The sequence below is a fragment of the Cnephaeus nilssonii genome (assembly GCF_951640355.1).
Source record: "Cnephaeus nilssonii genome assembly, chromosome: 7".
Lineage (NCBI taxonomy): Eukaryota > Metazoa > Chordata > Mammalia > Chiroptera > Vespertilionidae > Cnephaeus > Cnephaeus nilssonii.
In genome coordinates, this window is record NC_137078.1 from 93991507 (window position 1) to 94113977 (window position 122471).

At 54.7% G+C, this 122471-nt stretch overlaps 5 protein-coding genes across 11 annotated transcripts; 3 read left to right on the plus strand and 2 right to left on the minus strand.

The window, feature by feature from the left end:
• Window positions 1-4408: 4408 nt before the first annotated feature.
• SDHB (succinate dehydrogenase complex iron sulfur subunit B) lies at window positions 4409-24427 on the plus strand. The gene is made up of 8 exons (XM_079777291.1): window positions 4409-4573; window positions 12853-12980; window positions 15509-15594; window positions 18596-18732; window positions 19275-19391; window positions 22213-22314; window positions 23609-23731; window positions 24258-24427. Exons 1-8 carry the CDS (start codon window positions 4502-4504, stop codon window positions 24333-24335), a joined length of 843 nt encoding a protein of 280 aa, XP_079633417.1. The 5' UTR covers window positions 4409-4501; the 3' UTR covers window positions 24336-24427.
• Window positions 24428-33481: 9054 nt separating this feature from the next.
• On the plus strand, window positions 33482-50993 carry ATP13A2 (ATPase cation transporting 13A2). 4 transcript variants are annotated; one of them, XM_079776231.1, is made up of 29 exons: window positions 33482-33683; window positions 38233-38327; window positions 38439-38621; window positions 38930-38988; window positions 39154-39280; window positions 39564-39643; window positions 40702-40779; window positions 40978-41047; window positions 41827-41961; window positions 42055-42121; window positions 42213-42344; window positions 43177-43332; window positions 44255-44365; window positions 44452-44498; window positions 44575-44763; window positions 45809-46015; window positions 46472-46567; window positions 46646-46805; window positions 46910-47030; window positions 47143-47267; window positions 47861-48021; window positions 48141-48257; window positions 48408-48487; window positions 48772-48924; window positions 49006-49102; window positions 49772-49995; window positions 50079-50230; window positions 50351-50520; window positions 50597-50993. In XM_079776231.1, exons 1-29 carry the CDS (start codon window positions 33674-33676, stop codon window positions 50729-50731), a joined length of 3537 nt encoding a protein of 1178 aa, XP_079632357.1. In that variant the 5' UTR covers window positions 33482-33673; the 3' UTR covers window positions 50732-50993. The 4 variants fall into 4 exon arrangements, with proteins under 4 accessions (XP_079632357.1, XP_079632359.1, XP_079632358.1 ...); XM_079776233.1 differs by having other exon boundaries at window positions 50425-50520; XM_079776232.1 differs by having other exon boundaries at window positions 39567-39643.
• A 2889-nt stretch (window positions 50994-53882) lies between these two features.
• MFAP2 (microfibril associated protein 2) lies at window positions 53883-59925 on the plus strand. The gene is made up of 9 exons (XM_079778058.1): window positions 53883-53987; window positions 56217-56293; window positions 57316-57402; window positions 57601-57627; window positions 57700-57786; window positions 57899-57943; window positions 58620-58707; window positions 58922-58995; window positions 59187-59925. The coding sequence occupies exons 2-9, from the start codon at window positions 56257-56259 to the stop codon at window positions 59288-59290; spliced, it is 549 nt and encodes a 182-aa protein (XP_079634184.1). The 5' UTR covers window positions 53883-53987; window positions 56217-56256; the 3' UTR covers window positions 59291-59925.
• An 877-nt stretch (window positions 59926-60802) lies between these two features.
• On the minus strand, window positions 60803-99501 carry CROCC (ciliary rootlet coiled-coil, rootletin). 4 transcript variants are annotated; one of them, XM_079777740.1, is made up of 37 exons: window positions 94682-95044; window positions 93989-94130; window positions 92648-92802; window positions 87909-88094; window positions 87725-87808; window positions 87590-87651; window positions 87340-87505; window positions 86674-86780; window positions 84237-84473; window positions 83752-83848; window positions 83010-83093; window positions 82377-82610; window positions 81582-81781; window positions 80308-80490; window positions 79312-79456; window positions 78523-78669; window positions 77905-78135; window positions 76723-76916; window positions 76331-76458; window positions 75155-75324; window positions 73522-73701; window positions 72716-72850; window positions 72247-72390; window positions 71589-71827; window positions 70774-70933; window positions 70393-70560; window positions 68756-69140; window positions 67486-67655; window positions 67255-67375; window positions 66772-66935; window positions 65696-65911; window positions 64842-65066; window positions 64244-64393; window positions 63695-63895; window positions 63153-63284; window positions 62142-62330; window positions 60803-61417 (listed from the first exon to the last, which is right to left on the minus strand). In XM_079777740.1, the coding sequence occupies exons 1-37, from the start codon at window positions 94739-94741 to the stop codon at window positions 61331-61333; spliced, it is 6078 nt and encodes a 2025-aa protein (XP_079633866.1). In that variant the 5' UTR covers window positions 94742-95044; the 3' UTR covers window positions 60803-61330. The 4 variants fall into 4 exon arrangements, with proteins under 4 accessions (XP_079633866.1, XP_079633868.1, XP_079633867.1 ...); XM_079777742.1 differs by lacking the exon at window positions 94682-95044 and adding an exon at window positions 99441-99501 and having other exon boundaries at window positions 87340-87651; XM_079777741.1 differs by lacking the exon at window positions 94682-95044 and adding an exon at window positions 99044-99298 and having other exon boundaries at window positions 87340-87651.
• A 4220-nt stretch (window positions 99502-103721) lies between these two features.
• On the minus strand, window positions 103722-117873 carry NECAP2 (NECAP endocytosis associated 2). Its single transcript, XM_079777240.1, has 8 exons — window positions 117743-117873; window positions 115085-115185; window positions 112269-112373; window positions 112107-112188; window positions 111022-111130; window positions 108509-108686; window positions 105675-105759; window positions 103722-104934 (listed from the first exon to the last, which is right to left on the minus strand). Exons 1-8 carry the CDS (start codon window positions 117832-117834, stop codon window positions 104886-104888), a joined length of 801 nt encoding a protein of 266 aa, XP_079633366.1. The 5' UTR covers window positions 117835-117873; the 3' UTR covers window positions 103722-104885.
• Window positions 117874-122471: the final 4598 nt, after the last annotated feature.

The following is a 122471-nucleotide window of genomic DNA, read 5'->3' on the forward strand; positions in this document are numbered from 1 at the left end:
TCCCCGCTCCCTTGACTGGCTCGGTCCTCTGGGTTTTCTTTGAGAACAGTCTCCACTCAAAATTTTGACATTTTATTCATCATGGATTTGTGCATTTTTACTTTTTTAAAGATTGGATTAAAATATTATTTATCTTAATGATTAGAGGTTTTAATATATTTTTATTGATTTCAGAGAGGAAGGGAAAGAGAGAGAGAGAAGATCATTGATTGGCTGTCTCCTGCACACCCCACACTGGAATCAAGCCCGCAATCTGGTCACATGTCCTGACTGGGAATCGAACCAGGACCTCCTGGTTCATAGGTCAATGCTCAACCACTGAGCCACGCCAGCTGGGCATGACCGAGTTTTTTGACCCTCTTAACTTTTGTGCACTCACCTTGCCTTAGTCCTGACCCAGATATTAAAGTTGCCTGAATTTTTACTGGGCTCCCTGCCCCACTAACCACCTGCCACCCTCCCCCAGTCTCTCCTTTCACCTTCTACAAGGAACAGGGACAGCACATCCTGTTTTTATTTATTTCTTCCTTCAACCAACCAACATCTAAGCATAGCTACTGTGTGTTAAGTCCAAGCCATCTGTGGAAACAAACACGAATCTGTTCATTCATTGAGCATTTATTGGTCACCTGCTGTGTGCCAGGCTCTGGGGACACAACAAAGGACAAGACAGACATAGTTCTTGACCTCTGTAGTGGGAGGTTCAGACCAAAAAATATATATATAATAATAATAGTGTAATATGCTAATTAGACTGGACGTCCTTCCGGACGAAGCCGGGGCTGTGAGGGAAGCCCGGGTCCCGGGTGCCAGAGGGAAGCCGGTGCCGGCAGCCGGGGGAAGGAAGGCCTACTCTTACATGAATTTCATGCATCGGGCCTCTAGTATATTCATAAGGAACTAAAATTAAACTTGCAGATAGCAATAAGTTCTGTGAACAAAATAAAGTGAATGGGCCATGTCCTCAAAACGCCACAGCCTGGGAAGACAGACATGTAAATGGGTCATTGTTAAACCAGGTGTGTGTGCGTTGGTGGCAGATACAGAAGCTGTATCGATGAGAGTGGCAAAGGGGTGCTTTCTTAAGGGAAGAGAAAGTTGGAGCTGAATCCTGAATGGTGAAGAACTGGCCACGTGGAAAAGGAGGAAAGGGCACTCCAGATCCAAAGCCTAGGAATGAGCCAAGGTGTGGAGGTGAGAAACAAGGAGGGAAACAGAACGGGTTTGTCACGAGGAAACATGAGACTGGAAGGGCGAGGGTGGGCCAGCCCTGGAAATCTTGGAGGCTAAGCTGGGAGTTGGTGGTTGATCGGATGTGGCAGCGGGAGAGTCACGGACCACACTGGGTTTCTGGCTTGGAGACGGGATAGATGTGGAGCCAATAAGAGGAGAGCTATGCACTCCCGGCGATATGTACAGTTGGGGGCAGGTGGCGTTTCAGAGGCCACTGGGACATCCAGATGGAGATGCTCAGGAGACAGCTGGCCAACGGGAAAGGGTCAACTGGAGAGATGGAGCAGGGCAGCAGCGCATTGGTCGAAGGCAAATGAAATCCTGAATTTTGGATGAAAAGACCCCTGAATCCCATCAGAGGGATTAACTGGAGTGAGATGGGTTTTTCTCAGAGGCAAATAAATCACCCAGGCAATCAAATCATCTGATATTATCCCCCCTAAATCCAACCCTCCTTAGCCCTCTGGCTGCAAGGAATCCAGCCAGGTTGCCCTAAATCACAAGACACTGGGTATGTAGTTGATTGTATAAACAGCAATGCTTTTTGGTTTTAATTTTTAATTCTGGACTTGATTCCCAGCCCTCTCAGGGAAGAAAGAGCTCCTGAAGCAAGATTCCCACCCAAGATTGCTCAGCTTTCCCACCCAGCCAGTGTGGCACAGTGGTTGAGCATCAACCCATGCACCGCGAGGTCTGCTTCCTGGTCAGGGCACATGCTTTGGATTTCAGGCTCCCAGAGGCAGCCCATAGATCATCATTGATGTTTCTATCTCTCCCCTCTCCCTCTCCCTTCCTCTCTCTCTAAAAATCAATAAAAACATTTTTTAAAAAGACTGCTCAGCTTTCATTCTCATTTCTCATAAGGAAGTCTGTAACATGGGAGGTTATTCCAACCTAAAAGAGTTGTTAAGAGAACTGAGGAGGACTTTATATGGTCACATTTGCAAATGATGAGGTTCAGCATAAACTCAAAGCATCTAGCAGACCGGCGAAAAGCAATACTTCACTTGCTAGATAAGCAGTAACAAACAAACAAAACCTTGGGCCTGGTCACGGGGACACCTTGGGGAGATGTGTCAGGAGCGGGCCATGAAAATCTCTAAGTCCTTCTGCAGCTGTGCCTTTCTGAAATCCCAAAGTTCAGGGCGGAGGTACAGCCGCCCAGGAATTTATTCCTCCATAACGTTGAGCTCCCCAAATCCCCGTGAAGCCCAGGAATGATATGACTGGAGGGGGTGTGGGCCCATTGGCACCGAGAGCCTCTTCATAAATCAAGATCTCCGTTCTGCTGGCCTCCGGCTGCTTTTTCCAAGGTGACCCAAGCAACGTGAAAGGGCGGCCACTTATCTAGGAGTGGCAGGCACCTGGCTCTGAGATGAAAGAACCTTGAAAATGCCAAGAGGACCAATTCTCCAGAAATGTGTCCCTTGGAGAAAGAAAACACTCTTCCTTCACCTCAGAAGGTAATTCAGCCAGAAATGAGAAGGAGAGTGACAGTGTTCCCGTGATTTTGGGTGATTTCAGCCAACCTGAATGACCCAAGAGGCCCCTTGGGGCAGACTCAGGGGAGCCCTGTTCCAGAGCTGGGGCAGCCCCAGTGAAAAGTCAAGGTGACCTCAGCCCTATCACCAGTCACACCCCCACGGCAGCCCCCCAAGGCAGCCATGTGAATCACAGAATCTTAAATCAGCTGGCCCCACCGCCTGATGATACAGGCAAGGAAAGTATAGGCCAGAGATGGGGAGGAACTTGTCCAAGGTCGCCAGCCTTGGGGAGAAGGTTCAAGGTCAGACCCAGGGCACCAGGCTATTTCTCATGGCCTCCTACACATCTTCATGAAGCCACATGGCAATGTAGCTGGGTTCCAGCCCAAGACCTCAGAAACTGAGCCCCACCCAACCTATTTGTCTGACCATCTAAATTTCTCCAGTAGCATCTAAATGAGTTATGAGTGTGAAAAACCAAAGAATATAATATATGACATATAACATATGTCAAAAACAAGTGAGCAGAGAAGGAAAAACATCATTCTTGAAAAACACAGGTACCTGCAAAGCTAATTACTTACATCCATGCCTGAGGAGACTGAAGAGACCAACTGACTTGGAGGACTGAGGCCACACCCTGCCCAAGGTAATCAAGCCCAAGGAGTGAGCCAGCCTCCACGCTGACACATAGAAGCGTCTGAAAAAAAGCAGCTGAGATGACTAAAATGGAGACAAAACACAACTCTCACAAGATTGTTGTGGGATTAAGTAAATTGATGGATCGTAATGTTTACATACAGTAATTGTTGGAGAAATGGTGTCTGATGCTAAGTGGCTAACTAAGCCACCAAGGGCTGGGTTCCCTCTCACGCTGCTTTACAGAAGGAGTGTATTGTAATTGCCCAGTTACTTGCCTATTAGTAAATCCAGTGAGAGCAGTAACTGTAGCATCCCAGCACCTGGCACATAGCAATATTCCATACATTATTAATGTGGTGTGGTTTTTTTTCGTTGATTTGAGAGAGAGAAGAAGGGAAAAGGACAGAGAGATAGAAACATCAATGAGAGAAACATCTACATCAACCCGCACGCCCCCTACTGGGGATGGAGCCCACATCCCAGGCACGTGCCCTGACCAGGAATCGAACCAGTGGCCTTTTGGTGCAATGGTAGACACTCAACCACTGAGCACACCGGTCGGGCCTCCATACATATTTTTTAATGAATGGATAACACCTTTGTCTGCCATCTTTGAAATCCCCTGGGTTCATTCAGCAACCCTCCCAATTTCTCTGGGCACGGGACTCGGGACTCAGTGCTGAAACCTGGACAGTCTCGGGCAAACCGCCCTGTGTCTGACAATGTCTGACTAAACCCACTAAGCGATAGAGATGAATGATAGAACTGAGAAATTTTCAAAAAGAAAGGGCTTAAAATCCGACAGAATTCGATCGGATGGCTCCGCCCACTCATGGCCTTAGCTCCGCCCCTTCTAAAGCCAGCCCTCTCTGACTCCGCCCCCTTCTGGGAAGGTCACCTTAAAAAACGCGGGAGGCCAACTGGGCATGCGCCGGGCACTCCGCTACTGCGCACGCTCGCCTCGGCCTTCTCGGCTTTCCCTCCCCCCTCCACCCGGGAGACCGGAAGCCGCCTCCCTCTCTGCGGCTGGGACGAGGCTAGCGGATCCAGGGTGGACCTTGGCTCGGCGCCGCGGTGCTCGGCGGGACGCGGGCGGAGAGCGACCTCGGGGTAAGGGGTGGGGCTCGCCGTTAGAAGCCAAGATGGCGGCGGTGGCCAGAGTGTCCTTGAGGCGCCGGTTCCCGGCCGCGGCCCTCGGCGGAGCCTGCCTGCAGGTGAGCTCCCGGGTCGCAGCGAGAGGGCGGGCACGAAGGGCTCGGAGACGGCCTGGGGCCGCGGGGGAGGGCGAGGGAGCCCCGCGCGGGCTGCGGGGAGGGGAGGGCCGCTCCCGCCTGCGCAGTGCTCCGATTTATCCCTGTCCAACTGCTGCACCTGTCGCAGCCTGTGAGTTGTTGAGGACGAATCCGATTTTTAGAAATAAGTTCACAGACGGGACTAGAACCGCCCAGGGTTCACATGGCAAGTGCGTGACCGGTGGAGGCAGAACGCGATTCCAAACATCTGGGCTCCAGGCCCTTTTCTGTCACCGAACTGTCGCCTCTGCGGGAGTGTGAGGAGGGGTGGGAACCGGGGCGCGAGGCGGAGGCTCCGGAAGGAGGGTCTGGACGGGGATCGGTAAGGACAGGGCAAGTGGATTACTGGGGACAGAGCAGGGGAAAGGAGACTGGAGGGCAGGCCAGGCCCCTGGAGGGTCCGAACCCTTTCCTGCTGGGGGCGGGAAGGACTCGGTTCCTTACAGCAGGTCCCCCCAGCGTCCGTCTGTAAAGGGCACGGAGCAGCCCCGACCTCGCAAAGGCTGGGCCTGGCGCACATCGGACAGCTCCGAGGTGTTTTATTCCGTGTGCAGTGACGGGCTTCCCCGGCCTCTCGTTGTCAGGAAGCTACATCCTTCTGATCTGCATTCTGAAGGCACTAATTTACAAATCCTTTCCAAGTCTGTCACCTCCTCCGGGCTCCTCAGCCAGCCCGTTAAGGTGGGCCAGCAGCGACTCTTACCTCCTTTTGAGAGATTGGAAAACTGAGGCTTCAGAAAGAAAGTGTGTTACTTGCTCAGAATGACATGGCCAAGACTTGGTAGGTCCAGGATCTAAATCCCGGTGTTTGTTTGTTTGTTTTTAACATGATAATGTGAGGACCTCCTGGCACAGATCTGGGCACATGGTCGGTGTACAGGGAGTACCCGTTCCTTTCCTCTGCCCTTCTTGCACTTAGATGAGAATATCTCTCATTTCAAGCACCTGCTCCGGCCGCAGAGCCCCGTGCACACGGCCCGTTGCTAATGCTGGCGCTTTCCAATGTGCTGTGTGAACTTGGACCCGTTCCTTTTATAGTCTGAGAAGGGGAGATAGGAAAGAGGACTGCGGACCAGAGCCTCAAGCTGGTGTCTTCTGAGCGTTAAATTGATGACTGGTAATGACCTTGTTTACTAGTCCCTTTCATAGCCGTTGAGCAAGCAGTTACTCGGTGAGAGCCCCACCAATGGGAGTGAGTTCCACAGCTCAGCCCGCTTCCAAGAACACAATGTAGAGAGGGCTATTTCACAGGTCAGTGTTGTCATTCCCCGTGAGGCCATTGTAGGGCCTCCTGAGGGCAGGAAAACAGAAGAGTCGCCACGCCCACCCCCACCCCCACCCCACAAAAGCCACTTCGAAAGAATTCAGTCATGAACGCGGTGTTACCGGTGGGTGATATGCAGGTTCCTAGGACTCTAGGACGCAGTAGGATTTCTCGTCTGAATTCCTTTCATGCACTCGTCTGCCCCGCTAAACCACAGTTATGCCTGTAAGTAATCAGTTGTTCTCTGTGTTGCCTTATTTCTTCATCCAGACTATGAACTCCTTTAGGGCAAGTACCACCTACTTTCCGTTGTGGATCTCATTGCTCCTGGCACTGGCAGAGCTTCCGATACCTGCCTGCCAATCAGAATAATACAAAAACTGATAATGTTGCCATTTGAAAAGTGGAGATTATTTTCTGGACTATACTAGAGCTTGACCCCTCCAGTTAATCTTATGAGGTCGATTTTAATAATCCCTACCCTTTCACAAAAGAGGAAATGAAATCAGAGAGGTTAACTAACATGCCAGTGAACACACAGCTTCTGGCCCTGGCCGGGTAGCTCAGTTGGTTGGAGTGTCATCCCAGTGCGCCAAGGTTACAGGTACGATCTCCAGGCGGGACACATTGGGGGTTCAACTGGTGAATGCATGGGTAGGTGGAACAGCAAGTTGATGTTTCCTCTCTCTCTTGCGCGCTCGCGCTCTCTCTCTCTCTCTCTCTCTCAAATCAATAAATAAAATTAAAAAAAAAACACATACGGCTTGGATTTGAACCTTGCCACACATTTCTGAAACTTTGCACATGTCTCCCTTCACCTCAGAAGCAAGGCTGCACCTTCTATTTTACTCAGGTTTACACAGATCTGCCCTCCTCCTCTCCATTTGCCCACCTTTCTCCTATCTCCAAATCTGAATCTGCTCTAACTAGTTCCAAGCCTGCTCCTTGAGGAATCTCTCCTACAGGACGAACAAGCAGCCTTCAGCATGAATCAGAATTCACTCTTCTCAGTTTGGTTCAGTCCAGTTATCTTCCTTCTTTATTATTAAACTATAAACTATGAAATTAATTTTTTCCAAGGTACACTCAGCCTTGAGTACTCATTAGTTTTGTAGATTGAAGGAGAAATGCTTTTTTAAAAAATGCCTTTTTATTGATTTCAGAGAGGAAGAGAGAGAGACATCAATAATGAGAGACAGTCACTGATCGGCTGCCTCCTGGGAATTGAGTCTGCAACCCGGGCACGTGCCCTGACTGGCAATTGAACCATGACCTCCTGGTTCATAAGTTGACGCTCAACCACTGAGTCATGAAGTAGAAATGCTTTTGAAAAACCCTCCTCTGTCATGGGTTTGTAGTAAATTGCTTGATAGGCAACAAAAGGGCAAAACCTCCCTGCTTTTGCCCATGTGTTCGCCTTTCCTTCCTGTTACTGTGGGAGAATTGGCAGTACTCCCTTCACTCGTCCTCTCCATCCCACCACTTGTTCAAAGATAGCTCTCCACATGGGCTCGCACACTGAAGGATCTCAAGTTCAATTCCCGGTCAGAGGCATGTACCTCAGTTACAGGCTCAATCCCCGGCCCCCAGCCCCCATCGGGGCAGGTGTGCGAGGCAGCCAATCAGTGATTCTCTCACATCATTGATGTTTCTCTCTCTCTCTCTCTCTCTCTCTCTCCCTCCCTCCCTCCCTCCCTCCCTCCCTCCCTCTCCCTCTTTTTTTCCCTCCCTCACCCCCCCACTTCATCTCTGAAGTCAATAAAAATATATTTTTTTAAAAAACGAATTGTAGAATTGCCCTTGCCTGTGTGGTTCAATTGGTTGGAATGTTGTCCCATACACCAAAAGGTGGCGGGTTTGATCCTCAGTCAGGGTGTGAAAAGGAAGCAAACGATGTTAAAAAAAAAAAAGAAAGAAAGAAAGAAATCAATAAAAGAGAAAGAAATTGTAGCCAGATCTCCTTCCCCCTTCTTTTTTCTCTCCATAACGCTTATCACCATTCAACATTCTAGAGATTTTATGCGTGTGTCTCCTCCATTCATTGTGTAAGCTCCAGGAGAGTGGAAATGTCTGTTTTGTCCTTGATCCCCAGGCCTAGAACAGGCTTGATCTACATGGTCTAGTCGAGACCTTTGTAGAGTGAATATAAAGCGGACATTTGAGTATTGGACAGAGGTGTTAAGTTAAGATGCACTGCAGGTAACCATGGTCATCTTTGACAGGCCTGAGAGTGAACCCAAACTGGATCAAGCCAGATGCCTATTGCCCACTGATAATACTATTACATCAGGCTTTAGAACCATAGCTGACAACCCCAAATTCCCAGGTTAAAACTTTTTTAATTTATATTTTTTAAAAGGCATTTTGTCCCTCTCCTCCTACCACCTACTTTAGCACAGTGACCACCCACTGGAAACAGTTTGACAGTTTCTTAAAAAAAATAAACATGCAACTACCATATAGCCCAGCAATTACTCCTGGACATTTGTTCCAGAGAAATTGAGACTTATGCTCACACAGAAACCTATTCACAAATGTTCATTACAGCTTTATTCATGATAGACAAAAACTGGACACAGTTGAGATGTCCTTCAGTGGATGGATGGCTAAACAAACGGTGGTTCGTCATACCATAGACCAGTGGTTCTCAACCTGTGGGTCACGACCCCTTTGGGGCTCGAACAACCCTTTCACAGGGGTCGCCTGAGACCATCGGAAAACACAGATATTTACATTACGATTCATTAACAGTAGCAACATTACAGTTATGAAGTAGCAACGAAAATAATTTTATGGTTGGGGGTCACCACAACATGAGGAACTGTATTAAAGGGTCACGGCATTAGGAAGGTTGAGAATCACTGCCATAGACCATACTCAGTAATAAAATGAAAGAACTATTGAGGCACACACAGCTAGGCCGAATCTCCAGAGGATTAATGCTGAATGAAAAAAAAGCCAATCCCAGAAGGTTGCATACTAGATGATTGCATTTCTATGGCATTCTTGAAATGACAAATTATAGAAATGGGAACAGACTCCGATTGCTAGGGTTAAGGAATAAGGGAGAGAGGCATGAGGGCCGTGGGTGTGGCTGTAAAAGAGCAACACTAGAGATCTTTGTGGTGACGGAAATGTTCTGTGTCTTGACTGTATGGATGTCAATATTCTAGTTGTGATACTGTGCTATAGTTTTGTACCACGTTACTGTCGGGGGAAATTGAGTAAAGGGTATGTGGGATCTCAGTGTTTCTTATAAATTCCTATGATTCTACAATTATTTCAAAATGAAAAGCATTAACTTTTTGGAAAAGCAACAGACTGATATACCCAACAACATGCATGAATCAGAAGCATTACGTTAAGTGAAAGAAGCTAGACACAGATGTACTCTCTGATTGCATTTATATGAAATTCTATAAATTTCACATAAATCTGTAGTGATAAAAAGCAGATCAGTTGCAAGGGGAAAGGAGAAGCACTGGTTGTAAAAACCTGGAGGACTTTCTGGATGGAAATGTCCTATCACAATTGTGGTAGTGGTTGTTCCACTTTACCCAAACTCAAATGAGTCATGTGCCCACATAATGTTTAGGTCAATGACACCCTGCATGTACAACAGTGGTCCCATGGGATTATAATGGAACTGAATTTCTGGTAAGAAATGAAGGTTATGTGGTGGTGGTGGGGGGGGGGGGGGTATCTAACAGGAGCAGTGTCTGGAGCCTGGCAGTAGACTCCCTCTCGCTCACAGCACCTCAGTTCTGAGCGCACAGATTGCACCCCAGTCCCTCAGCCACTGACCTGTTTCCTCCCAGAGGGGCCCGTCCCCCAGCGCTGCATGGTCAGAGGGCGCCGCAGCCCCCAGGCCCGGCTGATGGGCTTCGGAGGACCCGGCTGTAGGTCGTTGTTGAGGACCTAAGGTCCTGTCCACGGACGCAGGCCCACGGGAGCCACCTGAACCATATGAAGTGCCACGGCCACTCCAGTAAGAGTTTTCCCTTCCCTGTGGGGCCAGCCTGTCCCTGGAGGCTGGAAACATTGTCAGGTTGTAATGGTGTAACGCACAGATGGTTGTATTTCTTCCATCAGTTCAATACCAGAGAGAGCCTTTTATGCCAGATAGGGCCAGTGGAACCCAAAACAAATTTCCAAAGTCAAAACAGTGAGTTCTGGGTCCTACACTCTCTCCATGTTAACACCCTCTTTTTCCTGAACCACCACACAGTTCCTGGATCTGACCACTGCTCCAGCAGGCAAGAGCCAAACCACGTGGCCCTGGCAGTCCTATGTTCCTTACCCTTCCCTCCTGGCTTCTCATTCCTGCTGACCCTCAGGCCACCGTCCACTCCCTCCTGACAGTCACTGTTATGGTGATCGGCGTCCCACCCAGCCCGTTTCTCCTCGATATTTCCACCCAGCCCACTTCCCTGTTCATGGGGCAGCGCTGACAGCTCTGTGTTCTCTCTCTGACCCTGTTGGAAGGAAGCCGGGGAGGACTTGGGGAACAGTGAGATAAAGTCTGCAGTGTGTCCAGCAATGCCCTAGGCTTCCCACTCACGCACTGACTCCCTGAGCATCTTCCAGTCCTGCAGGCTCCAGTCATGGTCAATGCCCTGTACAAGTGTATGTTGTTGTTTTTTTAATGTATTTTTTATTGATTTCAGAGAGGAAGGGAAAGAGAAATAGAAACATCAATGATGAGAGAGAATCATTGACTGGCTGCCTCCTGCACATCCCCTACTGGGGATCGAGCCTGCAACCCAGGCATGTACCCTTGGCTGGAATGGAACCTGGGACCTTCAGTCCGCAGGCCAGCGCTCTATCCACTAAGCCAAACCAGCTAGGGCTTTAAAATTTTTTACACTGTATTTTTACTGTACCTTTTCATGTTTAGTTATGCTTAGACACACAGATACCATTGCTACGTTGCCTACAGAATTCAGTACAGGAACCTGCTGTGCAGGCTTGTAGCCCAGGATCAGCAGGCTGCACCTTAGAGCCCAGGTGTGGAGTGGGCTGCACCGTCCAGGTTTGTGTGAGTGCCTCTGTGATGTTCGCACAAAGATGCATTTTTGCCTAACAATGCATTTCTCAGAATGTACCCCATCATTAAGTGGCGCCTGACTGTATGTAATGAATTATACCTCATTAAATCTCACCAAAACAAAAGCTGCTGGAGCAATCTTCAGGAATCTTTTCTTTTCACTTCCTCTTCACTACCACAAGGTGGCAGTAGCCAAATGTTCCTGTCCATTTACAAAATGGAGTCCCTCATGGAAAATGTTCATTTGTAAAAACGACTTTCCTTTTATTAATGATCTAGCCAGGTTGGTAATAAGGTAAAATACAGTTTTCATCTTCACTTTCATTTTCTTCATACACTTTCTTTCCTACTGAAAGCTGACCTTTTTCTTTTCAGCTTCACTTAATTTGGGGCACTTTTTGCCAGCAAGTAATAAACAGCATTACTTTCTTGTAATTACTCAGTTAACCTTCAGAGTTTTTACTTTCTTTAACAATTTATAAGATAATTAGCTAGCTTGGAATATAGTCTGAATTTTCTATATAAAAATTGAGGGCTCACCTTATGCTAGTAATTGCTACTTGGACTGACAGGATCCCCCTCCCCGTCACCATAGTAGAAGCTTAGAGGACTTGGTGTGGTCTCTGCCTAAAGGGAAAAGGGCTGCAAGGATTGTGGGATTGGAGGGCTTAGCTGTTGACTTAGGGGTGTTTTTTTTTATTTTTACTGGCTTGATATAGGTTGCACTACTCAGCCTTTTAAGGTACACTTAAAATAAAACACATTTTTACATTAGTATAACACTCAGTTTTTGCTCTTTTCTTCAATCTTTCCTAACCATGGGTTGAGCTACAATATGCAAAGGCCTGGACCAGGGATGCTGGGAGGTGTAAAACAACCTGTCCCATGCTGTGACAGTTCATTTTATGTGTCTACTTGACTGGGCCCTGGGGTGCCCCGATAGTTGGTCAAAATTATCCTGGTGTTTCTGTGAGGGTGTTTTGGGATGAGTTTAACATTTACATCGAAAAACAGTGATGCAGATTGCCTGCCCTAATGTGGGTGACCTTATCCAATCAGTTGAAAGGCTGATTAGAACAAATTCCCTCTTATTCCTTCAGATAAGAGGGAATTCCTCCTGCCTGGCTGCTGTCAAACTGACATCGGGGTTTTTCCTGGGTTTGGACTCAGACTGAAACATCAAGTCTTCCTGGGCCTTAAGCCTGCGGCCTTGGACTAGAACTGTGTCTCCCAGCGCACTGACTACGGATCTTGGGACTTGTCACCTCCATAATTACATGAACCAATTCCTTATTATTTATATCTGTATAAGTGCATATGTATGTATGTATATGTGCGCATATGTATCACACATATGTGCACACTGCTGGTTCTGTTTCTCCGGAGAACACTAATACACATGCCCTCAGGGAGTTTAGGACATAAAGAGAAGACAGCACCCAGAAGAGACCAGGGAATATTCACAAATGAATAGGATAGCACAGTGTTTGGGAACATGGGTTGTGGAGTCAGACAGACAGACAGACAGACCTGGATTCCAGTTCTGGCCCCACTCAGCTCTGTAAATGTGGGCCCATAACTTGATCTCTGAGTCTCTTTTTCCTGATCTTTAAAATGCAGATTCAGTGGAATCATTCATATAAAGCATTTAATACAGTACCTGGCGATAATAAATAGTGGCTTTAAAAATGCGTATGAATTGGCATGTCTGGCATATGAGAAATGCTTAGTATTTGTTGAATATTGGATGACTGCCTTCCCCAAGAAGACTGTCAGTAATGTGCGGGTTTGTATCCAGTATTGCAGTTTATAGTGCAGCTAAGTGGAAGGATTTACCTTGCATTTTAAAGAATTTTTTTTTTTCGTTCTTGTGAACTTTTTAAATTTCAGGCCTGCCGAGGGGCCCAGACAGCTGCTGCCACTGCTCCCCGAATCAAGAAATTTGCCATCTACCGATGGGATCCAGACAAGACTGGAGATAAACCTCGTATGCAAACTTATGAAATTGATTTGAATAAGTGAGTATCTCGGTGAAAGCTGGGTATTTGATAAGTGAAGGTGAGCTCTTCATCTGATTCAGGGACGTGCTTTTCACACCCTTGGAAGGTTTAAAACTAAAGTCATCCAGTGGCTCTGGAAGTTATCATCTCTTTAAAACAAGAATGAGAGGAAATATAAATAATAACTTTTTTAAAAGGAGAAGAAGAAAAGGAACAAAAAATAAATACAACAAGAATGATGTGGGTGCCTGAATAACTTTGTAAGATTCTTTTTTCTTCCCCCAAATCAAAGCATGACCAATTTCGAGGAATCAAGGTAGAGTCGGCTTTATGCATAATGCTTCATCTAACACATTATCAATTTTAGAATCCTGAATGTTTTCGTGTTGATTTTATGTATCTGGACCTGTGTTATATAATAATGATAAATAAACACCATAAACCTGGCTGGAATGGTGGGATTGAGTTAAACTGTGGGACACCCAACTGATGTTGCAGAATTGCTTAGTATGGGGAAAACACCCACATGGTTGGTGATGAGAAATGAAGTATTGAAGCGAGTAATAGTAGAGAAAAATATAAAAGAGTTTTCCCTTTATAAGATGATAAGCTCAGATCTTTAAAAACAATTTCCCAGGACCTCAGTAGACAGAGTCAAAGAACATGCACAGACTGAGTGCACTAGAATTAGTCCAGCAGAGTGAACCCTCCATGGGCAGGAAGTTTCATCTGTTTTGTTCTCTGGTGTATCTCCAGCACCTAGAACGGAACCTGGCACACAGAAGACTTGCAATGAATAATTGGTGAGTGAAGAAAAATTAATGTATTTATGACAAATACTCAACCATTGTAGTTAGTATTCAAAGATCTCAAACACTGAGAATAGCAGAGGTTTTTAAAGGTAACATTTCCCGCCCTAGCCGGCTTGGCTCAGTGGATAGAGTGTCGGCCTGCGGACTGAAGGGTCCCGGGTTCGATTCCGGCCAAGGGCATATGCCTGGGTTGCGGGCTCGGTCCCCAGTGGGGGGCGTGCAGGAGGCAGCTGATTGATGATTCTCTCTCATCATTGATGTTTCTATCTCTCTCTCCTTCTCCCTTCCTCTCTGAAATCAATAAAGAAATATATTTTTAAAAAAGTAAATAAAGGTAACATTTCCCAGTGTTGGCAAAAGTCCAGTGAAAAGGGTGTTTGCATGTTGCTGATAGAAATACGGGTAATGCAAATGTGTTAACTAACCTTATTGTGCTAATCATTTCACAATATATACATATATCAAATTGTCACGTCATACACCCTAAATTTACACAGTGTTATGTTTTATTTCATCTCCACAAAGCTGGAGAAAAAGAAATACAGGTGAAGCTAAAGGATATTTGGGGAGGGGGCATATTTTTTCAAATCCCATGCATAGGGAAATGCTGAAAGGAATCAGGTGGCAACCAGGAAATAAGACTTGTTGAGCATTTCTGTGTACTCCACATAAAAATTGCATGTTTTTACTTAATCTTCGTTACAGTCTTGTGATACAATATTGATTCCGTTTTACAGATAAACTGAGGCTCAGACAGGAAGCCATTTGCATAGAAGCACAGATTCTGCGTGAGGATAATTGTTAAACTAAGTGTATGTGGCAGGCAGTGCTCTCTTTGTTTCTTTTCTCGCGTATTCATTCACAGCAGCAGTCCTGTGAGATGGAGGTGTTGCTCTCTGGGCTTTATAGACAGGAAGCTGATTGATTTGCCTGTAACCTAGTGAGTGTCCAAGGCAGGATTCAGACCAGGCTCTCAAATGCCAGGCCTGCACTCTGGATCCCAAGGCCAGGGTCACTGCCCTTTTTTTTTTTTTTTTTTTTAATCTTTTTATTGATTTCAGAGAGTAAGGGAGAGAGAAATAGAAACATTGGTGATGAGAGGGTATCATTGATTAGCTGCCTCCTGGAGCCCACAACCTGGGCATGTGCCCTGACTGCGAATCGAACCGTGACCTCCTGGTTCATAGATCGATGCTCAACCACTGAGCCACGCCAGCCCTTATGCCTTTCACTGCACCCATGCGCATGGAGCACTCAGTGCTTGAGATTAGGGGACTGGGTGATTGATCTTTTATTCTCTACCATGTTTTTGTTATGGTTGTGCATTATTATTGCTACTAACGAACCACTTAAAGCTACTTATTGTTTGGATTCTGAAATTTTTAAATTTGAAATAAATTATTTGGGAAAGCTTTGCAGGGAACTTTAGAAGAAAAAAGAAAAACTGCCAGTATGTCGAAGTTGTTTTCTTACCTAAATATTTTTCTACTTTAGCTTTCTATTTCCTAGAAATGTATATTCAATGTGATCACCAAAATAGAACTCTGCAGTACTCTGAATGTGTAAGAATGTGCACAAATAAAATGGGGAAATTCTGTAAGTGCCCCGCGAAGGCCAAGCGGGTAATAAAAGCAGCTGAGTAGGCAGATGTGTCATCTTATTATGATAAAAGTGTAGGGAGAGAGAGCTTCGCTTAAGTATGGGTTCTTTTGTTCTTGTTTTGGTTTTGGTCAGATGTGGCCCTATGGTGTTGGATGCTTTAATCAAGATTAAGAATGAAATGGATTCTACCTTGACCTTCCGAAGATCTTGCAGAGAAGGTAAGCACTTCCTTCCCTGTTGGGCCCCGCATACTTATGTTCTGGTTCCCAAAAGGGCTGGCCAGAGCTGACAGAAATACCTAAAGAACAGCTGCAGGGCTCTGCCGGCTGACCTGCTGTGCATTGCACTTCCTTTTCTTGGGTAAAGGGGTCGGAAATTTTAGCTGGCACAAGTTCTGGTTTCTGCGTTTGCTTCCCTTCAAGAGCTTTCTGTCGCGTGGGTGCTGCATCTGGCGGTGCCTGAGAGCTGCTGCTGCCTTCGAGGACTAGCTCAGTACGCTAGCCGGCTGCCTCGGCTCTGCTGGGCTCATGTATTAGAGGGCAGTAGAGAGAGAGTAACTGGTGCTTATGCGCACGTAACATTTGTCCAACAGGGAGGCATGTGCGTCCCTCCTGCTCCCAGCATTACATGTGCACAGAGCGGGTGCTCACTAGGAATGTTCTGGATGGGAACAGCGTGTCCCATAGTGTGCTGCTGGTGCCACCTGAGCTGATTTCCGGCAGTGTGCAGGCTAGCCTTTTTTACCTTAATAGCTATGCATTTATTTACATATTAGAAAAACATAATTATTGCTGACAGCGTAGCAGTGATACAGGAATGGTTTTTTAATATGAATTTAAGTAAAAATGATTTGATTTAAAGAAAACCCCTATATAATCGTTCAGGTGGTACTCAGATGTGGCAAAAATCACACAGGGGTGCCATGGAGCCCGGCTGGCCTGATGGCCGTGGAGTGCAGCGTGTGTGCCAGGCTCCGTTCTGTGCGTTCTATGTGAGATAGATAAGTGCTGTTATATTTACATTCGATGTGCGGATGAAGAAACTGAGCCCAGGGAGGGGAGGGACTTCCAAAAGGACACACAGCTAGTGAGCTGGGAAGCCAGGAGTCAGCCTGAGTGGTCCGATTCCAGAACTGCATTTCAGGCAATACAGTCTGGCCGGGCTTGGAAAACCCAGGAAAAAGCCGAAAAGCGTAGCTTGGGCCAAGACCGAGGGCTGGGATTGAACTCTCTTCCTAAAATAACCTTCCAGAAAGGAAAAGTCACTATAAATATTGACCCATCACTTTTTATGTTTGTTCTGCTGTGCATTTCAAGACCTATTTCTAAGACATCTGTTTTTATTTAGCTAATCTTACAGGATTGGGTTTAATGTAGCAAATGCTGACAGATATTTTGATAGTTGGGCTGAGTCCTGCTGTTCAGGGAACATTCTGCTGTAATTAAACACCAAGTTTCCCCACATAAATCCTGGCAACACAGGAAATAGAGATGCTTTTCAGTAACCTTCTCTTCCCCCCTCCCCCCAGACTCAGCCAAGAACATCGGGTGTGGCCCATCTGGACTGAAATACCCGAGGCAGAATGAAATTAATTGCTGCTCCTTTTTACTCCCTTATTACTTGTTAAGAGAATTTCCAGGGGAACCTTTTTAAGAGAAGATTAATTGGATTTATTTTTTAAATTATGTACCATTTCTTTTAAAACACAGTGCTATGAGTTTAAATAGAAACACAGTTGAGTGCCAGGTATACATCAATATATCGATAATATTCAATCTCTTGAGGAGTATTTGCCTAAAACTTTAGAAGTAGAAGAGATCTATGTGTTCTCTTATGTTCCTACTAAGCTTGACAGGAGAAGGAGAGGAGAGAGTCTTATAAAAGTGGTAACCCTCATAGCAGCACAATTCACCATAGCTAAGATTTGGAAACAGCCTAAGTGCCCATCAGCAGATGAGTGGATTAAAAAACTGGTACATCTACACAATGGAATACCACGCTGTAGTAAAAAAGGAGGAGTTCTTACCATTTGCAACAGCATGGATGGAACTGGAGAGCATTATGCTAAGTGAAATAAGCCAGTCAGAGAAAGATAAATATCATATGATCTCACTCATTTATGGAATATAATGAACAACATAAACTGATGAACAAAAACAGATCCAGAGACAGAGAAGCATCAATCACACCGTCAAACCTCAGAGGGAAGGTGAGGGGGGGGGGGATGGGGAGAGATCAACCAAAGGACTTGTATGCATGCATATAAGCATAACCAATGGACACAGACAACAGGGGGGTGAGGGCACGAGTGGAAGGGATTGGGAGGTAATGGGGGGATAAGGACACATATGTAATAACTTAATCAATAAAAAAATTTAAAAAGTGGTAACCCAGTGCAAGTTTCATGAGTAATCCCATTTCTCTGGCCTGAAGCTCAAAATCCAGCTCCAGCGAAGCAGTTCCAGGGGTTTAACTTGCATAGCCAATTTTAAACTCGGATATACCTCGGAAATTTCCCTGCACAGGAAGTGAGTCCAGGCTAAGGAAATTCTCATTTCAGGGTCCCTTGGTCAGCACCTCATTTCTGCTTGCTTTGCTTTGGTTTGCTTTGACATTAGTTTATTCTTCTCCTTGGGAAGTTAGTGCTCGGGCAGCTTTTGTGGGTTTCATATCCTCCGGCTGCTTGTCTTGTGGAGACAGAGTAAGAGCTGCCTCTGGGTAATCTGTGGCCAGGCCTGGGCCTTATGATGACCAAGACAGTGTTGATTTGTTTGGGGGTATTGTAAGCTGTTAAGAGTTTGTGCTCAAATAACACTGGCTTCCGAGATCAGAGATGGGGCATATGGCCAGAGACGGTGGCTTTTAAAAATACAGGCTGATTTTCTCTCAAAATACATGAAGCATGAAGCTAGGACTGGTGCTGGGAACTCCGTGGTGCCAGCTGGATCCCAGGCTCCTTCTGTCCTGGTGCCGTCCACCCTCAAGGTTGCCTCATGGTCACAAAATGTTTTTGGAATTGGAACTACAGCCCGTAGATCTGCATTCTCGATAAGAAGGAGGGGAGAAAAGGCCGCAGGCACCTCTGCCAGCGCTGTGCTGCCTGCCAGTACTGCTCCCGCTGGTAGAGTTAACTGGCGGCAGTCCAGAGGAAAGAACTTGAAGCTGGGTGACTGAACCGGAAGCTGGGTGAGGACGTGTTGGCTGTATTTTGTCTCTCAGGTATCTGTGGCTCCTGTGCAATGAACATCAATGGAGGCAACACTCTAGCTTGCACCCGGAGGATTGACACCAACCTCAACAAAGTCTCAAAAATCTACCCTCTTCCACATATGTATGTGATAAAGGATCTGGTGCCTGTGAGTTTCTGCATCCCTCCCGCCATCCCCCCACCCCATATTGTTTGCAATAGGGTGCGGGGAGAGGTATGTTCAGGTTATGCTATTAGTTCTTTCGGGCAGTTTTTTCCTATCTGAGTTTAAGCAATTTGACTGTTGGAAGATAAACAGGCCTGGAAGATCTTCTAGCAGCTCATTCGGTGAAGATTTTTGGGGAATAACAGGGCACAAAATTGCAACAGTCCCAGAAACGAAGAATTTGGCCATAACTTCAAAGAATTCAGCAACAGTTTATACACATTTTGCTTTCGTTTCTACCGCCCTGTACTTGACCACCTTCGCTGAGGGTATTTTCAGGGTGGGTAGGATGAGGTTCCGGGGTGAAGAGGAGATTTGCTAACAGCACTAACATTGTGACCATTCCTCCCTTCTGAATCTCTGCACGGACCTTGCCACGGGAAGGTCTGCCTTCAGTCTATCAGAGGGCAGGAAAGTGGGCCGAGAAGTGGGTGAAGAGAAAGCTAGGGGATGTCGAACCTGACCCTTCTCCCTCTTCCCCTCAGGATTTGAGCAACTTCTATGCTCAGTACAAATCCATTGAGCCTTATTTGAAGAAGAAGGATGAATCCCAGGAAGGCAAACAGCAGTATCTGCAGTCCATAGAAGATCGAGATAAACTGGTAATTTCCCCCGATTATTATCTTGATTTGCGGAATTTCATTGCAAAGATGTTTTCCAGGAAGTGTGTCTTGAGGGGGTGGGGGTGGTCGGGGCGGGTAAGTGCACGAGGTAATGCAGACCTTTTAGTGTGTTCTGGAAGGAACTTCAAAAGCATCTGCCCAAGCGTTGGACACCTCTCCTCTCAGGGCCGGTGGGAACCCACGAAGGGCAGAGCAGACCCGGAGCTGGAGGGCCTGCCCTGCCTAGGAGCAGATTGTTACCATGATGCTTGTCTTCTGCAGAAACCCATGTGGGAACTGCCCCTTCTGTAGAAGTGACAGCTAAGTCAGAGTTGCACTTTAACACTGTCTTATAGGTGGGACTGAAATAGGTAAGGGTGAAAATGGGTAAACTGCGCCTGGAACCCCTGTGTTCTCTCCTACCATCGCACGTCTGGCGATTGCCTTCGCACTCTCTTGGAGTTGCTGTTCTGTGTGAGGCTAGGGAGTCTGGAAGTGAAGGAGTGATTGCCAAGTTTTCACTCTCCTTCTCCTGTACTACTTTCCCCCCTCTCAGAAGTGTCTGCTTTGCACGCTCACCCCCTGCACACTTTGTGTCCTGTGGAGAGGAAGAGGTGGGGAGGGGACCAACTGGAGGTGGGTCCCAACCACGGGCCTGCGTGGGGCCAAGGACATGTGCTTCCGACGGTCACCACTTCGTGTGCCCCTCCAGTGCAGCGCTGATCCTAAGAGTCGTTTACATTCCTGTCCCTCAGACTGAGCCCTCGTAGGGACGGTGTCTTACTCCTTCTGGATCCAAGACCCTGGCGCGTGTTATTTTACCAAGACATTAGTTGTGTGAATGAATAAATGAATTCTATCTTTTCGGTCTTGGGGAATATTTAGCCCCTCTCCTCTTCCCCATAAAACGTTTAAAAAGGAGAGTCCTACTAAGACTGCCCAGCTCTGACATGGAGACGACGAGGGCAGCACGGTGATGTGAGTCCGAACAGCCCCCACTTCTGACTCCCAAGGAGTCGGACACATCCCGGGTCCAGGTTGGAACTGGCCACTCTGGCCCAACCAGTCTCTGTCATGCTCGGGTAGCTTGCAGCTAGTAAATATCTCCTTGATGTGGGGTTATTAGGGAATGAAGCACGTTTGCTGGATAATCAAAATTTACTCATTTAAATACCAAACATTTATTTACTTAGCATTTTTCACTGCCTTAAATTAATATGCTAAACATAACTTTTTTCGTGATTTTACGTAGCTGGGGTCAAAACGTAAATATGCTTTTGTGCCCGCGTTTTTCCTTTATGTTATTTGAGCATCTTCCCACATTCTTAGAAGTTCTTCATAAGCATGAAGCTTGAGCTTACACTTGACTTTCTACTGCTTCAGCTGTGCACATTGTGTATTCTTTAACCACTCCCACTGTTGTTGAACAATGAGAGTACTTCTTAACATTGTTACTACAAAGAAGGTGTGATAAACATCTTCATCCTTCAAGTTCTACCAAGAAATTTTAATTTCTTGTTAGATTTTTCTAAAGTAGACTAAAGAATATGACTATAATTAAGGTTCTTAGTCCTGTTACCTTATGCTTTCTAGACCAGTGGGGCCAGTTTATACTCTTACCTGCTGCCCGAGCAGAACATAGATTTTGTTGAAGACTCATAAGGTTTCAATCAGGACCAACAGCTCTTTGTCATCTGTCATCAGCTGTCACTTCAGATGGCGGCGTGCCCTTCTGTTTGGCTGCCTTTACTCAGTTTCTGTCCCCAGAATCTGCAAGTCCAGTGTGTACAGCTGGTTGGGCAGATGAGTCGGTGTGACAGGTGTTAAGGAGCAGGGCTTCCAGAGTCAGGCTGCCTGGTCCCATCCCAGCTCTGCTACTTGCAGCTCTGTGACCCTGGGCAAGTGACCTGACCTCTCTGAGCCTCAGTTCCTTACCTGTAAAATGGGAATCTCATAGGATTATTGTGATCATCAAAGAAGGTAAAGTCGGTAGAGCATGAGGTACTCAGTGCAAGTTGGCTATTATTTAGGATGATGTTGGTTCCCATTGAAAACCTGATGTCTCCTGTGCTGAGCGGGCAGAGGCTGGTATAGACTGCTAGAGGCCTCCGCCCCAGGCCCTCTCTGTTTCTCCTAGACTGTATTCTAGGTAATGCATTTTGTTTGTTTGTTTGTTTGTTTGTTTAGGATTAGTGTCTTTTTTTATTTTTGTTTGTTAATCCTCACCTGAGGATATTTTTCCCATTGGAAAAAAAAAATATTTTTTTTTTTGAGAGAGTAGAAAGGAGGTGGGGGGAGAAAGAGGGAGAAACATCAAGGTGAGAGAGACACATAAATTGGTTGCCTCTCACACGTGCCCCAGCCAGGGCCAGGGATTGAACCTGCAGCCCAGGTATGTGCCCTTGACCAGGAATCGAACCTGTGACCCTTTGATCTGTGGTCCAGTGCCCTATCCACTGAGCAAACGGCCAGGGCTGTGTTGTTTTGTTTTTTGTTGTTTGTTTGTTGTTTTCATGGGGTGTTTTTGTTTTTTCATGTTTCTCCTTTAGATAAGAGAAGGATTCCTGATTAAAGGATAAGTACAGTGTACTTGGACTTAAACTCTGGGCTGTAACCCAGCAAATGATTACATTTCAGTTCCAAGCTCTTTTGTTTGGCTCTGGTAAAGCTCTGCAAACTACTCCTAGGGTTTTCCCAAGAAAACGCACATGCGAGCGGATGCTTTGTTCATGCTCTAACCCCAAAGACCACATTTAGTCAACTAAGGACACGGGCTCTTCAGTCCCGGGCTCCTGACTCCGCTTCCTCCTCTCCCGCACAGGATGGGCTGTACGAGTGCATCCTCTGTGCCTGCTGCAGCACCAGCTGCCCCAGCTACTGGTGGAATGGAGACAAATACTTGGGACCTGCCGTTCTGATGCAGGTAAGGTGCTCCGTAATTGCTTTAAGAAAAGCTGCAAAAAGCATCCAGAAATCCAAGTGCACAATATGTTGTTGGCAACCAGACATTCTGAGGGGCGATGGCTTCCTTTTTTGCATCCATTCCAAACAAGGTCCTAGATTGCTTTGTCTTCACTTAGCTTTCAGTAAACCTAGGGCTTCATCTGCAAAATGCCTTTGTTCTGGTGTGGCGAGGGGCCCGCCCTGGGTGGTGGCATGCTGGTGGGCACACCATGCCTGGCCGATATTTAAAACGTGTTTCCTGTGCAGCTGGCTCTTGCCTGCCCACTTGCCTGCTTTCCCCAGACTACATCTGTCATGGCCCCCACCTCCCTCTCCCAGGGATTTTAACCCGCGAGCAGGGGAGAGCGGAGTGCCGTTGAGGGGGACTGCCAGCTCCCAGGTTGGAGATGGTCTCCAGGCTAACGGGAGCCTGGAGGACTGGCTGTAGGGGTTGCTCAGGAGAGAAAGTAGTATTGCCTTTCACGATATGACTAGTTCACTGCAAAGAAAGTCACTGTCTTTGTTCCTAGAAATCTTATGCGTTAGATTTATGGTCCGTGCTTTCCACAGACTTAGAGCAGCTCACAAAACAACTTATCATTTCTCATTTTCCCACAAAAAGAGAAGTTATGTGATTGTGTGACCATGTGGCAGTGTTGATTCCCAGCCATGCTAGAGATTGACAGCGAGGTGCATTCATAGTTGGCCCTTGAGCCGGTGACCTGAGTTGCTGGGATCATAGAAGTCCTCCAGTAACACTGCAGAGCAGGTCCAGTGAATGGGAGGTTAGTCAGTCTTCAGCTGGCTGGTCTCAGGCTTCTGGAAGGCATACTCTAATTAAAAGAATCAGTAAGTGAAGCAAAGATGATCTCAAACAGGGCTGTGAAGTCATCAGTTTACTCAAAGACAGCGAGTAGGTGCTATGAAGACAGATAAAGAGTCATTTGACTCCGTCCCTGCCTTCACTAATTCATAATCTGGGTAGGAAGCTAATGAGCAATGTAATAATTAGAAGACGATGCCTGATCGCATACACTTAAGCCCCAGGGTTCCAGGTGCACTGTGGTTCACAGGTTTGTGGGGATCACTAATCAAGAGGAGTTCAGAAAGAGTTGGGAGCCTTTCACTGAAAGATGGCGAGAATTAAAGAGTGTGCAGACAGGGCGGCAAAGCTGAGAGAGTCCCTGTCCTGCGCTCCTGGCGCTGTGAGGTGAGCCGGAGGCTGCTCTGGCCCGGTAGGTTGACAGCTCAGCTAATCAGCCCCCGGTTCCCAGGCCTATCGCTGGATGATCGACTCCAGAGACGAGTTCACGGAGGAGCGCCTGGCCAAGCTGCAGGACCCCTTCTCTCTCTACCGCTGCCACACCATCATGAACTGCACAAGGACCTGTCCCAAGGTAGGCAGGCTGGCGGCCCTCAGAGCTGCAATGACAGATGGCCTCTGCCAGAGGCGCTGGCAGAGTGCACACTGGGTCATTGGAGCAGGGACCAGAGCCTCTTCCACAGCTCTGGGAGCTGTGTGTGCTGGTTTCTGAAGAGGAGTTACAGGTCGTGGGAACGTGTAAAACCTTTAGAGGTCTGGCTCATTGTGCCGCCCGCTGTAGTCATAGAAGAGAGGTTCTTTCTGAGATATCTCTGAGCATTCAGAACGTGGTTCTGCCCGGGCTGCTTTGCCTGCTACAGTGAGGCACACCAGGAATAAAACAAGACGGAGCCCTTGCCAGAGAGAGAACTGGCTAACCTTCGTAACATCTGAGAGGAGAGACCAAGGAGAGTTAGCCCAGCCTCTGGGTTTTAGAGGGCCTGGTTTGCTTTCACTTTGCTTGGACACTGCACCAGCGGGGGAGGGGTTCCGCCCAAGTCATCACTTCTTCCATTCAGTTTCGCCACCATTTGGTATTGATTCTCTTCTCTTTTTTCAAGGGGCTGAATCCAGGGAAAGCTATTGCTGAAATCAAGAAAATGATGGCAACCTACAAGGAAAAGAAAGCTTCCGCTTAACTGTTCTCATGCTAACCGTGACCTGTAACCAGCTCAGCTGGACATAATTTATATCTAATTTGAGTTTCCATGATTACAGAATGTCAAATAAAGTTTTAAGAAAAGAATAAATGTTATTCTACTTTATTAACGAAAAAGCAAGCCTATTCCTTTTACTCACGGCAGAGGAATGTGAAGGTGCCAGAAAGAGGAGCCTCTGAGGGTGAAAGGGGGGGTACAGTGGGTCCAAGCATGAAGCTGATGTCATGCAGGACCTGGGGCTCCTCCCAGCTTTGCCATTCACCAGCTAGACAGCCTTGGGCAAGTTCCTTCTCTTTGCTACTCCATGTACCCATCTGTAAAATGGGAGTCATTACTGTGTCTACCTCACCCTCCTGGCACTTACTGAGTGCTCAGTAAATGTTAGCATGATTATACAGCGTCCCAATTTCTACTTTCAGTATTAGAATTATTTAAAACCAAATCTTGGTAAGTTTTTTTTTTTTTTAATATGTTTTTATTGATTTGAGAGGAAGAGAGAAGGATAGCTGAGAAACATCTATCGACTGCCTCCCCACCACCACCACCACTGGGGATGGAGCCCGCAACCCGGGCATGTGCCCTGACTGGGAATTGAACCGGTGACCTCCTGGTTTATGGGCTGATGCTCAACCACTGAGCAACACTGGCTGGGCTTGGTAAGTCTTTTTTATCTTATTGAGGCAAGGTTTGAGATTCCTCTGGCATGGAGCAGTGACCCAGATCAGCTGTGTTAGTCCCACAAATGCCCTCAGGGGACCTCTCAGCACAAACACGCATTCCCACAGTTGCTGCCGGGGTTCTGACACTGCAAGAGGAGTAACACATTGAAAACTGCACAAGTAGGTCAAGTGAAAAGTGGGAGCCCCCACCCCCCACCAAAACTGCCCAAGTCCCGCATCCCCTGTTGACAGTTAATCTATTAATTTCCTTCCAGAAATTAATATATTAATTTATTAATTCCAGATCTTTATGTCATTACACGTGTGGCATATATAAACTTCTTGTCAAAAATAGTACAATATAATCTGTTAGCAGCTTTCTATTTTTCATTTTTTTTATTGTAAAACAAAATTAACCATCTTAACCATTTTAAGTGTATGGTTCCGTGGTGTGAAATACGTTTACATTATTGTGCAACCATCACCACCGCCCATCTCCAGAACTCTTCATCTTGCAAAACTGAAATTGTCCCTATTAAACAACAACTCCCCATTCCCATCCCCCAGCTCCTGGCAGCCACCTTCTACTTTCTGTTTCTGTGCCTGACTTACCTCACATAACTGCAATCATACAGTAATTGCTTTTTTGTGACACATTTTCAGTTAGCATAAAGTTCTCAAGGTTCATTCATGTTGTAGCTTGTGTCAGAATTCCCTCTTCACAAAAGGTTGAGAGTAACCTCGCAGGGTGATCTGATCATTCATTCCTAACAGGGCTGACGGGGCATGTAACTTTGCCTGAAGCGATCCCTGACCATTGTTCCTGTGCACCCTGTGAATACACCTTTGAAATGCCCCCTTCCCACCCCTTCTTCAAAAGGGTGGCCACCCTCTGAAGAGCACATAGTCTGAACTCTTCTGCAGTCGATGCCCATCTTGCTCTTTCTCACCTTTGAGTAATCTCACATTGCTCCTTAATCAAATGCAGAGAAGAAACTGCAAACTTATTTCCGAAACATTTATCTGTCTGCTATCTTCCTTCCAGGTGTTTCTTCTGTTTGACTCAAAAAAAATTTTTTTAATTCTCTACAAGTTTGGACATGCTTACATGGACACTTCCCTTTTTAAGGCTGAATAATATTCCATTGTGTGTATGTGTCACATTTTGTGTATCCAGTGATGGATGTGTGTGTGTATAGAATGTATTTTCTACCTTAGCCCTTTTAACCATCAGTGAAGTGCTCTGTGGTATAGATGCACCATACTTATTTAATCATCTTCCCTGCTGTTTCATATCCGATAGACCCTGTTTTCACTCTTAGGAAAATCCCGAGGCTACTTTTTACATTGCAGCAATGAGGAAACCAAGGCTGCTTGTGTGGTGATGCAGGCAGGAAGAATGTCTGACTCGCTGAGAATGAACCTAATGAGCACTCTGGCTTTTAGCTTTGCAGACCAGGCGCCTTCAGCGTGGTATGCCTAACAAGCTTTGTGGTTGCATTTCTGGCTTTTTCAAGGGAAGATTCAAAAGCACTGCTCTCCAATATCCCCAGAGTGAAATGCTGGGGCAAAGATGGACAAGATTTGCTCCCTGCCGCCTAGGAGCCAAGGTCACTAAGAAAAAAGGAACAAGCATTGAATTGGAATTTTAGAGAACAGGGTCTTTGCCCTTAAGTGTAGCATCTCAGAATCCTTGACCACCTCAGTAAGAACGCACAGTACACAGTCCTCTGGTGTTTAAGCTCAGAATTCAGAAGAGAACTGAAAAACACTCAGGCAGACCCCCAGGCCACGTGCGTGGAGGGCAGGAGGACAAAAGCTGCACCTTACTGATTTCTGTCAGCCTCGGGAGGTCATGCTCCTTGGACTTATGGAAAATGTGACTTTGCTTCTAATCTCTAGGTCTCTGGGGAAAGATGGGTTTTTCTCATGAATAACTTAATGGCTTATACAGAGGAGTTCTGTACCCCAGCGACTGGTAAGAGGCAGGGTGTCATAGGGAGCTGCCACTTCAAATCAGCTTCATCGGGCGTCAAGTTTGCCAGTGTAGTTCACTCTCGCTCTGCTTAAACTCCAGCTAGATTGGGCTGTGTTATCCACGGAGAGTTTAATTTACTGCTTAGTTAACCGTTCACTGGGTAGCAGACAGCAGGCAGATGTTCTAGTTCAGCAGTCACAAGACTTTCCTAATAGAACTGCGGGCCTGGCCAGAGACAGTGTTGCATGCTTGATGCTATTTCCATGTCCTGACTGTGTGCAGACAATCGACCTCCACTCAAAATAATATTGTGGCCCTGACCAGTTTGGCTCAGTGGATAGAGCATCGGCCTGCGGACTCAAGGGTCCCAGGTTTGATTCCGGTCAAGGGCATGTACCTTGGTTGCGGGCACATTCCCAGTGGGGGGTGTGCAGGAGGCAGCTGATTGATGTTTCTCTCTCATCGATGTTTCTAACTCTCTATCCCTCTCCCTTCCTCTCTGTAAAAAATCAATAAAATGTATTAAAAATAAAAATAAAAAATAATACTGTGGGGTGCTCGAGTTTCTCTCAGACCAAAGCCAGACATGTCTTCTTCACCAGCTTTTGGGGGTTATTGCATTTCTGTGCCTCTTTTCCCATAAAATGGGAATGAATAGCATTCACCTCTCAGAACTGTGGTTATCATCCAAATAAGAATAAACGTGGCCTTGGCCAGGTTGCTCAGTTGGTTAGAGCATCCTCCTGATACACCAAGGTTGTGCGTTCAACCCCCAGTCAGCGCACATTCAAGAGTCAACCAAGACTGTATAAATAAGTGGAACAAAAAAGCAGTGTTTCTCTCTCTCCCTTCCTCTCTCTGAAATTAATTTTTTAATTGCTTTAAGAATAAATGTAAATTCTCACAAAACAAAAGTAAATATGTGAGGTGTTGCACGTGTTAACTCGATTGGGGGAGTCCTTTCACCGTGTGTGTGTCTATCAAAACATGTCATTCACTTTAAACAGCTTACAGTTTTGTCAGTTATACCTCAATAAAGCTGGAAATATGTTTAAATAAATAAATACTTAACATATATTCACTTTCCCAAAAAAATGTGAAAAGCATCTAACTTGCAGTAGAGCAAATGCCCCATAAACTCCGTTGAGGGATTTGCCTCTAATACCTACCGGGTGAAAGGCCACCTGCTGGAGGCTGCAGGGACTACAAGATGATCCATTCCCAGCCCTCTGGACTCGACAGTCTGGTGTATTTCTGGAGTGACTGGCCAGAGTTAGCGATGTCCTGTCCAAAGGATGGTTTTTCTGTGCAAGGCCAATGCTGCTCGTTTTCCAGCTCTCACGTCGCCGGACTGCTCAGTGCAAGGAGGAAGTGCCGCCAACTGTCCCGCGATCCTCTTTGGCCCCTTCCCCCCTTTGCCCAGGAAGCTCCTAGCCGAACTGCTGAAACTCCACTTTGTCTAGACAGCCAGCATCTTGTCATGGGGTTTGTCACTAGATAAGAAAATCCCTTTTGTTGCAAAAATGTAGTGAAATCTCGAAAAATAGAGAAGTGAGGCAATGCTCTAGAATAAACCAGTCCAAATTAGCGACTTTCCAAGCCTTTTGCCAGGCATGCTATGTCCTTCCTGTGAAACCCCGAGAGAGCCGCAGCCCCGGGAAGAAACCTCCTCCATCTCCAGCATCCTGACCCCAGGTGACAGGAGCCCAGCCCGCAGATGGCCCAGTGACCACAGTGAGAGCCACTTCCCCAGAGGTAAACCTGGATCGAAAGCAGGGCCTCCCACATCCTCTGTGGCTTGGAAGGACGCTTCCTCTGGCCTCTTGCCCCGTCAGAGTGATGGGCAAAGGGGCAGGTCCTTCCCAGATGGCTCAGAGGATGGAGCCTCTTCAATGCCAATAAGAAGAGTGAGGGGACCAGTCTTGCAATGCAGTCCCCAAGCCCCCTCTCTTATGAAGCTTCTAGCCCAGTGCCAGGATCTAAAGAAAGTCACTGGCTCTATCAAGCACCTGCCACCTCATTTCGTTCTCTCAACAGCTTTCATTTTACCAATGAGGAGAGAGGCTCAGAGAGGGAAAGTGACTTTTTCAAGCTCACACAGCTAGGAAGCAACTGATGCACATCCAGACCCAGGTCTCTCTGGTGCCAGAGCCCAGCCCCTGGCAAGGCCATCTGAGCAAGCCTGTTTCTAAACCCAGCCATCCTGTCTGCCATGGAGGTCTGGGTTCCCCTGGTTAAGTAAGTGGGCTGCCAGGGATTGGGCTAAGCCCTGGGGTAGAAAGTGGGGACCCTGAGAAGGTAAGTCATCTGCCCCCACTGGAAATGTCACCTGCAAATGAAACAGGTCTTCTCACCTGTACTGAGTGAGGTCAGTTTAGACCATTCCCCTGGTGGTCAACCTGCTCCACCAGCAGCCTGCGCCAGCTCAGTAAATGGCTCTACTCAGGCCAGCACCCTGGGGGGGCATCTTTGATTGCACACATTCCTGTACCTCCACACCCTGTCCATCAGCAAGTGCTGCCAGAATTTACTCCTTTACCAAATGTATTTACTGACCCAGCTGGCGTGGGCTGTCACAGTTCGATTCCCAGTCAGGGCACATGCCCGGGTTGCGGACTTGAGGGGCGTGCAGGAGGCAGCCGATCAATGATTCTCTCTCATTATTGAAGTTTCTATCTCTCTCTCCCTCTCCCTTCCTCTCTGAAATCAATAAAAATATTTTTAAATAATAATTATCTATATATATAAAAGGCTAATATGCAGTGTCCCCATGGGAGTTCGACCAGGAGACCGAGCATTTGATCACTCACTATGATGTGCACTGACCACCAGGGGGCAGCACAGAACAAAGAAAGGCCCCACCCGGCAGCCAGCAGCCGGGGAAAGGAGGCCCCGGCTGGTAGCCAGAAGGCCCCGATCAGCCCTGATTGCTGGCCAGGCCTAGGTTCCCTACCCATGCACGAATTTCATGCACCTGGCCACTAGTCTATATATATAAAAGGCTAACATGCTAAGTGTCCGTCCGACTGGTTACTATGATGCACACTGACCACCAGGGGGCAGACACTCAGAAGTTGCTGTGATGCGCACTGGCCATTTACAAAGAAATGGCACCACGGACCTGGCACCAACAAACCAACACTCGGCTTCCCCCAAATGGGACACAGGCCCTGCCACCACCCCAGAGCGACAGCCCACCAAATCACAGCCAACACTGCCGAGACCCCATGGTGCAAAATGCAGTCCACAGCCCAGCCCAACCCGGAAAGGGTCTCTGTGGGCACCGGGTAATGACATCACATAGCAACGCCTGGCTTCCTCTTCCTAGCAACTAGCCTCCTTGGAGTTTCTTCAGCCCAGGAACACAACTTGCTTTATAGCCAGGTGGAAACATTTTACACTTTAACCAAATGTCTGTGAAGCGTTTTCCTGTGCCTCATCTCATTTGATCCTCATAGAAGTCCTGGAGTAGGTAGATAGGAGACTCGCTAGAATCCTATTTTCTTTTCATTAGCTGGAAAATGGAGATTTAGAAAGCTTAGAAACTTGACCTGACTGAAAAGAAGTAAGAAATGGTGGACCTTGAAAATGACTTCAGGTTTTGTCACTGCGCAGAATATAGTCAAACACTGCTGCAGTTAAATATTTTACCCTTTGTTCTCCCTGCGTGATCTACAATAATAATCTGCTTCATGTTGATATTTACTGCTGTGTTGCTGGCAATTAACTGAAAGAGAAGTTGGGGTGCTTCACTGGGCTGGAAAAAGTTTAACTAAATCAGAAAGCAGGTCTAATTAAGCAAGTTTATTCTATATCTATAAAAGGCTAAGTTGACTCACGCATGTGCAATACATATAAAGCTCTCATTGGTACCAATCGCACACGTGTGTGTTTCAATCTTTCATTGTCGATCATGAATTTGGTTTACACTTCTATTATAGAGAAAGGGCAAATAGCGATATTAAAATATTTCTTCTAATTAATTTCCTTTCAATGTCCACTAATTTGTGCACTGGGCCACTAGTCCTACCTAATAATAGACAAGTATGCAAATTGACCGCACCTTCGCTACGCCCAAGCCACGCCCACCAACCAATCAGGACGAGTATGCAAATTACCCCAACCAAGATGGTGGCTAATTTGCATATCAAGACAGCGTCGAAAGAATCCAAGAGCAGCAGAAGGGAGCAAAGCTTCAGAGAAGCAAGCAAGCCGGGGGGAGGAGAAGGGAGGAGTGGAGGCAGGGCCGGAGGAGAAGGGAGAAAAGTAGGCGGGCTGGCCGGAGAAGGCGGGGCGGGGGACAAGGGAGGAGCGGAGGCGGGGCCGGGGGAGAAGGGAAAAGCAGGCGGGCTGGCGGAAAAGGCGGGGCGGGAGACAAGGGAGGAGAGCAGGCAGGGCGGGGTAGAGTGCAGCAGGAAACCCTATTGCAGGATTTTTCCTGCAACGGGAACGCTAGTAGTAAAATAAAAAAAATAAAAGCCGAATGTATTTACTGAGTCCTCGGTATGTATCAGGTACAGTCAAGGACTTCCCTGCTGCTCTTTCTGCAGTCTGTCCCCCACCATTACTCTCCATCACAGCTCTGTCTCCTTCCAGCTCTTTCTGCAACAGGTCATTGTGGGAGATTTCCCAGGCTTACCTGTGGCTGCTCCCATGTGTTTTATTCATCCTCACATTCCAGCTCTGAGAACAGTGCCCAGCACTCCAGAAATTCATACTGGATGAATGACGATAGCTAGGCCCACTCCTATCCTTGGCCCTAACCTGATCCTTCCCTCCTTTGCCCCAGAGCCTGGGGTCTCTGACCCACCCTTCACCTTTGGAGGTCTTTAGTCCAGAGGCCTCTGACCCTGGGATTAGAACACCATGTCTGTGCCTGTCACTATGGGGCAACGAGATGAATAAGTATGACATCTCTGGTTCCTTTCAGGGGCCTTCATGCATCCCACCTGTGCAGGTGTGTCTGTGGGTCATGTCATGAGGCTTCTGGGGTCTGGATTATGCCTTGGATATTTCTTTGGCATTTTAGAGGCCTCCTGTGCATCCTCACAGAGTGTCCCTGTGTCCACACATATCTCTGTGAGGCATTTCTGACCATGTTGCTCTAGGCAGGTGTATCTTGCTTCTTTGCCACATACGAAGCGGTGCTAGGCACTGTCCTGCGTGCTTTACATGCTTTTTCTCATGTGATCCTCATAACTCTATGAAGTAGGCATTGCTAATGTCATCGACACCCTATATAGGTTAAGAAATGAGCCCCCCCCAAAAAAAAAAAAGAAGAAGAAATGAAGCCCAGAGAGGTTAACTGACTTGTCCAAGGTCACAAAGCCTAGAAGAGATCGAGGCCACCTTGAACCAGCATGCATAGTCCTTAACTACTGATGCAGCTGGGGCTGACTCCAAGTGTGCAGTGTATGGTGAGTGGGTGGGGGGTAATATATCTGTACTAGGGGCCCAGTGCATGAATTTGTGCACCTTGAAAGGAATGGTGGGCCACGAGGCTGCAGTAGGCATAGGGGCGGGTCTCAGCCCCCCCATCCTTTGCACCCCCACCTGACCTCCCCACGACTCCCCCCATCCCGTCTGCCGGCAGCCCCACTCCTGCTGCTGCTGTTCTCATCCACTGACAGCATGGAGCAATTGGGGTCAGCACCAGCAGTGGTGCGAATAGGGGCTGCTGCCCTGATTGCCCCTCAGGAGCAGGGGGAGGTGGAGAAGCCTTCAGGGGCAATCAGGGCCAGCAGCCGCCACTTGCACCCACTAATGGGGCCGAGTAATTGGGACTGGCTCTGGGCACTGACAGCAGGTGCAAGCAGTGGCTCTGGCGCTGGCTGCGGGTGCGAGTGGGGCCAGCACTGGCAGTGGGTGCAAGCGGGGCCAGCTCTGGCAACAGGTGTAAGCGCCAGGCAGGACCATAGTGTGTGGGAGCAAAGAATTTTCAGTAACCACCAGAAGCTTGACCCGATGACAGCAACCAGTGCCCCATCTTGGTCTGGCGCCCCTGCTCACCTGCTCCACCATCACGCTGCGGCCAATGCCCGCCATGTTCTGCACACACCCCCTGGTGGTCAGTGCACATCATAGCGACCGGTTGTTCCACTGTTCGGTCTATTTGCATATTAGCCTTTTATTATATAGGATTTCTTAGTGTCACACCACTGTGGATGTCAGTGTCATCTGTGTGAATCTGTGTTGTGTGTGTGTGTCTTAGGAGTCTATGTGTGTGTCTAAGGGTTATTGTGTCTTTATCTCTTAAATGTCACATCTCTTCTGTTTGTGAATTGGTGTGAGGGTTGTCGTGTACTTGTGTTTGTGTGTCTGTATGTTCATGTGTCTCAGGGTTTTCCTATCTGATTCCCTGCGCGTCCCCTCTCTGTGAGCATGTGTCTGCGGGCTGAGGCGTCTCTATCTCTGCGCCTGCGTTGGAGGCGGCTCAGACTACAAGTCCCAGCAGCCCCTGCGGCGCGACGGACGACGTTCGACCGCAGTGGGTGGGGCGGGGCTTGGCGGCGCTCAGAACCGGACTGCGGCACCTTCCCAGGCGCCGACAGCTGCTAGCGCCCGGGCCGCCCGCCGCACTCCCGCCCTCCGCCTCGCGCCCCCGCCGCGGGGCATCGCGACGCCCAGGCCCAGGCCACGGGCCACAGCGCCGGGGCCGGCGATGAGCGCGAGGAACCAGCATGAGCGCAGGTGAGTGCGCGGCACAGGCCACCCAGGAACCGGGCGCTGTCCCCGGGCTGCCCGTCGTCACAGTTGTCAGGGGGCGACATCCCACCATGGCGTCGCTAACCAAGGGTGCGATCTCGGGGGCGTCCCCCCGCCCATCCCCTCCCCCGTCGCGGATAGTCAGCCCTGGGGCCCTTCCCAGGGAGGCCAGGAGCCTGGGGATGGCGCCGCGCAGAGTCGTCCCCTCCCGCCTTCCTGCAGCCCCGGGAGAGGAAGCTCCCGGTGGCGGTGGGGGCCGTGGCGGGGCGCAGGGAAGTGCCCCCGCTCCCACTGGCCTCGCTCCCGCGAGTGCGGCGGCTCTCCAGGTGCGGGGAGAGGCATGGAGGCCGCAGCATCCGGGGCCTCTGAGCAGTTTTCCTCATGGCTGCAATAATGGGGTGTCCTGAGGCACAAAAGGCCACTCCCATCCCCTGCCTCGGCCCCCAGAGGAAGCTTATCAACATCCAGGTCCAGGGACCACACCTTCCACGTTACCATCGCAGGCTTCCCAGGCCCATCGTTCCTAGAGTCTAATTTAAATCCCACCTGTTGAGAATGGGGGCCAATCGACCTTGTTATATCCAGGAGGTTCTTTCCTCCATGTGAATCACTCAGACCCCAGACGTCAGCAAAGGGCCCAGCAGGGCTTGAGCATCCTCTCTGCAGCTGCAGGCCCCTCCTCCAGGTCTCTCCTTCCCCAGCTGCCCCCGCAGTGCCACCCCCAAAGTCTAGAATGCACCAAGGGTGAGGGAGGGGAGAGGCTGAGGAAAGATGGCCCCTGGACTCCCGGTCCAGGGATTGGGGTGCTACTGGCAGGTTGTCCCTCACCCCCCCTAGTCTGGCAGAGGAGAGGAGTCGCTGGCCACAGGGGAACCACACAGAGGAGGATGCAGCACTGGCCCTGGGCTGCTGCGAGATCCCCAGCAGGAAGCCGGGCTTCCGGAGGAAACCAGTTGCCCAGTTAGCTTTGACTCCAGCCCCTCGGTTCTGCCCCTAGCATTGCCCCCGGGCTGTGGAGGCAGGCCACGCGCAGCTGTGTGGCTTTGGACATGTTAATCAACCTGTTTGTGCCTCATTTTAAATGGGGATCCTAATCCATGCTTTTCACGACGGGGTGGCTGTGACGAATGTGCTTATTTAGACCCATTCGATTCCAGCGTCTCCCCTTCCAAGCTGTATGACCCTGAACAAGGAACTTCGAAGCTTTGTTCCTCAGTTTCTTCAGCTGTAAAATGGGGATAATTGTCTCTCCCTCAGAGGGTTATGCACGAAGGTCAATTGCTTTTATTCAGAAGAGCAATACAATCCTCATGAAAGTATTCTTGTCCCACACACCCTGCATGTGCCTGCTCTGAGCTGGTGGGACGGAGAGATCAGACCCTTCCCTGCCCTTCCTGTGACATCCCGGGGGAGACTGACATGTTGAGTAGATAAATAGGCACCTCAGAGTGTGTGTGTCCTATTGGAGAGAGTGCCCTGGGCTTGACCTTGGCAGGAGACTAGATCTCCACAGATGTAACTTCCTCCTTCAAGCTTCTCTGCCTTTCTTCTTCCCTCGGTTGACTGGAAGAGCATCCACGGGAGAAGACAATGACGGGTGTGTGATACATCCGGGGGGAGTGAGCACGTGAGGGTGGCACAAGACGGTCACTGGCAGGACCTTCAAGGGGGGCTCACTGGCCGCCGATCAGTTATTCTCATCATTGATGTTTCTCTCTCTCCCTTTCCCTTCCTCTCTGAAATCAATAAAGATATATTTAAAAAAACACACACACACAAGAAGGGGCTCACACCTCTGCACCTCACAGCGGACTGACCTGAGGCAGGAGGTGGCCGTAGTGACACCTAGCACCGTCACGTCCATGCCCGTGCAGTGAGATGTGCAGGCATTTATTCCGTCCTCCACTAAGTGCCTCCTGAGCCCCAGCCGCGTGCAGGCACTCGGAGCAGGATGGCCGATGACACCCGGGCAAGCCTGACGGTGGTGGATCCGGGTGAAGTGGGCAGAGGCCCTTCCAGCTGTGAGACGAGCCCGTGAGCTGTCCCTCCGGGGTCTTAAGGCACCGGGAGCAGCTGTTGGGTGCGTGTGGGAACGGTGGCACAGCTGGGAGTGCTCAGGCCGGTGACAGGAGAGGGGAGGAAAGCCTGGGAAATGGGTCAGAGCAGAGCCACACCTCCCTGGAGGGGAGCCAGCAGCCACTGACCTGGCATGTGCAAGCCCAGGCTTCCGGAACCCCAGGCACCCCGGGTGGCTCCCACTTCCTCCTGTGCCAGCTGCTTCGGGGTTAGGATCCTAGACTTGGGGAGTGGAAGCCCCGAGAGGCTGAGGCACTTGCCTTGCAAAAAAACACACACCGCTTGCTCATAAGAGAGCCAGGAGCACGATTACTGTAGAGAGGGTGATGGTGATGGAGAGGCCCTGCTTAAGAGCGTGGACCCTAGATCCGAACCCCACCACTCCCTGGCTGTGTAGCCTTTGGGCCACATACTACACCTCTCTGGGCCTCAGTTTCCTACTTTGTAAAATAGGGAAAAAATGAGTACCTGCTTCGTGGGAATAAGTGAGTTACAGATGTAAAGCCCTTGGAGCAGGGCCTGGGCTGTGTCAGCCCCTTACAACATGAGGGGCTCTTCCCCTTACAGCACAGAATCCCCCAGAGAACAGCTGTAAGGCATGAGAAGCTACCCACCCTGCCCCCCTCGGAGAGCTGGCCTCCAGGGCTGCGGGGGGACTAGCACAAAAGACAGAAAGGACTCCAGGAGCCACTGGGACTGCGGCCTTTTGCAGTGGGGCAGGCAAAGGGCTGTGGCTTGCTGGTGGCAAGCACCTGAGAACCCAGCGTTGCCAGACAGACGGTGTCATTGTCCTGAAGGTCCGAGCCTCAGCCCCCCACGCCAGGAGCCAGCCTGAGTTTCCCCCGGGCTACACCGGAGAGCAGAGGGGCCACAGCTGTTTGTCTGAGGGCCGGGGAAGGAGGGAAATGAAGCCTCAATGAGCCTCACTCACAAGCTGGACATGGCCAGGCCTAGAGATTGAAGGAACCACCCCAGGGGACCCAGCAGGGGTCTCTGTGAGCCCCAGGGAAGAAGAGTCCCTGGCCTCCGGCCCCTCTAGCCTTGAGTAGACTCCTGGCCAGAGCCCCTGATGGTGGAGGGCTACAGGCATGTGTGTGTGTGTGTGTGTGTGTGTGATCTTCCTGGAGCTGGTGGCTTCCATCTGTCTTCTGAGTCACTTGAGTGGACAGAGGAGTGATTGGCGGAAGGTGGGGCTTGGACTATTTGGTTTCTGAGTCATCGCTGTGAGAGCGGCTTCAGGAGGTGCAGGGCATATGCCTGTTCTCTGAAAGTGCCCACATAGACACATAGACCCCAAAAGCACAGGATCTGGACCCTTGAGTTCCTGGCTCCACCATTTACGGCGGGGGTGGGGGGGGGGTCTGAGCCTCAGCATCCTCATTTGCATAATGGGGAAAAGGCGTCCCCTCATTGTGTTGCTGGGTTAAATGAGTTAATTTGAGTAGAGGCTTAGAGCAGCTCTTGTCACCTGGGAAGTGCTTAATGGATGTTGGCTGCTCTTATTAGGGTTATTACCGTAGTAGTAATTATTATCCCCATCACAAGGCAAGGAGATGTGGGGGGCTGGGATAGGAGACAGACGGCCTGGTCTGATGGGACACATGGCCCCCACCCTCAGGGTGTTCCCAGGCGGTAAAGCAGAGGGATTAAAACCACCCTGGGGTCTGCCTACCTGGGCTTGTGTGATCTCGGGCAAGTTACCCAGCCTCTCTGAGCCCCATTTTCTTCTGTAAAAGGGGACAGTCATTGCGCTTACACGGCAGGGTTATTGCGTTAACTGTAAAAGGAGCCAGGAGAGAGCTGGCACACGGTGCCGGGGAAGGGGGACTGTTAGGGTGGCGGAGGCTGGGGAAGCTGTGGAAGCCCAGGTTTGGGGACAGCAGCTGAGAGGCTGTGACATTGTGACAGTGGCAGGTGCCTGGGACACCGGTCCTGGGGGCTTGCTCAGCTCACCCCTCCTCTCCGGCCCATCCTCAGTGGCTGGGTCCCTCCTCCCCACTCCCATTCCACTTTTGGGGTGAGGCTGCCCTCAAAGGCGGGCTGACATTTTATCAGTCCAAACGGGACTTCTCGGCATCTCCTCGCTGCCAGGCCTGTGCTGGGCTTGAATAAGGATAAGCAACCGATCCTGCCTTCAGGGTGGGGACCAGATGGGAAAGTGGGACACAGCGCTCCCCGGAGGCTGACAGCAGCGTGTATGAGCACTGTGGAAGCTCAGGGTGCTCCCCAGGCCGCATCCCCCAATGCTGGGCCCAACCCCAGTCAGAAGTCACCGGACACACAGCAAACAAGACTCTGTGCCTGAGAACCAACAGACCGGCCGGATAACAGGCCCAGGAAGACTTGAGCTGTTGTCCCTATCACACCAGCTTATAAAGCGACGCTGCTTGTTACGTTTAAAGAAATAAGAGGAAGAGGAGCCCCTCCCCCCAAGTGACCTTTGTCTTTCTGCCCACAGACAGCAGCCTTCTGGTAGGCAGCACGGCCGCCAGTTATGGGACCCTGACGATAGAGCCATCTCTCGATCCCCTCAGCTCCTCAGCTTCATCCGTGGTATGTGGGCCAGAGGGGGCAGGTGGGACTAGCACCGGGCCGCCCAGACCCCTGGCTTCCTCCTCCAACCCTCACCCCGCCCCCACTGGCCTCCTCTCCCTGCGCCCACAGAGGCTCAGCGGCTACTGCGGGAGTCCATGGAGGGTTATAGGCTATCACGTCGTGGTCTGGATGATGGCAGGGATCCCTTTGCTGCTCTTCCGGTGGAAGCCGGCATGGGGGGTGTGGCTGCGATGCCAGCCGTGCAACCTGGCCCGCGCCGAAACACTCGTCATCGAAATAAGAGACAAAGAGGTGAGAGGCCAAGCAGGGCAGCCGAGAGCTGGAGGAAGGTGGCGTTGCGTCAGGTTGGTGGGTGGAGGACGCTCAGGTTCATCCCAGCCTGGCCACTAATTTTCCGTGGGACCCGGCGCAGACTGTTCCCTCTGGACCTCAGCTTTCCCATCTGAGCAGTGGGCGGAAGGGGCAGGTTGGGTGGTTCCTGAGGAGGTCATCTGTATTCTTGATCCCTGCCTCCTCCAGCAGGGGCTGCCTGGCTGTGGGGGGGAACCTAGGGAGGAGGGGGTCTCTTCCAGGACTGAGTCCACTCCTCTGTGTTCCAGGATAGTTCGTGGCAGCTCTACACTGTCCAGGTGCAGACTGAGCCCATCAGCGAGGGCAGGTAAGGCAGCCCATCACCCCTTCCCAGAAGCCCCTGTTCCCTGGCCCCCCACCCACAAAGGCTCTGGCACCCTCCCATCCCATGGACAGAGGGTGGTTCTGGGGGGGATGGGGAGGTGGTGGGTTAGCTCCCAGAGCTCTACAGTACCCCCCACACCCTCCCCAGCCTGGAGCTGCCCCCACAGACCCAGGCGGAGGATGGGCGGAGCCAGGCTGCTGTGGGGGCGGTACCGGAGGAAGCATGGAAGGACACCGCCCGGCTCCACGGGAGTGAAGAGGCAGTGAGCGGACAGGTGGGTTCCGGACGAGTCCTTGCCCCGCTCCCTGCTCTACTTTCAGACTCTGTATTGTGTGTGTGTGTGTGTGTGTGTGTGTGTGTGTGTCTGTGTCTGTGCGCGTGCGCGCGGGTACACTCCATGTTCTCCAGGCACCTTTGGTTTTGTTGTCCCAAACGTCCGGGATGCTGACTGACCAGCTTACACTCCTCTCTTGTCGCTCTGCTGTGACACTGGTCCCTGCCCCCACCCACGAGCGCTGCTCCGGGGTGCCTGAAGCCCAGCCTCCTCTCTCCCCCAGCAGCGGCTGCTGCGCTACTACCTCTTCCGGGGCCAGCGCTACGTCTGGATAGAGACCCAGCAGGCCTTCTGCCAAGTCAGGTAGGGCGTGGCTCCCACCGCCTCCCACAGGGTGCTGCATTGGGCCAAGGAAGAGGCCTGGCCTGGGCTCCTCCCCGCTCTGTGCCTTGGCCTCCTGAAATCATGGGCACGTCCCTGGGCCTGGGGGGTCTCTGTAAACAGGGCATGAAGAGAATCCCGCCTCCCGGGCTATTTCGAGGGTGAAGCTCATAAGTGTTGTATAAAGCTCGGCCCAGCCTCTGAACTCACACCATCTGTTTGGGGTCTGGTCCCTACTAAGCGCTTTATAAATGTGAGCTTACAACACATCAGAGTCGAGCCCCAAGAAGCAGACCCTGAGTCCGGGATTCAAGTGCAGAGTTTGCCTGGACGGTGATCCGAGGAAACACTGGGAAGTGAGGTGGCACGGCAGGCTGCCAGGGGAGTGGTTATCGTGGCACCTGGAGCCCAGTCCACTCGGGGATCTCTGAGCCCATGTAGAGCACACACCCGGGGTGTCCTCACCCACAGTGAGGAGGCTGGGGTACCTGCCCATCACCTCCCTACCACTGTTGGTTGCGGGCAGAGCGAGCCCCTGTGGCTGGGAGAGCCCTTAGGTGTCTGCACTAAGCTTCGGCATCGCGCAGAGGTAAACGCCAAGGGCATGTGGGGGTGGCACCACCAGCCTCTGCTGCATACGAAGAGCAGCAAAGACCGCCAATAGGTTTGTCGCTTAGTAAGGGCCAGGCACTGTCCCAGCACTTGGCAGGCTTACCTCATGTAACCCGCCCGCAGCCCTCTGAGGTTGGTGCTGTCACCGTTCCCATGTTGCAGATGAGGAAACTGAGGCACAGAGAGGTTAAGTGACTTTCCTAAGGCATCGTTGCTCTTGTCACTATTGAACATTGTCATCTCTCATTGTTCTCTTTCCTGGCTGAGAGGGTTTGGGGCCAGTCAGAGGAACCAAAGGAGAGGGTTAAGCCCAGGGTTAGTGAGGACCTGCTTTCCCTGGGAGCTTAGTGTGGCAGAAGTGGGCCAAAGGGGCCGGGGGTGCAGAGCGCGGCCCCGTCACCTACACAATGCCCCTCCCCACCTCCCAGCCTGCTGGACCACGGCCGCACCTGTGACGACATCCACCACGCCCGCTCCGGCCTCGGCCTCCAGGACCAAACCGCGAGGTGTGTGCTGCCCTGGACCAGAGTGCCAGTGCCCTGAGAGCTGGGGCGCCTCGCCCCACCCTGCCTGTTGCCTTCTTCCAGTCACCTGCCTTCTCTGTCTCCCCAGCTGTAAAATGGGGAGCTCTCACCCCAACCCCAAGAGGGTCCAGCTGCCACAGCCCCTTTCGTCTGACGGCTTTGCCCCTTCTCCTCTTACAGGAAGGCCATCTACGGCCCCAACGTGATCAGTGTACCGGTCAAGTCCTATCTCCAGCTGCTGGTGGACGAGGTAGGCTGTCGCTGGGCTGTGTCCCACCCCTAGCCTGGACTGGCTGTGTCACCTTGGCCAGGGGCTTGCCTTCTCTGGGCCAGACCAGCCTAGCTGTCCCCTTCTCCACCGTAGAGTCAGCTCAGACCCAACCCCAGCCAGCTCAGGGTGAGGAGCGGGAGGTTCTGGCCCAGACTGGGGACTAGAAGCCAAGGTGAACCCACACAGCAGGAGCCTGTCCGTGCACCACCCTCATTCTCCCACAGCCCCGTGAGCAGGGACTAGGAGTGGGGACACTCTGCTCACATAAGGAACACGAGCTTCAGCGCGGGGATGTGGCAGGGCCAAGGGCACACAGGGACAAGGGAAGCCAGTGACCCTGATGCTTCGGAGTACTGTTACCCTCCCAGCCCTCTGAGCCAGGGACAGACGCCTGTGAAGGGCAGAGGTTCATGGAGTCTGGTCTGATGTGAACCCTAGTCAGCCACTTGGGAACTCTGTGGGCAAGTGATTTAGGCCTCCTGTGCCTCGGTTTCCTCAGCTGTAGAGTGGAGCTGATGGCAGCATCTGCCTGGCAGAATTGTCATCACACGTGTGACCCTTAGACGAAGTGCTTCTCGGGCCCGGCATGCGAATGCCCACGTCCTGTGCAGAGCGAAGAAGAAGCTGGGGCTGGAGGGACGCCTGATGGGACTGACCAGGGCTTGGCTGTGGTCCTGTGACCGCCGCAGGGCACTCTGCTCCCGGTGGCTGGGCTGCCCTGGGAACCGAGGGCCTGACACTGCCTCCTGCCCCCCCAGGCACTGAACCCCTACTATGGGTTCCAGGCCTTCAGCATCGGGCTGTGGCTGGCCGACCACTACTACTGGTACGCCCTGTGCATCTTCCTCATCTCCTCCGTCTCCATCTGCCTCTCGCTGTACAAAACCAGAAAGGTGGGCGATTGAGGTGGGTGGGGCGGGGCGGGGCAGGTGGGTCCCCAAGGGGGGCTCCACCCATCCACTCCCTGCTTGTCCCCCTGATTACAGCAAAGCCAGACCCTGAGGGACATGGTCAAACTGTCCGTGCGAGTGTGCGTGTGCCGGCCTGGGGGAGGTGAGAGCTGGGGAAGGGAGGGAGGTGGGGGAGGTGGCTGGGCCTCCCCTTCCCCGCTCCGGGTCATGCTGAGGCCTCCGCTTGCCTGCAGAGGAGGAATGGGTTGACTCCAGCCAGCTGGTGCCCGGAGACTGCCTGGTGCTGCCGGAGGAGGGTGGGCTGATGCCCTGTGACGCTGCGCTGGTGGCCGGCGAGTGCGTGGCCAACGAGAGCTCGCTGACAGGTCAGCCACCCCCTGGCCCGCCGGCTCCTGCATTTCCCTCCCTCACCCGCCCCTCAGCCTTGCAGCAGGACTTCTGGTTTGATTTTCTTTTCCTCTTGCTCTCAGCCAACAACCTGGCTTCAGCATTGCTCATTCCGCACCCCTCGGGCCCTCAGTAAGAGATCGCTACTCTGCCAGGCGGCGGGCTCGGGGCCCTGCAGTGGTTAAGCCCCCTTGTGTCAATACCTTCATTGGTTTGAATGATAAAATAGTACAGCTTGGCTCTGACCGGTTTGGCTCAGTGGATAGAGCGTTGGCCTGCGGACTGAAGGGTCCCAGGTTTGATTCTGGTCAAGGGCATGTACCTTGGTTGTGGGCACATCCCCAGTGGGGGGCGTGCAGGAGGCAGCTGATCGATGTTTCTCTCCCACCGATGTTTCTAACTCTCTATCCCTCTCCCTTCCTCTCTGTAAAAAATCAATAAAATATATTTAAAAAATATATATATAGTACAGCTTGTTGTAAAAGAATTCCAACGGAAGGAGGCGATCTCCCCCAGCCTCTGCCCCTGCTACACGCACACTCCTGACTCCCCCCAGAGAGGGTTCCTGGTAACTGACTGTCTGCACACACCCATCCCGGACTGTCTTCATGTCGTTGCCCTCTCTGCCCTCAGTGTCCCTCTCTGTAAAATGGGGGCAGTGGCTTTTCACACGTGGTTATGAGAGTTACTTGAGGCCTGGGGCTGATGAAACAATTCCCCACATAACTCTGGGTCTTGTGGGCGGGGGCGGCGGGGGGGGGGGGGGGGGCGCACAGAGGCCGTCATGGGCCTCACACCACATCCCTGCAGGGGAGAGCGTTCCAGTGCTGAAGACGGCCCTGCCCGAGGGGCCAGTGCCCTACGGCCCGGAGACCCACCGGCGACACACCCTCTTCTGCGGGACCCTCGTCCTGCAGGCCCGGGCCTTCGTAGGACCCCACGTCCTGGCCGTGGTGACCCGAACAGGTAGGAGTCAGGGAAGCAGGGAGGGTGCTGGGCCCAGCACCTGAAGAGAGGCCTGTCCGTGCGCCACCCTCTTCAATCAGGGGACAGGGGGCAGGGAGGGACCCATCTCTGCCGCTGCCCTGCTTGGGGCTGGCTGGAGTGGGAGGGATGTGGCGAGCAGGAAAGAGCCCGCCTCCTAGGAAGGGAGCAGTGCCATGCAGGAGCCCCCACCCATGGTTTCCGTTACCTGCAGGCAGCCACGGCCTGAAAATATTAAGTGGAAAGTTCCAGAAATGAACAATTGTTTGGTTTTAAATTGCACGCTGTTGAGTAGCATGATAAAATCTCACGCAATCCCACTCTGTCCCACCGGGGACATAAGCTTCCCTTTGCCCAGCGTATTCATGCCTTGTACTCTGCCCACCAGTAGTCACTTCGCCGACTCGGTTGTCAGATCAGGTGTCGAGGTGTCACAGTGCTTGTGTTCAGGAAACCCTTATTTTCTTAGTAATGACCCCAAAGTACAAGAGTAGTGATGCTGGCAATTCAGATATGACAGAAGCGTGAAGCGCGTGAAAAGGTGAGTACCTACAGGAGGAAACAGTATAATAGGGCGCGTTACCATCCACGGTTTCAGGCACCCACTGGGGGTCTTGGAACACATCCCTTTCAGATAAGGGGGGACTACAACAACTTCAGCAGGTTCTTGCCACCTGAAAACGAGACCCAATGTCACCGGGTCAGACTTACTAATTGAGTTTTTATAAACTACAAGGGCTGGACAAGGCCTGTGGGCTGTCTTGTGTGACCTCAAACTGGGTAACTTTTAACCCTGGAGCATTATGTCTTACAACACCAGCGCTGCAGGTGGGATGGGTAGGGATTGAGGAAACCCATCTTGACCTTCAGCATCCCCTGCCTCAGTTTCCTCATCTTCTCACAGGGTTCTGCACGGCTAAAGGGGGGCTGGTGAGCTCCATCTTACATCCCCGGCCCATCAACTTCAAGTTCTACAAACACAGCATGAAGTTTGTGGCTGCCCTGTCTGTCCTGGGTGAGTGTACCCTGTGCCCCATTCTGCCGTGGTCCCCAAGGCCCCAGCCTAAATCCCGCTGAGTCCCTCCCTTGCTGTCTCCCCAGCTCTCCTCGGCACCATCTACAGCATCTTCATCCTCCACCGAAACCGGGTAAGCCTGGGGGCTGGCTGGGTGGGGCTTCCAGGAGGAGTCCAGGGCCCTTGGCATTCATGGTGCTCCCTGCCAGGTGCCTGTGAACGAGATTGTGATCCGGGCTCTGGACCTGGTGACGGTGGTGGTGCCGCCCGCCCTGCCAGCCGCCATGACTGTGTGCACGCTCTATGCCCAGAGCCGGCTGCGGAGCCAGGGCATCTTCTGCATCCACCCACTGCGCATCAACTTGGGGGGCAAGCTCCGGCTGGTGTGCTTCGACAAGGTGGGGGCCGGCGTGGGGCGGGGCACAGATAGGCATCACGGCCAGGCCTCCCCACCTGCATTCTTCACTCAGCGGCGTTGGCCGAGGGCCTGCTGGAGGCCAGGCTCTGTCCTGGGGTGGAAACACAAATGTCTGAAATCATTAATTCATTTGTTTGAGAGCCACCGAGGGCCTACTGTGCGCTCAGGACTACTGGGGACCCATCAGTGACCCGCAGAGATGGACATGGGTATGGGTGTGGGTGTGTGTGTGCGCGCGCGCATGCGTGTGCGTGTGTGCCTGCTCCCCTCACAGCAAGTGAGCCAGGGAGCACAGAGAGCCACCGGTGTGATGGGTTTTAGGAAGGAAGTGAATGGGGTACATGATGGGTGGCACATGGGGTCACTCTCTTAGGGCAGTCAAAGAGCAGGTCCCTGGGTGACCTCAGTGAGGGGTGAACCACACAGGTGTGGCAGGACAGGGGTGGGGTGTAGGGGCAGTTGGGAAGGAACCAGTGTGGCTCCTTGGAGGAATAGGCCATGTGCTTAGGGCCCAAGGACCAGTGGGGAGATGCTGTTCTGGGGGCAGAGGGGCCATGGAGAGTTTTGAGTGGAAAGGGTGGTGCATGATCAGATTCTCAGAGTCCCCAGGCTAGACAGGTAACTGCTGGAAGTGTAGGAAATGCAGGCATTCATTCATTCATTCATTCATTCATTCAACAATTACATTGACCAGACCTTCTCCCTAGTACTGCAGTGAGCAATTGATGGGGTAGCGAAGAGGCCGTGGGTGGGAGCCCAAAGCCAGGACACCTGACCCAACCTTAGGATTAAGGAAGACTTCCTGGAGGAAATGATGCCGATGAAACAGCAGGGGCTGGGGAGGGCCGATCGGCATAAGGATCCAAACGTGCAAAGGCCCAAAGACGAGAGAGGACCTCTTCTGGCTCCAGCTCTGGCTCCTGGGCTCCCATGGGACCCACCTGGCCTGGGGTGTGGGCGCCCAACCCATCAGGGCACAGCTCATCCCAGGCCTCACCACCGGGCTGCCCCCTTGCCCCCTGCAGACAGGCACCCTCACTGAGGATGGCTTGGATGTGATGGGTGTGGTGCCCCTGCAAGGGCAGGCCTTCCTGCCACTGGTCCCAGAGCCCCGCCGCCTGCCCATGGGGCCCCTGCTCCGAGCACTGGCCACCTGCCACGGCCTCAGCCGGCTCCAGGACACCCCAGTGGGCGACCCTCTGGACCTCAAGATGGTGGAATCTACTGGCTGGGTGAGGAGGCCAAACAGGGTGGCTGGGCCCTAGGTAAGCCCACCTGGTCTTCATTCTAGGACTTCCAGGGTGGTCTGTTGTGCCACCATCAGTAGTAACTGGCCAAGGCCACGTGCTCAGCACCTACTATGTGCCAGCACGCTGTTGTGCATCTCGGTCACGTACTCCTCCCTGTGGCCCTAGGAAGGAAGCCTAAAGCCTGCTTCCCCGGGAGGAAGCTGAGGCTGAGGGAGATTTGCAATAGCTTGTCTAAGGCCACCCAGCAGCTTTTAAGTGGCAAAGCTGGAGTTTGAACTTGGGTCCACCTGACCCCAAAGCCCACATTCTTCGGTTCTGTCCAGTCTCACGTTAAGGAAGTCTTTCATTAGTCTGACTGAATCTCCTGCTGCCTCTCTCCATGGGCCAAGGACCGGCTGCCCAGGCCCTCTGATGCCAACCTCTCTGCCTGCATCCCAGGTCCTAGAGGAGGGGCCGCCTGCAGACGCGGCGTTTGGGTCCCAGGTGTTAGCAGTGATGAGACCTCCAGTTCAGGAGCCCCAACTGCAGGGCATGGTGAGCTGAGGGTGGCCAGTGGGGTGGGAGGGGAGGGCTCCACAGGCCAGCCCCTCAGCTGCCCCTCCAACCCTGCAGGAGGAGCCCCCGGTGCCCGTCAGCATCCTCGGCCGCTTTCCCTTCTCGTCATCCCTGCAGCGCATGAACGTGGTGGTGGTGTGGCCAGGGGCCGCTCAGCCGGAGGCCTACGTCAAGGGCTCCCCTGAGCTGGTGGCAGGCCTCTGCGACCCCAAGACAGGTGAAGGGGCCACTGGTCGGCCTCGGCACAGAATGGGGTGGGCGCCCAGCCTCTGTCCCTGCATCCCCCTTCTTGTCCCAGTGACTTCGGCTTCTGCCTGGCAGTGCCCGACAACTTCGCCCAGATGCTACAGAGCTACACGGCCACTGGCTACCGCGTCGTGGCCCTCGCCGGCAAGCCGCTGCCCATCCCACCCAGCCTGGAGGCAGCTCAGCAACTGACCAGGTGGACCCTGAAACCAAGCCTCAGGCATGGGCAAAAGGAGGCCTGGTGCAAGCAGAGCCCAGAGCTGGGGGAGGGCCTCGTTCACTGCGTGACCTCTGACCCCACCCTGCAGGGACACCGTGGAGCAGGAGCTGAGTCTCTTGGGGCTGTTGGTCCTGAGGAATCTGCTGAAGCCACAGACCACATCAGTCATCCAGGCTCTGCGGAGGACCTGCATCCGCACGGTCATGGTGACAGGTACCGCGGGGCCTGGTTAGGAGGATGCCCCCTCCTGGGCAGACAGAAGATACCTAGTGGCACTTCCTGGGGCACATGTCAGGGATCTTTATACAGTATCCCTCCCACCTGGTCATTGTCACCCCATCTGACATGAGGAAGGTGAGGCTCAGAGGGAGTAGTGACTTCCAGAGGGCCCAGGGGTGGTGTGGGACAGCCTGGCTCCACCCCCACAGCTCACCTGCTGGGTGGCCTCTCCAAGGTCTAGTTCCCACCTCTGAGGAATGGGGGGAATTACAAAGGTTGTGACAGTTTCATGGAGCAAAAAAAGCAAGATTCTAGCCAGGTGGCATGGAGGAGCCCAGTAGGTCTGATTCCTCCTGTCCCCCCTCACCTCCCACACACGCTCTTTCCAGCAAGTCCCCCAGCGCTAGGTAGTATGTGTGGAACTCGCACCCAGGCCCCAGTTTCTAAGACCTTTGATGCCTCATTTTATAGACGAGAAAACCGAGGTTCATGAACATTGATAACCTGTCCAGCCTCAGTGTTCCCATCCGTGAGTGAGGGTGGCCCCTGGCAAGCAGCTGGACCCTGACCTTGCCCATGCCCTTCAGGGGACAACCTGCAGACAGCAGTCACTGTGGCCCAGAGCTGCGGCATGGTGGGCCCCCAGGAGCGTCTGGTCATCGTCCACGCCACTGCGCCTGAGCGGGGCCAGCCTGCCTCCCTCGAGCTCCTGCCCGTGGAGTCCCCTGTGGCTGTGAACGGGGCTAAGGTGAGGTTGGCCCAGAGTTCCTGCCACATGCCCAGCTGGTGATCTCACTCCGTGTCACCTGATCTGCCCCAGCAATCGGGGTGGGCAGGGGAGCTGAGCTGAGCTTCCTGGGCCCCTAGGATCCTGAGCAGGTCGCAAGCTACACCGCGGAGCCAGACCCCCGATCCAGCCACCTGGCCCTCAGCGGGTCCACCTTTGCTGTGCTTAAGAAGCACTTCCCCAGGCTGCTGCCCAAGGTAGGGCTACCCTCCCCCTTATCCCCCGCCCCACAGCCTCCCTGGCCACCCCCACCGCCCGCTGCTCTGCTCCTTCCTCTTGACTCCCCCACCCCCATCCTGTGGCTGCCTTACCCACGCCCCCCCCAACACACACACTTGTGCTTCCAGGTCCTGGTTCAGGGCACCATCTTTGCCCGTATGGCTCCTGAGCAGAAGACAGAGCTGGTGTGTGAGCTGCAGAAGCTTCAGTGAGTGCACATGGGGGAGGGGGAGGGGGTGGGAAGGGGGCACATGCTGTTCCAGGAGTCCCTGCCTCCCACCTCAGGGGTCAGAGAGAACCCATGCAGGCTCCTGGGGCTATCATGCCAAAGTAGTCATTGCACCCATTTCCTGAACACCTACTATGCACCAGGCACCATGCAGGCAGTAGGGACCCAGCCATCCCCGTGTTCTCCCAGCTAGCCCGGGAGGCACCTCACAGGCTCAGCCAGCTCGTGAATTCAGGCCAAGCCTGCCCACCCCTCTGTGTCAGGTACTGTGTGGGCATGTGCGGGGACGGCGCCAATGACTGTGGGGCCCTGAAGGCAGCAGACGTGGGCATCTCACTCTCCCAGGCCGAAGCCTCGGTGGTCTCGCCCTTCACCTCGAGCATGGCCAGCATTGAGTGTGTGCCCATGGTCATCAGGTGAGGCGAGCAGGGGCCCGTGGGCGAGGGCTGGCCCATCAGCCAGCCCAGGCGCCCTAATGCCCATACCCTGCTCCCCAGGGAAGGCCGCTGTTCCCTCGACACGTCCTTCAGCGTCTTCAAGTACATGGCCCTGTACAGCCTGACCCAGTTCATCTCCGTGCTGATCCTCTACACGGTGGGCATCTGCAGAGCGCCCTCCCACAGCCGTGCCTGGGAGCAGGCCCCGTGCCAGGCCCCGGGAGAGGGACACTCGGGAATGGTTGGGAGCCCAGCCGGTTCTGGAATAGAGGGTGTGGCTCCGCCACTTTCTGGCATGTGGCTCCTGAGCCTGTGGCCGGGCTGGTATGCGAGGGTGAGAGCACAGCCGGCGGGCCCTCGGAAACTGGGGAGTGGTGCTGCCCTCCTGGAGCTCCCCGTCCGCAAGGGACACTGAGGCAGAGCCCAGGCCGGGGAAGGAAGTGGAGGCAGGCGTGGGACAGAGCCAAGGCCCCGGCCCTTTCTCATGTTTCCCCATCGGGCAGCTCGGCCCCGCTCTGAGCACAGCCCACGCCCCCGTGGAAGCCATGCTGCAGCAGGTCCTTAGTGTCTGGGGTCCGTCCCGTGTCCACCTGAAGCCCGGGGCTTTCTGTGGGCAGGAGCTGTGCCCTCCCCTAACCCAGTGCTGCACGAGGCAGAGCCTAAGTCCCCCGAGGCCAGGGCTTCCCTGTGAGTAGGGGAACCTGCCCATCAGTTCAGGCCTCGCAACGTCAGCAGAGATGGGAGAGGGGCTCCCTAAGGGCGGGGCTGGGGCCTCCCCTGTGGGACTAGCGGCTGCCTTTCCTTCTGCCCTTCCTCCCCGCCACAGATCAACACCAACCTGGGTGACGTGCAGTTCTTGGCCATCGACCTGGTCATCACCACCACGGTGGCCGTGCTCATGAGCCGCACGGGGCCGGCGCTGGTGCTGGGGCGGGCGCGGCCGCCGGGGGCCCTGCTCAGCGTGCCCGTGCTGAGCAGCCTGCTGCTGCAGGTGGCCCTGGTGGCCGGCGTGCAGCTGGGGGGCTACTTCCTGGCCGTGGCCCAGCCCTGGTAAGGAGGGAGCCCGTCCCCAAATCCCACCCTCCGTGTCCTCTGCACGCTCATCCCCTGACCCCTGGTCCCCATACCCTCAGGTTTGTGCCTCTGAACAAGACCGTGCCCGCGCCAGACAACCTGCCCAACTACGAGAACACAGTGGTCTTCTCTGTGTCCAGCTTCCAGTACCTCATCCTGGCTGCAGCCGTGTCCAAGGGGGCGCCCTTTCGCCGGCCGCTGTACACCAACGGTGCGGGCGGGGCGGGGTGGGCACAGGGAGGGGAGGAGCTGTGGGGGCTGGTGCCTATGGGGGGGTCCCCCGGGTTTGTGTGTGTGGGTTCCCTGGCCTGACAGACTCCCCTAACCCCAGTGCCCTTCCTGGTGGCCCTGGCGCTCTTGGGCTCCATCCTGGTGGGCCTCCTCCTGGTCCCCGGCCTCCTGCAGGGGCCACTGGCACTGAGGGACATCGCCGACACCTGCTTCAAGCTGCTGCTGCTGGGCCTGGTCGCCTTCAACTTCGTGGGAGCCTTCATGCTGGAGGTGGGGTCCCAGGGACTCGGGGGGGGGGGGACCCCACACGCCACCCCTGCACTGTCCCTGTCCTCTCTCTCTGCAGAGTGCGCTGGACCAGTGCCTCCCAGGCTGCCTACGGTGGCTGCGGCCCAAACGGGCCTCCAAGAAGCGGTTCAAGCAGCTGGAGCGGGAGCTGGCGGAGCAGCCCTGGCCGCCGCCCACCCGGCCTGGGAGGTAGTGCGCCCCGTCCGGCCCACTGGACTCTGATCCCCTGCCTCTGAGCCACCGACGGCCCCATCTACAGGCACCACGACCACTACTGCAGCCCCGAGGTGGGCGGTTGTCACACTCCTGCCCCAAGTCTGCCCAGCCAGCCTCCCTGCCCCCACCTGGAGAAATGCTAACTGTGTCCTCCTCTGCAAACACCCCCCGTAGAGACAGCAGCCTCCAGCCCCATCAGCCGCTGTCAGTGTAGCAAATAAAGTCATTATTTTATTGGCTTGGCAGTGCTGTTTCCTACCTGGTACCTGAGCCAGGTGCTCAGCTGGCAGCCCCTGCCACGTGTCTGCTCCTGGTGCCCCTGATTTTTCAGACCACAGTAGACACCTCTCTGGGCCTCCGTTTCTGTAGCAATATTTCTGGGTGCAGCTGTGCCTGGTGCTGGTAGGCCTAGAGCATTGTCAGGTCCCCATGTTGCAGACACAGAAACAGGCTTAGAGGTCACACAAGTCAGGTGGGGCCAGATGGCTGTGACTCCAGGACCCACTCTTAACCTGCCCGCCTTCCTGCGGGGCAGAAAGACAAAGGACTTTCCTCGGGCAAGTGCCAGTGCCTAGGCGGCATTTAACAGGGCAGCTCCCTCCCGCCCCCTTTCCTGGGATGGGTTTGTGGTCCAGTTCCTCCCCCAGGTGAAAATCCAGGTTCTGAGCCCACAGCTCCCCGCCAAAACCCCGTGTCCTGTCCTCCAGGGAAGGGGAGGTGCTTCTGACTGCACCCCACCGGCCGGACGGTGGCCAGGCCCTACTCTGGGGATGGAACTCGGTGGTCGGCCCATCTGGGCTGGGCAGGGGAGAACAGGAAGCAAAGGCTGATCCCTGCCCTCCCAAAGCCCTGCCAACCCCATTACTGGACGCCCTGGCATCATCCCCAGCCCTGCCCCAGCAGGAGCTCCGTAAATGTTGAGTCAAACAGGAGAAGGGATGGTGGGTGTGAAAAGGTAACGGAATATCAGGCACATCCACAGCGGCAGTGGGCACTGAGTCATCAGCCGGCAACTGTCCAGTGGCGTTTGCTGTTCAAGGGGAGGTCAGAGGACACACTGAGAGGCCTGGGTGTGAATGCCCCCTCCACCCTCAGCCAGTTCATGCATTTAGTGGGCAGTCATGTGCCAGGCACAGTGGTGAACACAACCCAGCCTTTGCCGGTGTGCAGCGTGTAACTGGTGTGAGATGATTAGGAAAGGAGCAAATCTGCCCGGCCAGCATGGCTCAGTGGTTGAGCATTAACCTGTGAACAGGAGGTCACGGTTCGGTTCGGTCAAGGGCATATGCCTGGTTGTGGGCTCCGTCCCCAGTGGGGAGGGCGTGCAGGAGGCAGCCAATCAATGATTCTGATCATTGATGTTTCTATCTCTCCCTCTCCCTCTCTGAATCAATAAAAATATATTTATATAAATAAATAAATAAAATAAGGGTGACGAACACAGGCACTGTGCTACTGTGACTGGGTCTGAACTGAGACAGCTGCTAAGTGACGAACAGGCGGACAGCACGGACACCATGGAGAAAGGAGGATTCATGTCCAGCTGGACGGAGGGAGATAGTTTGAGATTTCATCACGCTACTCAGAATGGCGTGCAATGTAAAACTTATGATTGTTTCTTTCTGGAATTTTCTATTTAATATTTTCAGACCATGATGTTCCATGGCTAACTGAAACTGCAGAAAGCAAAAGCACAGACTTAGTCCTAGTAAGATTCAGAGTCTAAGGAATAGGCAGTTGTGGGGAGCATGGGGTGAGAGCCTGAATCAAGGGGTACCCCAATCTCCTCCTCCGGGCTGCAGCCCCCTGCCTCAGGCCTAGGCTCCCATGACTAGGCAGGACCAAGGACTGCCCCAGAGGCAGAGGACCTGCACCCCCCCTTCAGCCAGTCTCTCCCAGGAGAGTCAAGTGACATTCATTCATTCATTCATTCCACAGATGTTCCCTGAAGAGCTGCTGAGCCTGGCTCTGTGCCTAATGAGCAAACTCCCAGGCTGAGCACACACTTGTCCCTGTCTTCATGTGTTGGACGGGCTCATCGAATGGTCCCACAGACACGGGGCAACAGGACAGCTGTGAGCAGTAAAGCAGAAGGTTCTGGAGCATGACAAGGAGAAAGGGCAGGCTCCTCTGAGGAAGGGAGGGTTCCGTCTATAACCAGGAGGAGGAGGACCTCACAGTGTTCAGGAGGAAGAAGAGCAAAGGCCCTGTGGCAGCAGAGAAAGGAGTTTAGTGAGAGACGCCCGAAAGGTCATGTGGCTGGAGGGGGACCAAGCAGGGAAGGAGGAGGCAGAGCCAGACCAGGATAAAGGGTAGGGCCCTTGCGAGCCACAGGGAAGGTACCATGGAAACGGAGGGACGGCTTTCCATAGAAGGGGCCAGGGTCTGAGGCGGGCAGGGGAAGGCAGGGCCCACTTGGAGGTTGGTACAGGGGCCAGGCAAGAGATGGTGGTGGCTTGCACTGCCATGGGGGCAGAGGACAGACTCAAAAGGTATTTTGGAGGCAGAGTTAGTGTCTGCAGCTGTGTTGGATGCAGGGGCTGACGTCAGTAGAAACCAGAGTAATAGAAGGATGGTGGGGCCACTCCGGGAGGGAGAACACCTTCCAGGGCCAGGTCTGGGGGAGGGCCAGGGGGTCCTGAATTTGGACTGGGGTCCTTGTTGAATCTGATATGCCTTGGGGGACATTGGCGGGCCAGACCTAGCAGGCTGGAGCCCGTGGGCTGAAAGAAATGCTGGTTATGGAAGCCACTCAGCCCAGAGATGATTAAGACGACCCAGAGGGCACAGCCAGAGAGGCAGGGGCAAAAGCAGGCCAGGGCGGGTGTCCTCTAAGCTGGGAGAAGCCGAGGGGAGCGCAAGGCTTTCTTCCGGCTGAGTGGCTCTGGGGGGATCCCCTTTATGAGCCTTGGTTTCCTCCTCTGTAAAATGGGGTACCACAGACTGCGGGCCAGATGTGATGGGAGAGAAGGAGAAAGCGTCCTGCACAATTAGGTGTCGAACAGACCTGAGGACCGCTCTGCGGGCGCCTCCCCCTCCCCAGGTCCGCCCCGCGAAGCCGGTGGAGGACCCGAGGGCGCGGCGACCTGGGCAGCGGCTCTCGCGTTAGGACCCAGCGGATCCGGGGCTGGAAGGCGGACGCCGGCCGTCGGGGGCCCGGAGGGGGGCTCGCAGCGGGCAAAGGGGCGGTTCTGGCGGCGGACTCGGAGCGGGCGGCGGAGTGGCCGGGCCAGGTAGGCGCGGGCCGGGCTGCGGGGCTCGGCCGGGAGCGCTCGGGGGTCCCGCGCCGCGGGCCGTGGGGGGCGGTGCTCGGCTCTGCGTGTCCCCGATCTGGGGGCAGCGGCTGGCGTCCCGGAGCCCCGGCCATCTGAGCAGATGCTGAGAGGCCACTTGGAAAGTTCTGGGAGCGCTTTGAAGGAGGACGCGAGTTGGGAAGGGAGGGGAGCCCGAGTTTGGGGGGAGCCAGAAGTGGGGGCGTCAGGGACGGGGGCTGCTTTTGTTCTCCCTGGGAGGTTGGAATGTGGCGGGTGAGGTGGGGGTGCGCGCAGGAACCCCGGGAGCGGGGAGACAAAGGGAGATGGGAGGCCGGCCGAGCGGGCCGCCGCTGATTGTTCCCAGCTGTGCGGCCGCAACATCTGGTTTCCTCCCGCCGGACCCCAGCCCGGCCTCGCGGGCAGGGCCTCCCCTGGTGAGCTGGGGCGAGGCTCTGGGTAGGCCCGCTTACCCCCCTCCTCAAGGGTCGCGAAGGGGAGGGGGTGCGCCGCTGTGGAATGGGGTGGGCAGCCTCCTAGCAGGTCCTGGTCTCCCCCACACCCCCAAAGCCCAGAGTCTGGAAGTGCTTGGAGATGTCCCTTGGGAGGATGCCTTACTCCCACAGGACTCTCCCCTCTACAGCCACACCCCTTGCCCTGGGGGCCCCTTTCCCCAAGGAGCCTGGGCCTGGGTGCCAGACTTCTGGGGAGGAAAAGGCTCCCTGCAGGGGGCTGAGAGCCCAGGGAGGGGCTTTGGGGACAGACAGAGGCGGCCCCCCCACACACACACACCTCTTAGGGCCCCTTAGGCCCCAACTCAGGGCCTCCTCCCGCGTGGTGACAGCTGCCGCCAGCCTGGGGGGAGAGGGGGAGGGTGTAGCCCTGTTGGGAGTTGCAAGGAAGGAAGGGGTACATGTTGTTCAGCCCCCGTACCAGGAGGAGGCCAGGGCTTTCAGAATGGGCGTGTGGGGAGCCAGATCCCTGCCTCCGCGGCAACTTGAGCCATGAGTCTCATCTCTTTCCCTCCACCACCCCCCTCGTCAGTTTCCTCACCCACCTCATCCCACTGCAGTGAGGGTTAAGGAAGGGAGAGGTGATGAACGCATGCGATGGGCAGGGAGTCCCAGAAGTCTCAGGACTGGGAAGAGGGAGGGCACCATGCCCGTTTCTGCCCCTTTTCTTCCCCTCTCCCTGGTAACACCCCCAGGGCAAAGGTGGCGAGGTTAGGTTTCTGGTTAGCTGTCTGGACGAACTCCCTTTGTTGTGGCGGGAGGAGGGGGGGCACTCCTGGATAAATGAGCTGCGGGCTCCCTCCCAGCCCTCACGGCTGAAGCTGACAGACTGAGGCTGCCCTCCACTGAGCGGGGACCGGACGCGGGGACCTGTAGACTCAGCCAAGTCCACGCTGGGGCCAAGGACTGGAGGCTGCACTCAACCAGGAATTCTTAACTTCAAGAGCCTGGGGGAAGCCATGACTTACTGCTCTGTCCCTACAAAATCACACACACAGCACTTGTCATACAGTGTCGGGGTACAGCACCCCTAGCCTGGGTGACATCATGATCCCCTCCAGCGCTGCCTTCTAGGAGCCAGAGAAGCCCTCCTCGGGCTCCACCCTAAGTGCTTCCTGCTGCTGCAGACAAACAGACCACAGTCTCATGAGTCTGATGCACAGCCAGGTCTTGGGAGGCCTGGCAGGAGAGGAATCTTCTAGGGGTGGGAGCCCTGCCCAGGCCTGGCTGCCGTAGGGGTCCCTGGGGCCCGTGCAGGCACGTGGTGAGCTGTGATGTTGGCCGGACAGGGCTGGGATCCCCAGCAGGGGGCCCGGGGTCAGGATGCACACGATCAGTGCCTTAGACACCTGGGGCGGTGCTGAACCAGAGCGTGGGCGTGGGAGTGGCAAGGAGCGCAGGATCAGGGCTGGTGGGGGATTGGGGATGTCCCCTTGCTGGGCAGGGCAGGGAAAGTTCTGTCCATTTGCCAAGATCAGCCCTGGAGCCGAGTTGGAGGTCTTGTCCCTTGGGACTCGAACATTCGATATCCCTCCAAACTAGTTCCTCCTCTAGACTCGGCCCTCCATATGCCTGGCTTCTATTCGGGGTGCCGCCTTCTCCAGACTGCATGCGGGGGAGAGGGGGTGGCGGGGAGCGGAGGTGGGTTCGGCAGCCCCGGGTTAGTGCCCTGGGGTACAGTTTGCCCCTCCTCTTCCAGCTGTCCTCTGACACCAGCCCCGCCGCCTCACAGAGGAGCCATGAGAGCTGCCTACCTCTTCCTGCTGTTCCTGCCTGGTGAGTGGCTCCTGGAGATGGGGCTCCCCTTCTGTGGGTGAGCGTGGGGCTTGCAGGAGGGGGATGGCAGTGAGCCTTTGCTGTGCCCTGTCGCCAGAACTCAGCTCCCTGGGTCCCAGGGCCTCCTGGGCCTCAGACTGGACTGGCCAGCCCCTCCCAAAGTCTGAGGCATTTCCTGGGCCCTTACCCCAACCGTCCAAGTGGCAGGCAAGGGGGATTCTGAAAGTGGGCACACACCCTGGCACCCCGAGTCCATGCCTTTCCTCTTACGTACTGACCCTCCCAGAAGCTGATGTGTAGGAGTTGGGGGTACCCAAGGCAGGGAGTCTAGACCCGTTTGGGGCTCAACCCCCTATACAATCTCGACCTTAGAGGGGTCCCTATTGGTCAAGTGAGAGGTTATCAAGGGGGATGAAAAGGCCCAACCTCGTCCATCACGCATTCATTTAACAGGTATTTGTTGAGCTCCTTCTATGTGCCAGGCACTGGGCTAGGCCCTGAGGATGCAGCGATGAACCAGGCAGACAAGTGCCTGCCCACATGGTGCTGCCAGTCTAGGGAAGGGAGGGCTATATTACCAAGTAGATAAATGTCAGATTGTACTGAGTGCTCTGATAGAAATAAGCAAGAGGATGAGATAGAGAGGATGGGTGGGCCAGCGAGAGCCTCTTAGCAGAGCTGAAATTTTATTTAAGACCTAAAGGAGAAGGTGACCAGGATCACAGGCCTGGGAGAGTCAGGTGCAAAGGCCCTGGGGCAGGCAGGAGAGTGCTGAGTGCCGGGAGCAGCCATGAGGCCAGCATGGGGGAGATGAGCAGGATGAGGTCAATGAGGTGACTCAGGACCAGGGAGTGTAAGGGCCATAGTGGTTGAGGAAGGAGTTTGGATCCTGTAGATCTAAGAGTCTGGTTGTAGGATGTTAGGATCTCTTTTACATGCCTGTCTGACCTCCCCAGAAGTGTCTCAGGGCCCCTTGCTGTCCCCATGGGGCACCCCCTCATGCTTTCCCCTCCTCACGGCAGGCCTGCTGGCTCAGGGGCAATATGACCTGGACCCACTGCCGCCATTCCCAGACCACGTCCAGTACACCCATTACGGTGACCAGATCGGTAAGGCCTTGCCCTCCCCCCCAGGGGCCCCCAGCCCTGCCATGTCATCAAGCTCAGCCAGGGACCTGGTGGGGTTAAGTGATGGGAATCTGGGTTGGGGGTGGAGGGGGTGGTCCCTGGCTCAGTGGTGACCTCCTTTGCCCCTGGGGCTGGGAGATAGCCTGACCCCCACCAATTCCCACTCATTTCTGCTTTCAGACAACCCAGACTACTATGACTACCAAGGTAAAGGGGAGGGGCTGGTAGGCGGTGGGTACCTGGGTGGGGAGCAGGCCCCCTCATCGTGTCCTGTTGCAGAGGCCACTCCCCGGCCCTCTGAGGAGCAGTTCCAGTTCCAGTCTCAGCAGCAAGTCCAGCAGGAAGTCATCCCGGCCCCCACCTTCGGTAGGCGGAGTGGGGGTCTGTGTGTGTGTGTGGGGGGGGGGAGAGCGGTGACCTCACTCGGCCGGAATAGACCTCTCTCAATGATCTCTGCCTGCCCCTCTCCCAACACCAGAGCCCGGAAACGGGGAGACGGAGCCCACAGAGCCAGGGCCTCTGGGTAAGAGCTCTCTTGTTCCCTGGACTCGGGGTGAAGTGGGGTGGGGCGCTGGTAGAACAGAGACGGCCAGGCTTTGTGCTCTTGCCCGGGTAGGTGGGGGGTAGGAGGCCTGCTTTAGGGGGCCCCCCTAGGCAGCTCTGGGAAATCCCCAGCTCCCTGGGCCTGGCTGGAGGCTGAGTGGGCAGCAGCCTTGGAGGGGACCTCGCTCCCAGGCGCTGGGGCGGGGCGGGGAGCGGTTCCCTGCCTGCTGGCGGGCGGTAGTGCTCTGGCAGCCAGGTGACGAGGGGCAGGAAGCCAAGGCTGGCTCAGCAGGCCCCGTGCTGCCCAGCCAAGGGCCCGAGAGCAGACTGAGGGAGCCCGTCTGACCCGCATGAGCTCAGTGTGGCTCCTGTGAGGTGGGTGTGGATTTGTGTTTGAATTTATGTGTGAAAATGTGCTTCTTAAGTGTGGGTGCGAATTTGTATATGTATAAATACACTATACAACACTGGGCGGCCTCAGGTCCAACACCACTGTGTGTGCGCATGTGTTGGGTGTGTGTGTGTGGGGGGGCAGAGGGTGCAGGGCATACCTAGACTCTGAGATGAGAGCCAGTCTCTGGTGGGCAAAATTGAGGGCTCCCCCCAGTCCTGGGCCCTCAGCTGCAGCCCCCAATCTGATCCCACCTGTCACCCAGACTGCCGTGAGGAGCAGTACCCGTGCACCCGCCTCTACTCCATACACAAGCCCTGCAAACAGTGTCTCAACGAGGTCTGCTTCTACAGGTGAGCACAGGCCGGGCGTGGGGGAGGGGGCAAAGGGGCGGCTCCAGCCAGCCCAGGGGAAATTTGGGGAAAGATAATCAATCCTGGAGTTGATTGAGGATTGAGCCCTGGCCTGGGGGCCGGGACTCCCGGGTTCCTATACCAGGCCCTGCCCAGACTCTCCCAAGGGGGCTGGGCCTGGGTGGGCTGACACCTGCCTGGCCTCCTCCCCCAGCCTCCGCCGAATGTACGTCATCAACAGGGAGATCTGTGTCCGCACAGTCTGCGCCCACGAGGAGCTGCTCCGAGGTAGGCAGCCGCCGCCCCAGACCTCTCCCCGCTCCCGCTCACTTGTTATCCACCCACCTGTCCACCACCTGAGGTTTATTAAACACGTGCTTTGTGCGGGGCCACTTCCAGGGGATCCTGAAATCAGAGTGGGGAGCAGTTCCCATCACCCAGCCCCACCCTGACCCCAATTCCTTTCTGCCCCCCAACAGCTGACCTATGTCGGGACAAGTTCTCCAAATGTGGCGTGATGGCCAGCAGTGGCCTGTGCCAATCCGTGGCGGCCTCCTGTGCTAGGAGCTGCGGGGGCTGCTAGGGTGCAGTTGGCACCCCAAGCCCTCGCCCCTCCTCAGATCCGGGGCCCTTGGACCCCGCCTGACCTGGTGCTTTCCTTCCCGCCTGACATTCCTTTTATTCTGTAAAAAGTTAGTGGACTGCGGCCCAGGGGGTTGTCTCAGGCCCCTCCCCAGGCTGCGACCACCCCAGAGGCACAACGGGGGCTCCCCACTGCCCAGTCTTTACCCCCAGGTGGGGGGCATCCCAGGCCTCAGTGGGACTGGGCCTCTGAAGTGCCTTCTCAGCCCCTGAGGTAGGCTGTGCCCCTCCCCCCAGCTGGTCTGCTTGGATTTCCTACAGCCCCTGGGCATAGACCACCTGTTTTATATAAAATTAAAAACAAGTTTTTACAAAAGATTCAGTCATTTTTCAGAGAACACAAGGTGGGTGGTGGCCAGGTGCCTCCCTGGTCTTGTTATAAAAAACGCTAAGAGGCCCTCGCCGGTTTGGCTCAGTGAATAGAGCGTCGGCCTGCAGACTGAAGGGTCCCGAGTTCGATTCCGGTCCAGGGCACAAGCCATGGTTGTGGGCTCGATCCCCAGTAGGGGGCATGCGGGAGGCAGCCAATCAATGATTCTTTCTCATCACTGATGTATCTATCTCTCTCTCCCTCTCCTTTCCTCTCTGAAATCAATAAAAGTATATTAAAAACAAAACAAAACAAAAAAACGCTAAGAGGCTACCTGGCCTCTTGAGAAGGGACCGTCCAGGCGACCTCAGCTTTGCCTCTGCTGTCCCAGTCCTGCCTCCCACCCACCGACGTCAGCTCTGACCTGCCAGAAAGATGGCATGGCAGCTGCCCCCAGGGTGACAGCGTAGAGAGAAGGTTCAGGACACAGCTTTCTTGTTGTCAGGGCCCGAGTCCCCGCATCAGAGGGTGCAAGCCCAGGCCGGAGGCGCCAGGACGGAAGCATCAGGGTGTAGATAGGGTGTAAGGCAGGAGGAAGGTAGGTGGGCGCTGAGATCAAGGGCTGTGGGAGGAGCGGTTCAGGGTAGAAACGGCAAGCCAGTGTGCCCCCCTTGGACAGCCTGTGGGGCAGGTTCCCACTCACAGGTGAGCGAGCTGAGCTCTGACAGGTTAAGCGCCTTTGCCCAAGCTCACTCAGCTGAGCCAGGACCCCACATCCACCCCCAGGCCTGCATTTGTTCACCACGCGGCCTGCAAGGCCCATCCGTATCCAGAGGGTGGGCCTCACCCGGGAGGGGCCGAGGAAGGGACGAGAAAGCTGGGCCTGGAGTCAGGCCGCACAGGTTGGGCCACTGCTCCAAGCCTCAACATCCCCCCGTTAAACGGGGCGGGCGACACTGCACCCAGGAGGCCTCCCACCCCGACCTGCTGAGGGTAGGAAGCGCCACAGGCCTTTCTGAAGCTTCCCCTCTCCCTGAGCCCCTCCCTGAGCCCCATCCCTCTTACCCAAGGCCCTACCTGTGTCCCCTCCCATCTACCAGGTGGTCGAGGCACACTGATAGTAAAAAAACACTCGGTACAAAACCATTTTAGAAAATAGGGTCTTGTAAAAAACACCAACAGTTCTGAACAGTTAACATTATAAAAGGTACAAAAATACAGGGGCTCTGAACTCTAAGGAATTTCCTGACAAACACTCTGAACTAAGGCAGAGAGACCCCTGGGAAGCCAGGGCAGGGCCTGGGTCTCTGGCCCCTGCCCTAGGCCTGGGCACCCCTCCTCCTTCCCATGAGCCCACGCTCCAGGGGCCTGCTTCAGGGCCGGCCACCCTGACCCTGGCTTCGGCTCAGCCACTCAGCGAGGACCTCGTAGAGACTGGAGTGGCTCACCGGGGAGGGGCTGGACTGAGGGGGCCCCATAGACGTGGCTCTGATGATGCGGAGAAGCCACTGCTGGGTGGGGCCTGCACTGGAGCCCCCCACCTCCCAGAACTGCCACCCGGCTCATCCTCACCCCATCTGAGCTCTGGTGGCCCAGACAGGCCCAGGCTCTTGAGTGGATTGGGCTGGAGAGGAGGCCCTCTTCTGCCCCAGGTACCGGGCAGGAAAGGGCTCATTTCTCTGGGGGCCCAGAGGCGGGGGAGAAGGACGCTGAGCTCCTCCGAAGCTCCTGCTGCAAATGCCCCTTCAGTGTGGACACCTGGAGAAGAGAGAGAAGGTAGAGCCTGACCGGCCGGCCCAGGTCCTCAGCCTGACGGCAGAGAAAGGGGGTGATTGCAGCTGGGACCCCGGGAAAACGCTCTCATTTGGAGCCAGGGTGTTTCCTTCCCTTCTCATTCGATTCCCCGGTATCGTCAGGGGTCCTCTGACTGCTCAGCATCTGTGTGGGGCCACCCCATCCCCTCATCACTCAGATGGGCCTGACTCGGGGTGGAGCGGAGACCCAGGCCTGGCTTAGCGAACCAGCCTGGCCCTGTAGACACGTGCCCAGGTGGCATGGTCAGTAAGGGGCTGGGATTGAAGCTGGTCAACGAGAAACAGCCCTGGGACCTTTGCTGTTGCTCCACTCCCCGCCCCCAGACCCCACCCCCGGGATAAGGGTGGTTGGAATAACCTGAGCGGGAGCTCCCGAGGCCACCTGCGCTCAGGGAGAGGGCCGGCCTGGAGCCAGAGCCGTGGCAGGGGACTCAGTTCCAACGACAGCACTTAAGCTCGTGTCCAGCCACGGCGGACACCCACCGGACCACTTCCGTTTTGGATGCCACAGGTGGCGTATACCCCAGAGGTCACACCCAGCTCTCCCCCCCTCCACCTTCTCTTCCTTCTCCAGCATCACAAGCCATGCTGGTCCCGCTTCCCAAGCAGGGAGTCCTGCTGGCTCTGCAGCCCCCACGGAGGGCCGGGGCCCAGCCAGGCCTGAGTACCTGCTCCTCCAGCCCACGCACCCGCTGCCGGTGGGCCCGCTCCCGCGCCTCCAGGGTGCGTTCCGTCTGCACCTGGGCACTGTGCAGGCGCTCGACCTCCTGCTGCAGCTCCAGCTGTTGCTGCTCCTCTGCCTCCAGTGCCTCCAGCCCGACTGGGCTCTGGTCCTGCTCCAGCACCACCACCTGGGCCTGCAGGAGAGGCCGCCAGTCAAGGGTCTGACCCGGTGTGTGTGTGTGTGTGTGTGTGTGTGTGTGTGTGTGTGTGTGTGTGGTGTGTGTGGTGTGTGTGGGGTGTGTGTGGGGTGTGTGTGTGGTGTGTGTGTGGGGTGTGTGTGTGGGGGGGGTGTGGTGTGTGTGTGTGTGTGGTGTGTGTGTATGTGGTGTATGCACAAGGGGGTATCAGGCACCCCCCCAGGGCAGGAGCCTGAAGCCCTTGGGGCAAAGCCAGTGCAGGCGGGGGAATAGAGATCCTTGTTTGTTCCTGACCCCCCGCCCTCCTGGTCTGCGATTAGGGTACCTAGTGACTCCCACTCAGATACATACACATAAACACACACAGACATATTCAAACACAGGCCCATATACATACAGGCACAAAAGAAAGCATGTTCACCTGGGCGCATACATATGTGCAAAAGCCTAATACTCCTACATACATGAAGACATCTGTACAGACACACACAGACATAACATATTGTTAATACTCAGACTTGCCACATCTGTGCAACATTTAAGCACCAGAATATACCCATGAACACTCATGCCTCTACATGTCCACAACACACATCAACACACAGACTCAGGTGCTAACCGGCCGTCAGCATCTCTTTTCTCTCCGCTTTGGGGGGAACCCTCCCTCTGGGACCTCACTCTGAGCCCTAGAGTCCGGGTTCAGGGGTGTGGGCTCTGAACTGGCTGAGCTATCAGCAACTCCTGACTCTCAGGCTGGGGTGGGGCGGGGTCAGGGGTTAGGGAGATGGGGTTCCAGGACTGGGTGGGCAGGGGCGGGACCTCCAGCAGCTGGATCTGCCTCTGGGCCTCGGCCAGCTCCAGCTCGGCCCCCGTGAGCGTGCGGTCCAGGCGGCCCTTCTCGGCACTAAGCCGCACTGTGTCCTCGTGGCTGCGCAGCTTCTCCCGCTCTACCTAGGTGGGGAGAGCAGGAGGGGAGCAGGGTGCCGGAGAGGAGGGAGGCCTGGGAAGTGGGGGGCTCCGGGAGAGTGTTAGGTTAGAGCAGTGGTTCTCAACCTTCCTAATGCCGCGACCCTTTAATACAGTTCCTCATGTTGTGGTGACCCCCAACCATAAAACTATTTTCGTTGCTACTTCATAACTGTAATTTTGCTACTGTTATGAATCGTAATGTAAATATCTGTGTTTTCCGATGGTCTTAGGCGACCCTGCTAGCGGTTCTCAACCTGTGGGTCGCGACATGAGAAAGGTTGAGAACCACTGGGTTAGAGGCAGAAGGACCAGGGACCCTAGTGACATGCAGCTGGACCAACCATGGCTTTGCCCTAAAGGCAGTGAAGGGAGGGTCCTGGGGAGCAGCCCACCTTGTCCAGTGTCTTCTTGAGGGCCAGCCGGTCCTTCTCCAGCCGCAGGGCTGACCGCTCCACCTCCCGCTTCTCAGCCTCCAGCTGAGCCAGAGCGCGCTGCAGGCCGCCCAGGTGCTCCTGCAGCCGCCGCCGCTCGTCCTGCAGCTTCTGGACCGTGTGCAGGGCCGCAGCCTCAGCCTCCTGCCGCTGCCGCAGCACCTGCAGCAGGAGCAGCGGGCCCCTCACTCCTCTGGGCCTCAGTGTGTGCGTCTGAAGCTCGGGGAGGGCAATGCCAGCCTGCCGTGCCCACTAACTCGGCCGGGCAGCTGGGAGGCCCGCACCAGCAAACTGTCTCCTGAGGCCAGACAGCTCTCCTCCCTGGGCCTCAGTTTCCCATCTCTATCATGGGGGCACCATGCTTCATCCCTGGGCTTGTGGGTTGTGGGGGTTCCTCCTCCCAGGAGACTGGGCCTGGGTTTGGGATGAGGGTAAGGTAGGTGGGGAGGTCCCCACCTCATCCTGAGGCCTCAGCATCCTGGCGACAGGAGGGGTCCCCCTGGCCCTTACCTCCCGCAGCTGCTGCAGCTGGCCCTCAGCCTCCGCCCGCTGCAGCTCCAGGTCCGCCATCTCGCCCCGCATCGTCTGCACCTGCTCGGCCAGGGCGCTGCTCTGCTTCCGGGCCTCGGAGAGCGCCTGCCGAGCAGCCTCCAGCCGTTCCTGGGGGACAGGGGCCGATGATGCCAGGCTGGGCACACCCTCTACGCTGTATCTCAGGCCAGTTTCACAGCCCATAACAGAGGTGTCATCTCACTGGAGGGTGAGCCAGATAGCAGGACTGGCCCACAGCCCATACTGAGCTATAGAAGACCAGGCCCCCTCAGAACCCCTCTCTCTCCCCACTAACCCTGCACCGAGGTCCCTCAAAGCGGGTACTAGTAGGCTGTTCTCTTATTGCGGGCCCCACCCCCCCGCCCCCCAGCAGAGCCTCCTCTTACTGACTGATGCTCTTATTAAGCCCACCCCTCCCTCTCATTGATTGGCTCCTTAAGGTTCCCAACTGACTGCCTCATTGGCTGGCTCTCTACCAGACCCCTCCAAGCCTGTCTATTGGCTAACTAACTCTCTTACCGGGCCGCCCCGGCCAGACCCTGGAATCCGTCTGTACCTGGAGCACTTGGCGGTCATGTCCACAGGCCGTCAGGGCCTTCTGCAGTTGCAGGTTCTTGTCCTGGGTGCTGGTGAGGCTGGCGCTGTTCTGGGCCAGGACCTCCGTCAGGCCCTTCACCTTGTCACGCAGGGCCCCCTCGCTCTCCTCCACCTTGGCCAGGGCCCCATTCAGCCGCTCCACGGTCAGCTGCAGAGTCCCTGCCTTCACCTCACTGTCTGCCACCTGGCAGGAGCGACAGGGTGGTGAAATGGCTGTTCTCACTGTGGCCTCCACAAGATAGGTCCAACCCAAGCCAAACCCTTCCCCTCTCTCTAGGCCTTCATCACTGATGCTCATTGTTCCCATGCACTCCTACTGGCTCAGCCTCCTCCCACCTAGGCCCACCCACAGCACCATCAGCCTGATTGTCTCAGACCCCATGGTCTCCTCCCTGTTCTCACTCCCCTCTCCTCCCTGCCACTGAGGAGGAAGAGGATCTACCACAACCCTGGAATTTCTGTGTTCTTGACTTTGGTGGGTGATGGTACAGGGCGAGCAGAATTACTGAACAGTCCGGTTAGAGATGAGCTTCCTGGCAGCCAGGGCAAAATAGGAAATGAGTGAAATCTACTTCTCCAACTTCTCCAGCATGCTTCCTCTGAGCGCAGGTTCTGTCATCAACCAGCCCTAAATTCTAACGTTGGCTCTGCCTCTTACTAGCTACATGCTCTTGGGCGATGACATCACCTCCTGAGCCTCCATTCGTCCATCCATGAAATAGGGATGATAAATCTCACAGTCGCTGGGAGGATTACATAGTCCCTGTGAAGCACTTGGCACTGGGCCTGCAAGTGGGGGGGCGGGGGACCCACCTGTCTCTGCAGGGAGTCCACCCGCTCCTGGAGGACCTGGGCCTGGGCCTCCCGGTCGCTCAGGCCCAGGCGGCTGCGCTGCAGTTCCCCCTCGAGCGAGCGCCGCTGCAGCTCAAGCTTGATGGTGCGGCTCTCAGAGGCGTCCAGCACCTCCTTCAGGCGCCGCTTGTCACTCTCCAGCTTCACCTCATTGGCCTTCATCTTGCTGATCTTCTCCTGTGGGTGGGGGAGGGCTCAGGCCCCAGCTGTCCAGCCCACCCCACCCCTGCCACATCCCTCAGGACCCTCTGGAGAAAGTGGGGAGCAGCCCAGAAGCTGCATGTGTGACCTGAGTTGGGCAGGAGCCCTGGGCCCCCGCAGGTTTTAGGGTATGATGCTCCCCCCCCCCCCCCCAAATGAGTTCAGACTGTGAAGGAGACTTGGGGAGCGGGGACAGGTCAGGAAGACAGACCGAGGTCCTTCCATCCTGGAGACAGGGCAGGTCAAGGGGGTGTTCTTACAACCACCCCCCCAGGCCTGGCCCCTCTCCCGCCCTGCTCAGAGCCCCAACCCTGCCAGGTCTGCACCCGGCAGCCCCACGCTGGCTCCTGCCCAGCTTTGTTCCTGGCCTCCTCCCGCGGCCCCTGTGGCTGGGCCCACGGCCAGCGCTGGAGCCGCAGACACAACAACCCAGCTCAAGCTGGGCCTAGAGCCAGAGGCAGAGGGTGGGCTGCGAGGCAGTAACGGAGGGCCGGGGAGGAAAGGGGGAGGGAGAAAAAGAGGGGATCCGGATCCATGGCCGTGCGAAGGTCTCAGTTCTTGGGCAGCTTGGACTGTCACCACCAGGGCCTGTGCACCCTGCCCCCCGCCACCACCCCCCCGTCCCCCCCACACAGATGCCCACCAAACACATAAAACCCCCAGAACTCCACTCGTGTGGCTCTACAAAGACGAAGGGAACAGAGGTCCCGAGTACTTCACTTCAACGGGTGCTGAGACCAGGCAGAAACAGAGATGCATGCACACAGTAGGACTTACAAACAGCTATGCAGACAGCAGACCCTCCCCTCATCCCCCTGGCCCTCAGCCCTGCCTACCTGGCTGGCCCGGAGCTCACTCTCGGTGGCCTGCAGGCTCCTCTCCAGGGCGGCCACCTGGTCGAGGGCAGCCCGGCGCTCCCGCTCGCTGCGTCGCACACTGTCCTCCTGCAGCGCCAGCTCCGCCTGGGCCGCGCTCAGCCGCCCATCCACGCTGCGCCGAGCTGTGGCCCCCACCCCAGCGGTGAGGCCTGGCCGGGCACAGCCCAGATGCCTGAACCAGGCCCCAAAATACCCGGCCTGCCCTCCACCCACCATAGGGCCTGCCTCTCCGAGTCCTTGAAGGTCTGTAAGTCTGGACATGGGGTGGGCCTGATCAAGGAGGGTCCCCCAGAAATGACAGCCCCCACTGTCCTATAGGGTACGATGCTCCTGGTCACAGTGGCCAGGCCAGGGATGCAGGAGCCGCTCAGGGCAATCCCACAGCCTTCCACCTCCGCTAAGAGCACACGAGAGCAAAGCCAGGGCCTGGGTCAGACCCACCTTCCTCACTCTGGGCCACAGCCTTCTGCAGCTGCCTTGCCCTCGAGGTTGCGCTGTCCCTCTCGGCCTCCATCTCCACCAGCTGGCGACTCAGGGCACTGGTCTGGGCCCGAAACTCATCCTGCAGTCCCACGGTCAGGGGAAGGGGAAGACCCCTGCTCTGACAACCTGCAGCCCCTCACAGGGCCTCAGCCGCCCGATTCCCTACCCAGGCCCCCACACCAGCCTCACCCGTTCTCTCTGGGTGCTCCGAAGCTCCTGCAGGAAATCCCGGAGGGCCCCCCGCACGGCCTCTGGGTCCAGGTCTGGAGACGTCGGGCAGTTAGCAGGTCCTGGGGACGGTGGCTCAGATCCAGAGCTACGTTCCAAGGGAATGGGGCTGCTGGGCCCTTCCCCACTTCCTGGAGGAGGAGACCTGCTCAGGGATGCAGGAGCCATGGCCTCTCCTGCCGGGATGGTGCCTGCAGGCTCTCGACACATCTCCCCCAACCCTGCTACACCCAGCAGCCCACATGAGCCCGCAGCACAAACCGGGTCCCCTCGTCCTCCTGTGTCACCCTTCACCAGCCCTCAGTTAAGCCCAACTTCCATGCCATCACGTAGGGGCCCTGCTGCTCACCCCCAGTATGAGCCCCTCACCCTTTACAAGCTGGCCACTCCCCATCACCCTCAGCTCCATGTTCCAGAATATTCCCTCTTCCAGCACTAGGGCCTTCGTACATGCTGTTCCCTTCTCTCCCACGACTGTGTTGGGGTGAATTCATCCCACCCTCGTGGGGCTCCAGTGCCTGCTCCCACCCAGACCACGACGCCCTGATGGCTGTGTCCCCAGGGCCCAGCCCAAGTGTGGACACTCCATCACCTCGACATCTATCTCCCTGTACTGAGTGCGGGCACTGGGCCGATGCTTTCCCTACGTCCCCTCCTTTCATCCTCACAGTAATCCCCTGAGAGGTAAGGACCAAGTCCCCCCTTCACAGGCTGGGCGGGCTCAAAGCTGTTAACTGATTTGCTTGGTCTCAAAGCTGTTAACAGATTTGCTTGGTCTCAAAGCTGTTAACTGATTTGCTTGGTCTCAAAGCTGTTAACTGATTTGCTTGGTCTCAAAGCTGGGAAGAGGATGGGCAGCAGAACCGGGAGGGGCAGAATGAACAGAGACAGGACGGCACCTAGAGGTCAACATCGGAACTGCAGGATGGGCTTCAGCCTGTTAGCATCCTCCGGCCTCTGCCATGTGACACCCAAATTGCCCCACAACTCTGCCAGCACCCAAAGGACCCACATTTACCCACTGTGGGTGGAAGGGGGGTGGAGCAGATGGGTGGTTCTCCGCCAGGAGCCCGGGACTAGCCGAGGGGCGGGTTTTAAGACTGGTAATCAGAGGATTGGGCCCAGCCTAGGGCAGGGTCTTTGGCAGAACAGACCTAATCGTGGGGGGCGGGGACTCCTCGAGGCCCGCCTCCCGCTCTCCCCTCCCACCCGGCTCCGGCGCTCAGCTCACCTCGGGTGGGTGGGCTGCGGGCTGGGGAGCCGAGCGCCTGCCGCGTGGCCGGACTGGGGGCGGGACTGGGCGCGCGGCCCAGACCCAGACCCCGGCGCAGGGCAGATCGCAGGCCACCCAGCTGGGCCTCCGCCGCGCGACGCTGGGCCTCCACGCGGGCCAGCTCGGCCTCCAGGCCTTGCCCCCGGCCCTCGGCCGCGCTCAGCCGCAGCCCCAGCTCTGCAGCCTCGGCCCGAGCCGCCTCCAGCTTCAGCTCCAGGTTGCGTGTGTGGTCCAGCTGCTGCTTCTCCGCGCTGCGCGCCTCCTCCAGGTTGCCCACCAGGCCTCGCTCGCGGGCTCGGAACTCGCCTTCTTGCTCCTGCAGCTTCCGCTGGGCTCCCTGGAGCTGGGGCAGGGGCGAAGCCGGAGGTGAGAGGGTGAGAGCCAGCAAGGCCGTCTCCCAACCCTAGGCCCTGAGGCCCCAGGCCTAGCCTAGAGCGCGCCCCTTTTATGCCGCCCCTGTCCCCCGGCCCAAAAGTGGGGAGCACAACACCTATTCCTTTAGTGGTCTCCATCCAAGCACGTGAGGTCCATCCACGGTGTGGGAGGGAACTATTAGAATTTATCTCTTCCTTCTGTGTACATACCCACTAGTTTATTACTAGTAAACTAACAGCTAACACTTGCATAGATAGGACTTATCCATGGCAGGCACTAAGCACTTTCCAGAAACTATCAGCTCTGCCAGTATGAATCATCTCTATTCTACAAATGAGGAAACCGAGGCTCGGAGCAGTTGGGGAACTTGGCCGAGGCCAACAGCTAGTAAGCTGAGAGCTAGGACTCAAGGCCAGGCACCCTGGCTCCAAGGGCTGTTCTCTCTCTGCACCACGAGACCACACTGCCTTTCAGTGCACATCGTCTACCAACAGGCCACACATGGGGGCATGTACTGAAAACGGTCCACTGATGGAGTTCGCCATCCCTCTCTCTGCCTGTTTCTCTCTCTCCTCTCTCTCTCTCTCTCTCTCTCTCTCTCTCTCTCTCTCTCTCTCTCTCTCTCAGCTCTTTGGTACAGAGAATGAGTCAACTCCTCCCTGTCATCAGTTTCACTGCTCTGAGCACCACCTGGATGCCAGGATCTCTGTGTATACCGCCCCTGCTGTGCGAGCCCCTGTCCCCTGAGTGCTCTGAAGCACAGAGAGGTTAAGTGACTTAGTCAAGGTCACCCAGTAGATTCAATGCAGTGAAACAGCCAGGAAAGACAGAGACTGGATTCAGACAGACCCACATGTGTGTGACTTGGGTAGATCCCTTATCTCTCTGAGCCTCCGTGTTCGGTTCTCTCTGTAAAGTGGGGCTAACTGTACCTATCTCGTGAGGCTGCTGGGAGAATCAAACCAGGTTATATCTACAGAATTCCCCCCCCACACACACCCCACTCCTGCTACACAGTTCTTGCAGTTGTTGTTACTATTACATCTGGGGAAGATTCTCAAGGAATCGGGTCAGGGCAAGGCCGGGTAGTGGTCTCAGAATGACTCCAGCGCTAGAGTCCCCGCCTGCTTCCCCCAGAGGGAGGGAGGAGAGAGGCACCGAGCAGCCTGGCTGCCTCTAGGACCCTCTCCCTCCAGGCAGCCTGCCACCCCCTTAGTTACCTCCTGTCGCAAGGCCTCCAGGCTGGCCTCGCCCTTCAGCAGCTTCTGTCGGAGGGCCAGGGCTTCCCTTCGGCCCTCCTTCTCTGCCCGCTCGCCGAGTGCCAGGCGGCCCTGCAGCTCCACCAGCTCCCTGCCCAGCCTGGCGTTCTCACTGTCCAGCATCTTCATCTGTGAGAGAGTGGACGCAGGTCGGAGCGAGGCCCAGTCTCAGCACCACAGCCCCACCTGGCCCTGGGTGATGGTGAGAGCTCGAAGCTCCCAATATTCTAGTTTAAGCCCCTGGTTTTACATATGGAGGGCCCTCGGCTCCAGAAAGGGGGCGCTCCTGGCCCAGGCGCATACAGCAAGTGCCCAGGGAGGGTGCCGCGCTGCGGAGGGTACCTGCCGCCGGAGCTCTTGCAGCTCCCGCCGGGCCTCCAGCCGAGAGCGCTCCACCTCCTGCAGCCCGGCCCGCAGGTCCCCAGCCTCCTTGCTCATGGCCACCCGAGCCTCTTCGAGGAGCGCCAGTTTCTGCTCCTTGTCCTCATTGGCAAGCTTCAGGCTGAAAGGGCAGGGGTCAGAGGCAGCCTAGGTCAGTGATGGCGAACCTCTGACACGCGTGTCAGTGCCATTTCTGATGACACTCGGCCGCTGAGGCGGCCGCATGCCGAGGATGAAACATTTATGTTATTTAAACTATAAATATCGCGAAATAATGTTTTTTTCCTCAAAGTGACACACTACCCGAGTTATGCTCGGTTTTTTGGCGAAGTTTGACACACCAAGCTCAAAAGGTTGCCCATCACTGGCCTAGGTTCTAGGAAGAGTATCGTGTGGCTCTACACAAAAGTCCCTTCCCGTTATTCCTGGGACGGGTCCGACTGGCTCTCGGCCTGTCCATGTGGCCCTGTCCGGAGCTGACCCCTCCAGGGCTGGGCCCAGGCCCTCAGCTGGGAGGGACGGACCAGTGACCGGGGTAGGGGGCGCACACCAAGTCTCCAGGGAGAAGCCACCAGGTGGGGTCAGACTCTGGACCCACCCTGCCTGCTGCCACCTTTCCCCTTCCATCAGTGCCTGGCTTGGCTCAAGGGCAAAAACTCCCCACCTGTGCCGTTTCCCCTGAACCGTGGGGGTGAAGTTAGCTTCCAGGGACACAACTCAGTGTGAAGGTCAGGGCTCAGTGAAGGACTCCGGGCTGGTCCCTCCCGTCTCCCCACCTGATCCGCTCGCTCTCAGCCTTCTTCACGGCAGCCCGCAGCTCCTCGTTGGACCGCCGCAGGGCCTCGCGCTCCTTGGCACCCTCACTCAGGCTGCGCCGCAGCTCGGCCGCCTCCTGCCGCTGCGCCTCGCGGCCGTCCTGGCTCTCCCGTACCTTGCGCTGGGCCTCCAGCAGCTCCCGCCGCAGCCCGTCACGGGCGTCCTCCAGCAGGCGCAGCTGGGTCCGAAGCTCCTCTGCCTGTGAGGACCCTGGTGGTCACTGGACCGGGGCCGGGCCCCACTCAAGCTGGGCCTTGGTGGAAACCGGCCCATCCCCAGGCCCCTGGCCATGGGGCACCTGCCCCATCGCTCTGCACAGACTCAGCCCACAGGCGAGAGTTATGATTCGGGCGAAGCAAGCTGGAGTCAGTGTTTGGGTCTGAAATAATCGGGGTCATCCTATGGACGAGGCCAAAAGGGCAGGGACCACCTGAGTGCCCCAGTCCCACACATACACAACAAGGACTTAATACTCGCTTGCTGCCTCCTTTCTCAGTTGGCTGTTCATTTGCCCTTGAATGCAGGAAAGAGCCTTACATTTTCCTGGACCCCCACCGAACCAGGCCCCCAGCAGCATTTAGGGGGTGCTGCCTGGAAGGGTGTGGGCGGAGGGCTCACCTCGCGCACGCAGGATTCCCGCTGCCTGCCCAGGTCCCGGGCCTGCTCCTGCAGCCTCTTCGCCTCCTGAGCGTGGGCCGCGGCGGCCTCTTCAAGCTGGGCCCGCAGGTCCCGCAGCTCGGAGGTCAGGGTGTTCATGGTGCTCTGGGACAGATGGGCTCCTCAGAGGGTGCTGTGCCCCTTCCCCAGCACCCCACTTTCAGCTCCAAGCATGGCCCCTCCCGCTGGCTTGCCAGACCCTCTGTGACCCCTTGATGCCTAGAGAGTGCTGTCTACATAACTCGTCTCTCTCAGACTAGGGGTTTCCCAGGGCAGAGCCGTGCTGCCTCCCTCGGATGGGGACTCCCCGGGAAGGGCTGACGCTTCCCACACAGTCTGGAGGCTTCCCCAGGGCAGAGCCGTGCCTCCCCCTCGGACAGGGGCTCCTCCAGGCAGGGCTGTCTCCTGGCTCAGACGGAGGCCCGCCTACCCGGTCCTGCTCCTGCCGGCTCTGAGCATCTCGCTTCTGTCGCTCCATCTCCAGGGAGATGGCCGTCAGGCTGTGCTGTGTGCCCATCAATTTCTCCGACAGCGCCGTCTTCTCAGACTCCTTTAGCGACAGGGCCTGGCAGAGGCGGAGAGCGAAGGGCCTGGGGGGTTAGTTGGTCTTGGGGGCATGCTCGGGCCGTTCCCCGACCCTGCCCTGGGAAATGTGCCCACTGCGGACTTGGGGGCATGACTGGGCCACCACAGGTGGACCCAGGACAGAGGTACAGGCTCACCCCTCCCAAAGCCCCAGAAAAGGATACAAGAGTAACAGTAACTGGACATGGACACAACTCTACCTCACTAACATGCTACCACAACCCTGAAGCAGGGCCCTCCATTATCCCACTTTACAGATGGGGAAACAGAGGCTCAAAGAGGTACAGTGACTCGCCCAGGGTGACAGAGCTGGTGGAGAGAAGAGAAAGATGCAGTCTGCCCTGTCCTCATGACATTACGGAAAGCCAGGAGTTGGTTCCTTTTGAGGCGGATCAGCTGATGCATGTGGGCATCGTGGAGACTGCTCAGAAAGCAGCCGTGGGGACGCCCTGCCCAGCCTGGGGTGGCAGGGGAGATGGGAGAACCAGTGCTCACGGTGTCACGACCGTGACTGCCACTCAGTAGGCTCCGACGGTGTAGCAGGCCTGGCTGTGGGCTCCTAGCTCCTAGCTGCTGGGTGGCCAAACGGGAACCAGCCCCCGAGCCCGGGCCCCTCGGGCAGCAGCGGGGGCCGCACCAGGGCTCACGAACCTGCTGCTTCTCACTCTCCGCCAGGAGGAGGCCCTCGTCACGCTCCTGCTGCAGGGCGGCGATCTCCTCGCTCAGCTCCTCCTTCTCGGCCTCCAGCCGGGCCAGCAGCTCCTCCCGCTCCCGCTGCAGCTGACTCTGCAGTTGGGCCCGTTCGGCCTCCAGCTCCCGCCATGCTGCCTCCTGGGGGCCAGGCCCAAGCACATGTGACCCATGAGGCTGCAAGGCCACCTGTACCCCAGACCCTGAGAGACAGGGGATCAGGAAACTACAAGGTGGGATGGATGGTAAGGGCTGTGGCTGGGACGTGCCAGGGTTGCATGAGCCCCGAGGAGCAGCAGCCCTGGTCTGGGGGTCGGAGAATGTTTCCCGGAGGAGAGATGAGTAGCAGTCAGCCAGGAAAAGGTGGGGGGAAAGAACCTCAGGCCCAGAGTACACCCCCAGAGATGGCCTGGAGGGAGGAGAAAGCACGGCATACAGGGACATCATAATGTGTAAGGGTCACTGGAGTTTGGACGACGAGGGGAACGTGGTGAGCAATGGGGCCAGAGCCAAGGGCAGCAACCAGGGAGGGTGGGCCTGACTCTGAGGACAGCCGGGGCAACAGAGAACCTGAAGCCAGAGTGAGGAGGAGCAATCTAAATTTTGGACTAGGCTTGTTCAGGAACTGAGAAAAAAGAACCTGGATTGCAGGTAGGGGTTGAGGGGAGTTGGGTTGGCTGTGAGGAATAAAAGGGGTTTAGGGTTCCGGGTGGCAGAGTAGCAGGAAAGAGTACAGATTTGGTGACTTGAAGAGGCCAAGTCAGGCGGGGCAGGGAGAGTAAAGACTGCACAGGAGTTTGCTCCTTGGGGACTGGGTGGGTGGAACCCACAGGAAAAGAACACCCCACCTAGGGTGAGGGCAGTGCCTGGCACCTTTGTGAAACTTCCAATGCTTCACTGCCACCTGCTGGACGAGTGTGATACTACAAGGCCAAGACTACACAGTGAATGGCGCCCCCTGGAGTCCTGCAGGACAGCCTGAACCTCTGACCCAGGCAGCCCTGTCCACCCGAGTCCTCTCCTCCCACCGTAAAAATAGCAACCAGCATTTATGCAGCATTTACAAAGTGCCAGTCACTATATTAAGCCCTTTATATGGATTATCTCACCTCATCCTCACAATACCCTATATTATCCTTATCCCCATTGTTACAGATGGGAAATGAAGGCACAGAGACCATAGGTTACATAACCAATATGTGGCCTAGATCAGATCCAAACCCAGGCAATATGACTCCAGAGCCAGTGTTCTTGGACAGCTCTGTTCTGTCTTGTAGTGACCCGGCCCCTCACCTTCCGCACTATGTGTTCAGGTCCTAGAGTGGTCCTGCATATGCAAACAGCACTTCTTACAAATGAAAGTGCCTTCCCGAATCAGGACCACCAGGGCTAGACCAAATTCGGGACCTGGGAACCTGTATGTTTGGTAAGGAGTCCCCAGTGTTTCCTCCCAGCTGCTCGCAGGGCCTCCGGAACAGAAATAAAGTTCTATTTCACAAAGGTGGAAACCGAGGCAGAGGGAGAGGAATGACTCGCCTGAGATCACAGAGGAGATAGATCAGAGCCCCGCCCACCCTGACCCGGCTACCCGAACCTTCTCTCGCTGGAGTCGCTGCAAGTCCTCCTCGTGGGCTGCCCGCTGCTCCCGCAGAGAGGCCTGGGCCTCCCGTTCAGCCTGCACCAGCTTCTGGGCCATCAGCTCCTTGTCCAGAGCCGCCTTCTCCGCTGCCGTTGTCATCTGCTGCCGGAGGCCTGCCAGTTCTCCTGCACAGGAGGGACGGTGGGAGGGGACAGACTTGGGTCGGAACCTCCCTGTGGACCAGCAGACTCAAGCCAGGTGAGCCATGTAACATGGCAAAATCCCAGAGGAGAGAGGGCCCCCCAGGTACCCAGGCTGGGTTCCCTTGGAGAAGCTCCTCACCCTCTGGCTTCAGTTTTCCCATCTGCTGCCTGAGCCCACGGGCCCTGCCCCTCTCCCTCCCTCCCTGGAATGGCATCAAAGGGAGGAAATGTCTGATGGGGAGGCTCCCACAAATGGGGAGGATAGCAACCCCCGTGATTGCTTGCTTACTCCGGGTCATTTACAGATGAGGATATGGAGGCTCAGAGGAGCAGGCAATTTCCCAAAGCTGCACAGCTTTCCGTGAGGCGTCGCCTTTAATGACTAACTGCCACAGACAAACTTGGTGGGCTGTCAGCACTAATGGAGGGACCACGGGGAGGGTAGACCCACTGTGGACAATCTATAAGCCATCCCCACCATCTTTCAGCATTTCCCTTTCTAGTTCTGTCTGGCTCAGGTGGACGTGGATGGGAAAATTAATTTTCATGGTCCAAGAAACCGGGTGGGGCGTGTGGAGAGAAGCGGGGCTGGGACTGTAGGGCCGAGAGAGTCGTTCAGAAAAGCAGTGATGGCTCCACTGAGAACTCAGGACTCGCTCAGCGCCCTGATGACAATAAGCAGCAGGCACCACTGGCTGAGCCAGGCACTGTGACAGGCCTCAAATGCTTGCCTCACCCCTTCCTGGCAACAGCCTTAGAAGGCCGGCAACATCACCTCTAACTGTCAGATGAGGAGCCTGTGGCCCAGCGGGGAAGGGGCTTGCTCGAGAAAGCTCAGATCTAAGTGGCAGGATTGGAACCCGGGTCAGCCAGACTCCAAAGCCAGTGCTCCCAACTTCTGTGAGACCCCAGACCTTGACAGGTTAGTCTGGGCTGGAGCCAGGTATTCCTCACCCCCCCACACCCCCTACCCCCGATCCCTCCATACCAGTCAGGGCCTCCTTGGCCAGAAGCAGGGCCTGCCCATCAGCTTCCAGCTGCTCCCGACGGGCCTCAAGCTGGGCCAGCTGCCGCTGCACCTCAAACAGGCTGCTCTCCAGGGCTTCCTTCTCCAAGCTGCAGCACACAACCCCTCAGCCTCAGGCCTCAGCCTCCTGGGCCCCAGGAAACTGTGGATTCCAGGGCGTGGCCAGCCATGGGCCAGGTGCCAGCCCACCTGCCCAGCCGGTCCCACGCTCCCTGGGGAAGCCTGAGCCACAGCTAGGACGCATTGGCAAGCCCTGCTCCTCAGCAACTGCCTGTGGGCCAATGCCAGGGTGTGGCTGGTGGCCCCAGGCAGACCCCCCCCCCCCGAGGGCTGGGCAGAGCCCAAAGCCTTACCGCAGGCGTGTGGCTTCTTCCAATAGGGTTCGGCCTTCACGCTCAGCTGCCGCCAGCTGCACAGCCAGACCGGCCCGCTCCTTGGCCAGCGCCTCCTTCTCCCGGGTCGCCCGCTCCAGTGCCTCTACCTGCCGTTGTGTCTCCCGCCGTGCCTGCTCCAGCTCATGCTCCCGCCCGCTCAGCTGCCGGGAGAGCTGGCACCCACCCAGGCACTGTGAGCACCGCCCCCCAGAATCTCCCAGCCTCCCCATCATGCAGGACCCCAACCCTGGGCCTGACCCAGCCCTGGCCTAACAGGCAGGAGAGCAGGGTTCAAGCCCAGTCTCCACCCTGATGTGCTGTGTGTACTTGGACAAATCACAGACTTCTCTGAACCCGCAATACACACACACATGAGCGTCCTCACTCAGCCTGGGTCATAACGGAACCCTTTCCACACCCCTGACCTTCCAGAGAAGCTGAGTATATAAAACAGCCCAAAGGAGCGCTGCTTTGCAGGCCTCAGAATGGGAACATGAAGCCCCGCTCCCCGCAGCCGCAGCCCATACCCTAAAGGAGCCCTGCACGCCATATAAAGGTCGCTGGGTCCCTAAAACCCTAAGGTCCCTTCCGGCTATGTTGTCCCAACAAGTCTCACACCCCAGTTCTAAAATTCTCTACCTATTATCACACGGGGAATTGCTACTGAGAGTGACTCAGCTGCCAAGTGCTTCCACAGGTGTCCTCTTCAGAACAACCCTTTGTGATAAGAACAACTAAGCCCTGGCCGGTTTGGCTCAGTGGATAGAGCATCAGCCTGCGGACTGAAGGGTCCCAGGTTCGATTCCAGTCAAGGGCACATGCCCGGGTTGTGGACTCATCCCCTGGGGGTGTGCAGGAGGCAGCCAATCAATGATTCTCTCTCATCATTGGTGTGTCTGTCTCTCTTTTCCTCTCTCTTCCTCTCTGAAATCAATAAAAATATTATTTTTTAAAAAAAGAATGATTAGCCCTGTGTTACAGATGGGGTGACTGAAGCACGGGGAGGCTGAGTAGTTTGCCCAAGGGCCCAGTTAGCAGAGGTGGGGCTGAACCTAAAACCATATTCAGGCTCCTGAGCCTGCGAGTTACCCAGGACAGGTGTCGGAGGCTGGGAGCCTAGAACCCTTGCCCCACCTGCTCCCCAGCCTCCACATCACCCACCTGGGCCAGCTGCTCCTGCAGCCGGCAGCGCTCCTGGCGCAGTGTGGGGACCTGGTGCTCCAGGGCCTCCCGGGCCTGCTCCGCCACCCGCAAGGAGCCCTCCAGGCCCTGTCGATCCACCTCCTGCTCCAGCCGCAGCTGTTCCAGCCGCTCCTGCTCCTCCCTCGCCAGGGTGGCCTCCTGCTCCACTCGCCGCTGCTGGCCCAGCAGCGCTGCCTTTTCCTCCTCCAGCTGAGTGGCCAGTGCAGATGGAAGCGAGTCAGCAGATCAGCCCAGCCCCTCCACCTGGGGAAAGGGGTCCCACCCAGGACCAAGGGCCACCCGCCCACCTAACACAGACGGCCCAGGGAGGCTCCCTCGGGGGAAGGGGCAGTGAACCCTGGGGAGAGGGAAGAAGGGAGAAGGGCCCACAGAACTTTCCTCTCAGACCGTGAAAGAGAGGATAGACAGACAGACAGAGTCAGAGACAGAAGGCCAGAGACAGAAAGGCAGGGGGCGAGACAGAGAGGTATGGGGACAGAGGATGTGGGCCAAGGCTGGGCCTGAGACGCCTAGTGGGGTCTCTGAGTGGGGGGCACAGGTGGGCAAGGCAGGTGGACACGCTGGCACACGGCATACCTGGGCGACGAGGTGGTTCAGACCCAGCTTGTCCTGTGCGAGGCTCTCGTTGAGGGCGCTCAGCTTGGACAAGGAGTCCCGCAGAGAGGCCTCCTCCGCCCTCAGCTTGGTCATTGAGAGCTCGAGGTCCATGCGGCCAGCCTCAGCCTGCAAGGTCCAGAACGGGGCGGCCAGGGACGATCAGGTGGGGAGAGATGGCGAGAGAGGGACAGAGACGGGAGCGATGGGAAAAGATGTGCAGAGACATGGAGAGATGGGGAGAGGCAAGAGGGTGGGGAGAAACAAGAGACACAGAGACGGGGTAGAGGGACAGGGAGACACAAGATGAGAACATCGCTGCAGCAGCCTGCTGTCTAGGAAGCTCCTGAAAAGCAGCTGCACACGCAGGGCAGGGCAGAGGGTTCCCCAGAGGAGGCCTCGGGGTGGCACTGCTCAGGGCCCAGACTACAGGGAGTGGGGCAGGCACTCGCTTAGGACTGTGTCCCAATTCTCACAGACCCTAGGCCCGTGTTCAGAGATGGGCCTGGATGACCTGAACTACAGGGACTGCCCAGGAGCATCTGGAAAAGCAGGGATACGGCCACTAACAGAGATGAGTTCACGTATGTCTGAGGTCAGAGGTAGTATGTGGTCTGGGTCAAAGGTTAGCCTGAGTCCAAAAGGAAGGGTTCTGTCTGTGATCAGGGTCAGAGGTCAGCCTGAAATAGGGGTCAGTCTGTGGCCAGAGTGAGCAGGTCTGGGGCCTAGGGCAGAGGTAGGTTTGTGGTTGTGGGGCAAACAGGGACACACCTTGGTCAGCGCCTCGGCCACCTCGGCCTTCTCAGCCTGCAACATGTCCCGCTGCAGCGTGGCACAGCTCAGCGCCTCCCTCACCTCCACCAGCTCCTTCGCCAGCCCTGAGCGCTTCACTTCCAGCTGCTCTAGTTGTCTAATGCTGTGGGACAGAAGGCGGGGGGTGCCCCACGTCACTTCCCTGCCCTGCGTCTCCCGCAGCCAGGCAATCTGGAACAGGCTGGGGGTCAGGGCTGAGGCAGGAGCCCTGGTGGCAAGAACCTTACCAGAAGGACAGCCAGGGTCACCGCCTTTTGGCTCTGTGACTCTGGGCCTCAGTTTTCACATCTGCAAAATGGGCCTCACAAAGTTGGTATAAGGATACATGACTTACTTAAGGATACATGAAATATGTAAGGTAGTGCCTGATATAGCTCTACCAGGGCCTTCAGAAACAAGAATAATGTACTGTATATCATTATGACATGTCTCAGAAGTAAACAGTGCAGTGGTTAAGAGATTAACTCTTCAGAGTGATGGGCAGAATGCTTGGTTCAAATCCTGGCTCTTTTACTAACTAGCTGTGACCTTAAGGAAATTATATGACTTCTCTGTGCCTCAGTTTCACCATCCATAAAATGGGGCTAAGAATAGCTCCTATATCATAGAGTTATCCTGAGGGTTAAATAAGATGATCTAATTGCTTAAAATGATATTAGTACTAATATTACTGTAACTTTAATTTTAAAAATAATGTTAACATTACTACTGGTATTTTAATTATTGTTATTACTATCCCCACTCTTCCTCCCTCCAGTTCTCAGATCCCAGGGAGTGACTACACCTCCCTGAGCCTGTTGACCGAAACAGGACTGATCAGAAGACCCTACATCGGAGGACTTCTCAAGACGGGAGGAGGCCAGGACACAGCAGGTGCTCTCTAACCCCAGGGACACCGTCAGGAGCCCCAAAGCCCATTCAAGTGGCCTCGGGAGGAGGCCAGAAGCTACGCACCTCCGCTCGAGCTCCCTGCGTGCCCGCGCACCGTCCTGCACCGTGTCCTCCTTCTCTTCCTCCAGCTGGTCCCGCTGGCGCCGCAGCTCCTCCTGTGTCACCTGTAGTTTTTCCCGCTCCTGCCGCAGCTCCTCAGCCTGCTGCTGGGCCGCCTGCAGGCTATGGGACAGGCTGTCCTTCTCCCTGCAGGACCAGGGGTAGAGGAGCCGGAGGGGATGTTGGGGCTGCTCCCATCGGGGCAAACTGCCGTGCTGCTGTCCTACATGGGAGCCACATCCTCCGTCCTCTAAGGCACGTGCCTCCAGGAAGCCTTCCCTGACCATGCCCACGGCCAACTCATTTCATCTGCATCTCCCTGAAGCTGACTCATCCCAGCAGAGGGAACCTGGCTTTCCTTCTCCCCCAAACTGCCCACTTGGGGGCTCAGTGGAACAGACGGAGGCAGTGGCACTATCTCCACCAGGTTGAAGAGGTTAGGCTCCTGGGATATGTGGGCAATTGTGCTGCCAGCTTGCTAGTCCATATGACCAGTAAGTGCCTCTGTAACCCCCCAGCCCCCGTCCCTCAATTCTGGGAGGCCCAGTGGAGCTGGGTCTGTCCAGATCTCAGCGCTTCCTGCTGCACAGGCCAGCAGCACATGGTAGCCAGAGCAGGACAGGGGGAGGCAGCAACTGGGAACTGACAATTTGCAGAGTGTGGCCATTCTCCCAACTCCAGCAGTCACAAGCAATGGGGAGGGCGCCTCCTTCTGAGCCAGCTGGGGTTCCAGCTCAGGCTGAGGGCTAAGGGTGGTCATATCTCTCACTGTCCCACCTCATTGCTTGAAGTAGCAGCCCTTAAGCATACAAGACATGAAAGCTGGCAGTAGGTGGGAAAACATACAACATGGTAATACGTAAAAATAGCAGAATGCCAGGTGAGGTGTTCATTGTGCACAAGGTACAAAAGCCTTCTCCTCCCACGGCACGGGAAGCATTGGTTTTGCCGTCAGTTCCAGTTCCTATCCCGGCCACATCCTGTGAGCTTGGACAAGCCTCTCAAGCTTCGGCAGGAAGACTAATGGCAGATGATACCGTACACATAAAACGCCTGGCAACGAGCCTGGCACACAGTAGGTGTACAGGAAACGTTTGCTACCTCACTGCCGGAAAACATACACACATGGCTAGTTATGACCATATTGGTGCAAATCTGCACGCTTACAGGTCTGGGCTGGTGTTGGGCCCTGACACTGATTCATTCTCCGAGGCCCCCACTTCCAACCTCCCAGGCACCTGTTCAGCAGATCGATGGCACTGCGCAGACGCTGGGCCTCGCGCTGGGCATCCTCCTGGGCCCGGGTGGCCCCATCGCTCTTGTCCCGCAGACGCTGCAGCTGTTCCTCTAGGCCACGGCGCTCACCCTCGCTGTCACTAAGCTGCTTCCGCAGCGTGCCCAGGAGGTCCTGGCTGGCCTCGTAGCGCCCACGCATGTCCTGTGGCATGGGAACCACTGAGTCTGGGGGAGCCACTGAGCCCTCAGAGTCCCCCCGCTTCTGTGCTAGTTCCAGGGATGTACAGCAGCCTATCCTGTGGCCTAGGCCTGAGGCAGGAGAGTGGCTAGGTCTCCGCTCCCTATGCTGAGCCCTCCCCCTGGACTCTGAGCCTCCATCTCCCCAAGGTCCCCAGCAAACCCAACCTCAGCCCCCAGGATGCCAAACCACTACGCACATTCCCTCTCCAGGGCTCCTGCCCTTTGTATCCCGGTTCAGACTTTACCCCCAGGCTCCTCTCATCCTGGGCGGCGCCTCCTCCCAGGCCTTTTCCCAGGTCCTAGCTCTGTCCTGTTAGGGAACCTCCTCTGCTTTTTTATACCAGGCTCCTCCCTCCACAGGCCCCGCCCCCAGCTGCCCAAGCCCCTCCCACTGTGGGCTCAGTCTACCCGTGAGCTCTCAGTCACCTCCAGGAATCGTGACTCCTCTCTCAGGGCTCTGGCTCCACCCTGGGCTGCTCACGCTCCGCCCCCAGAGCACTGGCTCCGCCCCTGGGCTGCCCAAACCTCTCCCCCAGGACGCTCGGGCCCCTTCCTACCTGGACCTGTAGCTGGCGTTTGTGCAGGGCAGAGTGGATAAGGGCGAGCACAGAGGAGTCCGAACAGGCTGGGGATGGGCCTCGGCGCGGGGAGCGACCGCGGCCGGGCGAGGAGCGCCGCGACGGGGATGGGGTCCGGGGGCCCGAGAGCCCCCGCAGACTGCCGTCGGACGCATCAGCGGTGTGCTCCGAGCCACTCAGCTGGACACCGCTCTCCATGTCCGACAGAACGGCCTGAGGGGTGGGGTAGGGAGGCAGAAGGAGCGGGGCAGGAGGGAGGTTATTGGGCAAAGATGCCCAGTAGGGGCAGAGGGGGGTCGCAGGGGTCATGTGACTAGCTTCATCCCAAAATCTGCGGCACAGCCTAAGCTCCCTTCCAACAAGTCTTCCTGATTCCACTTCCACTAGCTCACAGCCCTCAGCCCGCCAGGTAAGGCCTCTCACGTATTGCGAATACATCGCAGCTTTTCTCACAGATGGGCCTGAACCTCTGGCAGGCAGGGCCCCCAGGTTCCCCAACCACTTGCAGTTCTGGTCAAGGCCACCAGAGGAGGTGGCGGCCCTGGACGGCCTGGCCTGGCCCTGCCCAGGGCCCCCCCCTCTGGCCTCTCCGGGCTCCCTCCCACCTCACACCTGTGCCAGGTCCCTCAGGGTCTGCTGCAGCCCCTCTCCCTCCTCTGTGTCCAGGGCGGGCTGCTCCTGGAGCTGCAGGGATTCCTGGAGTGGTGGTGAAGAGACGCGGAGAGGGTGGTCAGGGTCTGTGCCCTAATCCGAAACCTACTCATTTCCCTCCCTGGGCCCCCACCCATCAGGTAGCCTCGAAGGCCATGACCATGGTCTGGCCGCTCGGTAACCTCACAGCAGCCCTAAGTGCCCTGAACAGACTAAGCCCAGAGAAGTGCAGTGTCCCACCTCAGGTCACACAGCCTACTGGGGAAGAGCTGGACCTAGAACCAGGCCTGGCCCCACACAGAAGGGTGACCAACCCAGGCAGCACCCTTGAGGAGTGTCCCTTGGGTGAGGAGGCAGCTGAGTTCCAAGAGAAAGAGCCCTGGACTAGCAGATTACAGGCATGAGCTCAGGTCCGGACTCCCCAGTCTGAGTCTCTGGAAAAGTGTTTCCCCTTGGGCCTTGGGTTTCTCATCTGTATAATGGAGATCCTGTTATAGGGCTGCTGAGAGGATAAAATGGGATGAAAGAGGTAAGTGTGCTCACACTAAGCCTAGCACACACTAGATGCTCAATTAATGAGGGGTGATCAGAGTCTGGTGGGATGCTCCAGGGTGGCCCAACAGCCCGGCCCTCAGCCTGTGTCCATGGATCTGGTCAGTGCCCCATCCCGCCCTGCCACACCTCGAGGGCAGCTGCATCTCACCAGGGCCTCCAGCTTCTCAGTGAGGGCCTTGTTGACCCGATCCTTCTCCAGGTTCTGGTCCTGTAGGCGCTCCACGGTCAGGGCCAGCTCTGTCACTCTGGAGGTGGGGGAGCAACAGAGGTGAATGGGAGACCCACCCCAGCTTGTCCTTAAACCCTCCAGCTCTGTGTCCTGCACGCTTCCCCAAACCGGAGGCAGGGACCCGAGGATTCACTTCCCTAGTTGCATGACCTTGAGCAAGTCACTTCTGTCTGTAAATGAGAATGAGGTTGCCACCCACTTTGTCTCCTGGGGAAGCACTCTGGGGCTTGTCTAGGTTGCAGGAGCTGGGCGCAAATTTGGTATCAGAGGTTGAACTGCTTGTGATGTGCCCTGGCCAAGAGCCCTCTGGACCTCAGTTTCTCACTCTGCCAACGGAGCATCTGGGAAGACTGGCTGAGCTCAAGCCCGTCCCCTGCCTCACGTGGTACCTACCGGGCACCCACCTGGCATTGAAGTCGGCCTTGTCCAGGTTGCTTTGCATCTGCAGCTGGGCCAGGCCCTCCTCCTGCAGCACCTTGTCCCGCAGCTGCTCCTCCAGCTGGGCCTGCAGCAGTGCCTGCTTCTCCAGGGCTGCCTCGGCCCGGCTCTCGGCCAGCTGCAGGCCCACGCTCAGCCCCTGGCCCGCTTCCTGGACGGCTCGTGAGGTCCGGGCCAGCTCCCCTCCCAGCTGCAGCAGATCTCTAGTGGAGAGAACACACAGCAGGGATGGAATGGGGGTGGGGTCCCAAGTGTCAATTGGGGGTGGGGTCCCAAGTGATGGGGCATATTGCTTCCCTCCAGGAGGGAGGGGAGAGGAGTGTCTGAGGCCAGGGGGGGGAGGAGGCCTTTTCACCATACACCCTTTTGAAATTGGAATTTGTGAATATATGAATTACTCAAAAGTAAAATATTGGTTGGAGCGTCATCCCATACACCAAAAGTTGGCAGGTTCGATTCCCAGTTAGGGCACATGCCCAGGTTGCGGGTTCGATCCCCGAGTAGGGTATGTGAAGGAGGCACCCCAATTAATGTTTCTCTCCCTCTCTCCCTCTTTCCCTTCCTCTCTCTAAAATCAAATTTTTAAAAAGTAAAATAGTAAAATTTTAAACGCTAATTAAAAATAGATCATATTTAAAATACATCAAATATGTTAAATCCTCTCCTTTCCTGAATGAACTGTACCACTGAGTATCTAACGCAAGGCGAGGAGGTGCCGCATTAAGGAAGAAACCCAATTGAGACAGGAAGGAGTGACGGGAGATGATCACAATCTTGCAACCCTGATGAATGTCTGGGCCTTGGCATTGAGCATCTGAGGCTGCAGGTGCACACAGACACCCGGGCATTCTGGGCCTCCTGATGAAAGAGCACACAGCACTTATGAAGGCGTCTTGTAAAAAACCCCGAAGAAACAAAAAAAACCCTGAACCTGGATCTGATCAAGTCTTAAATCCAACATCCAATTTACAAGAACTACAGGGGACAAAGGTGTTAAGTGACACCACAGAATCCAGACTGTGGGAAACTTGGGACAACTGTCCTAGTTTCCTGAACAAATAAAAGAGATTAAAGGACAAATCAGCACATCACATTTTGTGAACACCTACGGGTCCTGACTCCAACACAGTGTAAGGACGAAAAGTGAAGCAAACCATCTGTGACATTGATGAGTCCATTGGGAATCTGGACACATTGAATATTTGATATTTTAACAAAAGATCATTAAATAAATTTTTAATGTAAAAAAGGAAACGAAGTGGTCTCCCTGTCTCTGGGCTCTCCCCACAGCCTCACCTGCTCAGCCCAAGCAGGACCGAGCCCCTGCGGGAACACGCCTTTGAGGCTCTCCTTTCCAACCTGCCCTCCGTTTCTCTCTCTCCAACCCCCGCCCCCCCAGTGCCATTTCTCCCACCGCCGAGCCTTTGCTCAGGCTGTACACTCTGCCGGGAGTGTCCCAGCTCTGCCAGTTAAAATCCACCCATCCCTGAGGTCAGGCAAATTGCACCTCCTCTGTGAAGCGTCTTTCTGACCCTCCCATCCTTGAGAATTGAGGACATTCTCTCTGTTCCACTTCCATGTCACTGACCACTCACTTTCTTGGTCTAGAATTTGCGGGGGGAGGCGTGCCTATTTCTTTTTATCACTAGAGGTGGTAAGATTCTTGGTAGCAGAAGCTGAATATTCTAGTGGATTAAAAGCAGTTGTCAATCCTGACTCAGCCACTTACCAATGTGTGACCTTAGAAAGGTCATTCTACCTCTCTGAGCCTCAATGTCCTCATCTGTAAAATGGGAACTATTACTATTCCTACTTCACAGAGATGCTATGGATATGAGATGAAATGAAATGCACAGAAACAGCAGCCCAAAAGGTTGCTTGGTAATAAAGACAAAAAAAAGAAAAAAGAAATGTACAAAGAGCCTAGGGTCAGAGGAAATAGCTAGTAAATGTTGACTGCCACGATCATGATAAGAGTTCATTATTATAGCTGCTTCTGCATCTCCAAGGGCCTGCCCCACAGTAGGTGTGTTGGGTTGGGCTGAAGTTCAACTGAGTTGAGCTGAATTCAACTTAAAAAAAGTGGGTGCCCGCCCAAGCTGGTTTGGCTCAGTGGATAGAGCATCAGCCTGCAGACTTAAGAGTCCCAGGCTCGATTCCAGTCAAAGGTACATGCCCGGGTTGTGGGCTCGATCCCCAGTAGGGGGCATGCAGAAAGTAGCCGATCAATGATTCTCTCTCATCATTGATGTTTCTATCTCTCTCTCCCTCTCCCTTTCCCTATGAAATCAATAAAAATACTTTTTTTTTTAAAAGAAAAATGATGTTTAAAAAAAAAGTGGGTGCCCCCCAGCTGCTGCTGCAGTATCTCCCCACGTCACCCCTCCGCCAGCCGGGCCTCACCTCTCGGTAGACATCTTCACCTCGTTGACCAGCCGCCGGACCCCCACAACCTGCCTCCAGAGGAGGAGCAGGCGGCTGTGCTCGTTGCTGAAGTAGGCGTTGAAGGACTGGAGGGAAGACAGGCTGAGTGAGGGGCTGCGGGGAGGGCCCCCCGCTTCTGCCCCAGCACTGACCATCCCGGGAGGCACTGCTGCCCAGGGAGGGGGGTCTTCCTGTGGGTCAGGTCTGGGCCTGCACCCAGGGGTGTGTCGAAACTGTCAGCCTCTCACTCCCAAGCCTCCCTCTGGCACTGGAAAATGAGTTTCAATGGCTCTACAGTCCCAAGAGGCAGCGAGAAAGGGCAGAAAGTGCTGGCACCGAGGTTTGCACCCCAGCCGCATGGCTGGGCAGGTTACGTAACCTCTCTTTAAAGTGAGGACGATAGCACCTACCATGCTCAGCTATTCTGAGACGTAGGGAAGAAATGAACACTCAGCACATGGAACGTGCAATCAAGGCCAACTATGATTATGACACTATTTACCTCTCCTAAGGGGCTCACGTGGCCAGCAGGGCCCTCCCGCTCCTTCTCCTGAAGCCGGAGTCCTCTCCACTATACAAAGGCCCTTCCCCTTGGGTCAGGCTGCACCCACCAGGCCCCACTGGCCTCCCAGAACCCGTGCCCACCTCCTCCTCACGCCTCCACGCCACCTCCCGCTGCTCCAGCTCCTTGCGACTGCGTGTCCAGTCACTGGTCACCTTGCGTATGTCCTCTCTCAGAGCCTGATTGGCCGAGCTCGCCTGGTCCAGCTGCTCTCGGAGCATAGCGTTCACCTGGGCCAGGCTGCTGCTCCTGGGCGGGACAAAGAGGGACCAATGGGCTCGTGGCGGGAGAGGACCGCCCTGCCGCCATCTCCTCTTCCTGCTGGTGCCCCACCTCTGCTGCTCCTCCTCCAGGCGGATGAGGGCGCTCTCCAGGTCTCTGCTGTGCTCCGTGTCCTGGGTGGGAGAAGTGGGCATCAGGTTGGGCACAAGGAGGAAGGGGCCTGCCCTGCCCTGCCCTGGCACCCACCCGCAGCCGCTGCTGCTCCAGCTCTGTGGATCTCTCCAACAGCTGCTGCTCCAGCTCTGAGTCCTTCTTCTTGTACTGGAGAATCTGGGGATGGGTGGTGAGCAATGGTTAGCCCCGGGGGGTGGGGGCAGGGCGAAGTGAGCAAGCACAGGGGTAGGCAGGAGCAGGAGTGGGTGGCCCTGACCTTGGCCTGCAGCCGTTGCACAAGCTGGGCTTGCCGCTGCTGGCCCTCCTGGTAGGCCTGCAGCTTCCGCCGGTAGGAGGCCTGCTCCTCCTGCAGCTGCCTCCGCAGCTCCACGCTCTGCCGTACCAGCCCCCTGGGCTCCTGCGTTTCCAGCTCCCCAGACTCCAGCCGCACAGCCTGCTCCAGCTGCAGGGAAGGGCCCTGGGTGAGAGTCCTCGGTCTCCAGGGAAGGCAGACACAGGCCTCTGCAGGGAGCACCAGGCTGGGCCCAGACCCACAATGCCTTGCAGGCACCTTTGGGCAAGCCCGGATGCAATGCACATATGACGGCCTAAGGCAGCCATGCATAGACACACAGATGGGGCATGCACGGACACACCAACATGTGCATGTAACACACAAAGAAGACGCACCTGGGGTTAAACCTTAGAGGCCCTGGGTGCACTGGGAGCCTCTCTTCCAAAGCAACTAACCCTGTTGTGGTTGATGATTAGATCCACACCCATGTCTTCCCACCCCAAACCCAGGAAAGCCTGTTGTTCCCATTGTATCTTAGGCCTACAGCAGTGTTAGTGGCATGTTCATTAGGATCATGAATTAATGGCGTAAGCACACGTGAATACATTCAAACAGGCATTAATGCATGCATCCTGAGCTTAGCGACATGCACACACATAAGGCACACAGACGGTGTCAAACTCCCCAGGGTGACACAGATGAACTGCTCGGCCTGCCCCCACTCCCCACACACGCAGCACTCAGATTTGTAAGAGGTGCACACGAATGTTCTATACCGCATGGCCTATTAATGCCTGAGCCCAGCCCGGCCTCAGGCTCCCACCTCTCCCTGACCTCATGGGAAGCCGCTGCTGCCAGCACCCTTCCTTCACCCCCAGGCGGCTGGCAGCCGCTTCATCATCAGGCCCTGCAGGCACAGGAAGGATGCCTGCCTGCTCTGGCTGCTCCAACAGCCTGGGAACCCTCTATCCGCCTCAGGCACCTGCGGGTCCCAGGGGCCCCTCAGACTCCACCTGTGGGGGAAGCAACTGAGGATGAGTGGGACTAACAGGAGTGACAGTGCCCAGGGAGAGCCAACAGGAAGACAGCCCAGCCCAGTGGACTCTGGCACCAGCCCACACTCACCATCTGCAGCCTGGGCAGGGCATTCACATGTCTACCCACACCCAGTCCCAGGGACGCCAACGGCAGACAGCTGCTCTCCCCCTCACTAATAACGGGGCCAGGCCAGGTTAGCGGCAGGTGCAGGTTCCCTCCAGCTGTTCCCTGCACTGACCCAGTACGCCCAGGAGATGCTGAAGGAGCCACTGAGAAAGCTGGAAACAACTTCATCTCTGCCTCCCTCTCCCTCCAAGGACAGCACTGGGGCAGGGTGCCTGTGGCCACTGGAGCCACCCACAGGGAGGGGCTGGTGGGGGCTTCAATTCAAGTTGGGGGAACAGCTCGGTCTGAAGGTGTGGGAGGAGGTGGTATGCAGGTCTCTGCCTGAAGGCTGGGCTGCAGGCCTGTGACCAGTGTCTGCAAGCAGCCCACCTCCGTCAGGGTCCGGCAGCGTCCACATCGGAGCGTGCCAGCAGTGGCACTGAAACGCTGTGTGTTGTGCATCGATGCAGGTGTACCTCACGGGGGTGAGCGGGGAGTATTTTGTCATTTGTCTCCACCGGGGACCCTGAGCGTCTCCGTGTCTAGGCCATCGGGGGACCCGAGAGAGGTGGTGTCTGTGGTCGCAGGTCTACATCGTGGGGCAGGTGGGTACGTCTGTGTGTACCCGTGTGTTCACATGTTTGTAGGTCTGCGAGCACAACTCTAAGTGGGTGAGCGGGAGCGTGTGTCTGGGCTCTGAGTGTCTGTGCTGTGTGTGTCGGTGACTCTGCTCTTTGTGCTTACCTTTGGCTGTGTGTGTCCACAACATGTGAGACAGTGTGTTGTGTTGTGCGCAGGATGGATACATCACGGCGCTGTGACTGTGACCTGTGTGAGACATTCCACACCTGGGTGGGGCTGGGTGGTGTCTGGCCGTGGGTACAGATTCTGCTGTGGTGTGTTTTGTGATTTGTGTATGTCTGTGTGGGTCTGACTGTGGCCTGTGCTGTGTGTGTTTTACACAAGTGTTTGGACCAGGGGGATCTGCTTCTGGGATTCAGAGGGGTTCAGGCAGTCCTCAGGTACTCCACTTGCTTCCCCGGTGCTCAGAGCCAGGCCCGGGTCACTCCCAACCATACCTCACCCCTTTCCACGAACGTCACCCCTCACAAAACAGCCTTTCCATTTTACTCGTAATTCAAAAGGAAAGAAGGGTGTCACCAAGCCAGGGATGAAAGAAGTTTACAGTCTCCCCTAGCAACCACTGCCTGCCCTAGTACCGTTATTATTGGAGTCACTCTGTCCAGGTTGCCATGGACACAGGGAGCCCAGGGGGCCATCCTGTAGAATCCAGGGGGCGTGGCCATTCGCTCCTTCCCATCCCAGCTGCCTCCCCCAACACCTGCTCCTCAGGGACAGGAGGAATGGGGTGGGGTGGAGGGGCTCCACGGGGAGCGTCAGGGCCTCCTTCTGAACTTGGAGGAGGTTGCTGGGAGCCTTTGTCTGTTTCTCTCCATGCAATCAACAGGACACAAATCCCTACCTCACCTCCACTCTCTTTTCCCAGGGACACTGTGGGGTTTAAAAAATCAGAAAACCTCGCTGACTGCCCGCCAACCTAGCCCACATGCAACAGTTACGGCCACCGGGGCAAGCCTGCCACCTGCAGCATGGGGACAAGGGGGCAGCAGGGACAGACAGTGCCACAGGCCCTCAGAGCCCAGACCAGGGCCTCATCCCAGCTCCACCACTGACCCTGGGCCTCTCACACTCATTTCTGGGTCTGTTTCCCCACCTGCAATAGGTGATCGCCAGGCTCCGATGTTCTCTGCGGACTCACGCCGCCCCAGGAAAGGCCCGGAGGTCATGCTCATGCAACCCCTGCCTCCAGGTGGGGCACTGACACCATCTCCCCGAGGACAGTCAAGCACCAGGTTCATTCCACAAGTTACTCGGGGTCTCCCTGGCGGCCACAAGATGGAATTTTCTAGACGTAACGCAGACCCCCTACTCCCGTGCTGAGGCCCCAGCCCCAGCAGCTGTGTCCTAGCAGAAAAAGGAACCTGTCGCCTGCCCCCTCTTCTTCCCTTCTCCTGCCAGCCGGGGGGGCAGTGCTGGCTTCATTGTTAGTCAGAAGCTGGCATTTAAGAGGCAGCCCCCCATGAGCCTGGCAGTGTGCCAGGGGCCAAAAGATGAGAGGCCTAAACTGGGATGGGGTTGGCTCAGGACTCCATCATCACCGACAATGTGGAACTCGAGCCAGTTAGCCCTCCACACCCACTGCAAACCTTGGGAAAACTGGCTCTGAGCTACCCCCAGTGCTGGGGGCCTGCTCCCTGCAAGTCCCAACAAGTCAGGGGCTTGTCCGGGCGGGCAGACACCAGGACACAGGCACAGGCAACAGGCCCTACAACCACATTCAGAACTGCTTATTCCTCTTCCCCACAGGGGTATGCAAGCCCCCGCATGAGCAGGTCAGCGCAGGGGTCCTGGTACCACACAGGGGACCCTGAGCAGCTTCAGTCTCCCATTTGCAACATCAGAACGTCATGTCTGAGGTCCTTCCAGCTTCCCAGGGGCCAGCTGCCCCCTGGGACTCCCAGCCCAACTGTCTCTTCCCACCCCCAAGAAACAAAGCTGTAATGCAGAGCCCTGGGCTGGGAGTCGAGAGACTAGCATTAATCGGCTGTGTGACCCCAAGCACAGTGCCTTCCCTCTCTGCGCCTCTATTATCTCCTCTGTTAAATGAGCATCGCAATGGTCCCAACCTTGGTGCATTACATGTAAAGCACCCAGCACCTGTCTGGCAAGTAGGCATTCGATAAATGGCGGCTGCTATTATGACTGTTAGTAATACGCACACATTTTCCATCCACACACATTCTCCTTCCCTCACGCAACTCTTCCACTTTCAGCCACCACCAGGGTCACCTCCTAGGAGTCTGGAGGTCCAAAGAAGACAGTGTACAGGGAACAACCTGCACCTCTGGCCCTGGCCACACCGGCCTCCTGGCCCAGGCCCGGGGACCCCCCAAGCCTGAGGCACAGTTCCCAGGGGAAGTGAACCCGTCTGGACTTGGAGGCAGGCCTGGCTTCTCCTCCCGTGCCTGGGCCTCACCCCCACGGGGAGTGGCGGCAGGTCTGTGGCTTCCTGTACCTACCCCAGTCTTGCCGCAGAGCCCAGCCACTGTTGGGTGAACCACAAAGCCCATCCCCACTACAGAAAACAGACTCCGAGCCTGGCTAGCATGGCTCAGTGGTTGAGCATCAACCAATGAACCAGGAGGTCAAGGTTCGATTCCCAGTCAGGGCACATGCCTGGTTGCGGGCTCAATCCCCAGTGTGGGGCATGCAGGAGGGAGCCAATCTATGATTCTCTCTCATCATCGATGTTTCTATCTCCCTCTCCCTCTTCCTTCCTCTCTGAAATCAATTTTAAAAAAAGAAAAGAAAACAGACTCCAAGAGCAGAGTGATTTGCTCAAGGCCATTCAAGTTGGCTGAGCCACAGTTCGAACCCAGGCCGGCCTGAGTCCAGCCCCACCTTTTCGCCCAGTGTGCAGGCCTGCCCTGGACATCGCCCTGACCTCACAGCAAGGGAGCAGCTGACTCAGCTCTCGGCCCCCAGGCAGCACCCACCCTCTCGCTGACCGCGTTGTACTTGATGGCCAGCTCATCACGCTCGGCACGGCTCTGGGCCAGCAGGTCCTCCACGCGGGACAACTCCTGCTGCAGCAACTGGTTCTCCTCCTGCAGCGACAGCATCGATGCCATCTCTGTGGCCGACAGCAGGGCTGGAGAGGGACAGCAGGCACGTGGTTAGCTCCCAGCTGGGTCCAGGAGGACATCTTCCCCCTCCAGGTGCCCTACCCATCAGTGGAGGCAGGAAGGTGGGCCAGGACCCAGGAGGAGCCTGGGTAGGAGTGGATGGAGCACCAGGTCACACAAACAGAGAACAGGAAGGTGGGCAAAGCCACGGGCCTCGGGCTAGACTTGGAGTGGACACAAGTACAGCTGAAGTGTGGCCCCAGCAGGCCCAGGAGGAGCAGGAAGGAGGCTCATTAGGAGTCAGGAGACTAGGCCCCGAGTTCTAGCTCCTTCCTTCTGCAGCTACTACTATTGTCTGGGTCTCAGTTTTTCAGATCTGTAAAATGGGTGGAACAGTAACCAGACCCAGGAGAGCAGGTAACTTCTGAGACCAGGGCTCAAGAGAGTGTAGGTCAGGTTGTAAGGAAGAGAAGGAGGAAAAAGGGAGAGGCCAGAGGGAAAAGGAACCCCATCCTGTGGGCTCCCTTCCACCTGATGGAACTGGACGTATGTCATAGGCCTCTCGGCTCTTCCACCCGGGGGGGCAGGGGGCTTTCTAAGTCCCTGTCTGTGGCTCCCAGGGGCCCCAAGGAGGCTGAGCTTAGACAAGGACCATGGCAGGAACACCAGAAACACCCCCAAGGAGAGCTGCAACCCTCCTGCTGGGACTGAGTGTGGGCCCCCCCCCCCCCCCCACAGACGCTCAAACCGTGTATTTGGTGCGAGTTCCACCCACCAGAAGGAGCAGGGCCCATCAGCCTTGGGGGGGGGGGGGGGAGAAGGGAGAGGGACAGTACCACCCCTTGGATTTCTGCAAAGCCCTGAGCTAAGCTGAATTACACCACCCCCCCATTCCCCCTCCCCTCTCCACCCCCGCTTATAATCTCGGGTTCAGCCAGCTCACACCTTCCCTGGGAGAGAATATGGCGTTTGGGGTTTAAGTCTTTGCAGCAAGGAGGGAATGCGCAGCCCTGCCTTCTAGCAGCAATACGTGGGGGAACACATGGGGCAAATTACACCTCTAAGCCTCCATTTCCTCATCTGTAAAACGGGTGTACCTGCCTCCCAGCGGGGAGACATGGAAGCTGCAATCACTGTTGTTAGGACTTGAGCAGGGCTGTGAGAAGAGGTAGGATGTGGGCAGGGGCTGTGCCGGGGAGAGGCAGGAGGTACCTGGGCCCTCAGGCTTGGAGAAGTTCCGGGTGACAATTTCCCTGAGGAGAGCAGGCAGGTGGGCGGGCGGACAGTCCTGGGCCGGGTCCCGCACACTCAGGCTGGCCTCCTGACCCGGCCCCAGGACGCTGCTCTCCAGTGTCTGCGGGGAAAGAGAGGGTCTGAGGGAAACCTGGGGCCCTGGGCTCTGCGGCCTGAGGGGGAAGGAGCAAAGTCCTGTCGCCCAAGATGTGGGTGCCCAGGAGACCGTCAGGAAATCCCCCAAATGGATAGAAGCCTGGGAGTTAGAATCGCAAAAACCGCCCCATGGAGGGACACGCTTGTGTGCCTCCTGCCAGGAAAGGAGGCGGCTCCAGGGCCAGAGAACCAAACCCCACAGCCGGCTCCGACCCAGAGAGGTGAGGACCCACTGTGCGCGCCAGCACAAGTCACCCTGACCCTAAAGTCTGGGAGGAGGGACCCCCATCCTCCGCAGGGCACTGGGATAAGGGAGCCACAGCAGTTGAGCCCTGCACTCCCCTCTACCCTGAGTCCAGTCAGGCTGGGAGCTGCAAACTGTGCACCTCACCACCACACCTCTCCCACCACTGGACCCCCACACCTCTCCCACCACTGGACCCCCAAGATGCATCCACTCCTCACCGGCTCCTTCGAGAGCAACTGGATGGGGTGAGCACAGCCCTCAGGACCCACCTGGATAACGGTCTCCAGTGCCAGCTGGGCCTCCAAGGACCCCCCCAGCCCCAGGCTCATGGGGGGGAGGCTGCGGGCACCCCTCTCCAGGCCCTGCTCCCAGGCCCCAGACAAGCTCAGTCCACACAGACCACCCCACAGCCAGACTGCAGTGCTGAGCACTGGGCAGATTAGGCTCTAATCCGTGCCCCCATGTGACCACGGGGTGGGAGGGGCTGAGGGGGAGGGGAGGGGAGGGGAAAGCAGAGGAGGGGAGAGAAGGGAGGCAGGAGGGAACGGAAGACTTAGGATATAGAGGGGGAGGGGAGTAGAGAGGGGAAGAGGTGGGGGAGAAAGGAAAGGGAAAGAATGGAGAGGGGGGAAGGGTAGGGAAGGGAGGGGAGGGACCATGAGGAAAGGACTCTCAACACACACGCACACACACACACACACACACACACACACACACACACACTCCCCAAGGACCATGAGGAAAGGACTCTCAACACACACACACACACACACACACACACACACACACACACACTCCCCAAGGACCGTGAGGAAAGGACTCTCAACACACACACACACACACACACACACAAACACACACACATACACACACACACACACACACACACACACACACACTCCCCAACTGCTGGGTCCTAGAGCCCTCCAAGCTCAGGGAATGCAGGAGACAGAAAAGGCCAGAGTTTTCCAGTTTTTTAAGAATGTACGGGGGGGTGGGGGGGGGGAAACTAGGTTCAGTTCTGAGGACAAAAAGCACAGATTTGCCTCAGTTAGTTTGGTGTCATCCTGTGCACCAAAAGGCGGTGGGTTTGATTCCTGGTCTCGGCACATACCCAGGTTGCCAGTTCAATCTCCGGTCAGGGTGCATGCAGGAGGCAACCGATAGGATGTTTCTTTCTCACATGAATATATATTTCTCTCTCTCCCTCTCTCTCTCTCTCAAATCAATAAAAATATTTTTTAAAAATCCCCCATGAGGAATTGTGTATCTCCTTGCTTGCCCACCAGCTAGAAGGAAATAATGTTGAGGTCCCAAGGCCAGAGCCACAAGCTGGAAGGGCTCTGGGTCCCCATGTAGAAAGCCACCTGCCACATACCCAACAGGGCTTTTCATGGACAAGAAATAAGAGTCTGTTGTGTTGAGCCTTAGAGATTTCTGGGTTTTACTATCAGCTAGTAATACCTTTTTTAAAAAATATATTTTAATTGCTTTCCGAGAGGAAGGGGGGAGAGGGAGGGAGAAATAGAAACATCAATGGTGAGAAAGAATCATTGATGGGCTGCCTCCTGCAGGCCCCACACTGGGGATGGAGCCCACATGTGCCCTGATTGGGAATCAAATCATGATCTCTTGGTTCATACAGGGGCCTGGCTGGGCTCAGCTAGTAATATCTTAATCACTACACACTGTCAAATAGTGGATAAGGCCCTGACCGGTTTGGCTCAGTGGATAGAGTGTCGGCCTGCGGACTGAAGGGTCCCGGGTTCAATTCCGGTCAAGGGCATGTACCTTGGTTGCGGGCACATCCCCAGTGGGGGGTGTGCAGGAGGCACCTGATCGATGTTTCTCTCTCATAGATGTTTCTAACTCTCTATCCCTCTCCCTTCCTCTCTGTAAAAAATTAATAAAATATATTTTAAAATAATAATAATAAATAGTGGATAAGTGTCAGCTATGGTCTGTGTTATCGTTACTATCATTAGTATTACTGTCTTCCCAGTACCCAAACCAGAACCTTGTGCCTGGCACACGGTAGACCCTCAGCCATTTTTTTGCAGGTCTAGAGGCCAGAGCTAGCCACAAATCCCTCAAGGATGACTCATGAGCTTCAGGCATACCTGTAGCCCTTGCCCACTTACCCCTTTTTTATTCTCCGGTTGCTGGCTAGAAATTATAACAAAAATACTGAACCAACCATGAGCCAGGCCCTGTGCCCAAAACTCTGCATCTGTCCTTTATCTGTTTTAACATTCTTGGCAGCCCTGTGATGTGACGACATTGTTCTACCCACTTTACAGCTGACAACACGAAGGCTCAGTGAGGGAAGTTAAGTAATTTGCTCAAAGTCACCCATTCACGAAGGGCTAAAGCCACCAGACAAGGTAAGACCCAGATATGCCGGGAGCGGGGGGAAGAGGGAGAGATCAACCAGAGGACTTGTATGCATGCATATAAGCATAACCAATGGACACAGACACTTAGGGGGGTGAGGGCATGAGCAGGGAGGTGGGGGGCAATGGAGGGATAAGGACACATATTGATTAATAACTTAATCAATAAAGAAAATAAATTTTTAAAAAAGCTTAACCAGAGGGGAGGTTGCGGGGGGAGGTAGACCCAGGTATGCCTGGTTCCAAAGTTTTAAACAAAAGCCAACCATGGCTACCATGTGTAGTGCTTACTGTGTGCCGGGCACCACCCTAGGTCTCTGGTATTAAAAAAGCCATCTCGCCCAGCCGGGTGTAACTCAGCGGTTGAGCGTCGACCCAGGAACCAAGAGGTCACCGGTTCGATTCCTGGTCAGGGCACATGCCCAGGTTGCGGGCTTGATCCCCAGTGGGGGGCGTGCAGAAGGCAGCCAGTCAATGATTCTCTCTCATCATTGATGTTTCTATCTCTCTCTCCCTCTCCCTTCCTCTCTGAAATCAATAAAAATACATTAAAAAAAATAAAAGCCATCTCGCCCTAGCTGGTTTGGCTCAGTGGATAGAGCGTCAGCCTGCAGACCGAAGAGTCCTGGGTTCAATTCTAGTCAAGGGCATGTACCTCGGTTGCAGGCTCCTCCCCGGCCTGGGCCCTGGTTAGGCTCCTGCAGGAGGCAACCAATCGATGTGTTCCTCTCACATAGATATTTCTGTCTTCCCCTCTCTCTAAAAATCAATGGGAAAATATCCTCGGGTGAGGATTCAAAAACAACAACCACCCACCTCTTGCTTGGACTGCTAAGATGGCTCCTCAGAGGTCTCCCTGCCTGCTGTGTCGTCCCCTACCTCAGTCTGTTCCTACACAATCAAGATCGACTCCCTCTTCTATTCAACCCCCACCCTACAGGCTCCCCATCCAACTGCCTCCTAGCACATTCAAAATAAAACTCAAAGTCCTGCCACAGCAAACAAGGCGGCCCCATCTGGCCCAGGCCCACCTCTCCCATATCATCTCCTTCCCTCCTCCGCTGCTTGTCCTACCTACCCCAGCCCTGCTGGCCTTCTTGATGCTCAAACACACCACACAGGCTCCTACCTCAGGGCCTTTGCACTGCCATTTTCACTGCCTGGAATGCTCTTCTCCCTGCCTTTCATGGCTGACTCCTGCTTGTCAACCAAATCTTGGCTCAAACATGTCACCTCTGCCTGACTGGTGTGGCTCAATGGTTGAGTATCCACCTATGAACCAGGAGGTCACTGTTCCGTGTGCCCTGACCAGGCTGCAGGCTCGATCCCCAGTAGGGGACATGCAGGAGGCAGCCTATCCACGATTCTCTCTCATTGATGTTTCTAACTCTTTCTAAAATCAATAAAAAAAATTTTTTTAAAGAAACAATACCCATGGGCTTTAGCAAGATCATACGGGGCAAGTCTTGGCCACAGGTGATGTTGCCCCCAGCCTGGGATCTGGCAAGGACTTACAGTGAACACATATCTAACACCTGCTGCATCCCAGGAGTTCAGGGCAAAAACCCCCTCCTCCCCAAGGAATCCTGGGCGGGAGGGGTGCCTAGTCTCCAGGAGGGGTGCCCATCCCCAGGGCTTGAGAGAGGAGGAGCTGTCAGAGAAACCCCCAAGATCTAGGGGTTCTGACTCCCGAAGTCCTTCCTGAATCTGGCTCCTGACTGAGGAGCCCAGTCCACCTTTAACCTCTGCTCTGCTCCTGGTTTATTTATTAAGCAACTGCTGGAGCTCCGCTAAGAAAGAGGAAATCTCAGATGAGAACCGACAGAAGGTACTCTCATGGGACCGCCCCGAGTGTCCCATTCGTCCAGACAAGCACTGGCTCCATGGGAGCTGGGGAGCCTGGCCACCACAGGGCCTCCAGAACACTGACCTCGAGGGTTTGCATAAAAATCACGAGGGAGCCCGTTCAAAATGCCAACCACAGCGACTGGCACGGGGCCGCAGGCCCCTTTTTGAGAAACCCAAGGAGTGGAGGGCCCAAATCCCTGCACAGGCTGTGTCGTCTTGGACAACTCAATTGACCGCCCTAGGCCTCAGTTTCCTCATCCCTAAGATGGAGCCACGTTCGGCTCCTAGGGCTGCACTGACGGTGAAATGACATCCCACTCCGTGCCCGGCCCACGGGAAGCGCAGGGAAGGATCTGCTGTTTGTGGTGACCGTTGGGAAGGGTCTCCTACCGCAGCTCTGCCCCGTGGAGCGAGGAGAAGCCCGGAGCGGAGGGGCGCTCGCTGGGCGCCCGCAGGCCGCTGCGCCCGAGCAGGCCCTGCCTCCTCCCGCCCAGCCCGGCCCGCGAGACCCGGGCCGGATCGGAACAGGACGCGGCAGGATGTCCGCAGGGCCCGCGGCGCGCGCTCGGGCCGCCGGGCTGGCGGCGGCGGGTGCAGCGAGCGCGCCCGGAGCGCCCCAGGCCCGGGATGCGGCTCCAGCCGCCTGTGCGCGCGCCCGCCTTCCCGCCCTCCGCGCGCCGCAGCCTCAGCCCCGCGGCCCCGCCCACGCGCCGCCGCCTCCACTCGCGCAGCGCACCCCGCGTGCCCGCGACTCTGGCCCGCGGGAGCGCGCGCAGCCCGATCCTACCTTCGCGCGCCGCCGCCGCCGCTGAGTCCAAGCGGGTCCAGCCGGGCGGGGCCGGGGGGCGGAGCCTGATCCCGACCCGCCCGCCTCCCCGCGTCCTGGAGTCCCCCGGACCGAGGGCGCGCCACGGGGCGGGGGGCGGGGGCGCGGCCGGCTGGCCCCGGGGTCTGTCTATGGAGCGTTCACTGGGGACAGGCACTTGTTGAGGGCTCTTCATCGGTCGCATTTACTGCTTCCCACAACCCAGCAAACTGGGATTATTAGCTCTTTTGCATAAAAGGGAAACTGAAGATTAAGCAAGTGGAGCAGTGTCCCGCAGCTGCAAGTGGCAGAGCAGAATCTGAACCCCACGGCCAGCTGCATAGTCCCGCTGCGGCCTTGGCCTCGGCTCCTGCTTCCGGGCCTCAAAGGCCTTAAACTAAGCTCTGGCCTCAACCAATCGCCCAAGCAGCCTGAGGGAGCATTCCCGCCCGCCCCCCTCGCAGCCCAGTGTAGCAATCCTGAGGCTTCAATAACTTGACCTGCACGGAGAATGGCTTTGCTTTCCTGATTGTCCAGCAGCCTTGGATGAGGTCCTCCGGCCTCAGTTTGTTTATCTGTGAAATGGTGGAACCCCGTCTGCTGCCCCTTCCTTCTCACAAACTCATGTGCCGACGGGAATGGGATAAAACCAAGCGGAAACCTTGCTTTAGAGGACTGAACAGTGATGTCGTTTCTATTTGTAACAATACATTAGGCACTACCTGCCTACCTCTGTTCTTGAAGGCAAATCATCCATTTCAAACGTGTAGGAGGGCTGTGCTTTGTTTGAAAACGGAAGTTGAATTTTATGACTTTGTATTTGGAAAAACAGTAAATACCCAGAAAGAACAGCAGCAGACCTGTGGCTGATGGTTCTGTTTTTCCCCGTTGGGGGGGCAACTAGAAGTTTATCTTTGTCAAAGAGGAGCCTGCTTTTTACATCTGAGAAACAGCGCTAGGAGCTGCCAATGTGCCCTTGGGGCTCTGTGACCTAGGGATGGCGCAGGTAAGGCTGTGGCGTGGGCCAGGGCAGAGAGAGCTATTCGTCAGGGAGATTTGGTTCAACCCCTGGGACTTGGAGTATGGAGTGGGGCGAGGTTAGGAGGAGAAGGGCACAATTTCCCTGAGGTGTCTCTGTCTCAGCCTAGGGAGGGCTGACTGGCCTCTGCCAGTAAGCCCCACCAGCCCCCAGATGCTCCAGCCTGGCCCAGGTCTGTGTCACCCTGTCTGGTTCCCCTGACCTGCTGCGTCCCTACCCAGGCCCTAAAGGGCTCATGACCTCACCAGTGCACTTCTGATCCTGCCTGTCCCTGCAGGGCCCTCATTCCAGAGTGTTCCTCATCGCACCAGGAACCCATCCTTGCCCCTCCCTCCAGAATACCTGCCTGATGCCCGGGCCTACGGGGCCCTCCGTCAGGCCTCCCTTGGTGAATAGTCCCTGCACCTCACAGGCAGCCTATACTGGCTGGTACCACACTGTGCTGCTTCCTCTTATATTTTCTCCCTCTGTCCTCAGTCCCTCTGAACATTTCTGCAAAGCGGGAACTACACTACTGAAACTACATAGCCAGGCAAAGCGGGTTCTAGGATTATTTCCATTTTACAGGTGAGGAGACCGAGACTCAGAGAGGTGCAGTCACTTGCCCAGGGACACACAGCAGGAGTTTCAGGGGCTTCCAAGCCATATCTTTCCTATAATCACATGAGATTTTTGGAGGGCAGCAGACACAGCTCCTTCCTCCTCGACCCTCCTCCCTCCAGAGCCCAAGGAGGCTCCTGCTGGGAGGCAGGTACTTTCACCAGCCTCCTCCTTGGGAGGCCTCTGGCTCCCTTTTCAATGGCGATGCTGGCGGCTGGGTCCCCTGTTGTGCTGACTCAGTGCTTCAGCTCAGCCTGCCTTATGGTCATTTGAATCCCCAGGGCCGCTGCCCACATCACCCTGCCCCATAACCAGGTGGTGCCCAGTCCAGCGACCCCCCGGACCAACTACCAGAAGGGAGGTGTGATAGGTGCTCACCTGCTCACGCAGAGGATTCTAAATCTGCAACTCAGGTAACTGGGAAACAAGTGAGAGTTACTCCCCCAGGTTGCTAGGGCCAAGAGCCTGCCTAATCCGGGTGCTAAGCTGGGTTGGACTCTGCCCACCATCAGCAAAACCACATTGACCAGGAGGCTTAGAGTTCAGGTGTTCCGGTTAACTGGATTTGATGGATATCTTCTTTTATTTTAGAGATAGAGGAAGGGGGAAGAGAGAGTGAGAGTGAGAGAGAGAAAGAGAGAGAGACATTGATTTGTTGCTCCACTTATTTATGCAATCATTGGTTGATTCTTTTATGTGCCCTGACTGGAGATCAAACCCACAATCCTGGCATATAGGCATGATGCTCTAACCCCGTGGCCGGCAAACTGCGGCTCGCGAGCCACATGGGGCTCTTTGGCCCCTTGAGTGTGGCTCTTCCACAAAATACCACGGCCTGGGCGAGTCTATTTTGAAGAAGTGGCATTAGAAGAAGTTTAAAAAACTTTGGCTCTCTAAAGAAATTTCAATCGTTATACTGTTGATATTTGGCTCTGTTAACTAATGAGTTTGCCGACCACTGCTCTAACCCACTGAGCTACCAGCTGGGCGGTGTACCACTGAATTTTAGTAATTCGTTTGTGTGCCATGAGATGAAAAAGGTTGAAAATCACGGACCTATGGAACAAAGATACACGCCCCCTTGGCCTGTCATTTAATACCTGCCATATTATTGCTTTCTTAATCCACGTGGAGGGAATGGGAACTTCCACGTATTAAGCAGGTCTTAGGTGCCAGCCCTGTGGGCAGCACCACTCAAGTATATCAACTTGATTAGAAGCACGGATGCTGGAGCCAGACTGCCTGGGTTCCAATCCCGCCTCTGCCACTTAGCAACTATGTGACTGGGCAAATTCCATAATCTAACCCTCCCTCAGTCTCATCATTTGTAAAACTGGGATGATGAAATGAGTTTTTTGTTGAGTGCACAGAACAGGGTGGTCTAGCACACAGTAAGCATTATACAATCGCTACTATCAACATAAAGGTGATTAAGGTAAAACTATAGGATGGGCACCTGCTGGCACTTTATATGCCTCATCTAAGTGACACTTTGGTTAAGGAAGGAGTCTGTGACCACACATCTAACCAGGAGACAGCCTAGACCCAAAGCCCAGATCTGTCTCCAGAACCCAAGTGCTTACCTTTGATGGTCTGTACTGCTAATGAAGAAGGGATCCCCCAAGGTCTAAACTTCCTCATTCTCAGCTTCCAAGCATTAACAGGGGTCCTCAAACTTTTAAAACAGGGGGGGCCAGTTCACTGTCCCTCAGACCATTGGAGGGCCAGACTATAGTTTAAAAAAAACTATGAACAAATTCCTATGCACACTGCACATCTTATTTTGAAGTAAAAAAACAAAACGGCAAAAACACCCACACGTGGCCCGCGGGAGGTAGTTTGAGGACGCCTAATTTAGAAAGATGGGAAGTGATGGGAAATAGACAAAGCTTTCTCCTCTTGAGAATCCATTGATGCAATTTCCTTATCCTTATTCATTGGGCACGAGGATCCTCAATTCTACTTTTCTTTGTTCTCCCTATACCGAGTGGTTATTTCCATAAGAAATAAAAACTACGTCATTTTTACAGAACCCTCAGGAAGAGTGCCATGGCCTTTTTGAATTTTATTTTTTGACCTCTGTATGCCTGTATGCCCTTAGTATTTAGGGACATGCTTCCATAGGGAGGTCATGGTGGGCAGGGCCCCCTCCCCTGTTGGAAGGCAAGGCGACCAGAATGTCCCAGGATGGCAAAAAGGTTATACTCTTATAGATGCATGGGAAAGAAGTGACTGGTTGCCTTAGGGCCGTGGTCGGCAAACTGCGGCTCGCGAGCCACATGCAGTTCTTTGGCCCCTTGAGTGTGGCTCTTCCACAAAATACCACGGCCTGGGCGAGTCTATTTTGAAGAGGTGGCGTTAGAAGAAGTTTAAGTTTAAAAAATTTGGCTCTCAAAAGAAATTTCAATCGTTGTACTATTGATATTTGGCTCTGTTGACTGAGTTTGCCGACCACTGCCTTAGAGCAACAGGGTCCAATTCTCTCACTTTGGCCCACCTGAGACCCTGGCCCAGACTTTAAATCTGTACATGTGATCAATGGGGACGGTGGTTGTGAGCTAGTCATAGCATCCTGGACGGTTTAGGGGCTATGCCCCCCAAAACAGGTTTGTCTTTGACATACATTGACAGAAGTAAAAATATTTATTTTTTTATCTTAGAAAACTGGCCCCAGAAAATGGCCAATACTTTTTTCAGTTCACCTTGACCCTCCAAAAGAGAAATCTTTTCATTAAGAGGTAAAGTATGTTGATAAAAGCAATTTTAGGTGTGCTCAGATAAAATTATTTTGAATAAACCAGCAATACAGGCAACCCTAAAGTTCAGTCTGAGCTCTCTGTCATGTACAGTCCATGAAGGAGAAAAGAAAGTAAGAGGTTGTCTGCAAACAAGGCCCTTAAGAAACCAAGAAAACTCCAGTCCACCAGGAACGGCACCGTGAGCCTGCGAACCCCCACCTCCAAGAGAGCAGCTTCCACTTTCCTGCCCAAACACTGTTCCACCTGGCTTCCAGCGCCCGCCTCGGCCCTGCACCGCCTTACCTGGCCTGGCAGACTGGAAACCAGGCCACGTGGCTGAGATGAACGCCGCTGCCTGCAGCTCAGAGCGGCACCTGGCCCACAGTGAGGAATGCGTTCAGAGGCCCTTCCGGGGCACATTGCAGACACGGTTCCTTTTGCAAAGGTAACAAGTTAGTGCAGATCAGCCCATGAGCAAAGCAAATATTAAAAATTTTAGAAAGCTGGTTAATGCTCCCAATTTTCCTTCTGATTGTCTGTTCAAGCTGCAGCCTGTAACCTGCTGGAAGCCAGAGGAAGCCCGCCCCGGAAGGAGCCTGGCCGGAAGTGGCTGCAGCCAGCGGGAGTGCAGAAAGCTCCCCTGTGCACAGGGGTCCCGAGGCACCGGTCATCCCTGGGAGGGCTCATCTGAATCCAGGCAGCACACTGAACCCCTTCTTTTGCTTTTGGGGGCTTGTGTTTATTACAGGTCACTGTGGTGGAAGTAGTAGTCTCAGAGTCTCTCTCATGTCAGAGGACAGACAGGGATAGGGATCCTGGAGCTTGTCTTCTCGTGTTCTGGCTGCACAATTAAGTCCCAGGAAACAGTGTGACATGGAGACAATTTACTGCCTAACATGCCCAGTCTGTCAAGAGAGGCAGGCAAGGAAGAGGAGCGAGTCATGCTCCAAACAGAGGCTGCCAGGGAGTGCTTCGTCTTCCTTCCGTTGGCCCAGATGAGGCAGCTCCTTCCCACAAGTTGTGTGAGGATTAAGAAGAGTTGTACTCAGATCAGAACTGGACCCAGTCTGTGCCTGGCTGAGTCTGGCTGGAAGTTGCCCTGTGAAGGGAAGACAAGGAGGGGTGAGAGGGTTTAGATGTTTGAAACTACAAAGCAGATAAAAGGTGGCTTCTCTCTGGACCAAGAAAGCTCCATCAATAAGTTGCCACATTTCTGCCATCTTCTCAAGAAGTCAGCTCTGAATATTCTAGAGCAGAGGTCAGTAAACTGTAGCTCAGGGACCAAATCTAACCCCCTTACTTTACAAATAAAGTTTTATTGGTACATAGCCATTCATTTACTAGTACATATTGTCTGTGGCTGCCTTTGAGCCGGAAAAGCAGAACTGAGTAGTAGGAACAAAGACAATATGGCCTTCAAAGTCTAAACTATTTGCTATCTGGTCCTTCATAGAAAATGTGTGCTGACTCCTGTCCTAGAGCCTGGTGCAGTAGGGTTTTAGCATCTTTTCACCCCGACCCCAGGTAGAGGCTTGAAATGTTACGGGGTCAGAGAGGCATAAGGATGGGCCTCAGGGGTCCCAGAAGGAGAAGCCACGGCTAGAAGCCAGGCTAATTCTCAGTGCAGAGCTCTGGGTGGGCTGGGCCAGGAGGGAGGAAGGAGGTGCTGGGAACAAGCCAAGCACTTGATGAGGGAGCGTAAAGACCAGAAAGAACTGCACGAGGCGGCTCCAGGCCACCTAGCAGAGGAGCAACAAAAAGCCTTCCTGGAGAGAAATGTGCCGCCCACGCGGGTGCTCTGGGGCTCTGCCCCGCCCCGGAGAATGTGACTGTCCTCACCCTGTGGATTTTGCGAAGTCTCCCCAGATGTCGGCAGTGGCAGTAGTGGCAGGCGTGGACTGCGGCCAGGACACAGTGGCACCTCCTATTGATGTCCCCAAGTCCGATGGGTAGGAAGAGAAGAGAAGGAAACAGGAGTCAGAGATCTTTTTGGTTGTCTCAGGGACCCTGAAATCAGTCTCATAATTCCAAGTGGCTGAGAAAGACACACACACAGAGACAGGCTTTTGGGCAACTAAACATCAAGTTGCCACATTTCTACCATCTTCTCATGAGCCCTTGAGGGCTCCTGGAGAAAAAGCAGAAAGCCACATACAAGGTGGAGGGGAGGGTGCCAGTGAGGATGGGTCACACACCATCTGTCACACATATCTGAAGTTGACCCTATTTCTTAACAGTTCATATTGAAAATCTGTTTAAAATTTACCCTTTCACACTGGCAGGCATGGTTCAGTGGTTGAAGTATCGGCCTGTGTACTGGAGGGTCATGGGTTCAATTCCCAGTTAGCACGTACCTGGTTGCAGGTTCGATCCCCATGGGTGCATGTGAGAGTGAATCAATTGATGTGTGTCTCTCACATCGATGTTTCTCTCTCCCCCCTCCCCTTCCACTCTTTAGAAATCAATGGAAAAAATATCCTCACTCCTCAGGTGAGTATTAAAAAAAAAAAAAAAAAAGTACCATCTTCTGCCCCGGCTTCTTGAATGGAAAATGCCCACTCAAACTGCAAGATCATCTTCACATAAAGCCCTCAGTCCAGTGTCGGGATCATCCAGCTAAGACAATTGTGTGTCAGACATGTGCCAAGTCCTGAGAGCTAAACGGATTAGGGGTCGGGAGAGCATCCAGAAAAGGCACCACAGAAGCTGCTGTCTGTGCACCTCTTTGCCGAGGTGGGGGGCACACTGGGGCCTCAGTGCCTGCTTTTGTGCGTTTTAGGCACTTCCCCGGACAGTGCTGCCAACTGTCCCTGTGCCTGCCATCCTCTGCCTTCCCACCAATTTGTTATTTCTAATCTGCTCTGGGCTGAGACCAGATAAAACTCAGGCCCTCAACGGTTTAGTTTTATAGTTCACCACGTGCTTAACATCCCTTATCTCCTGGGAACCTCACCACGGTGCCTGGGGAAGTCACGCCAGGACGAGCTGTGTGACTTTACGCAGACCACTAACTCTCAGTTCCTTAGGTCTGAAATGGAGACAGAACAGGACTGTCAAAGATTAAATAATTTATATGGAATGCTGAGGACAGGCCCAGCACAGTGACAATAATAACATTAGTAAAATGGGGCTAACAAATGTGAGCACTTACCATGTTCATAAGGGCTACCTGTGGACTTCACATTTGATCCCTACAAGAGACCTATATTGTAGGTATCATTACTACCCCATCCTACAGATGAGAAGGCTGAGGCACAGAGAAGTGGCAGTTTTCTGAATATCACACTACTGATAAGCTAGAATTTGAACTCAGCCAGTCTGGTTTTGGAGCATACAGTAAATGCTCAATAAATATCAGCTAGTCATGACTCTTACCCTCCAACACCATTTAGTTTGTAGACGCTAATTGCTTTTTGTTCACATCAGCACATAAACCCTGGAGAGCAGGGACTTGGTGTTATACTCACAGTATCCCCAGGGCCTAACATGCTACCTGGCACATCGCAGGTTCTTCATATTACTTGCTACAAGTGCACCAGCAACAGAGGGAAAGCCTATGACAGTGGCTCTCAGACCTTAGTGCTCATACAAATAACATTAAGAACACCGATTCCTGGCCCTGCCCCCAGCGATGCCCAGGCAGGTGGTCCTGTGACCTCACTGAGACCCAATGCTGAAAGAGTAATTCCTGGGGCCAGGCAGGGGTGCGCTGCCTGCTGCTCCCGCCACTTCCCTGGGCTGGGGTGTCCCCACAGGGCTGAAGTCTGAAGCCTGACCCCCAGATAGGGGAGCTCATTTCCTGAGATGGAAAGAAAGCAGGCTTCCTGCCTGCATCTTGCCTCCAGCTGGTGAGCAGTGTGTGCAGAAAGTGGGCTGGTAACAATCATCCAGCCTGGGGCAGGCCAGGGCATCAGGCTGGGCTGGGAGGCAGGGTGGGGAGGCCAGCACTAGGTACTAACTTCTGGAATTCCAGGGTCTCTAGAAGGCATTCCTTACATCCTGGAAAAGCGCCACACAGCTTGCTGGGGGAACTGCCTCTCAGCTTCTCAGCACCCCGATGGCCTTGCTCCAAACGAAATGTCCAATTTTATTTCTCACCACTCACCTTGGCCTTCCTGTGCTGCATCCACCTCCCTCAATACACCAGGTGTTTAAAAGTCTGAGCCTTTTCAGCTCTTCTCTCTGAATGGAGTCCCCTGCCCCAATCTCCTTCCTGCAGGGCCCAGCTCAATGTGACCTCTTTTGTGAAGCCGCCCCCCATCTTGATGGCTGGCAGTGAGTCTGGTCTCCAGTCTCTGGCCTGTGACTCATGTCTCCTACTAGCTCTCAGTGCCCTATGAGCACAGACTGTGTCTCCATCACCCACTCACTCAATACCCACTGACCAGCCTCTGAGAACCAGGGGCCATGTGATGCCTTCACAAAGGAGTTGAAGTCCCTGCCATCAGGGAAGGACAGACAAGACACCCTAAGAGTAAGTGGTGGGAATCAGGGGAACAGAGGCACCCTATACCCAGTGTGGGCAGGATCACTGTGCTGTGCTCACCTTCCTGTTGGTCACATACAGCTAAATGACAGATCAATGAGTGAAGGAAGGAAAATCAGCTGCCAGCAGGGAGAGGAACCCACAGGCACAGACTTAGCAACAAGTACAATCACCCCCAAGCACTGACCTGAACCGGGAGCAACTGCTGGCTGAGCGAGGGACCCCTCTCCAGACAACTGCTCCCCAGGGGGAGGAATGAAGGGGGAGGGCTTCGCCCCTGGGGGAGGGGGCAGCAGGCTCAGTCCTCCTGTGCTGGCAGGCCGTGCTCGGGGAGTCCCAGCTGCTCCTTCCTTCTTCTTCATGTTCTAAAGAGAGGAGAGGAATGTGAACCAGTCAGTTCTGCCGGAGCCCCACTGCTATCAGAAAACCCCACAAGGAGGGCCAAGGTGACCCCAGTCCCCAAACGTGTAAAACCAACAGACAGATGGTCAAGACCATCCAGCACTTCCATTGTTACAAGATGTACTCAATGCCTCAAATTCTAAAGTTATCACAAACACATTTAATTTTAACACCTGAAATTATTAATCATCGGGAAAGGCAAAATCAAACCTACCATGATACACCGTTATGTACCCACCAGAATGGCTAAAACAGAACATAACTGCTGACAAGGGCATGGAGCAACCAGAAGACTCACACTAGTACACTGCCCTGGCTGGTGTGGCTCAGTTGATTTCTGGTTCGATTCCCGGTCAGGACACATGCCCGCATTGCAGGCTTGATCTCAGGTAGGGGGCATGCAGGAGGCAGATGATCGATGTTTCTCTCTCTTTCCCTCTCTTTCTAAAAATCAATAAAAATATTAAAAAATAAAAAAAGAGCACTCATACACTGCTGGTGCGAGTGTCAGGTGGGTAAATGCCTTTGAAAAACTGTAGAAAGCTGGGCATCTGAAGTGATGTCCCTGCACAGACCCAACAGAAATGCCCACATCCGTGCACCGAAAGACATGCACTGGAACATTCTTAGCAGCACTACTTGTAATAGCCCCAAACTGGAAGCTACCCAAATGTCCGCCATCAGTTAAATGGGTAAGTCAATGGATACATTCTCACAATGGGCTATGCCACCACAACGAGAATGATTCATGCAACAGTGTGGAGGCCTCGCAAATACCACATCAGTAAAAGAAAGAAGTTGCACACAATAGAGTACAGAGTGTATGATTCAATTAATAAAAGTTGAAAACAAAATTCAGGGTATTCGGTCAGGTAGTGGTTACTCGAGGTAGGTAGTTACTAGGAAGAGCAGGAGAGGGGCGTACAGGGCGCTGATAACCTGCTTCTTGATCTGGAGGCGGGTCTGTATGGGTAAATTCCGGTTTTAAAAATTCACTGAGCTCTGCACTTTTCTGTATGAGTATCATACTTCAATAAAACATTAAAAAAAGCAAAAAGCAAAAACCTGAGCACCAAGCGTGAGCCAAAAATCTGGAGAGGTTACAAAGATGAAGACGACCTGATCCCTACTTGTAAGGAAAGCAGCAGTTTAATCAAATGCTACGACCACAGCCCCAAGTCAAAAGCCCTCAGAGCTCAGTGTGAGTCCAGCTAGGCTGGCGTTTCTAGCTCTAGCAACCTGGGCAAGTCCTGCAACCTCTCCAAGGCTCCATTTCCTCGCCTGTAAAAGGAGAGAATATTTAATTCATATGAGAAAGTGCCTGAAAACACTACCTGGCACACAGCTGCTCAGTAAATGTTAGTTTCCTCTCAGCAAGAGAAAGAATCACAGCCCAACCAGTCCACTGCATTTTCTCCTAAGGGCCAGATAACTCCAGGGTCCCAAATCATCACTAGCATGAAGCAGAAGAGAGGAGAAAGAGATAGTAAGTCAAGAGGAAGAGCATTATTTTAGGGTTACAAAGTTTCTTCAAAATCAAATCCATTTGGTCCTTGGTTCCCCCAAATTATTTCAACTCCACCCCCGTAGTCGATCAAGGCCAGGTCTTGGCAACCTAGCCAGTCCAATAGCAACTAACAGGGAAAAGCCAGAAGCAGGGCAGCTCAGGGCAAAGACACAGGGAGCCAGGACCACACCACCAGCAGAAGGTGCCCACGACTCCCTGTGCCCATCTTGATGTCTTCCTGCCCACAGCACCCCCAAAGCTTCCTTACTCAAGGTGTAAGGCCAAGACGCAGCTTGAAATGGGCACAGTGACCCCCAGTGTAACAGCCAGGACAAAATCCCCAGCTCTGGCAACGAGTGACGGATGTTCCTTCTCAACTCAAAGGCTTTGCACATGCTGTTCCCTCCTCTGGAGTCACCCTTTGACCCTTCCTCCCTTATTTACAGGTTACTTCTTCCAGGAAGCCTTCCATGACTCACCTAACTCTGGGCTACATACACACCTTTCCTCTAGGAACTCGGCACTGAGAACATCCCTAGGTCATAGAACCCCTCCAGCCATGTTGTAATCACATCTTGACTTGCCCATCTCAACTCAACTTGAGAGGACAGCAGAGCCCTCTCATTCACCCCCATGTAGTAACTGGCACAAGGTAGCTGCTCAATGAGCATCTGCTGGACTGATAGGGCTGAATTGTGAGAAAGAGTGATGGGCTCTGGACTGGGCGCAGTGTGGTGGCCACACGTATCATCTGATCGTGGCCAATACAGCCAAGCAAGGGTGGGACTCACCGCAATGTTGAGCTTGATGGTCTGGCCTTCCTTGAAGCCTAGGTCCAATTTGGGGCCTTGGTCTGGGTTCTGGGCTTGTTTTGCAAATTCAAATTGCTGCTTCACCCACCTGGGGGGAGGAAGACACAGGTGAGGGAAGGACCAGCTGCCCTGCATCCACACTCACTTCACTGCCACCTGCCAGCTGTCCAGGACGAGGCTGTTATTGCAGCAGGTAGAGGAACGCAGGCTGGGAAGTGAGGCCTGAATTCAAATCCCGCCTGTGACACGTTAGTAGGTGCATGCATATCAGTTTCCACATCAGCAAAATGGGTTGAACAGTCTATGTCTTAAAGCCCGTTACAAGAATTCAATGAAATCACTTATGCAGAGCGTCCTAATGCTGGTCTTCAATCAACCTGAGAACTTGGCCCTCTACCCCCAGCACTTGGCATGAGAACTAGATAAGGACTCCACCCCCACCCCCCACCCCAGGGCTCATAAAGCAGATGGTGAGACATGACAGATGCTGGGAAGGAGAGAGCAACACAAAGGTCTTCCATAAAACATCCATCCATAGCCACCTGGGGCAAGGGCCCCAGCACAGGGAAGAGCCAGAGGCCTCCTTGTGAGCAGCCACACATTCCCCACTGGCTGGAAGCCAGAGGCGGAGGCCTGCGGGTGGCAGGAAGCAGTCTTCCCTGCCCTGCCTTTGAGCTTCAGAAAGGACCACCAGGCACCTGTTGGGTGGCCTGGGAATCCAAGCACCACTTATTATATCAGAGCAACAGGCCCAGAAAAGCCACAGGAACCTGACAAGGACTCTGGCTGCTCAGGGGCTTATAAGGGAAGAAAGGTGACCCCTCAAAGTCTGGGCAGCGGAATGAGGTGGCAGAGATGGGCCTGAGGAAAAGGACAGGACTTCAAAGCGGAGAAGAGGCCTGGAAGGATGCAGAGAGGCCAGCCTGCCCGAAGAGAAGTGAGTTGTCCTGAGGCTCTGCTGGAAGACTAATCACAGGCCCCACCTGGGAATCCTAACCTGGGAAATCCTTCTGTCCAGGGAGAGAAGGGAGGAGGCATGAGCACGTGAGTCCTGAACCACTCACTTGAAATGGTCCTGCAATGCAACGTTGAAGTCAAAGGCATCACCTCGGTCCCCAAAGCCAAGTCCAATGAACGCCCGTCGTCCTAGAGGACAACACATGATCAGTCCCACGTGGAGGCAGAGAAACCTTTCTCATGAGGAGGAAACACCGACCCTCACGTACCATTTTCATCTTCGATGCGGATAACGAAGTACCTGCTGGAATCCGTCACGCTCTCCACGGCTGTGCCAGGAAACTGATCCACTGGGGCCTGAGCAAAGAGCTCCCCTGCAAGCACAAGTTAGGGTGAGCCCTGAGCCCACTCCAACCCGATGTTCCCATCATCCTCCTGGGGCCTTTCTCCTGTGAGGCAGATGGGCAAACCTTACTCTCGGATTCAAATCAAATCCATTCTGGCTGAAAGGAAGACACAGAAATATAACTAACGAAAGGTTTAACCTTTTGCACTCGGATGTCGAGTGTGACTCGACACGGTTAGCATCGGTAGCAGGAATTGAGAAAAAAGCAAGCGAGTGCAAAGGGTTAAGTAGGATGTGGCTTAGTTTTAATATTTTTCATTTAACCATTCCATCTGGCCACCCATTCCACTTGTCTTACACCTTTACATTACCTGCCTGCACCCTGAGGGCCCTGGTACAGGTATAGCACGCCTTCGGAAAAGACCTGGTACCTGAGGCAGGACTGTAGAGGAGCCGGAGGACCCAGTGGAAAGGAGGGAGAAAGTTCTTGCACCCATAGAAGAAGCTGAAGCAGGCCGATTTAGTCTCAGAGGCAGAGCAAGAGGGTCTGGTTGTAAAGTGCAGCCCCGTGTCAACTACAGCTCTCCAGGGTGCAGTGCAACACACACTTCCGTGAGTATTTATGACTGGCATCATTTCCCCGTGTGATCTTTGTTGGTGCTTTAAATATTTAGCCAAATATTTTCTGCTGAAACCTGTGGTTTAGAGGTGACTGCAATCAAGGGTGAGCTGAATCAGAATCTGTGGGCCTAGAGTCCGCGGCTTCTTGTTAATTTCTCTGCCCCACCCGTTTGGTACCTGGGCATCCGGGACTCACTTAGATGTCTTCAACCTGGAGAAGTGGTTCTCAATCGGGGATGGTTTTACTCCCCCTTTCCTCAAGGGACACCTGACAATGTCTGGAGACATTTTTGGTTGTCACAACTTGGGGGTTAGGGGAACTACTGGCAATTAGTTGGTAGAGGCCAGGGATGTTGCTAAATATCTTAAACTAGAGGCCCAGTGCATGAAATTCATGCACGGGGGGGCTGTCCCTCAGCCCAGCCTGCACCCTCTCCAATCTGGGACCCCTTGAGGGATGTCCGACCGATGGGTGGTTGGACATCTCTCTCACAATCCAGGACTGCTGGCTCCCAACTGCCCTCCCCTGCAGGCCTAGTCCCCCTCAACTGCCCTCCCCTGCAGGCCTGGGTCCCCCCCAACTGCCCTCCCCTGCAGGCCTGGCCCCCTCCTAACTGCCCTCCCCTGCAGTCCTGGTCCCTCCCCTGATGACCTGGTCTCCCCCAACTGCCCTCCTCTGCCTGCCCGGTCACCCCTAACTGCCCTCTCTGCTTGCCTGATCGCCCACAACTGTCCTCCACTGCAGGCCTGGTCCCCCCCAACTGCCCTCCCCTGCAGGCCATCTTGTGTCCACATGGGGGCGGCCATCTTGTGTCTTGGTGTAATGGTCAATTTGTATATTACTCTTTTATTAGATAGGATTTGACTTGACAGCCCACAACACTCATCTGGCCCCAAATGCTACTAGTGCTGAGGCTGAGAATCCTTGGTCTAGAGTGATTGGAAAGCGAGAGTCAAACATGACCCAGTGGGCACGACTCCAAGCTAAGAGCATCCTGGGTGAGGCTCAGTCCTGAGCAGTGGCTGGCTATTACATTAGGTGGTTACCTTAACGCGAGTTTCCAAGGGAACAGGTGTTGCCATTCCCTTGTGACACCACTTGGCACATCCCAGCAAATCTCACAGCCAAAGTTCTCTGGCCTAGCCATGGCAGCTGTCTCTTCTAACTCCTCTGCAGACAATACTCACCCAGCCAACCCCATGCTCCAGAACAAATCAATGCTTTGGGTCACCTTGCAGTTCACAAAGCAATTGGATGGGTTTCCAACAACCTGGTGAAGTAGGAACTAATGTGATCCCTAGTTCAATAAAAAGGAGGCCAAGGCACCAGAGGTCATGTGACTCGCCCAAGGTCCCACAGCTCAGACACAAATGACACAGCTCGGAGAATTCATTTGCCTATGAATTTTTGCACTTTATACCACCACAGGAAAATTTCTACATATTAGAAAAACAGGCGACAGAATGTCGAGGCACCTGACTGAGCAGGCACTGTGCCCGATCCCTGCTCTGGGGGCTGGGCCATTCCAGTCCATACTGCCCTCCACAGCCCACCCAGGGGCACTGGTGGCACAGAGCTTCCAGAGAGATTTCCCCAAAGTGACACCTGCCAGCTGACCCCAACACTGGCCACCCTGGCTCGGCCTCTCACCACAGAAAGAGCTAAGGAGGCAGTTCCAGCTTTCAGTTAATGGGCGTGGTTGGTCTGGGGAGTCACCATTTAGTCGATAAACGGAATTCCTGAGCAGCCGAACTCAGCGGCAGAGGGCTGTGTCTTCACCTAGCATGCCTCAAGGCAACCTCTGGGCACTCCCATTTGGGACCAACCTTTAGGTCTCCTCTCCTTGGGCTCCAAAATTAGTATTTTGTTAAGGACCCCCCTGCCCCCCGCCAAAAGAACAGGTGCTTGGCAAGAAATACCCCCTTTAATACTTGGGGACAGTGGCTACTACAACTAAAGGTGGGGGAACGGAGGAGGCTTAACGGTGCACTCGGGTCTTCGATTTCCAGGACAGGTTCCCATGACCCCCGAGAGGCCTCATCAAGCCCGGGCTGCCTCTCCCTTTGCAGAGTGGGAGGCATGGCACCTCAGCCCGAGCAGGCCTCCCTTGCCTTTACCTGAGGTCCTGTCCTCCAGCTTGATGTAGGCCACCTGCCCTTTTGCAGTGATCCGCAGCCGGCCACTCCATGACGGCTGGTCCAGCTGCCACTCCGCAGCCCTAAGGGGACAAAAACCATTGAGCCTCTGCCAGAGGCTCCCGCTCCATCACTCCAATGTCCGGGTGGGGATGGGAAGGGCATGTGGGCTGCTTGCTCTAAAAAGTGCCACACAATCTCTGTCACAACTACTCTGCCATTTAACAGGGAGAGCAGTTGTACCCAGTACATGAGCGTATTGGTGCTCTAAGGGTAGTAACCAAATGGCCTGAGTGTGGCTGTATTTCAGGGAAATTTTGTTAACATTGAAATCTGAAGTTCATATAATTTATAATGTTCACATCATGAAATAGTCTTCTTTAAAAACTCCCCCCACCATTTAAAAGTGGAAAAACCATTCTTAGCTTGTGAGCCATACAAAAACACAGTGGGCCTCAGCTTGCTGACCCTGGTTCTAGATTAGAAAGACCTTCCCTGAGGTAGGACTTCCAGTTTTCTTTCTGTAGAGGAAGTAGCTCCTTGGACCTGTTTGTTTAGGACATTGCTAGGCAGTGGTGGTCAGAGTGACCATTTGGGATCACTGAGACCAACTTGGAAGAAAAGTAGAGAGGGGAGCAATCATTAGCAGAGAAAAGGAGAGCAAGAGAATATACACATGAGAAAAATGAATGGATGTTGAAGAAACATTCCCAAAGGCATCCTCGACAGAAAGAAACCCAGGGTGAGGCTCAGTGGTTGAGCCAGGAGGTCTCGGTTCCATTCCCGCTCAGGGCACATGCCAGGGTTGCCAGCTCCTACCCCAGTAGGGGGCGTGCAGGAGGCAGCTGACCAATGATTCTCTCTCACCATTGATGTTTCCATCTCTCCCTTTCCCTTCCTATCTCTGAAATTTAAAAAAAAAAAAAATTTAAAAAGAAACCCAGGACCTATCGCAATGGCCTCTTTTGGCTCTTTTAAAGCAGTAAGAAGCCACTCCGTAACACCCCCAAACAGCAAGAGCCTTGGGTGTTTTCACGACGCTTTCCGTGGAAGTCCCTAAGTGTAATGTCAGAGAGACACCATAACTGTGGCCACGGGTTGTCTGGAAGGCCACACAAATGCAGACTCTCAATGCACAAGTCAGCGGACTCCGTTTCAGTTCCTCTTACTGGGGCAAAAGGCCTTAGATTCAGGCTAAGCAGAGCTCTGAAGTTGAAGTGCAAGGCCCAACAGTTTCCTCTGTCAAACCAGCCAGCCCTGACAGTTGGTCTCCTCGCTTTCCGGGGTCAAGAAGGGCCAAACCCATTTTACTGAAGGGGACAGGGGTCAAAGACCATCCCTGGTTTGGCGGCCCAGGTCCAGCTTGATGATAGAAAGCAAATGTGGCTTTGGTGCTACTACTGTTGCTTTCATACTATTTTATTATTTTTTAATGTATTTTATTGATTTTTTACAGCGAGGAAGGGAGAGGGATAGAGAGTTAGAAACATTGATGAGAGAGAAACATCGATCAGCTGCCTCCCGCACACCCCCCACTGGGGATGTGCCCACAACCAAGGCACATGCCCCTGACCGGAATCGAACCCGGGACCCTCCAGTCCACAGGCCTACGCTCTATCCACTGAGCAAAACTGGCCTCGGCGCTTTCATACTATTTTAAAATTACATCATGGATGTAGTCGGTGTTCAATAAAACATCTGTTCACTATAAAATCATGGGCTATGAGCCTGTGTTAACACAATCAGGAATGAACAAGAAGCCAGATCTGTCGACACCCCATCATTCTTGTGGTGCGGGCCAATCCCGATTTCTGTATTTCCAAATAACTTGAACAAACACTGCCTTTCAAGAGCCACCCACCCCACCACCCCACCCGCCCAGTGGCACAAAATAGCCATAGGCTAGGCTGTCTGTACCAGGTACATCCTTTTTTCTTTTAATAGGGTTCGTCTTCCTTTGATAGCTAATACATACACATGGTAACAGGACAAAAAGGTACACAGTGCGAGGCAGTCCCTTCAACCGGCCACCCCCACCCGTCCCGCTTCCGTGGGGCAGTTCCTTCCAGACACCCTGCATGTACTAGTACATGTGTGTTTACTCGTCTCGGGAACATTTCGTCAGAGAAGTGCAGATGGATTCCTCCCAACTGCCGAGGCTGTGGGAAGGCGAGAAGTTCAGGCGAAGGGAGCTGGGCAGGGAGGGGGTCCCTGGCTTCCGCCATCAGCTTACAGCTCCCCGGAGCGGTCCTTGAGGCCGGTTCCGGGCTCCCTTCCTTCCCCCGCGGGATTTCCGCCGGTGAGAGGGCCCCTCCCCCATGAAGGCTGGTCAAGGATCCCTTCAAGGCCATCAGTTAGCTTTGAAAGAGGAAGGTTGGTGGCACCACCACCGCCGACCACTTTTAAGATACCTGGAAGCCATCGGGTCCCCAAGCGCGAGCCCAGGCTTTAACGCCCTCCCCACCACGGGGAGCTGGTGCATCTCTGCTGTGCCCACCGACCGGGGGCCGCCGCAGCATCAACTAAACATCCCCCCTCGCCCGTCAACCGGCCGGGGCCATCCTCCGCTCCCACAGTGGGCGTGTCGGGCGGAGGGAAGGGGGTAAGTCGGGGTTAGCCTGGCCCGGCGGCGGCGGTCACCTGTAGCCACGGTTGGTGGCCCTCGGCGGGATGCGGTAGACATGGACCTCCGGCTTGACACACAGAACCGACTCGTACTCGCCCTCCTCCATCTCGATGCCCACAGCCCGCCAGACTTCCGGCTCCTTCCAGCCCGGGGGCCGGAAGCGGCGAGACTCTATGACCCGGGTCGGGCTAGAGTGGCGGCTCGCAGGCCTCAGCGCCTCCAGCGCCCGCGCGCCCCCTGCTGGAAACCCTGGTTCAAGACACACGGAGGACCCAAGAGTTCGCTTGATGAGAACCAGGGTTCTCTGGGGACTTCCCTCTCCCACAAGGCCTCATGGACCGCAGAGAAAACGTCAATACTGACTCCACCACCGTTGTCTTGTTGTGGATTATCCCTATCGCCTGGGCACTTACATCTGGGACCCAGTTGCCTGAGATTCAAGGCTGTGGCTACTTACACAGCTCACCCTGAAGACTCTCTCTTGCAGCCTTTGCCTCCTCCTCCTGACTCTCTTAAGACTCGACTGAGGCTTCTCCTCCTAGACAAATCCATACCTGACCCACCATGCTCAGTGAGATGCCCCTACCTGGCCACCCTTATCCTAACCCACGTGCCCAGGGCCTCTGTGGCCTAGACTCAACAAAGAGTTGTATTCAAAGAAGCAAAGTTTAGTAACACAAGTGTGAAACTGAATAAAGAAATCCCATTTAAGCCCTGCCGGCGTGGCTCCGTGGTTGAGCATTGACCTATGAACCTGGAGGTCATGGTTCGATTCCCAGTCAGGGCACATGCCCGGGTTGTGGGCTCCATCCCCAGTGTGGGGTGTGCAGGAGGCAGCAGATCAATGATTCTCTCTCCTCATTGATGTTTTTATCTCTCTCTCCCTTCCTCTTCCTTCCTCTCTGAAATCAATCAATAAAAATTTTTTTTTTTAATAAACCCCATTTAAAGTGGAGCCAGGATGTATATGGTAAATGGAATGCAGCTCTTCCCATGCCCCAACTCCCCCTCCCACCCTGTGGGGATATAGTGAGGCCATCTGTAAGTGGACTGGGAGACCTTGGGAGCCTGGCCAGTCCTGGGTCTAAGAAAGGCCGCAGAGCCCTAATAGGTTTGGCTCAGTGGATAGAGCATCGGCCTGCGGACTGAAGGGTCCCAGGTTTGATTCTGGTCAAGGGCATGTACCTTGGTTGCGGCACATCCCCAGTAGGGGGTGTGCAGGAGGCAGCTGATCGATGTTTCTCTCTCATTGATGTTTCTAATTCTCTGTCCCTCTCCCTTCCTCTCTGTAAAAAATCAATAAAATATATTTTTAAAAAAGGCAGGAGAAACGGCCTCTAGCTGTGAGCCTGGATTGTAAACAGCTAGGGTTTTGCTCTTACACAGTTTGCAAGCAGGCACTTCCCCCTCCCCCGCTGGCCCTGTTTTGCTTTGTTTTCAAAGCAACCTTGCCTTGGGAAAGTCTGGGTTGCAGTAAAACAATAGCACCAGCTGGCTGCCCCAGGTGTGGCCCATCCCCAGGCCAAATGGGACTTGATGGAAAACTTCACCCATGGCAGCTGCCACTGGTGTGGTGGAAAATTTCATGGGTCTGCCACTAGTGCACATGTAAGTCCTAATGTACCCATGTCTTTCACAGCCAGTCCTCCTGTATTTAGAATCCACAAACCATGTGCTGAGGTTTTCTCGGACCTTAGCTCTTTGCTTAACAAAAGGCCAGAAGAACGAGCTTTCATGCACTACCATTCCACCTCAATTATGCACCCTAACCGGAAGAAACTACCTTGCATTCCCAACAAGGACCTCTCCTACCCCAGTAGGGGAAGGAGGATTTTTCTCCTTGTCCCTCCTCCCCCCCCCCCAACAAGCCCAGCCAATGGGAACTCTCGAAATTCAGTCTATGAGAAGCAATCACCACCCTGAACTCTCACTTTCCTCCAATGACTTTCCTTCAAAACACCCCTTCCCAATTTCCTCCTTTTTCTCTGGAAACTAAGGTTCCTCTCTCTCTCTCTCTCTCTCTCTCTCTCTCTCTCTTTCTTCTTATTATATTTTTTTTATTGATTTCATAAGGGAGAGGGAAAGAGAGATAGAAACATAAATGATGAAAAAGAATCATTGATCGGCTGCCTCCTGCATGCCTCCTACTGGGGATTTAGCCCGAAACCTGGGCATGTGCCCTTGATTGGAATTGAACCCAGGACCCTTCAGTCCGCAGGCCGACGCTCCATCCACTAAGCCAAAATGACTAGGGCTTCTCTCTCTTTTTTTAAAAAATGTATTTTTATTGACCTCCTGGTTCATGGGTCAATGCTCAACCGCTAAGCCACGCTGGCCAGGCAAAAATTGCTATTTTCCATTTTCTTTGGTAACAGCCATCCTGGAGGGTGTGAAGTTAACCTCTCTTTAGGTGAATTGACTTAACCTCTAATTTCAACTACCCTCATTACCCTGATTCTCCACAGCAAAGAGACATTGAGCAATGACCCAGAAGATGAGATTTCTTCCTCCTAGTTCTTTGGCCCTGCCTCTCATTTTCTTAGCGCTCTGGAGTGGCAAAGACAGAACTCCCCTTACAAGGTGAAGGGGAGAGCTATTGAGAGGAGAGGAGGGGAGGGCACACTCCCACATGGACGATCTTAGCCCCTCCCGTTCTCATCGTTCTGTTTGCGTCTGCTTTTCCACTAGACCCGTAGTCGGCAAACTGCGGCTCGCGAGCCACATGCGGCTCTTTGATGTGGCTCTTCCACAAAATACCACGGCCTGGGTGAGTCTGTTTTGAAGAAGTGGCGTTAGAAGAAGTTTAAGTTTAAAAAATTTGGCTCTCAAAAGAAATTTCAATCGTTGTGCTGTTGATATTTGGCTCTGTTGACTAAGGAGTTTGCCGACCATTGCACTAGACTGAGAGCTTCTTGGATGTAGGAACCTGTCCTGCTACCTGTGGATCCGCATATTCAGCAGCACAGGGCCTGGCACAGAGTAAGTGCTCAGTGAATGAATGAATGAGTGTGTGTGTGTGTGTGTGTGTGTGTGTGTGTGTGTGTATTCAATTGGCTGCATCCCAATGCCAGTTTGGGGCTGGGCCACTGTGTTTTCTCTTTCACACGCTGACTCCTTGTATCCGTATGTGCCCAGCAACACAGGGGAAAATGGGGTATCCCAGGAGTAAAGCCCCTGGACCCGTGGAGTCCGAGGAACTTCCAGCTCTGAGAACGTCTCGACCCAGCTCGTGAGCGCTGAACTGTGGGGTGATATCTGCTATGGGCACCAAGTTCCATCGCGTCACTCGGAAGCCCCGCAGTGTGACGGTGGCCCACGTGACTGTTTCAGGCAGGAAACCTTCCTCTCATGAACCGCAAAGGGAGCTGCCACGCTGTGCCAGGGCAGCCAAGTCTTACAGTGTCCTCAGGCACTTTCCGTTCAGTTCCCTTTAACAAAGATGGGAGAGGGGGCATTGAGCACTTACCAGGTGCCAGGTGCTGGTGATGGGGCCACAGAGATGAGGCCCACCTGCTTTTGCCCTCAGGGAGTTCAAATACCGTGGGAGGCAGGGGTGGGGGGGAATTCATTTGTGATGCAGAGTGAGAGTGCCCTGAGGAGGGAACTCCCAGGGGCTGGGACAGTCAGGGAAGGCTCTCCCAAAGAGGCCATCTTTTTTTTTTTAAATATATTTTATTGATTTTTTACAGAGAGGAAGGGAGAGGGATAGAGAGTTAGAAACATCGATGCGAGAGAAACATCGATCAGCTGCCTCCTGCACGCTCCCCACTGGGGACGAGCCCGCAACCAAGGTACATGCCCTTGACCGGAATTGAACCTGGGACCTTTCAGTCCGCAGGCCGACGCTCTATCCACTGATCTTTTGTTGCTGCTGCTGTCGTTTGTAATATTCTTTCTTTGTTTGTTTGTTTATGTATTGACAGAGGTGGTCTCGACACCATAAGCCTGTGAGGTAGGCAGTGCAGCATTGCTGTCCTCATGGTGTAGCGGAGGCCCCTGGAGAGTGCCAAGCCCCGGGAGACGACACTGTCGTCCAGTTGGAGGTCAGACAGTCCCTCGCCTGATCCTCAAAGCCCGGCCACAGGCTGGACACTCATTCCTGACATGTCTTCCTAAACCTCTGCTGCTGAGAATACGCGGACCTGCGCCTCCTCACAGGTTACCTACAGTGCTGAGCAAACGAATTCAGTTCGACCCACCTGGCAGAGGGTGGGCTCAGCAGCGCCCTCCCCCGTGTGAGGAGGTGAGCAGGTGTCTAATCCCGCCGCGATTCCTCCGGCCGCTTTGCGGTAGGCGCAGGGCCGAGGTGCGGGTTTGGTGTGAGCAGCTTTCCTTGCTGGCCTCCAGGAATATATCTCACAGGTCACCTGTCATCTTTCTCTGTTGTATTTTCGTACCGTCACAGACAGTTCTAAGAGAAATGCCCCCATTTCTCAGATGTGGAGAACACTTACAAGAGGGTGCCAAAAGGACCTTGGAAAAGTACAAAGTCGACACGTGGAATCTAATAAAACAAACGAATAAATAGATTCATAAATACAGAGAACAAACTGATGGTTGCCAGAGAGGAGCTGGGGTGGGGGAATGGGTGAAAAGGGTGAAGGGGAATAAGGGGTACAAACCTCCAGTTATTTGAAAAAGAAGACGTGTGGATGTAATGTACCACTTAGGGAAAATAGTCAATGTTATTGTAATAACTTCTTACGATGGCAGATGGTTACTAGAGTTATTGTGGTGGGGTTG

Coding starts and splice junctions, on each gene's coding strand:
- SDHB (XM_079777291.1), top strand. CDS start 4,502: ATGGCGGCGGTGGCCAGAGTGTCCTTGAGGCGCCGGTTCCCGGCCGCG. Junction 18,733..19,274: donor TGATAAAGGATCTGGTGCCT/GTGAGTTTCTGC, acceptor TCTTCCCCTCAG/GATTTGAGCAACTTCTATGC. Junction 19,392..22,212: donor TAGAAGATCGAGATAAACTG/GTAATTTCCCCC, acceptor TCTCCCGCACAG/GATGGGCTGTACGAGTGCAT.
- ATP13A2 (XM_079776231.1), top strand. Junction 40,780..40,977: donor CTCCAGGACCAAACCGCGAG/GTGTGTGCTGCC, acceptor CTCCTCTTACAG/GAAGGCCATCTACGGCCCCA. Junction 43,333..44,254: donor GGCCGTGGTGACCCGAACAG/GTAGGAGTCAGG, acceptor ATCTTCTCACAG/GGTTCTGCACGGCTAAAGGG.
- MFAP2 (XM_079778058.1), top strand. CDS start 56,257: ATGAGAGCTGCCTACCTCTTCCTGCTGTTCCTGCCTG. Junction 57,944..58,619: donor CACAGAGCCAGGGCCTCTGG/GTAAGAGCTCTC, acceptor CCTGTCACCCAG/ACTGCCGTGAGGAGCAGTAC. Junction 58,996..59,186: donor CCACGAGGAGCTGCTCCGAG/GTAGGCAGCCGC, acceptor GCCCCCCAACAG/CTGACCTATGTCGGGACAAG.
- CROCC (XM_079777739.1), bottom strand. CDS start 94,741: ATGAGCCTGGGGCTGGGGGGGTCCTTGGAGGCCCAGCTGGCACTGGAG. Junction 73,702..75,154: donor AGCGACTCCAGCGAGAGAAG/GTTCGGGTAGCC, acceptor CCTGGCCCCCAG/GAGGCAGCATGGCGGGAGCT. Junction 70,934..71,588: donor GCTGAGAGCGAGCGGATCAG/GTGGGGAGACGG, acceptor CTGCCCTTTCAG/CCTGAAGCTTGCCAATGAGG.
- NECAP2 (XM_079777240.1), bottom strand. CDS start 117,834: ATGGAGGAGGGCGAGTACGAGTCGGTTCTGTGTGTCAAGCCGGAGGTC. Junction 112,374..115,084: donor GCTGGAGGACAGGACCTCAG/GTAAAGGCAAGG, acceptor TTGTGCTTGCAG/GGGAGCTCTTTGCTCAGGCC. Junction 108,687..111,021: donor CCATCAAGCTCAACATTGCG/GTGAGTCCCACC, acceptor TCCTCTCTTTAG/AACATGAAGAAGAAGGAAGG.